The sequence below is a fragment of the Natrix helvetica genome (genome assembly GCF_964273705.1).
Source record: "Natrix helvetica genome assembly, chromosome: 4".
NCBI lineage: Eukaryota > Metazoa > Chordata > Lepidosauria > Squamata > Natricidae > Natrix > Natrix helvetica.
Genome location: NC_138550.1, coordinates 130,058,331 through 130,193,590, shown reverse-complemented (window position 1 = coordinate 130,193,590; position 135,260 = coordinate 130,058,331). Strand labels below are relative to the sequence as shown.

The window sequence follows — 135,260 nt, the reverse complement described above, 5'->3', positions numbered from 1 at the left end:
TCTGTAATACAATGCACTATGCATTCTTTTAAAAAATAACTTTGCATACTACATTTTTTTTTGATAACACAATCAAAACTATATTTGCAGACTGCAAAATACAACCAAAAGTAATTTAAATATATGAAATGCACACAAAGTACTAGCTAATTATTTTGCTATTTGGAGAACATCTCAATTATTCTGATATATATATAACCTCATATTACTGTAAAAATAAATTGACAAAGTACCTTCAGGTTGTGCGTGCTTCAAAAATTATTTAGACCAGCAGTTCCTAACCTTTCCAGCTTGGCAGCCTGGATCAGGGCAGGGGGTGATGGCTGTGAATGTAAGCAGAGGGCACTTGTGCTTGCACGCAAGTGGACTCCACTCGCACAAGAGGAGTCCACTTGCGCTCATGCACGAAGCTTCAGTTACACGAGCGGCAGGCACTTGCGCTCGCACACAGAGCTCCACTCATGCAAGTAGAGAGTACTTGTTTACCGCTCACGCAATTGGAGCTTCATGTATGTGTGCTTGCCCATCTCTCCCGCAGCCCTGTTTCAAACAGGCTGCACCCCAGTAATGGGCCATGGTCTGGGGTTGGAGATCCCTGTGCTTCAGATCTTATACAACAGCTCTGTGCTATTCATTTAAGCAACTCTTCTTTCAGGATTCTGGATGCATCTGAAAAACGATGCAGTTGCTTTACGAGTTAGCTTGACATTAATAAATCTTTAATGCAGATGCTCCTTTTGAAGGCTCGTGTGGAAGCTTGGGGGAGGAAGGGGGTGACTTTTATTAATAGCAGAATAATGTACTGCGTGTGCCTGCATGCAGTTTGAAGCCCAACTTTTTAAATAATTTTCAAATTGTTCATATCTCTAAAACAGAGAAAATAGAAGTGGGCAATTCTGTCATAATTTCTCTGGGTACTATTGGATAGAATTGATTGAGTTTAATCTTCAAATATATCTAGGGTATATAATAAGTATATAATAAGAAGAGTATAATAATATTTATAATCCTTTCAAAGTCTTGGTCATCAGGACTAGCTGCCTAAAAGAAGATAAGCAATAACATGCTACAATTATTTTAACTATTGAATGAATCCATTTGAGAGATTTAAACATCATGGTAAGCAATTTAAAAACAAAGCAAAATTAATAAAGTTTCACATATGCAACTATAAGCACCAAGTCTTTTTTCTGATCTGGTCAAGCATCTAACACAAACACAGTCTATTTGCTATAGCTTTGTCACGAATAGTTTTCTTTATGTAGGCAAATATTAATTCAAATATGCAAGCATTCACAGGAGTCATTGAAAGCTAGCAGCCAGTCATAGGAAAACAAGGGAGCAACAATAATGCATTTTCTTTCAAAAGAGTTATGAAAAATATAATTATCACTGTTCAGAAACAAAATACTAAGACTGCAATTAGATACACATTTACCGGAGAGTAAACTTCATTTAAAGATCTTAAAATAGAGTTACATGTCCCTCATCAAACCTGCATGATTCCCACTTAACATTTTTCGAAAGAAAACATTTAGTTTTAATCAGCAAAGGAAGACATTATAGTCTATTAGCTGACTCTACCATTAACTCCAAGATTACATAGCTAGTATCAATTACATGAGATGTTTCTCCATTTCATTCATTCCAATACAGTGTTGTATTCCAAACTTTCCAAATCAATAATGCTAGAGGAAAACATCTATAAAACAGCTATCACAATAAAGTTAATGATACATATTTAAGCACCGACAATACAGTGTTTGTTTATGAATATCCTGCCAGATGGGTAGCAATATGCATTGGTAAAATCTCCAGGGATAAAATTGAGTATGAAGCAGTCAAACATTGTGCAATTCTACCAAAATATTTTTATACATTCATAATTTACCACACACCACTAGTATAACAATAATAGCTTTCTAACAAAAGAAAATAAAACAATCCATTTATCATTGTGCATCACAAACTATATTCTTCTTGGTAAAACTACCTTAATCCCAAATACAAATTTTAGGTTATGTATCCATATAAATAAAGTTTCCAGACTTGTTATTACATTTTGATTCTATCAGTTTATTATAAAATTACAGAAACCTATTTCCTAACATACATTGGCAGATATTAATATAAACAGCAATTGTGTTGTACATTTCATAGTCAGACACTAATTCTTTCATAAAGCGCCATATTTTACGAAGATTACATAGCCTGTCAGGGACATATGTGAAATAATTGCCTATTTATCGCATACTTTGTAAGTGGCACAGTATAAGGTTAAGCCCACAGATCTTTGCTAGATGAACTGTTCAGAAACAGGATTCTCCAACTGCTGTATCTGGCAATGTGCTTGCAAGTACCTTTCTTAGAAGATAAAACCACTGGTTTTCCTGCACATGATTTGGAGTATTCTTCTTGACACCAAACACATATTTCTGGAGATAATTTTTTTTTTTTACTTCAAAAGCTTAACTTTCCATCTGTCACTGAACCAATAGCAAGTACCGGGCAGGTCGGTAGGAAGCACAGTACTTGAAGCTCAGATTCCAAAGTTAAGTATGCCAGAATTTTATAAATCAGAAAACCACGGTTTTTAACAATTGGATTATTATGTATGAACAGAAGAGGAGAGAGGATGAGTTCAAGATTCAGTTAGATTTGTACAGTAGGATTATAGAATACTGCAGAATGATTAATCTTTTCTTTTATGGTGAGATAAGGTTTTAAAAAGGCTTTTTGAATCTATTTCTATACCTGATCAAAGTTAAACACATATTGTATACATATAGTATAATGCAGCAATGAAAAGCTGTTAAATGTCCCAAAAAATTGTTTGTGTGTGTGTGTGTAATTATACAGACATATATACACACACACACATATTGATACATATTTAAGACATACTGCAAACTCTGTTATTTCCTTGGAAGTAAAAAAATTAAAACTAATGCTTCTTAGGTTTTTAAAACTGATTAACAGAACACACATATGTTTAATACCCTCTTGTTTTCATGGAATTAGTTATACTGTTGTTTGAATCCTAGTTTATGAACAAAACACACTTTTTGTCCATCTGTTTTGTATCTCAGCAACTAGGAACAATCTTAGAATCAAACATTAGGAATAAAGATCATAATGTGCCATTGTGCCTTAATAATGATGCATATAACAATGAGCTACAATTTAAGCTGATTTGGCCTTTTCTACAGGACTCATGGTTCTTTGTTTTTAGATTAACACTGACCTTTTCAAGTTGCATCAGGCTGAAGTAATTTGTCAGAACAGATATGAATTGCATTTGCAAAGAATAATTGTGATGTATCTTGCCCATAAATTTCACCTAATTCTGGCTAAATAAATTAACATATTTTTCTAAAGCAGCCTAACCCCAAAACACCTGCACCTTACTTTCTGAAATTAGTGTTTTCATTGCATTAGGCATCAGATATTGTAATATTCCTGTAAATTTTACCCCATTCTTAGAAAGATTTGAAAATATTTGTGGTTTCTCCTTGCTAGACCGGAGTCAAAGTTATAAATATAGCTTTTAAAGCCGTCTGATTACAGGACAATTAATATTCAGCCAATATTCATAATGGGCTATGTCAAATAGCCTAAAGAAGTGACATCATCATTATTGGAAAATTTATAAGAAAATTGCCTTGAGTCAGGCCTTTAAACAATTAACAACATTAAATAAGAACACAGGTGAACAAAAAAAAATTATCATAATTTCTGAAAAAAATGTCCAAAATATTTTGTTACCTAAGGCTGCAACTCTATCATTTGCCATCCCATCTTCACCAAACACAAGATTGCATTATCCAAGTGACAAATGATTGAAGTAATTTGCTTTGCCCCAGTGCTCTTTGTAGTTAAATTTCAAAACTTTGAGAAGACTCTTTATTTGAGAGAAAATATGCTAGAAAATTCATTAAAAATTAAAACATTGATAGAAAAATAGGTAATGTATGTTATTATTACCATCTATATCAGAGGTTCAGCCATGTGGATTGTTTTCATATCACTTAGGCTTCATTTTGTAATATGCAAAGGAATATATTTGAAAGCTTTTTTAAAAATTATAAGTGTAAGATTATAAATTACTTGCTAATTTACTCTGTCCTGTATAATATCCATTACTACTCTAGTGATTTCAGTTTCTTCTAATCTTTGCTAGATTCTAAACAGGAAAAAATGTTCTTACTTTATTTAAAATAAACCAAGTGACAAAAATGGAAATAGATAAATATTTTAATGTTAAGAAATTAAAATAAAGACATTTGCCCTCTTAGGAGAATCTATGAACTTGATGTCGATAAACAAGAAAATAAACAGATACATCTTAATTGCAAAACATGGTACTCTAACATAAGATTATTCCAGCATATTCAAATACCTGCCAACTCCAGTTACATTTGCATTTACATCCTTCCTTGTTTTTGCTGTTACTATTATCACCAGCATTTCCCTGCCATTCTTTGGAAATTTAATCCAAGATAACTTCAATGTCCAAACCAGCTACAATAAACTCTTGAATTAGATAAAGAGTACTGTGTTAGTCTTATCCAAATATATATTGGAATTTAACAACAACAACAACAGGATTGAGTGTTTCTTCAAGAAGGAGATGAATGCGCTTTATCATTCATCTCAGTTTTCTGTGTGTGCACTACAACTCCTGGCTGGATGTATCACATAATGCTGATTTCAAATAGAAGAAAAGCCCTGCTGGATTTGGCCAAGAGCAATTTATTCTAGACCAGTGTTTCTAAACCCCAACTTTAAGATTTGTAGACTTCAGCTCACAGAATACCACAGCCAATTCAATAATTCAATTTCAAGCAGTGAGAAGAAATCTTAGTTGACTAAATCTTTGCATTCAATGGCTGCATGGTTTAAGTAAGCAATGATTGGCTGAAAAGATTCTTTACTAACTCTAGAATCTTGGCCCATACTGTCTCCACCACATTTTTTTTATTTGGTGAAGACAAAGAAACTTAAAATACCTCTAATACATGTTTAAGAATTAATATGAACTAAAATATACAAAGTTCAAATAATAAATAAATTCATTAAAAATTGCAGATTTCCATAGGTATCAATAATTACAAGACATTCAATACATCCGGATCACAATTATGAAGGCAGCAAAGTTGTATTTCCTTATTTTCCAGAACTGGGGGTCATTCAGTTCCATCCAAGTTGTAATATTACAACTTGAAAGGGGATTTGTCTTTCCATTTAGATGCCTTGAGTCAAGCTTGGTTTTTGTTAACTATACCCATACAATTTTCTTGGCAGAATTATGGAATGATTTGCCATCATCTTCTTGTGGGACGTTTTTAACTTTCCAATCTAGCCAACAGCACTGAAATTCCCAGATGATCCTTCATCCAAATATTAACTGCATTTTAATTAAACTTCTGAAAGATGCTTCTCATCTTAACATGTTCATTTCTATTGTCTGTCACTTTTCAGATTTCTAGATAATAGTTTGAGGTTGGGGAAAAAAGCTGCAAACACTAATTCAAACATGGCTAAATACCACTTTATATCAGGGATGAATTTTCTACCAAGAATGGCATTTTATTTGTGAATTAATTTTAGCTTGCCAAAGTTACAAGATGCATGCTTAATCATATCACTGTGAGAAGTTATGGTTAAATGTTTTGACCTTTTTTCCTAATTTGGAATATGTAGCAAAACTGGGAAATATATTTGTTAAGCTTTGCAAAGGCCTAGTCAGTGCATTCCTTCTGTAACCTTGAAAGGACTACAAATGGTGCTATGATCCCAGGAATGGCAAAAAATTATTGCTGAGAACTGCATATGACCTACCTTACTAGCATTTTATGCAAAGACAATAATATGGAAGTATCCACAAGAATGTAAAAAAGTCAAGATAATGGTCACACCTACACAAGAAAGCCACAACTCGTTTTACAGATGCCTTCTTTGATCATGCTGTTGGGCTACTAGCTTAATTTTTTAAAAAACCCTTTCCCAGATACATTTTCATATACAAACCTTGCATTTGCAAGGTTTATTTCATTATTAATTGCTATCTCTTATCTATCTGTCATCTATCTATTTATCTATTTATTTACAATAGCAGAGTTGGAAGGGACCTTGGAGGTCTTCTAGTCCAACCCCCTGCCTATGCAGGAAACCCGATACCGTTTCAGACAAATGGCTATCCAACGTCTTCTTAAAGACTTCCAGTGATTAGTTTCCACCCATTGCTTCTTGTTTTATCCTCAGGTGCCTTGGAGAATAGTTTGACTCCCTCTTCTTTGTGGCAACCCCTGAGATATTGGAACACTGTATCATGTCTCCCCTAGTCCTTCTTTTCATTAAACTAGACATACCCATTTCCTGCAACCGTTCTTCATATGTTTTAGTCTCCAGTCCCCTAATCATCTTTGTTGCTCTTGTCTGCACTCTTTCTAGAGTCTCCACATCTTTTCTATATCATGACGACCAAAACTGAATGAAGTATTCCAAGTGTGGCCTTACCAAGGCCTTATAAAGTGGTATTAACACATCATGTGATCTTGATTCTATCCCTCTGTTTATGTAGCCTAGAACTCTGTTGGCTTTTTTGGCAGCTGCTGCACATTGCTGGCTCATATTTAAATGATTGTCCACTAGGACTCCAAGATCCGTCTCACAGTTACTACTATTGAGCAAGGTACCACCTATACCGTACCTGTGCATTTCATTTTTCTTGCCTAAATGTAGAACCTTACTCTTTTAACCATTGAATTTCATTTTATTAGATAGTGCCCAATGTTCAAGTTTGTCAAGATCTTTCTGTATCTTAAACCTGTCTTCTGTAATGTTGGCTATTCCTGCCAGCTTAGTGTCAACTGCAAATTTGATGAGTTCCCCATTTATTCCCTTATCCAAATCATTGATGAAGATGTTGAAGAGTACTGGGCATAAAACAAAGCCTTGGGGTACTCTACTGCATACTTCCCACCATGTAGATGCAGTTCCATTGAGGACTACAGGTTGAGTGCGGTTGGTCAGCTAGTTACAAATCCATCTGGTGGTGATGCTGTCTAACCCATATTTTTCTACTTTATCTAGTAGTAGGTTATGGTCTACTTTATCAAATGCCTTACTGAAGTCACTTTGTCAAAGAATGCAATAAGATTAGTCTGGCATGATGTGTTTTTGACAAACCCATGTTGGCTTTTGGCTATTATTTTGTTTACTTCTAGGTGTTCGCTAATTCGTTGTTTGATTATATTTCCCAGAATCTTTCCTGGTATTGAGGTCAGGCTGATAGGTCTGTACTTTTCTGGATCTATTTTTTTTCCTTTTTTGAAGATGGGAACCACATCAGCTCTTTTCCAGTCCTCTGGCAGTTCCCCGGTGCTCCAGGATCTCTGAAAAATATAATTCAGTGGTTCAGAAATCTTGTCTGCCAGTTCCTTCAGAACCTTGGGGTGTAATCCATCCAGTCCTGGTGATTTGAACTCGTGTAGGTTAGACAGGTGCTCACTTACCATTTTCTTCCCTATTTATCTATCATCTATCTATTATCTATCTATACCTCATCAATATGTCTGTCTGTCTGTCTGTCTGTCAGTCTATCTATCTATCTATCTATCTATCTATCTATCTATCTATCTATCTATCATCTATCTATCTATCTGTTGTGGCCTGCAAGCTGCCAGCAAAGCTGGCGACTGACTCAGACGATGAGGTGGTTGGGGAAGAACATGTTCCAGTTCTGGAGTCTGGGGAAGGCTCTGATGGATACTCTGCATCAGACGCAGAGATAGAGATAGGGTCATCCAATATTTCCCAGCCACTGGAGAGGCAGCTGCCTTTAGAGGCAGAGATAAGTGGGGAGGAAGAACAGCTGGGCCTGTTCCAGATGCATGTATGTGCAGAGCTGTTAGGAGAAAACAACAACTAAGGACAAGGAGTTGCAAGGAACACATGGATGCTGAATGGCCCCTCCCTGGATGGGGAATAAATAGAAGGAAAGGGGAGTGGTGGTCGTAGGGGACAACAGTTAGGATTTCTGAAGATTTGGCTCAGAAACTGCTTGCCAGAATTTGCAGCTTTGCGGCTAGATCACAGCTTGGCAATTATTGCAAGGAACTGATATGGTCTATTACTGCAGTTAACTCTTTGAAGGACTATTGCCCAGACTTTTCAATGGGTGAATGATATTAATTCGAAGGAAATAAATAAAAAGGGTTTTTTGGTGACAGGGAGCTTGTTTCTTGTCTCTCCTAAGGCTGGGTCAGAACACTGTCTGTCTGTCTGTCTATCTATCATATATCTCTACTTACCTACCTTGAGAGCAGTAAATATACGTAGCACCTTGTGGTGGTCTAGCAACATGTGTTCTTGAAAGTGCTTTTTTAAAAAATGGAACTTGACTGTACATTTTTCTTGAAAAATTGATTTATGTCCCAAATTACATTGCTTAATACTATAAGATCTTGAGGCAGAATGATATAATTTATTTCATTTTTTTCTTACTTTTAATTTTCCAAAATCAAGAAGAGATATGCCTTTTCTCTGGTTTAGAAAGGATGCCATGCAACTCTGCCTCCCCCAACAGCCTGAAAGACAAAAGCTTCAGGACTATGTACAGCAACATCAGGATAAGAAGCAAAGGAGGAGCACGTAGACTTAGTGAGCTTCTGGAAAAGAAGATTTGAAAACTCGACCTTTCTTTCTACAGGTCTTCCCATGTCACTATAGGAGTGGTGAAAAAGAACCATGGCTGACCTCAGACAAATCATGCTATTGTTTTCTGCATTGCCTGAAGTCATTAGACTGGCTTCAAAAGAAGCCTGAAAATACATGTTTATATATGTCCTTCTCAGAATAATCCCTAAATTGTTCATTACATTCAGAGGTTTTTCAAAAGTACTACACATTCTTTGTGTGTATCTTAAATTGCTACTGTTCTGCTACTGGGCACTTTATTACTTCTCTAGCCCCATTAAATATAATAAGGTGAAAAAAAGCAACAGAGAATAAACTGTGGAGTACAGTTCATGAACAAAGCAACAAAGCAACAAAAAAACCGGTTACTTCCTGGGAGTAATGAAGATGAAAGATATAGGTAGCTCAAGTAATAAAATGACCCCGGTGCATTTGTCAAATAAATATGATCTGCTGAAGTGAGAGTTACAAACCAAGTTCAAGAATCAAGGGAAACCCAGCATGCAGTGAATTACAATAATACAACTTGGAAATAACCAGGGCATGTCATAGCTATATTTGGATCAGAACCTGAAAGAAAAGGACAGACCTGATTGAATTCTCAGATAACAGGAGCAACCCCAAACCACAGCACTAACCTGAGATGACGTGGCTCTAAGATGGCCACTGAATCGCGAGCCTTGGACACAATCCATAATTCCTCAGTTTCTAAGGATGATCAGGCCAACATTCTATTTACATTCTGCCAAATGCTTCTCCCTATCTAACACCAACATTTTTGTTGTGTCAAAGCAGAACTTTCAGGTGGGTTATGAGCATCCACTGGGACAGCCCATTGAAAGCCCAAGCCATGTCCAAACCCACTGAAATATAGAGCGGGGTATTATCTATAGTCCTCAACTTGAAACCAGTCATGTAGCAACTTTTCAAAGTTATAATGGACTCCCAAAAGCTACTTACAACCTGATTCCGAAGTTACATCTCCTCCCCAACAGTCACTTGATAGCATTTTGGGTTTTTGGCAATCAGCCCAAATTCATAGCCATTTGCAGCACCTTGCAGTGATATAAACATGATTTAAATGTTTATGAAAACATTTTTTTTCATAAACCAACATTTACTTTGGGGGAGGGAATCTGATACTGAACGAGTTCAACTAATCACCATAGAATCTACTTAATGACTGTGACATTGACTTTAACAATTGGTGCAAGAAGGTCATAAAATCAGGTCTGGTCACATAACGAATGACCTGCTTTAGGACCATCACAAGTTACAACCATAATTGCTAGGCTGCATTATGGTGGTAAGTCAAGGACTATCTGTACATATCTATGACATAACAACCCACATGGTTTAATAAGTTTTACCAATTCCTACACATATATATTGATTTTGAATTCAATATATGATTTGAAATTAAATCAATATAAGCTGTGTCCTGCCTTTGTAGTGATTGTGGAACATTACAAAGGCAGGGTACAGGAGCTGAAGAAAATATGCCCACTATTAATAGTTGAGTCAAGTCCTCCACATGGTAATGGAAGCAACTAAGAAAATGGTCCTCCAGCCAAACCAGAGGCTGGAGTATTTTCACTAACAACCATGTTTGGTGCAATCAAATGTTCCCAATAAATCAAACAACAGCAAAAATGGAAAGATTGGCCTCATCCATCACTAAAAAGGAAAGCTATTTCTGTATTACAGCCAGTTCTATATATGGACATTGCTCTAGAATCATTCTTAGGTGTTACAGAGCATCCTAATCTCCATTCCTGCTTTTCAGTTATCCTTTTCACCCACAAACTGCACTGCACTGCACTGTGCTGCAGTAGTTTCTCCTAACTTATTAGTCCTCATACCTTATTTTGAAGACCCTCTCAGAACATAGCATTGAGACCAGGATGGGCAGCTGGAAGAAATCCATTTGTATACATACAAGCTGATTAAGTAGCAAGAAATCTATTCGGCACAGAATGGGCAGGGAGTTTGGAAAGCAAAACCAAGCAACTTCCATCTTCCTCTGTCCACTGAAATTGCCATTTCACACTGCCTCCGTATCTGTTTTCTCTGAGTAGAAAAATGGGTAGGATTGTAGTAAGGAAGAAGAACAGTCCATCATTGTGTCCAATGCTGGTATAAAGACATTACAGGATTTGTTACAAACCTTGGATAGTGAGAATCTCAACACTAACACATTCTAAGTGACTTAAGTGTCTACAATATGATAAACTAGAAGATATACAAAAAGGGGAAAGGTATAAACTGGTTTATACCAGTTCTTTTTCTTTTCTTTTTTGGTATTTTAATTCTTGTTGAAATTGTTTTGCTTATTTTTTTCCTTTTATTAATACATATAAACACAAATAAACATACACAGTATGAAGTACAGTAATTATACAATAGAGACTTCAGTAACCAGTTCAAGACCAAAAACTTATTGCACAAAAAATACTTTGATATAATCTACATATTTTTTCCCAATATTGTACTTAATTTTGTATGTCTTTTTTCTTATATTTTACTCAATTTTATGGAAAATATAATTTTATACTTATAATACCATTATCCTGTTGTAACTAATCTGACAGTGTATTTCTCTTTCCTTTATTTCCGTTACTGAATATAAAATAAATAATTTTAATTAATTAATATCATTGTATTGAAACTACAATGTATCAAGATTTGCAACAATATAATTAAAAAAGAATATCAACACAAATATTAATGGAAAATATATCAACTATACCAGAAAATTACAAATAAAAATGTAGTACTAATTAAGAAAAATTAATTAAGAGAAAGAATCTGAGGATCTAACAGTATATAAATTCTGCCAAAGTCTTCAATCTCTTTAGGGAAAATTAACTAATTGACAGACTGTACAGTTCAAACAATTTAAAACAACTTATATTTAATATTGCTGTACAAAAGGCACTCATCAGATATTCCATCAAGAATATTTACATCTAATCCCTTGTCTTCATAAAAATTAACAGCTTTGATATTAGCATTTTTTAGAGTTTAATGAACTTCATGCCAGTAAAGAAATAGCATCTCAGTCAAATGGATAAAATAGCCTCAGTGCTAATTCCAGAAACTTGGCAACCTATCTTACATATTTTTCCAATATATCATAATTAAGACTGTATTTTTTTCTTAATGCAAGCACTGCTACGTAAGGAGACTATCAGTTTTCATTTATTAATGTCCTTGAAGCTCAAGGCCTAAGACATGGGCTCTCATTGAACGGGACTTTCTAAGAGCTCCTAACATTAATTTGGGCCCTTAGCATACTTGGAGTTGCTAGGATCCTCTATCAACATCTGTCAATAAGTAGTAGCATCAAAAAGCATTTCACTGAGCACATCTATTCAAACTCAGGCAAGGTCAACATTTTCTTGTGAACTGTGGTGCATTTATTTTGGCAACCATCTCTAAAAAGGCAGAAATGTAGACGCTCCATGCAGATCCACCATATATTCCTGAACTAAAATTCCCAACATTCATTCAACATGTAATTCAGTCGTGTTTCCTAGCATTGCCAGTACAACTTCTTGAAGCTGTAATTCAGTCATGTTTAGAAAGCTATAGGTCACCAGACTGAAGAAACCTGAGCTAAATGCTGGAACAAAAGACATTGTATTATTTGGAATTTATTAAATAATGGGAAATATTTTAGTATTAATTTTTACAATATTTTTTCAAAGAATAGCAGAGCATTCGTCTTCTTTCCACTCTAACTTTGGCAACTTGGCCCAAAGTCATTCAGTGCTGAGCAGGTACTTGAACATGAGAATCTCCACTTAGTTCCAATGGTATATGTAATTAATTTGAAACAGGAGTGGCACTTTGCAATAATTGCGGGACAAAATCATTTGGGCAATGCTTATTATCTTGCAAACAGGTTGCTACATCCCTTACAATTGATACCACTAGAGAAAGGATAGCAGGGATACCAGTGGACCCACCTCAGTATGCTTGTTGATAGGTGACTTACCATAGATGGGATCAGGACAATGGCATTTATGCCTTTTGCTATTTCTACCTAAGTAAATTTCTTCTCACATCTAGTTCCTCCTCTCTTCTCCCTTCTTTCTTTTCCCCTTTTGTGAGATATGCAACCTATCATACTATATTGGACCACAAATATAAAGAAGTTATGTTGCCTGATCACGTTGCCCTGTGATAAATGGGACATTATAGTACACACATTCATTTCTAAGTTTCTGTAACCCTTTTCACTTCAATACATAGGACCAGACTCTGGAAATTCTATTTTTTCTTGGGACTTGTGAGAAGTATGGCAACATTGTGACAAACTAGCTGATTAATAAGATAATAATCCTAATCACAGCAGTCATGATGTCAACCCTGGTAGGCTCTCTAAGAATTTGTAAACTTTGATAGTATTGAGCATTCCAAGTATTGACAAGGGAACTGTCCCTTGATGACTACAATAGTATTGATAAATATGAACATGGATGCATTTCTGTTTCCAAATGGGCTGCTTGTAAGAACGTTTGCTGCAAACCTTCTTTGCTGCGATAGGTCAAAGGTCTGTGGGTCACTATTGAGCTAACCCATCCATGTGAATTAATCCAATAGTAGTGGATGTCTAATGATGTCTGTCCATTTTATAGATACAGCTAGGATAATGCTTGCATAAAGAGACTGCTAGTATAAAATGACCATTTGCCATAAGGGTGACATAAACCTTGATGTTGCAGTTACAGGAAATTGTGAGCAGCACTAAGACAAGCTTCTGAATTACAGAGCTTTTCGTTTTTTTAAAAAAGGCTACATGGGAAAAAATAAGATTACTGCATAATGCCCTTTTAGAAAAGCTACAGCTCTGTGCACGTGTTACAGGCAGAAGATCACGGGTCCAGTCTCCATTAGCTACAGGAACATTGGCAAAACTCCTGTCTGGTGACTCTAGAAGTTCATAGTGAATAAAAGGACCTGATTCAGCAGGCAGCTGTTCTTTGCATTCCTAGCAAGATGTGAGAGACAACACCTGAAGGCTCTAAAAGTCTTCTGCAAAAATATACAGGTGAAACTCGAAAAATTAGAATATCGTGCAAAAGTTCATTTATTTCAGTAATGCAACTTAAAAGGTGAAACTAATATATGAGATAGACTCATTACATGCAAAGCAATATAGTTCAAGCCGTGATTTGTCATAATTGTGATGATTATGGTTTACAGCTCATGAAAACCCCAAATCCACAATGTCAGAAAATTAGAATATTACATGCAGTCAGTAAAACAAGGATTGTACATAGAACAATATCGGACCTCTGAAAAGTATAAGCATGCATATGTACTCAGTACTTGGCTTGGGCCCCTTTTGCAGCAATTACTGCCTCAATGCGGCATGGCATGGAAGCTATCAGCCTGTGGCACTGCTGAGATGTTATGTCCAGGATGCTTTAATAGTGGCCTTCAGTTCTTCTGCATTGTTCAGTCTTATGTCTCTCATCTTTCTCTTGGCAATGCCCCATAGATTCTCTATGGGGTTCAGGTCAGGCAAGTTTTCTGGCCAATCAAGCACAGTAATCCCACAGTCATTGAACCAGGTTTTGGTGCTTTTGGCAGTGTTGGCAGGTGCTAAGTCCTGCTGGAAAATGAAGTCAGCAACTCCATAAAGCTCGTCTGCAGAAGGAAGCATGAAGTGCTCCAAAATCTCCTGGTAGCCAGCTGCGTTGATCCTGGACTTAATGAAACACAGTGGACCAACACCAGGAGATGACATGGCTCCCCAAATCAACACAGACTGTGGAAACTTCACACTGGACTTCAAGTATCTTGCAGTGTGTGCTTCTCCATTCTTCCTCCATACTCTGGGTACTTGGTTTCCAAATGAGATGCAAAAGTTGCTCTCATCAGAAAAGAGGACTTTGGACCACTGAGCAACAGACCAGGTCTGTTTTTCTTTAGCCAAGGTAAGACGCTTCTCACGTTGTTTGTTGTTCAGGAGCGGCTTGACAAGAGGAATACGACATTTGAAGCCCATGTCCAGGATCCGTCTGTGTGTGGTGGCTCTTGATGCACTGACTCCAGCCTCAGTCCACTCCTTGTAAAGTCCCCAACACTTTTTTTTTAAACAAAGTTTTATTGGTTTTTTTAAAATTTACAAGGGAAAAGGTAGTGGAAAAGGTATACAAATTTTGGCAGTTGCAAAGTGTGGTAGGCGCCCCCTCCCTCCAAACTCATAGTATACATCTAGGTAAAAGTCATTAATACATAGTCATATATAGTCAGCATGTTAATTCCATTGGTACTTTCAATCAGTTTAATACATAGTAGTATATAGTCCACATGTTTTTTTAAAAAACAAAGTTTTATTGGTTTTTTTAAAATTTACAAGGAAAGGGGTAATGGAAAGGTGTACAAATTTTGGCAGTTGCAAAGTGTGGTAGACGCCCCCTCCCTCCAAACTCATAGTAAACATCTGAATATAAATCATTAATACATAGTCATACCGTGTTTCCCCGAAAATACGCCAGGGGCTTATTTTCTTTTGCCCCACGAAATATGCCCTTGGGTTTATTATCAGGGAGGGCTTATTGTTTTGGGGCTGCCGGGCAGCTGCTCCCTTGTGAACTGGCTCCCGAAGAGCCGGGCACAGCCTCAGGGGCGAAGCAGCGCCATTCACTGACCTAGGGAGTAATCCCTAAAGTGCCAAGCCATGTGGCGCTCTGCCCGCCCTCCAGCTCCTGCGGCTTTGCACATTCGGGATACCCCCTAGGTCAGTGCATGGAGCTCTGCCCGGCTGGAGAAGTGGGTTGCGCGAGCGCCTGTTCCACCCGCAGCTTCACCAAGCACTTGCGCAGCTCTCCCAGGCCACCGCTGCTGGCTGCTGCTGCCCGCCACCGCCCGCCGCTGCCCCGTTCCGCTCCGCGCATAACTTCCAAATCCAAAACTCGGGGCCGAGTGTTCCAGCATCAGCCGCTCTAGGAGTGCTCTCTATGGTGGGCTGGCTGCTGGACAGAGAGTCTTCCGGACAGAGTCTTCCAGCAGCCGGCCCACCATAGAGAGCAGTCCTAGCGGGCCGATGCTAGAACACTCGGCCCCGAGTTTTGGATTTGGAAGTTATGCGTGGAACGGAACGGGGCAGCGGCGGGCAGCAGCAGCCAGCGGCGGTTGCCTGGGAGAGCTGCGCAAGTGCTTGGTGAAGCTGCGGGCAGAACAGGCGCTCGCGCAACCCACTTCTCCAGCCGGGCAGAGCTCCATGCACTGACCTAGGGGGTATCCCGAATGTGCAAAGCCGCAGGAGCTGGAGGGCGGGCAGAGCGCCACATGGCTTGGCACTTTAGGGATTACCCCCTAGGTCAGTGAATGGTGCTCTTTCCAGCTGGAGAGGGGATTTGCCGGGCGGCTGCTCGTGAACATGGTTACCTCATGGCAGCTTCGCCGCTGAGGCTGTGCCCGGCTCTTCAGGAGCCAGTTCACAAGGGAGCAGCCGCCCGGCAACTCTCCCCTTCGGCCAGGCAGAACGCCACTCCCCAACCTAGCAGTATCCCGAAGGCGGCAAGCAACGTGAGCGCTCCCCCCCCGGCTCCTGCGACTTGGCGCTTTTGGAATAACGCTAGGTCAGTGAGCGGTGCTCTGCCTGACCGGAGGGGGGGTTATTTTCGGGGGTGGGCTTATATTTTTGCCCACGCGAAAAATGTGGCATGGGTTTAGTTTCGGGACAGGTTGTATTTTCGGGGAAACACGGTATATAATCAGCATTTTAGTTCTATTAGTACTTTCAATTAATTTAGTACATAGTATTATATGATCCACATGTTAATTCCATTACTACTTTCGGTCAATTTATATCAATGAGATTTTCTTATTCATTTTTGTGATCTGAGCTTTCTTGGTATTGCCCCTTCTCCCCCCGCTGGCAGAGCTCCGGCCCCTCCCGTGTCCTGCATATCCATTGTAGGATCTTCTGTTTTTTCTAGGTGTATTTTGTTTTTTTCCATAAAGGCCTGTGCCTCTATGGGTGTGTTAATTCTAATTCTTGTCTCCTCCCAGAATATCAACATACCTTCAGGCATCAACCATCTAAACCACACCCCCTTCTGGTATAATTTATTCGCTAATTGCGAATAATTTTTCCTTTTTTCCCTAATTATCTTGGGGATCTGCTTCAAGATAGTTATTTCCCTATCATGGTATGTCAGGGCTTGCCCCCTTTGTACACCCAGTATTTCGTCTCTTGTGCTTTTTCTAAGAAATTTAATATGTACCTCCCTGGGTACATTGTGTGTTCTGGCATAGGCTGAATTCACTCTATAAACCAGATCTATCTCCCATTCCATCTGTTGTTTTTCTTTGTGTATATATTCAGCCAAGATGTTTATCATGATGTCCCTTATGTTTTCATCATCTGCTTCCATCACATTTTGAAATCTAAGATAAAGGACATTCTCTCAAATTCTGTTTTCATTTGTTGGGTATCAAGTTCTTTGTTTCCCTTCTGCACCGCCTCTACCCCCCCCCCATCTCCGCCACCCCACCCTCCACAAGGTCCAGTCTCTGTGAGTTCTTATAAATTTGGGCTTGGTTCTCTTTAATTTCCTCTTTCATTTCCACTAATTGTTTCTTAATTTCCTCTTGTCCCTGTAAGAGTTGCTGGAGCATTTGTTGCAGATCCATCTCTGTACTTTTAGGTTGCATCAGGTCTGTAATCTTTCATTGTGTAGCAGGACTGGATGTTGCTGATGTCGGGGCAGAGGTAGCAAAGCCAGGCTTTCCAGGGGGTGGTCTTTTAGGAGACATAGCTTATAGAATAAAGAGTTCAGTCAGTGTAGAGAATGGACAGCTGGAGCAGCAGAGCAGCCAGATGAGTCCAGGAGGCAGAAGGTCCAAGCAGGAGAGAATTTCTCTAGTCAGCCTGGCAATAGAGTAAAGTTTTCCACCCCAGAGAGTTCAAAGAGTAACAATCCACAACAGATTCTTCTGGGTAGCACGGAGACAAAGACCGGAAGCCTGAATTTTTAAAGGTGGAGTCAGGTTTCACAGTTCATGAAGACAACGGAAGTGTGCCATCTTGCCCTGCCAGCTTCGGGCTCAGAGGCATAACAAAGTTTTCAAAGTTCCCAAAGTCCTCAGATCATCAGTAAATTATGGAGCTAGGTTCAATGAAAGTCACTTTAAGCAAGGGTGTGGCATCATTGGTTGACTCTCCCCCCTCCTCCATCCCCTGGGGCTGAGAGCAGAATTGTTCCAAGCCGCTTGTCCGAGGGGGGGGAAATTCCCCTCCCTCCAGCCACACCTCCAAAGTTATCCGAAAGTAAAAGTTTTAAAGTGCTGAAAAGTTCTTCAAATCAAGAAAGGGAGTGAAGGGGGGTAGCGCCTCACCACACCGCCGCTGCTTCCTTCTGCTTTTTCATTCTCCGATCAGCCTGTTGCGAAGACGCTTTATGCGCCCTCCGATACTGCTCCCCGGTGCCTAGAGCGAGGCGGGGGACCTCCCGCCGGCCGCCGCCGATCCAGGGATCCCCCGCGGTGCCGCCTCTCCAGCAGGACGCCTCTGCGGAGTGTCCTATGCCCCCCAAGAAGTGGGGAAGCCCACCGGGGAGCCGGAGCGAGCAAACACTTGCCTGTCGCTGTCAGCCGCCGGAACCGGAAGTCAAGTCCCCAACACTTTTGAATGGCCTTTTCCTGACAATCCTCTCCAGGCTGCAGTCATCCCTGCTGCTTGTGCACCTTTTTCTTCCACCCTTTTCCCTTCCACACAACTTTCTATTAATGTGCTTTGATACAGCACTTTGGGAACATCCAACTTCTTTTGCAATTACCTTTTGAGGCTTTCCCTCCTTATGGAAGGTGTCAATGATGGCTTTCTGCACAACTATCAGGTCAGCAGTCTTTCCCATGATTGTGATTCCTACTGAACCAGACAGAGAGAACATTTAAAGTCTCAGGAACCCTTTGTAGGAGTTATGGCTTAATTAGCTGATTAGAGTGGGACACTTTGAGCCTAGAATATTGCACTTTTCATAATATTCTAATTTTCTGACATTGTGGGTTTTTGGTTTTCATGAGCTGTAAGCCATAATCATCACAATTATGTCAAATCACGACTTGAACTATCTTGCTTTGCATGTAATGAGTCTATCTCATATATTAGTTTCACCTTTTAAGTTGCATAGCTGAAATAAATGAACTTTTTAAGTTGCATTGCTGAAATAAATGAACTTTTGCACGATATTCTAATTTTTTGAGTTTCACCAAATGAAAGTGGGCAGCATTTTGGATACAAAAGCAAAATTCAGAGGGACAAACTCTACCTGCCACCTAAAGAATTTCTTTTTTTTTTTCAGCGATTGCTCAGCTGCCCTCCCTCCCCCCTAACTGCAACACAATCCTAAGAAAAGGTATGTTGGCTTTACAGGGTTGTTTATAGATGCTACGCCTGGCCTTTTGCGGGCTCCAAGGCACCTTTTTAATCTTTCAACACGAACTGTTGCACACCTATTATTACTAAAGGTTTCAGCATCAGACCTATTTTCCTAGCTGCAGATTAAAGTTCTGCCATTCTACAAAATAGCTGAATGACAAGCAGAGTGAAATACTTCTATTTCTTCAGGATATAAAATTAATACCTTTCAAACATCCTAGGCTTTGTTTTGGTTCTGTTTTGTTTTTAGAAGAACAATGTCATCAAATTGCTAGGTGTTGCATGGCTTTACCTGTTTCACTTGCTTGTTTTCCCCAAAAAAACAACCAAGAATTTATAATTATGGAAATCAGAATGCTAGACTGGGTGAATGAAAATAATGTACTACTACAATGGGGAAAGCAGTGCTCAATTTCAATGATTATAACTGGATTTTGATTAGAATGCTTTATCATGCAGAGTCAATATATGAAAATTGTATTTCAATAATAATAGAATATTCCATATTTTCAAAATCAACATGATAGTAATTATTCTTGGAAATATGCCAGAAAGGTAATCTACAATGTCATATCTGGTCTCCTCTTTTCTTTTTCCCTCCCCCCCCTCAAAACCATCTGTTTCAGTGGCAATTTGACCCTAGCAACCAGAACTACTTCCATTAAGCCTATTGTGGGAGCAACAGAGGAGATAAAGTCAAACAAAGTTAGGTTTGAACCTGTGTGAAATGTAATATATTATCTTTTTTTTTAAGAAAACCTTAGTTAATTTAATCTCTTTGGGGGAGAAATTCCACATGCTTAGTTCAACTATTTTTTTTAATATGCTATCTCATTAAAGAAATTGTTTAATAAGGAACTAATTTAAATCATTCTAGAAACTATTAATGGTTTTATGCCTGCATCTGGACTGAGATTCAGCAAGGTATAGTTTTGTTTTCACATGGGAACAATTGCAATATAAAATAGTGGATTTTAATTTGGATACCATTGGTAAGATTCCAAATTTGTTTACTACAGGTTATGTGGGCGTGGCTTGGTAGGCGTGGCATGTTTTGGTGGGCGTGGCATGGCTTGGTGGGTGTGGCAGGGGAAGTTTACTGCAAAATCCCCATTCCCTCCCAATCAGCTGGGACTTGGGAGGTAGAAAATAGATGGGGTGGGGCCAGTCAGAGGTGGTATTTACCGGTTCTCAGAACTACTCAAAATTTCCACTACCAGTTCTCCAGAACTGGTCAGATCCTGCTGAATACCACCTCGGTTCCTGATCCAATATTGATTAATCCTAATCTATATTGGTAATGTTCCTCTGAGTCCCGACACATAGAAAAGTGAATTTTTTTCATTTAACAGACCCTGGCAAGAATGGTAAAATAAAGAATTATTGTCAGAAATATGGCAAGACTAGAATCTGGGCTCATTTGAGATTTTCTTCAGGAAAGAAAAGTTTAGAGGAATGTTGAAAATCATATTATAAAATCTGCTTTTTCTCTGTCTCAGAATCTCAAGGATGGCCAGCTGGACTTATTATATAAAAGCCATACCACTAAAAGAACCCTGAGTTGAAGTACCACTATCCAGGTAGAAGAAAAATGTAATAGTCAGAATAGGATGTAACTAATATGCTGTTATCCAAACTAGGGATAGGGATTGGGGCAGGAAAAGTGGGGTATGCATTGTATCATAAATTCAAATACAGGTAGCCTATTTTTACTCATAGCACATACCGTAGTTAACTGGTGGATTTTGAAATTAAAAGATACAAAAACAGGTCTTGCACTGCACAAAACTATAAGCAGATTCCAAATGAAAATACCAATTAATAAATTTATACCAATTGGTGCTTTAGAAAAGAGATCAGACATACTATTGGGATAATTACTAATCATAATTATTTAAATCCGACATTAGCTATTACTTAAGAATACAATTCTTGGTGGAAAGAGGGAGTATAATATTCTCTGGAAGCAGAATATCAGAAATAGCGTTCTTGCATTTAAAAACTGAATGTCTATTTCAATTGACATTTAAATGCTTATTTTGTGGACACTGATTGCTGTGTTTTATGGTCTTATTCAGCTCAGATGTTTTTAAGTAAGTAAGTACTGATTCTCCCAAGTAATGATTAACTACCTTTAACACAATAAATTACAGCTATTTTGATCCAGGACATGCCTCTGAATGTTATCTGAAATTATAATACAGAATAGGACAGCAATGTTGTTGCTTTACCACCAAATAAGCCACAGAGACTCTTTTGTGCCCAGGAGTCTCTCTTATTTTTAAAAATGAAACCCTGCAGATGCGTAAACATTCCATACCACCCTTGCCAGATTCTGCTTCTTGACAGAAGTCCAAGTTACAAGAAAATAGCACTTCTCAAGAGAGAAATCATACTGATGCTTTCTTTATTTTTTATTTTAATTTTGCTAAGCTGCCTCAGCTAAAGCTTGCCAGAAAAGGTCAGCTCAAATTGGTTATATATTTCAGTCACTTTTTCAAACTTTACTCCAGCAGACTTATGAATAAACCCTTTATGATAAGACACAAGTCCCCTTGGTGCAAAGCTCAAACTTGACTAACCATAGAAAAATGTCTACCACTTCATGAAAGTTAAACGCTACAACAAATTGTCAAAAGAATTAGAGAGAACATATATTACTTATAAGACATTAGTTATGATTCATGTCCATAGGAGCGAATCAATAAATTCGTATTTTTTCTAGAACTTCACTAGTTGGCAGTAGTCAATATTTTTGGCTACGTTCTGCAAAGGTAAGAGAGCTCACTTTTAGGTTGTTGAACAACCTTCTTAATCCTAAATCCTACATCCTTTTATGGGGGATGATAAGAATTCAAACACATTTGGCTGACTGGCTGGCTATGAATGTGAAAAGAATCCCTTTGGCGGGGGATTTATTTCGGTTTAACACTTTTAATCATGTAATATTTCAATTAGTCCAAATTCTAAATGATAATTGACAAAAACTAGTCAGATATGGCATTTTTCTGACAGAATTGTGTTTTCATTGATTACCTATCAAGACACTGTTGTATTTTAACCCGTAAGTGACCTGACAGCCAGATATTTAAAATTATATTTTTCTCATATATATCTAAATATTTAGCATATCATTTATGATACTGTTTGGAATCTTTCTACCAGCTGATGCAAAAAAAATTCTCACTCTTGATATTCCTTGGCCTTTCCAATTCCAACCGAGGATCTGGTTCTTTAAAAAGAGGAAACAAAGTGAGGAAACAAAATGAGGAATTATTGTGACTATTAAACATTGTTTTAAAGGATGTTTTCTCCATTGGTTTTTAAGATGGTTTTTAAATATTTTTTATAAACTACAATGAGCTCCTTACAGAGCTATTTTTCCTTTCAGAAAGTTAAATAAATAATTTTAACTCAATACTGAGGCCATAATCATTTTGATGAAATATTAATAAGCTCTGTTTTATTCAAAACAAAAACACAAAGAGCACATTTATATTCATTTTTTCAGACGTCCATTGAGCTCTTCAAGTATGATTACAGAGTTGGAAGTGAACTGCTTTTTCATTTTGAAAATTGTGAAGCAATGAGAAGCAAACTGAATAGTTTTTACCTATGTTAGTCATTTTCAAAGTGAACAGATTTTATTATGCTTTTTTCTATCCTGAGTTATATTTCTTGAAGAACTATAAACAACCACTTTTCCAGTTCTTTATTCCAATTTATACTATTCAAATTTCTGCCCTTTTCCTAAAACCACTAAAGGGGGGAGGGGGAGACTTCATGTACAGTTAGAAAAGTATACATAGCATTGCTTCTTAGCTTTCTTTTAAGAGTTAGATTTTGATGTTGGAAGAAAATTATTGAATTTACTGAGGTGAGTTGGAATATATTGAGCAAGTAAAACTATCACAGATCAGCACAGACTCATATGACACCACTGGATTAAAATGTCACTAGATACAGCAGTTTGTCTGGATAAGACTCACAAGCAACCAGTCTGTTACCAAAAAAAAAAAAAACCATGATGGAAACCATTGCTCCTTCCCTGAAAAGATAGAGACATGCAAAAAAAATCATTATAAATAGGTTTTATATTTTATACAAGAATCACTGGAATCTTTTTAATAATTGTTTCTTTAGCTTTTTTTTGCAATAAGCACAGAATTTCTTGTACCTTTTGTACCTTTAAGTGACTGTTTATCTGTTTTTCAGTTCAGCTTGCTGGAAGAAACAAGAGTCTATTTGCATTTTCTGCAATGAAATTATAAATGACAGCAGTATTTTTGCACTAATATATTAACATTAGATACAAGAACTTCTGAGGAATTAAAATATTCTGATTAATTGTGCAAACAAAAAAGGAGGGAATAATACAGAGGGGCAAATCACCTACTACTTTAGAATCCTGATTTGCCCTACTCCCATTTTGCCATTCGGTATCTTTTCTTCTTTTATTTTGCTCAACTCGTTCAAGACTGAGAAAATATTTATGCAAGCTACTAAAGTAACTAATGAACCCGAGACCTCCTTCTGTCTCATCAATCTTGAAGCAGGACAATAGCAAGCCTGTCCACGCTAAACCTCCCGAAGAATAGGTAAGACTTGTACTCAAGGTTATAAATTCAAGAAGAAAGAATATAAAGAACTCAATGATTCTCCCTAAGGGCAGTGCAGAACAAAGAGATCTATAGTATGACTCTGGGGATTGAAAAAAAAAAGGTCTAAAGGGCATTCTTTGTGGTTTGAGTTAAAGCTAGGTAACTGAGTGAGCATTCCAATAGCTGTAACTTTTGCAGAGACTTAGAACCAAAAAGATGGACATGCATAAGCAGATTGTAATCTTACAAGCTTCTGGAGGACACTCAACATTTCCTGCTACAGTTGCAGACTAGATTGTATTTATTTATTTGCTTGTTTGTTTGTGTTTGTTTATTATTAGACTTTTATGCTGCCCATCTTATGCTGCCAAGGCAATAAACAAATGGTATCCTCATGAGTTGCTAAAGGTAACTTAAAAGGCAGGAAGTTACCTGCATTTATTGATTGCAGCACCTGTCTTAACTGCATCAACAGAGGTTAAGATCATTCATTTACTTTAATTACTCCGTTTAAATAATTACATTCTAAACCATTATCCCTTGCAACTATTTGGGGACCTCATGATATTCTAAATTGCTCCAGGTTTCTTGCCTATCCTGTCCTTGCCAGAACAAAGTGGATTCTTGAGTCATTATGACATTATACTACTAATAAAGATGCAGTACACATTCACAGAAATGTTTTTAACCAAAGCATTTTTATAGCATGCTTCTAGCCTAGCACTTTAACTACTACATTACATAGGTTTTCCCTGTCTAGAAAGTTTAACTTTTGTCTGGATTGCGCTTACATGAAGCTTAAAAAAAGAAGTAACAATGTTACTTATAAAAGATTTGGTGATTTTAAAGGTATCTTTAAAGCTAAAGAAAAATTCAATATCAACAATATTGAACAAATAGGATTAGGCAAATGTCCAAAGAAATAGTAGCTATGGTGTTCATTTATTATTTAGGAACATGTCACTTGAATTCACACAGACTTTAAAGGAGTTATATTATTGTTGAAATCTAGCCATAAAGAAGGTAAACATGACCAGGCCGTGTTTCAACATAAACCTTTTAATGTACTGAATTAATAAGTATCATGTTGATTTAGTGCCACCAAGTGACCAAAAATGAGAAGCACTGAAGTTTTGCTTTGTTTTTTGAAACATGAGGTGGGCAGGAATTAAGAGTTATTCCCACCCTTCTAAAAAGCATCAAGTTGTTTTACATTTGTTCAGTTTAGCGGCCTAAATGATATATATGGAAGATGCTATTTCTATACGGCCAATCTCACAAGCCATTATTTACATTTTTAACATCTTATTTTATTGTGCTTAGACCCGAATTATAAAATATAATTACAATATTTCTTTATTTTAACTGAAAATGAGATTGTGGGCAAAACTGATAGCAAGGATGATGCAGTTTAACTTTCATGAAGTGGTAGACATCAAGTGGCATAAATATATAAACAAATAATGGGTATGAACCTCATTTTATTGCTAGAGCTGAGTTTCTGTCTTAATTCTAATGCTTACTTCTCATTTTTCAGCCATTTTAAAGGAATTACCATTATTAGGGATGTCTTGAGCACTTATTTCAGATACCACAGATTATGTGAGCTCTGCTTTCTTGATCTATAACTTAAGATATAACTATGTTTTTAAACCATAATACAGTAATAGAATTCACAAACCTACTAGAACGAAATATTGTGGTTTAACATAAGGAGTGAACGGAAGTGTGAAGTAGGTACTGTAGAAAACAGTGGGAGGTTGCAAGTGTTGCTAAAAGGCAGAAGAAAATGGGATTACAGATTACACTTAACCACAACATGGTTTCACTTTATTTATTAAATATATCATTTTGCCATATACTAAAGTTGCTCAAAGGCTTACAATAAAACATTAAAATTAAAAAATAAATAAAATTAGCATGTTACATGAGACTGTAGGAAGTTATCATCCAGTCCTCTCCCAGAAAAATGAAATATCCTAGGAAATATTGATAAGGCAGAATATTATATTTTCCTGGATGTGAAAAAGGGAGAAACACATTTTAAACACAAAGTGAATTCCTGCAGCTTCCTGCTATCCTCACTTTATCAATGGGCCATTAAGAAGGCCAAGCTCGTCCACTTTACATAATAAAGAGTTCTCCCCATCAGCTCCAGGGTGATGGGATTAAGGCATGATTAGTCTTTACCCACTCACCACATGGCATCTGAGAACTCAACCAAACCTGGATTCAAAACGCAACCTGAGGGTTGCCCTTGCACGGGCCCATGGGAGTCTGGCAACCAATCAGAATACATTTCTTACACAGGAACAAGAAACAGATAGGTGGGGCAGAACAGATTATAAAAAGCCCTGCAAGCCCTTCTTCACTCTCTTCTCTTCCCTTCTCTTCTTCTCCACCAACATTGAAGCATGTGATCACCTTTTCTGTTGAGCACTCAAGCCATGCGGTCCTGTCCACCATTAAAACCATCTTTCCAAGCAGCGTCCATGTCTCCAGTGTCTTTTTCCCCACTTGGAGCTGAACCCAGAAGGACATTTCTTACAACAAGACTAACCACTATAATTTGTAAAACATTATTTATGACTTAAGGGGAACTCAATTGTGACTTATTCAACAAACTTTAGTATATATTAGCATATCTATGAATCCACCAGAGTATGGTTTGTCTTTAGCCCTAGTCATAAACCTTCTTCCTTACAGTCTTTCAGGAAAAGCTGTTAATCATTCTATAAGATTATTCACATAATTGCCTTTAAAAGGAGAAATGTATAATCAGTTCTGACTTGAATTGTCTACATATTGTTTATAAGGTAGTTTAAAACTGCGATGACTTAACCTTGCACTGATACAGAAGACATTTCCAAATATTTTTTCATTGCAATAGTCTTGCAAAGAAAAACAAGTGATCTGTTTTCAAGAATGTATTTGACTTCAATTAGCTATTGAGCTAACCAATTTAAATTGCTCAAGAGAACTAGTTTCTGCAGCAGTCAATGCCTAATAGAGTAATTTTATTGCATTGGCTTTCTAATTAACTAACTTTAAGATGAAGCACCTAATGCATGTTTAAGCTATGTGCAGTAACCATATATGACCACAAGAAGGAGCTGCAAATTCAGATATTTTATAGTTAAAGCAAAAATATTAATGAGAAAAAAAGTGCAAAGGAACTATAAAGTGAAAATATAACAAATTTAGGGAGAATAATAATCAATTATAATCTTATCAACACAAGTAGCATATTTTGAATATGATTTAGTGCATGTATGTTTTATTTATAAAACTCTACAGAGTTTTATTTGAAAAGAAGGTGGTATGCGAACAACTGATTTTAATTTTGATGAAATAGTTTAATATGCAAATTGCAAAACACTGTCTTTAGCATACCAGATTTTCTATATCCAGGATAATAATCTAAAAAGAGATTTGAGGAACTAGAGTTGAAATACCCCTTACTTTGTTTTTTCATATTACTTGACTGAAATTGAAATTTGGAACAATTAAAGATATCACTTCCTTTCCTAAAATATCAGCAATCAACATTTCTGAAGAGTGAATTTGGACAGGCTGCAGTGCTAGTCTTTCACTGTTAAAGTTATATTTCTCTTTCAAATATATAAGTTGTTCATAAAAAGTAGTATTTATATTATTATAATTGAGAAAGAAAATTAGAAACAAACTCTTTTGGTTCAGCTCATAGTATTGAAATGGAAATATCAATGTTGTTGGGTTTTTGGCAACTGTAAGATATTGGTTATCTTTGCCTAATTCTGAATTTTCTTTTTTTTACTTCCCTTCTTCATTTACAATACCACAATTTGCAGGAAGTATGAAATGTGATCTCGTCTCACTGTTTGTAACTGGAAACTGACCATGACTTTACCAGACAAATAATTGGCTATGACTCATTTACAAAGGTACAGTTATAATTTCCAAGAGAACTATCATCTGTTTTCATGGGATACTACTACGGGAGCATACAGAAAGGAGAAATACTTCCAATGTAGGCAAAGTTACCCTACCAGCACCAATAAGAAAAGTCCCAGAAGCATACTTAGCTTCTAGGATAGCTTCAGATAGAGATTTGTAATACTGTATTTAGTACTGGTACACACTAGTGCCGGAAAATCAGCCTAAAGTTACAAACCAATACTCAAAATCATGAAGATTGTGACCTTGATATACAGAATTACTCTGAAAGTACATCTGTCATCCTTCACCCTTTGTCCAAAAAACTAGAAAGGGTTCCATCTGAGATGTTTGCCATATTCCTGCTGTCAGCTAAGTTGCAATAAGAAATAGCAAGTAGCAGCATTGAAAAAAGGATCCGTATTTTCCTTCTTTGATAAAGTTACTATATTAGTATACCAATGCTGAGGATGAAGTATACTTAGACTTCAATATGGCATTCTATAAAGTAGACCACAGCCTATTTCTTCATAAGATAGCACAATGTGGAACGCACAGTACCAAGACCAGATGGATTTGCAGTTGGCTGACCAACTGCAGTCAATGTATGATCCTCAGTGAAATTATATCTACATGAAGGGAAGCACACAAAAGAATACCTCAAGGTTCTGTCTTGGGTCCAGGGCTCTTCAATATCTTCCTAGATAGGGGGGACTGAAGAGGTGTTTAAATGTACAGATGTCACCAAACTGGGGGGGATTGCTAACACTTTGAAAAGAGACTCATGATTCAGAAGAATCTTGACAACTTGAGCTCTAGACCCTATTAAACAAGATGCAGTTCAGTGGTGAGAAAAGTAAGTAACCTGAGAGAAAAACAAAATGCAACGGTATAAAAGAGGCAGTACCTAGCTCAATAGTAATATGTATCTGAGATCTAGGTGTCCTGGTGGACTACCACTTAAGTATGAGCCAACACTGTGCTGCAGTTGCCAAAAAATGGCAGCATAATCCTAGACTTCATCAACAGAGGGATAACATCAAGATCACGAGAAGGGATAGTACTGCTCTATATTTCACTAGTGAGGCTAGACTTGGAATATTGCATCCAGTTCTAGTCACCATGATACAAAAAATATGTTGAGACCCTAGAAAGGGTGCAGAGAAAAACAACAAATGGGTCTGTAGGTTAATCTATTTGGTGAATGTCTAAGGAAACTATTATGTTTATCCTAACAAAGAGAAGGCTTAGAAGGGACATGATAGCTGTATTTCAATACTTGAAGGGCTGTCATGTGGGGAGGAAGAGGTTTATTTAATCTCCAAAGTATTGGATGACAGGACAAGAACTAATGGGTGGAAGCCAGTCACAGGAAGAACCAAATGGAACTAAAGGAGAAACTTCATGGCAGTGAGAACAATTAATCAGTAGAACTGCTTGCCTCCAGAAGTTGTAGGTCCTTGATCGCTAAAGATTTTCAGGACAACCAGGATGGAATAAGGACTCCTGTTTTGTAAATTGGACTAGCAGACCTCCAAGGTTCCTCCCAGCCCTATGATTCTAAAACACTGACATCCAACTGGAGCAATGCACCTTATCTCTATAATGATAATGTGAAAACTTTGAGTTAGTAAACATAAATATGCATTACAAATGTTAGTCAGATATTACAATATTTGGCTGTGTCACATTATTGAAACACTTTGAGGTCAGGTAGCAAAACTGGCACTGCTCCTTGCTCATTCTTCTAGAACAGCCTGCACGGATCAAACAATGAATTAAAAATCTTCTTGGGCTGCAAATACCTGATATATACAGGAATAACTTCTATCATTCCCCCTCCCACCTCAGTTTTATATCCTGTTTTTCTTCCAGCTCAACCACAAACTCACTTCTTATGGCTAATGATGGAGTCGACCTGGGTCTTCTCACTCCCAGATTTAATGTTTAACCACTATACCTCATTTGCCTATATTCTTTCCATTGTGTGCCAAGATGCCCATGGCTCAATTCCAACTGCTCTGGCACCAGTTCAAGAAGAGCAGGTGGGAGGGGAAGAAAAGGCAGGGAAAGCACAGCAACGATTTTTCTTTTTGCCCTTTCCTGAGTTTTGCCTTTGTCAAGACGGTTTTCCTCCAGATGTATCGGATGACAACTTCCAGGAATACTGAGAGTTGTAATTCAAGCCTGTTTGGGGGAGTGGGGATGTCATCAACTACTACAACATAAAGTATTATTATACTCCACTCGGGTGCGCAGGCACACTGAACCGAGGTGGCTCTTGAGTTTGCACCTTCTTCCCACCCCAGAAAATCTACTGTGAGTGCCCGAATTCACAAGGGAAGAGGGCGGGAAGAAGCCGCCAAAAGCAGAGGGCCATAATAGGCAGGGAATTCCCGATTTCCTAGCCTTTCGAGAGACAAGATCACATGCCTGCCACAAGGCAGGTTTGCCGAAGCGAAAGTTGGCCCGGAAATGCGAGCGGGAAAAAGTAGATCTGGCCACCGCAAAGCGATCCCAACCAGCCGGGGGAACCAGAGCCGACGCTTCTGCGGCCGTATAAATGGCCGGCGAGGGCTGCCTGCTGCTGGGCCCCTAGCGGCGAATGAAGTTTCTGCCTCTCGGCAAGTTCCTGGTGCAAAACAGAGGCACTGCGGAAGCAGGGTCGGGTCAGCTCCATGGCCTTCATTCGGAAGAGACGGCAGGAGTTGGACCTCTACTCCAAAGAGAGGTGGGTGAAACGCTCTGGGTAGAGCCGAGCGCCCAGCTCCTCCAAAGGGAAGGCTGCGGCAATGCCAACGAAGGAGCAAGGGCTCGGGAGTTGGGCCGCTCTGAACGCCGCCCCTCTGCCCGCTTCTCTGCTGGGGAAAAGCGCTGCTATGCAGAGAAAACCCAAAGTATTCCAGCTGCTCTCGAGCGGCTGGAGAAGCAGGGAGGATAACCCGTCCCCAGCAATCACCGACATAGCTTTCTTGTTCATTGGGTGCAAAGAAGCGAGACAACCGGGAAGGATGGGGGGGGCATGTATGTGTGTGTTGTTGTTGCTTTTGCTTAAAACTAGCATATCATCTACACATTCCTTGCGCTGTCCCGGTGCGCCCCATTGAGAGTCATAATCTTGCAATACGGAAGTGGCGCGGGGACTATTGTCTTGGGACACTGCGGTGTATGCGCTGTATTGTCCGTCCCCTTAAAGCTACAAAGGCTCTAATTCTAAAACACGACGATCGGGACGATTTACGATGAATTTCACGAGAGGTTGAACATTAGTTCGATTAATATCCCCCCCCCCCCCACTCTTAGCAATCCTGTTTCCTTCCGGATAAAACCGTAAAGACATGCTTCACGATTTCTACTGCTTTGGTGTAGCCAACAAGATTACTATTGCATTGCGTACGACACGCACCTTTAATTAAACAAATTCCGGGTTTATCAAAGCAATTTGTTGGGTTATTCTGAAGGCATAGCACTAAGCTAAACGGTGCATGTCTTCATTCCTGTTTGTGGTAATGCAGTTGAACCAATGAATAGAAAAGAGTATAACTCTGCAACTTTAGTTTCTATGTATCAGTCCCTTCAGTTTTATCCTAGAGCTGATTTTGGAATAATGAACAATGTTATGGATTGTTTTATGTAGTATGTTTTTCTGGAGTCCATTTCTATACACTCAGTATAAACTCTTCCAAACAGGAAGGCCAGGAAAAAAAACAAAAATTATCCACGTATTGTAAATTCTGAACAAGTTAGGAAACTTTTAAAAATAAATGCTTGCTAATAAATTGATAATTTGGCTGTTGGGAGAAATGTCCTTCTGGGTTCGGCTCCAAGTGGGGAAAAAGACACTGGAGACATGGAAGCTGCTTGGAAAGATGGTTTTAATGGTGGACAGGACCACATGGCCTGAGCCCTGAACAGCAAAGGTGATCACATGCTTCAATGTTGGTGGAGAAGAGAAGAGAAGGACTGAAGAAGGGCTTGCAGGGATTTTTATAATCTGTTCTGCCCCACCTATCTGTTTCCTGTTCCTATGTAAGAAATGTATTCTGATTGGTTGCCAGACTCACATGGGCCCATGCAGGGGCAACCCTCTAGGCTGTTTTGAATTCAGGTTTGATTGAGTTCAGATGCCATGTGGTCAGTTGAGTAAAGGCTTATTATCCTGCCTTAATCCCATCACAGCTGAAGAGGAGAACTCTTTATTATGTAAAGTGGACTAGCTTGGCCTTCTTAATGGCCCATTGACAAAGTGGGGATGGGCAGGAAGCTGTAGGAATTTAGTGTTTAAAATGTGTTTCTCCCTTTTTCACATCCAGGAAAATATAATATTCTGCCTTATCAATATTTCCTAGGATATTTCATTTTTCTGGGAGAGGGCTAGGTGATAACTTCCTACAATCCCTCCTTTTTTTTTTCAAAAAAATGTGAGTGGAACGCACATGTTTTTGACAAAAGATAAAATTGGTCAGATCAGGGAAACTTAATTTTTCTGATGGAAAAGCATTGAAAGAGACAGCAGAAGGATCCCTTCAGTGGCTCCCAGAGAGCTTTCAACCATGAAGGTCTTAGCAACCAGGGCACAATTTCTGGAAAGAAATTTACAATATCCAATTTACCATGCCAATTATTTTCAGATGTTTGATATCACTTTCTGTGAGCTTCCAGAGAGGTTACAAGCAGCCACAAATCCCAAAAATCCTTCACAGCCATGGTTCTGCCTTTTAAAGAAGTACAGGCTACCCATTTTCAGGGGATGGTTCTTTAATCTGCCCTAGCTCTTATTTTAGTGAGGCCAAATTGAGATTAGCTAGTGTGCAATCCAGACTATTTAGTATTTTTAAAACTACACACAATGAGCCCTGGGATTCCTCCTCCTGAGACCACCAGTGCAACATGTCCTGCTTTACTGGGCAACATCATTTTTTTTGGGGGGGGGAGTCACTGTCAGGGTTTGAGTTTTGAAGATCCTTTCTGCTACTCTTCAAGTGGGGGAATTGCCTGAGGGGAACTGACCCTCCCCCATGGGATTAAACGGGAGATATCACTGCTTAGGCTTTTTTTTTTCCCAGGGGAAAAAAATCAACCTAAGAAAAGCTTTGTGGAGGAGATAGTTTCTGAATGGAGCCCCCCCCTCTCTCCCTCTCTCTCTCTTTTGTGTGTGTGTGTGTGTGTGTGTGTGTCTGCTTCAAAATACAGAAAATACAGATATTTTGGAGAAAATTTCCCTCCCACCAGCCAGAAATCTAAGGTGTTCAGATCTTGCTGTGCTAGCCATTCTCAAATACAATTCTTACATGAGTACATTAAACTGATTACAATATAAATGAGGCAAGGAAGAAAGCATAATAAATTTCTGTGAATGAAACAGAGAAAGAAAACTTTATCAAATTCCACCCTCCCCATAATCTTTTCAGCTGTCTTCTGGGAATTGAAAAGAGTCTTTTGGTCTTTACTTCTTCATCTCCTTCAGGGTTCTTTCATGTCTGCTAGGGTGGCATGCTTGGTTTGGTGGTAAGGCTGGTAAGAGTGGTCAGTCAGTCTTGGTAGTCTGTGCCAGGTTTGGCTAAGTTTTTTTTCCTCATGTCAGGTTTTATCAGGAGGCAATCACCAGCAGCAAATTGGAGAGTTATGGTTTGAGCTAGCAGTCCTTTGTTTCCATTCTGTCCAAGTGTGGAAATCCAAACATTATTTCAGGAGGCAGACGAGGTAAATTTCATGGAACATGGCATTCCCACTGCCTGTATGATTGAAACACTTTTGCAGTAAGATGAGTAAATTTCCAAGAGGGACAACAACTTGTGTTGCAAACAAACAAACAAATAAAATATCATAGGGTAGAGCACCTTGACTCATAAGCGTTTAAAAATGCACTCAGGTGTAAAAGAGGGAGGTAAGAACAGCTTTAAAAAAATTGCAATTAAAAAAAATGTACTTTGAGTCAACACTCCAAAATATCAAATTCCATTCAGATGGAAGCAAATTCTCATTAAGTATGTTAAAACATTTACAAATGTAAGCAAAATATCTCAAAATCATTCCTTTTTATAGGTTTAATTAAGCATTTTAAACCTCAAAAATTTCCAGAAGAAAAAAAAAATCAAAACTGTATTCAGAGCAAAGAAATGTAACTGCATAATTTTATATGCAGATAAAAGATCACAATAGTGAAAGGTAAGCGGGAGCAGATCACCCATTTACTCCAAATTTCTCAGAAGAGAGGGGGGGGGGGGGAAGTGGTTAAAGTGAGGAGAAAAAATTTCAGCCTTTAATGACCCAAAAGGAAGGAGGGAAAGAAGGAGGGGGGGAATGCCCAGAGGCATTCACAGGTATCACTGGGGCGTTTCATACACACACTCATGGTAAAATGAGCAGACATTCATTCTCCCCGCTTTTCCTACTTCCCTCCAAAGAATGACCCAGAAGGAAGATGGGGGGGGGGGAATTCACACAGGCAATCACGTGGTTCTCTGGATCCCTTCACTTATCACTCCTTGGGGCATGGGGGACACATACTCATATTCATACTGCAATCAGACCTTCATGCTTGCTCATGCCAAACAATCATAGGTATTTCAAGAAGCTTTTTTTTTTTTTACAAGCCACCAAGCTTCATTTTCTTTTATTAGAGGATCTCACCCTCCCTTCAGGTTTGGAAATGATAACACACATGCATACACACACATACCATTAAACAACCTTGTAACTGACTGCTTCTTTATATGAAAGGGAATCAAACTACATTCATACCAACTTTACCATCAACATACTCACATTTGCACTGCAATCATTAATTTCACATACAAAAATCCCATTTCATCTTTCTTCATGCAAGGCAGTTATTACAATTACTTCAGGGAGCTGTACATAAGCCAATGAGCTCCATTTTCTATTATTAAAGGATCTCAACTTCCCTCCAGGTCTGGAAATGATCACGCACTAGATTGTTAATGCCTGTCTCTGCCCTGGGGTGTTCGTTTCTAATTTGGACCTGCCAGCGGATGCTGGCTAATTTTTAAAGATCCAAATTCTATCTTGATATCCCAGCACGCGCTGGCATTTTTAAATATCAAGATGTATAGAAACAATGTACAGAGATGTTTGTCCACACATTGTTTGCATTCAGCCAGGGTTCTAGGTTGGCGCTCCCAGCACATGCTGGCATATTTTTAAAGATCCAAGATGTATGGAGACTTTCATTAACACATCATTTGCATCTGGGTGGGGCCCTTGATTCATCTGATGGTGGCCAGAAAATTAGCAAATTTGTTGACAAAATCTAAATCAAAACTGCCTTCTGGAGGCCAGGTTTTTACTTTAGGACTAATAGAGTAGGTTGGTCAGAAAAATGTGCAGAGGGTTTTTACTCAGGTTGAAGGCAAACCTTTAGTAGGAATTTCCTTCATTTCATACATGCACACACAAGGCAACACTCTCCTCCTCCCCCCCAAAGGGAAAAAAAATCTATACTCACCTGAAGAGTACAATCTTCTAGGGCTGAAAGACATGAGAACAAGGTTCCCTCCCCCACAGAAAAGGCATTGTTGGAGGATTAGAGGTAAGGGAGGGGCGGGGGGGGGGGTAGATAGCTTGCAGGCAGAGTTTGAAAAATAAAAGCATCAGTTACTCAGCAGATAAACAGATATTATGGGGATATCAGAGATGAGAAATGGGGTATGGATTCACATGCTCCAGGAAAGAAATGAACAGGTAAAATCATTTAGTCACACAATAAATGCAAGGATGAAACTTTTCTTGCAAACATTTCCTGGGTTGTTACTTTAAGGTATAGGCAAGGAAGGAAGGAAGGGATATATATATATATCTTTACTCTGTTTCTGCTGGCCAAAACAGACACAAAGTGAAGACCCTTCCCAGTTTCAGTTAGTTTTCTAGGCCCAACAAACTGAGCGAAGGCAATTTCTGCCAGTTTACTCCTTTCTTTCTTTGAACACTTTAAAATTCTTGTCTTTTGGATTGGAGACATCTTAGTTACAATTACCTTGAGGGTGCACAAAGACTTAGACATACACACACACAGACAAAGAGGGAAAAACAAAATCATTCCCACCATGAATTTCAGTTAAATTGGGGAAGGCACAAATCTTAAGAAACAAAAACCACGTGGTTACATAGAAGACAGAGAAAGAGACAGACAAGAGAAAAAAAAAAGAAATCCCACCATTTCCTTTTAAGTACCTTTTCAGCCAAATTAGTTTTTCCTGTATCATCTTTCAGCAAAGCCCATTTTCTACAATCTGCTCTTTTTTTTCTTCATTCCGGCCAGGACGGGCATTTGCTTTTCGTCCCAGGCCCCCAACAACTCCCCTAGGGGGGTTTCCATGGCTACCCTCGAGCTACCGCTTCCCATGATCCCGTTTAGATGTGGGTTCACTTCGTCCTAGCCGGGTTTGCCACTTCGTATTTCCCCACTTTACTTTCGCGTCCTTAGAGGACCTTTCGCGCCCTTTTGAAGGGACTTTCTCTGTTTGCCCTTCGGAGGGTCTTATTGGTGCCCTTCGGAGGGACTTTTCTGGGGGTGCCCTTCGGAGGGACTTTTGACGCGTTCCTCACCGCGGGAACCTTCTCTCGATTCGCGCCCTTTCACGCAGGGACTTTTCTTACAGTTTCAAGTCTTGGGGAAAGAGACCCGGAGGACCAGCCGCACAGTGACCCAGGAGGGGTGCTGTCGGAGCGGGTATGCGTACCTCCCTTTTTCTCACTAACTTTCTTATGGGCTTTAGCTTTTTTCTCTCACAGGACAAAAACAGCAGCAACAACAAAAAATAAAAAATCCATTCACTTTTCCATCCATTTTCACACACACTAGTCACACACAGGCAGGCATACACACATTTCCCATGCTTTAAAATTAAATTTTAGAGAATTAAAATTTAGAGGTACTCACCTTCTTTCCAGGCAGCCTTTGAGCTCAAACTCAAAACCCCTTTAAAGCCTAGATCCAAATGGCTAAGGCCAAGATAAAGTCCACCCACACACTCAATGGGGTCTGTGCCGGCATGGGAGGCTTACCTGGGCCATATCCATTTGTTAGGCTAGCTTGGAGTCCCATCTGTGGGTCGCCAATTGTTGGGAGAAATGTCCTTCTGGGTTCGGCTCCAAGTGGGGAAAAAGACACTGGAGACATGGAAGCTGCTTGGAAAGATGGTTTTAATGGTGGACAGGACCACATGGCCTGAGCCCTGAACAGCAAAGGTGATCACATGCTTCAATGTTGGTGGAGAAGAGAAGAGAAGGACTGAAGAAGGGCTTGCAGGGATTTTTATAATCTGTTCTGCCCCACCTATCTGTTTCTTGTTCCTGTGTAAGAAATGTATTCTGATTGGTTGCCAGACTCACATGGGCCCATGCAGGGGCAACCCTCTAGGCTGTTTTGAATTCAGGTTTGATTGAGTTCAGATGCCATGTGGTCAGTTGAGTAAAGGCTTTTATTATCCTGCCTTAATCCCATCACAGCTGAAGAGGAGAACTCTTTATTATGTAAAGTGGACTAGCTTGGCCTTCTTAATGGCCCATTGACAAAGTGGGGATGGGCAGGAAGCTGTAGGAATTTAGTGTTTAAAATGTGTTTCTCCCTTTTTCACATCCAGGAAAATATAATATTCTGCCTTATCAATATTTCCTAGGATATTTCATTTTTCTGGGAGAGGGCTAGGTGATAACTTCCTACATGGCTAAGCACAGTTCATATTGATCTAAATTCTTGAAATTGGTAAAATTTCACAAAAATATAAATCCATGAAGATTTAGTTGGAATTAAAATAAGTTTAAAAGAGGCATAAATGTATGATTTAATTTTAAGAGGATCCACATTACATCGTATTCCTCTTGGGAACAATTGTCATTTTTCTTTTGTCACTACTTCTGTTTTGCTCTTACTGTTCTGCATTAATGCAGAAAAGGCAAAATTCTTTAACTTTTAATACCTTTTTAGAAAATGGAAGTAGAGACAAAAACATACCAGACCCAAATAGAAATTAGTAAGATTTATGGGAAAACAAAATGAATCAAACTACTTTAGATCTGCTTTCTCTAACACCTGTGAAAGGCAGTGTAAAAATTTACCTTATTTTCACCCTAAAATTACACAATTCATCACCATTCTCCAAGATTAAAAATAAGGAAGCTAAAGTTAAATCCTGTGCAAAATAGTTATGTTAACATCCTTCCTTAAGCAGTGAACATTATCTACAGTTAGTTCTCAACTTACTATCGCAATTGAGCCCAAAATTACAGTCATAAGTCAAGTCCTGTCACTGGGTGCCAGTGACAGGAAGTAATTTTCTGGCCTTTTCCACAGTGGTGGTTAAATGAATGCTATGGTCATTAACTGAACCACATTCATTTGAATGGGTGTTTTTTGCTGGAAACACACACACAAGATCACAAAATCATGTGACCACAGAGCACCATAATAGATCTTAAAGCTAATCTGTCTGACATGCAGTCAACAATCAGCTTGGGCATTCATAGGAGAGAGATTGGAAGGGGTGCACGTGAGAAAATATATCTCAAAATCAGTACAAATGCCAAAACGAAGGTATTAGCATCCGACTTAGGGACACAAGTACAAAAGAGCTGCATTTTCATCATGGTGTCACTGCATTCATGGCCACCATTTTTGTTGTCATGCTGTTAGAAGAAATTTTTGATCCGTTCTACAGCCACGTAATTGAGCACAGGACACCTATTTGAAGTGAAAATATAATTTAATTGACAGCAAATCAAAAACTATGATTCAGTTCTCAAAGTGGCCACAAAATCAGAATGCTGAGAATAGTAATATTTATAGCAATAATGGGATTTGTGATGTGTGTACATGTGTTAATTGAGCTGTTTTTGCCTGGAGGATCTGCAAAGTCTGGTGAAGAAAGTCATCTCTTGCCCTACAAGATGTGTTGAACTTTTCTAGGTGTGAAATTTTATGAGGGTCTGGGGTTGGGGAACTGGTGTAGGTGAGAAATATTGTGATTAGAAGATTTCTGTATTTTTAAAAGATCTTGCTTCCCGATTGCTGGTGTCAGCTAGCTTCCTGACGAGACTGTTTTGTTGATTTCATCATACAGCGATGAAAAGGTTTCAGTGATTTTATATGTGTGTCATGAGAGTCTTTGCCTGTGGAATAGATGGGGAAGGGACTTGATGTGTGTCCTGGCTAGCAGAAGTATCATAGAGATTTTTACCTCCCAACAGTGGCTAGATGCAAACACTTAGTCCAGGTCATCAGGCCTATAACTGGGAAAAAATAGACTCTTTGCAATGTTCTTTCCTTATTATTCTGTGATGGCACATTTTCAGATATTCTTCAGATAATTGTGGATATTCCAATCACTAAATATAAGTAACAATTTTAGTGGACAGTTTTTTAATATGTTAATCTTTCATACATATTGTTTGAAGGTTAGGCTCTAGGCATGAAATTTTAGTATTAATCTGTTAATTCACCAACCCTCTTTGGAAGAGTATTGCTATATCCATTACAAAACAATATCCGTTGTGTGATATTTTTGCAGATTTTTGAAATTTGGGTTTTCTTTTATGACAATTTACTCATCAATATTTAAAAAGGGAAGATCTACTAATTGAGTAGATTAGCAAATTAATATGAAACGTCTTGGAAAAATAATGGTGTTAGGCATTATGATGATTATTGCTGTACCATTAAAGCTGAGCACCAACAATTTAATATTTCAAGTTTCACTGGTGGTGTAGCTCAAGCCCTACCGCCCAGATCATCCTTAAAATTAAACACCACACACACATTCAAAAACGTTGGCTCTTGCTATTTTATCTCTTCCATGGAGACTCTGAGTAAAAAGAAAGAAGCTGGGGAAAGTGTCCTGTACCACATGACATTCAGGTTCTAGCATGCCTTGTGATGAGATGACATGTCAACATATTTTATTTTTAAAAAGTACAGACTGAATACTATGTAGCATTGAAAATATTTATATTCACTATATGAAATCCTTTCTTAGCTATTCATACAAATAGCAACCTTCAAACAGAATGTAGACTTGTTTCCATTATTCATTACATAAGAACAGAGTAGGACAGTAGAATAGAAATCAATACTCCTTGAAGAATAAACTACTAAAAGAAATAAAAATTCTCAATTATCATTTAGGCTGAATCAGTAATTAACTGGAAATTTTTAAAAGATTGCTACATTATTGCTTATTGATGTTACAAAATTGTTTTTTTTCCTTAAAGAGATACTTTTAAAGTTTATGCATCTATATAGAGGTTAAAATCAATGTTGCAGTATTTTCCTAATGTTGCTGTTTTTTCCCAGTGGGTTAAGAAAAAAACACTTCATTTGGGGGAAAAGATGCAAGTAAAATTTGTTGTGATTATCCAAACATTAAATAATTCCAACAGTAAACATATTTTTGGTTATTACTGTTGGATGTATATTTTTCTGTCTTGTTTTTCTGTTTTGTATTTTATTCCTATTCATAAAACACAATAAATTTATACCGTACATAAAAACGATCATTCAAAATTTCTTTCCCCTGGATTGTTTACAAAATATTGTGCTGTGTGTGTCAAGTATCCTTAGTAATCAGATTTGCTTTCTGAGCTGAAACTAAAGCACTTCCAATATGTGGTTTCTTAAACACATCAGTGAAGTGGATGACTTTCACTTCCATGTCTAATTATTTCCACTGCCAAACTACTTTTAACTTTTAGCCAGACGCTACCTTCTTAGGACACATCTAGCCTGTAAGTCATACAATTGTGAAACTATTACCTTTTATTTTTTGGTGGTTTTTAAGCAAATGCCACAGTTGTAAAGTGGCTGCTGCAGTAATTAAACAAATGTCATAGCTATTAAGTGAACCAGTTGTTTGTTATGGGTTCAGTTTTGCCACAAATCAGAAGAAAATGCCAGCTTTCAGTTGGCATAACTGTTATAAAATGTGATCACATGATTGTGGGATTCTGCTGTAAAAGTGGCCCGGTCACCAAGTGCTGAAGTTTAGTCATGTGACTCCCAGAGGGGCAATTGCTGAATCTGGGCCATAAGTAGCCCTGAGGTACGTCCATCGTATCTTTGAATGGTTGCTAAGTGACTGCTTATAAATCGAGGACCATCTGTAATGTGTATTAGTAGCAAAGCACAGAGTTCCCTTAACATATATTTTGTTTTTTATTATTTACTTCTAGGTTTTCGTTATTACTCCTTAATCTGGAAGAATACTATTTTGAACAACATACAGCTAATTACATTTTAAAGAAAGATGGCAAGGGAATAAGGTATTACACTCTCTTCATAAAAGGGAAAACACTAATATTGTGCTGTAACAAAATTCTGCAATAACTTTCTAATGTCTTTTAATGCTTAGGAAAATTAAAGGATCATTTAAAATCTGCTCAAAATCAGTGATATTCGAACCTGATGAAATAAGCCACCCCATTATTAAAGTAAGTAGATAACTAAACAATATGCAACAAAAAATGGTTGGTTTTAACAGCAAACTCAAATGAAATTTTCTTTTTTGTGTGAATTCACATAGATTCCTTTGAGAGATTGTATTAAAATTGAAGCACCAGATGATAGTGAGAATTATTCCTTCATGAGGTAAATGTTTTAAAGATGTGTTAAATACATATTTGTTTTATATCAACACAACTGAATAGTGTGATAATATTATTTTCTTTCCTTCCAAATCTGTGTTTTAGTGGTACTTCTGGGCAGATTGCTATTTTATCTAGTCAAGTAAGTAACAAATAATATAAAACACCTTATTTACAGCTTTTTAAATGTCATTTTTAAATCAAAATGCAAATAATTGTGACTTTGAAAGATTTTTCAGAGTTTTACCATGATCTCTGAAAAGGCTTCAAATTCAGACCAAACTCCATTTGTTATCAAATTTATATTTTGCCAAGACAGTTGTGAAACTTCGATCGTAATTCATACTGTAAGTGACAGTGAAAAAATTATTCCGGGAGCAATGCTTAATGATGATATATTGGTTAACACTGCAAAAATTATTCCGGGAGCAATGCTTAATGATGATATATTGGTTAACACTGCAGAGATAAATCAGATTTCTATTGTTGCTGTATAAACGTTAGGGATACAAGAGATTTGCCAAATAATAAGCATAATAATACATAAGGAAAGTCAATGAGGGTATGTAGCATAACAATAGGTGACTTCAGCTCTGCCATTTGTACAGCAGTGCTACAGTGGAACATAAATCATGATGCTCATAAGATAAGCACTCCTGGTTGAACACAGACTGAACAAAACTGGTTTGTGTCAAAACTGTGGATTCACACAACCCTGTCAGAAAAACCTGTGCCCTGGACTCATTAGCTTAGGGCGGCAAAACATTTTTAGCATAAATTTTTGCACAAGCAAATATTTGTTTTTAAGTTCTTCAAAGCAGAATCAGAGAAAAGTAACAAGTGGTATTAAGAAAAAAAATATGAGATCTGATAGCTAATGTAAAATGGATATAAAACGTCTGCATGCTTAATAAGTTCATAGGCAATGGGGAAGAAGATATTTTTATTTTCTTCACTAAGGAAGAGATAAACAATATGCTTGGCATGTAAGAAGTAAAATAATGTTGAAGAGGAAATAACAGGAAGATCAGATAAGATCATGATGCAGGGGGGCAAGGTGTGTGGGCAAGATCTTGAGTACCCCAGGCCCAGTACTCTCCAACATCTTCATCAATGATTTGGATGAGGGAATAAATGGGGAACTCGTCGAATTTCGGGTGTCCTCCTGGATGCCCGGCTGTCAATGGATGACCATGTGACAGCCGTGGCAAGGGGGGCATTTCACCAGGTTCGCCTGGTGCGCCAATTGCATCCCCTATTGGACCGGAACGCCCTCTGCACACTCACTCATGCGCTTGTGACGTCTCGACTGGACTACTGTAATGCTCTCTACATGGGGCTCCCCTTGAGATGCACCCGAAGGCTGCAGCTGGTTCAGAATGCGGCCGCGCGGACAATTGTGGGAGCCACTAGATACTCCCATGTAACACCTTTGCTGCGCGGGCTGCACTGGCTACCTGTGGCTTTCCGGGTGCGTTTCAAGGTGTTGGTTATCATCTTTAAAGCGCTCCATGGCACAGGACCTAGTTATCTGCGGGATCGTATCCTGCCCCATACATCCCTTCGGCCGATTCGCTCTCATAGAGAGGGACTCCTCTGGGTGCCGTCCACTAGGCAATGCCAGCGGGCGACACCCAGGAGTAGGGCCTTCTCTGTGATGGGCCTGACCCTCTGGAATGACCTCCCCCCGGATATCAGGACTACCACCGACCTCCGCTCCTTCCATAAGAAGCTAAAAACCCACCTGTTCAATTTAGCCGGCCTGGCCTAATTCCCAATTTTAGTCCCACAAGCCTGCATTTTTAAGTTTTTTAGGGGTATGCTTTTAGTTGCTTTTAATTTTTACTTTTCTGTACAGCTGTATTAGGTTTAATTCATTTTTAAGGGTATAGGATATTTATCTTTTGTATTTGTTTTAATGAGACGCCTGTACACCGCCCCGAGTCCCTTCGAGGAGAGGGGGCGGTCTATAAATCCTAAAAAATAAATAAATAAAAATTTGCAGATGACGCCAAGCTGACAGGAATAGCCAACACTCCAGAAGATAGGCTTAAGATACAGAAGGATCTTGACAAACTTGAACATTGGACACTATCTAATAAAATGAAATTCAATGGGGAAAAGAGTAAGGTTCTACATTTAGGCAACAAAAATGGAATGCACAGGTACAGTATAGGTGGTACTTTGCTCAATAGTAGTAACTGTGAGAGGGATCTTGGAGTCCTAGTGGACAATCATTTAAATATGAGCCAGCAGTGTGCAGCAGCTGCCAAAAAAGCCAACACAGTTCTAGGATATCTAAACAGAGGGATAGACTCAAGATCACATGAAGTGTTAATACTACATTATAATGCCTTGGTAAGGTCACACTTGGAATACTGCATTCAGTTTTGGTCGCCATGTTGTAGAAAAGATGTGGAGACTCTAGAAAGAGTGGAGAGAAGAGCAACAAAGATGATTAGGGGACTGGAGACTAAAACATATGAAGAACGGTTCCAGGAACTGGGTATGTCTAGTTTAATGAAAAAAAGGACTAGGAGAGACATGATAGCAGTTTTCCAATATCTCAGGGGTTGCCACAAAGAAGAGGGAGTCAAACTATTCTCCAAGGCACCTGAGGGTAGAACAAGAAGCAATGGGTGGAAACTAATCAAGGAGAGAAACAACTTAGAACTGAGGAGAAATTTCCTGACAGTTAGAACAATGAATCAGTGAACAGCTTACCTCCAGAAGTTGTGAATGTCCCAACACTAAAAGTCTTTAAGAAGATGTTATGCCATTTGTCTGAAGTGGTATAGGGTTTCCTGCCTAGACGGGATTGGACCAGAAGATCTCCAAGGTCCTTCCAACTCTGCTATTGTATTATTGTGTAACTTTCAACTGGGTGGAGAAAACCAGGAAGCTTTCAGATTCGGGTTTTCCCAGATGTGCCAACATAGTTCTCTTTGTTGTATGACAACAAAGATCAGAATGTATCAGAATATCAAATATTGTCTTCAGTCAAGATCAGAAGAGTTAAACCAGTGCATTTCCTAGTGGTATTGTATAGCTGAGAAAGTTGAACATTGATGGATGGCTTTTAATTGCAGCTTTGATTATGGTTATTAAGAGTATCATGGGCTAAAAAAGCCAGTCAATTAGTCCTGAAATTAAAAAAAAGTAGTGAGGCAATGATTAATAAGCAAAAACTCTGCAAATGATGGCCTAGAAAAAATAACTTCTTGGAATGATTGGGGAAAATGAAAAAAGGGGAAGGCAATGGAGAAGAAAAAGAAAAGGATAATATATAATTTGAATGTCCCCAAAAGAACAATAACTATGATTTGCCAGTATGCATGGAAAACGGTTGGCCGGGTAATTCTGGGAGTTGAAGTCCACTCATTTTAGAGTTGTTGAGGTTGAGAAACACTGCAATAGAGAAACAACAAAATGGAGAATGTTTGTCCATAAAGTCACTGGGATTTGACAATGTCATTAACTATAGGGAAACTTTTAACTTTTAAACAAAGGCAAAGTTAAACTAGGGTCACAATGAAATATCAGCCTACAATTTGGATTGGGATTTTGTAAAAACTATTTTAAAATTAAAATGTAATTTTCATTTAAAATGAAGAGAAAAGGTTAGGTATATGATCTGAGAAGAAACTTTCAGAACAGTTTATCTCTGTTTTTTCATGCTTTATAAGCTTCTCTGCATTTCTGATAATATCTAATAGCTATAGCATATTACAAAAAGCAAGTACTAAACAGGTTATTCTTTTATAAAGGCTTTTCTCACTAAAGAACAAAATATCATCGCACCCTTTAAAACCGAAAGAGTAAGTATATACTTTTCCATTCAAAGAAAAAAAAATGAATGTTATATAACTATATGCTTTGTTTCTGAGAAAAAATATCATTTAAAAAAAAAACTGTGTATGTTAGTGTTTAAACATAATCTTATTTGTAATGTAAAAGTAATACAGTGCCTTTTAATATATGAACTGTTAAATAAAACGTTTTAGGAGAAATATACAAACAATGTTTGAATTTCCAAATGTCAGAAATAAGAAAAAGAACAATAAGAAACTGGAGATATAACACAGCAGCTAGATTAGAGTATCAGAAGTAACAGGGATTAAATCTAGAATTTGTTTGCATGGAATACAGATGCTAAACTAGATCCTTTCCTAGTTTGAAGGGGTTTTGTGTGGTTTGATTACAGTGGGTTGTAATATAATTTTAATTTTCCCTTTTTGTCAGGGTCAAACTAAATATGTATTTGAACTGGATGTTGCTGGAAAAGTCGAAGATGTCATACAAACACTTCACCAAGTATGAGTAGTTGTTGGTTTTATTGCTGCCTATAGCACGTGATTTAGCTAATGAAATAGAGTAAACTCTCTTCATCTAGTCAAATATTTGAAACAATTAACAAATGGCTAATTCTTTTTCTTTTGCATGGATTAAATGTGGCTAATCAATCTTTAGGCTATCCTGCAGATTTAGGATTTATAATTATATATGTCTGTTGTGATGCAAGTCTGTAGATAAAAATGGATATAATGCAAAAATTGTAATTCTAATAGAAGTGCAAGTGAGACTTCTACCAGAATTACCAATTTTGCATTATATCCATTATAACAGATACAATATATGTGAACTTCAAATCCCTTATATCTGGAAAACTTCTAAATTTCATTTGATTGCTTCTGTTTTTTAACAGTTATACAGAGCATCGCACTTGGACAAACTGGGGGATCAGGCTGCTATGGTAAATATGTACTAGAGATGCAGTATTAATGGAGAGATTAATGTGACAATCCTATTTGCATTAAACATTTAAAGCTGATTATTGTTATTATTTTAAATCAGATAACTGCTATTCTACAATCACGTTTGGCCAGAACATCATTTGATAAGAACAGGTATGTTTCTCTATGTTGAGTCAGGAAACATCTCATCTTTTGACTCTTAATTTCTAAAAAAAAAAATTAGAGTAGATCAGCAATAGGAATCTATGTGTTGGCTAATACCAATTTGCAATGTTTTATATATGTTTATCTTATTCTGCTGAATTCTAAATTTTTGAATTGTTTATTTCTGTGACAAAATAAAGATAAAGTCTAAAATATGCTTGGAGACCTCCTTCGTTGATTCACATTTTATTCTTATGCATTCAGATAGAAAGTGGGGGGGGGGGGATCTTGCTTTCACCACATTCTCTTTGGCAAAGGTTTTGTTATTTGGTCTTAGCTCTCTTGAAATGTTTTTGAAAATGTGTTCAGTTTTTAGGTGGACTATACCTGCTAACATGCTAACCAGAAAAAAGTTTGTGTTTCTACAATATAATCATTACTGTAAAATATATTTCACACTGGTTGTTATAAAATATATAAAGTAATAAATATTATACTCTAAAATATGTGTAAAGGTGTGATAGAAAACTATGGGATGTTTTGATAAGGAATAAGTAGGAATTCACACTGAGCATTTCTTCGTTATTTAAACAGATTTCAGAATGTTTCTGAAACGCTACATATGGAATGTAAAGCAGAAATGGTCACTCCATTGGTAACTAATCCAGGACATGTATGCATCACTGATGCAAACCTGTATTTCCAGCCTCTCAATGGCTATCCTGTAAGTAACTTGCATTTTCTAATCTGCTGCTATTAAAACCTTGATAAGAATGCTAGCAAAATGTTCTCTAAGTTTATACAATGTGTTCTTTATTTGGCCCTCGAAACAAATCATACAGTTCAATCTCCCAGGAGCTCTGTTTTTAATGCAAATCAAACAATCCTGTCATTTTCTATAGGTGCTATATTTCTCCAGGCTGAGGAAATCTAATTTCAGCTTAAGTCTTCTTTTTAAAAATATCCATGTTATAATTAAGGATAACAATATTAAAGCACACGCAAGTACTGGTCAGTTAGTACACTACCCTATCGGTGGAAAAGTAGTCTTGTCATAAGAGCCGCGGTGGCGCAGTGGTTAGACTGCAGTACTGCAGGCTACTTCTGCTGATCACTGGCTGCCAGCAGTTTGGCAGATTGAATCTCATCAGGCTCAAGGTTGACTCAGACTTCCATCCTTCCGAGGTGGGTAAAATGAAGACCCAGATTTCTGGGAGCAATATGTTAACTCTGTAAACCGCTTCGAGAGAGCTGTAAAGCACTGTGAAGCGGTATATAAATCTAAGTGCTATTGCTATTTCCTAATTGGTGACTTATAGCACTGGACTCATCCAACTATTATGTCAAAGTAGCAATTAAGAGGCCAGACTTACCGTGTATCACTTTATTATGGCTCAAATGATGCCACGAAGATGGTATGAATTAATAAATTGAAAATGGTCTTAATGGCCATTCTGTTACACACTGATGATTCTGAGGAACACAAGAATTATGGTGCTTTGGTTTGTATATGTGGATTTCTATTGGTATTTGAGGTCCATCTGGCTTTTCTGCTGTAGTTAAGTTAAACATTTCTATCTGTTGCCAAGGTTCCATACTATTTCAAATAATTAAGAAAGCCAAAGTGTTCTTGCTGTGATATAACAAACTAGAAAGTAGATTCATGTATTTTCTTGTGGGAAGCCATGGTATCTTTTGCTCACTTGTGTAGGTTTGATTATATTACACAAAGTTTCTATAATGTGAATCTGTCCTAACATCAAGAAGAAGTTGGCTTAATTTTTAATTAGCTTCCCCAGATAACAAATAGTGCCTATTTGTTACTGAACAATCTCAGAAATTGCCTCTTTAGATTAAGATAATTGACCCTCCTCTTAAAAAAAAATCCCAACAATTTTTCAAAATGGTCTTTTCTTGTATGTAACATCAAGACTCACTGTTGATAAAAGTGCTAGAGAAGAAAATGCATCTTTTATCTAGAACATGTGACCAAAACTGAAAGAAATGTGTCATCTTTTGACTCCTTTATAGAAACCTGTCGTACAAGTGACACTGCGTAGTGTCAGACGCATCTATAAAAGAAGACATAGCCTATCGCCTTTGGTAAGATAATACTTGCTTTTGATCCTTGGTATCATAGATGTGCTTCATGAGTTTAAATTTAGCTATTCTAATTCCTGAGGGAACAAGTATTAAACAGTAGGAAATCTTTCTGGGTTTGGTGGAGCCTATTTCACACAACTGATACAAAATTACTATTTGATTGAATTTCTATGCAGTTAGTTTATAGAAAACCATTTAACAGATGAATACATGATATAATCATAGGATTTTTAATGTATTTCTTTGTGGAAAACTAGATTATTGCTTTGAGCTTGGAAGTATTTTTGTAGTGATAAGGCAATAATTTAAAGTTTAAATTTAAATTTTAAACAATACAAAGTTCTTGCCATATTAAAAATAAAGTGCATTGACTTTTTATTCTATAAAAATAATGTAGACATCACTTTTGTTATTGTGAAAACAATAAGAATTGGATATCTGTGCTTAACATCTGCTATGTGGATCCTGGTTAATTCAGTAATTTTGTTAACTTTATTAAATGTCATTTTATATATTTTTTAATTTTCAAGGGTCTGGAAGTATTTTGCACCGAGAATGATTTATGTTCAGACATCTATTTGAAATTCTACAACACTGAGGACCGAGATAATGTCTATTTCTACGTGTCAACATATTTAGGTTTCAACAACAATTCTAATAAAGTGTGTGTGTGTATGTGAGAGAGAGAGAGAAAGAGATAGAGAAAGAGAAAGAGGGAGAGGGAGAGAGACTCTGACTTACTTCAGCTTTTTGAATAGATGTAGCTTTTATAGAAGATTGGAAGAATTGCATAGAAAAAGAACTCTGTTATTTTGTGAAGATACTTAGCAGCAGATTCTTAGTACCATCTTAAATTTGTGCATGATTAGCAGAAGAAAGCCATTGAAAGATGAGAATCGGTCAAAGAGAATTCTGTATCTTCCATATGTTATCATTTGATAATATTGTCTGTATAATCAGAAATGCACCTTTAATATAAGGTAGGAAAATATGCAACTTGGTGAAAATAACAAAGATTAGGTATAATTTTGATTAAGGCTTCCATTACCTATGGCTTTTTCCCCAATACTTAAAAAAATGCTCTTAGCCAATAATATTTAGATTGGGTGGTAGATAGAATTATGGAATGCATTAACTACCCAATTTACTTGAAACTTCAAGTAACAGAGGTTACTTGTTTTTGTCATCGTAGTCATCACAGGCATAAACCCAGTACTTAGCACTTAAACCTATATACTGTTTCACAGTGCTTTACAGCCCTCTCCAAGCAATTTACAGATTCAGCATATTTCCCCCAACAATCTGGGTCCTCATTTTACCGACCTCTACCGGAAGGATGGATGGCTGAGTCAAACTTGCGCCGGTCAGGATTGAAGGAATTTAATTCCTGCCAGTGAACAGAGTTAGCCTTCAATACATTCTAACCTGTGCGCCACCATGACTCTTATTATGTAACTATAATAGTAACTATAATAATATTTTTTTCTGCTGGATTTTCATGCCTGTTTTTTTTATTTTGTTTCTCTTATCAAAAATACTGCTAAAGACTTTGAAAACTAGTAAAAAGTGAATTTAAATGAATTTGGAAGCCCAACATTAGCAAAAGAGCATGTACAAACATTAGTACAACAATTAGTACATTCGTACAAACATTAGACCAGTACAATACTTCAGAAGTAATATAGAAAAGGTGGTTCATAATGTGCAACTATCTAAAAAAGCCAATTTTTCCCTGCAGTTATACAGCTGCCTTATGTAGCTGCATATGATATATATAGTCCAGAGGTGGGTTGCTACCAGTTCGGACAAACCAGTAGTGGAAATTGGGACTGGGTCACTGAACCGGTAGAGATGCAAGCTGGCCACGCCCCCGAACTGTTTCCCCAGTTGCCCATGCCATTGTCGGCATTTTTTTTTTGTCATTTTATAATGTTCTGCACATGCACAAAACAATTTATAGGCAACTGTCTCTGAGTAAGCAACACAGCGAGCGCGAGCCAAGCGAGCAGCGTGTCCACAAAGCGCCTGCAATGCAAGCAGTAACGCAGGCAGCAACCTACCCCTGATCTAGTCCTCAACTTAAGATTACAATTGTGACCAAAACTTACATTGCTAATTGAATTGTGCCTGACTTTACAAGTCTTTTTGCTGCGGTCAGTGAATCAACATGACTGTTAAATAAATCACATGTTTGTTAATGAATACAGCTGCCTTTGCTTGTTGGAAAATCGCAACTGGCAATCGCATGACTTCACGATGCTGCAGCCTTAATAAATGCATGCTAATTCCTAAACTCCCAAACTTTGATCAAATGACTGCAGGGATGATGTGACAATAGTAAGTGCAAGGACTGGCCATAAATCACTTTATTCAGTGCCATCGTAACTGAATGGTTGCTAAACAAATGGTCATACTCTGAGGACTACCTGCATTGGAAAAATGTGGTGATTTAAAAAGAAACAGGTGACACATCTTCACTGGTTTCTTGGAACCGAATGCAAAGCATTGCATAGCTCTTATAAGCTAATGTCAAAATTCAGCAAACCTAGCCAAATCATAAATGTAGTAGTACTAGAATAACTCAGCCGTACCAGCAACTCTTATGCCTGAAGCAATGTTTTTTCCTACGTAACAGTCTTTGTATTTGCCTATCTTTCAATCTCAAACTGTATGCCTAAAATGCAAAGTGGAACGTGAAACACACCTACAGTTAATTTGCATGAAATCTAACTTGCCCAAAGGAAATTTGTTTTTAAGAGGTAGCAACATATCTACTAGGAAGGAAGGCATAAAGTTTGGAGAAATCTTCATCTATGTTGAAGAAGAAGCTGAACAGAGCCCATAGCAGCTCTTTAGCGCTTTGTCATGGTTGCAGGAACTGTTGCTTTGCTCCAACATTTGATCTGATTTCAGTCAATACTTTTGGGGAAATTTTAATAATGCAACCATGCTGGCTGCTGACACAGCATTTGAAACAGCAAGTATAAATAGACCATACAATGGATTGGTTCAATATAGATCTTGAGAGACATGAAAAGCCTGAAGCTTGAGCTCAGAATATTTAGTACACTATCACAAACGATGTTGAGAATAGAAGAGCAGCTATGCACAGTGTAAAATCAAAATCAAATGAGGTATGAGAATGTTCAGTGGGATACTAGAAGACAGGTCTAGTTTGGATTAAGAGCAATGCATCAAAATGTGTGTATGTTGAGGATAAAGAAGGATAAAGTCCTTAAAGAAAGATTAAACAAAATATAATAATGATGTAACTTATTTTATTCCCATCCTATTACATTAATTTGTACATTTTAATGCAGGCAGATCACCTTCTCCATTATCACCCATCCCAAAATTCTCATTGTCAACTTTTTTGCATGAAATTTCCATGGAAGACAACAGCTTAGAAGACAATTACTTTGAAAAACTAGTGGAGGATTGCTCTTAATAAGTGCTCATTTTTATATTAGAACATATATAGAATAGGAATGGGAGGTTAATAATTTTGTAGGGAATAGCTTCACTCATTTCTCATTAATCTGAATACTTGCTGTCATACCTGCCTTATCTGATCAATGATGAACAATGGCTCCATAAATCTTGTGGGATAGAAATTCAGCCTAATACAAGTTCCTTGGAGAGCCTTAATTGCAAATTAATTTCTTATTTGCATTCTGTCACTTTTTCTGTACCCTTCTAGAAAACCATATTACAGAGCACACTGCAGAGAGCTATATGTTACAATGGCAACGAGGTCATATCTCAAACTACCAATACCTTCTTCATCTCAATAATCTGGCTGATCGGAGCTGCAATGATCTTTCCCAGTATCCTGTCTTTCCATGGATCATAGCAGATTATTCTAGCTCAGAACTAGGTAAGACTTCTTTGGAGGCAAGCAGTAAATGCAATGGGACAATCCAGACTAGGTAACCTGTGCAGTTGGCCACTTGTGCTGTCAGTTCATTTTCCTGTTATCGTAGAGACAGCAGCCAGACTGAGACTGGGTATGCTCCGTCCATTAACCAATCGGACTGAATCTACACTTATGATGTCATCGGGCCCTTGTGGCTCCTCCCCAGTTTCAGACTCAGTCCAACCTGTACTGGCTGTGAGAATTTATCTCTCCTCTAAATTATTTAATTATATCTTTAATTGGTGAATTTTTCCAAAAAAAATTGTTTTTCCTTTAAATTGGTTCCTTAAATAATCCTTTATTCTACAAATTGGAGGGAAATTCAACAGGCTGCCTCTCCTCAGCCGTCTGATTGCCTGCGGCCACGAGTTTGCTCAGGAAGCCTGCCTTGCATTCAGATCAGCCAGCTCACAAGCTACAGCTCCATGGCTGTTTCCCCGCGGCGCTCCTTGATTCTGGGCACTCGGGACGCGCGACCGTTTCATGCGCAGTGGTTCCAGACAAGTCCTGTGGCCATTCTGCAGATCACCTAGCCACACTTAGTATTGGTGGCCATTTTTGCGGGTCAGAAAAGCCTCAGAGAAAAAAAGTCAGCCATTTTGGACGCTTTAAAAAAGGCGCGAACTCTACAGCAGCTGTTTGGAGTGCCCAACAACGCGGGATCACCCCAGGTGGACTGGATCAGGAGCGCTTGGCCAGGAAACGGGTGAGACCGTTGCCTATCTTATCGGGGTGTTGATTTATGTTTGGGGAAATGGCTGATCCAGCTATGGATACGAATGCAGGACTAGAGGAGGCAGGGCCACCAGGGGCAAAGAGCAGCAAGAAGAGGCAAGCCAAAGAGGCCCCTTCCTCAGGAGTAAACCCCAGGATCTCTAAAGCGACTACTAGGGCAGAAGAGCGCAGGCAGAAGGCCCTTGAAAAAGAATTTCTTAGGGCCCAAAAACAACAACATAGTCTAACTGCCCAGCCCGCCCGCCCTCCTTCCGAAGATCACCAAGTGGTGTCCTCAGCTCCACCTGTCTTGCCTCCCAAGGGCCCAGACCCCTCCCTGGCCTATTCAGAAGGGGAAATGTCTTCTTCGGAGTCCTCATCTTCGGTGGAACCTGACAACAGGCAATTTCTTTGATGTCCCTACCACTTAGTGCATCCATTCCACAGATATTGGACTTCCTGCAGAGGGGGCTTGATCAGGGAGTTACCCTAACATGCTACGCCGACAGGTGGCCGCTCTGGCCTCTGTTCTGGATGGCCTGGCATCTGAACATCTACCTTCTCACCCCTTGATCTGTAGATTTCTCCATGGAGCATCTAACCTGCGTTTCCCTGCCATACATAGATATCCGACTTGGGACTTACCTCGTGTCCTAGAGGCTGTGACTTCCATGCCCTTTGAACCTATGAGATCCATTTCTTTGAGACCGTTGTCCTTCAAAACACTGTTTTTGTGGCTGTACCCTCAGCCAGACATATTTCTGATTTGGCTGCTCTTTCAGTCAGGCATGACTTGGCGTGTTCCATCCAGACCGAGTTGTCTTAAGACTGGACCCGACATTCATACCGAAGGTCAATTGCTATTTCCACCGAGGTCAGGAGTTGACCTTACCTGATTTCTGTCCATGTCCCCGTCATGAGAGGAAGCGCAAGTGGCACACTCTTGACGTACGTCGTGCCTTCAAGATCTACATCGACTGCACCACCTCGTTCCACCACTTGGAAGCTCTCTTCATCTCCTTTCACTAGGCCTCCTTGGGTACCAAGCTTTATCGTTTAGTCTGGGGCGCTGGAAAGAGCCTGTATTAAACTGTCTTATGAACTTCAATTCATATAGGTCCCTGCAAACATTACAGCTCACTCTACACGCAGCACTGCGACATCTGCGGCTTGGTCCACTCAAGCCACCTTGGAAGAAGTTTGCTGGGCGGCCACCTGGTCATCTTCCACAGTCTTCATACATCATTACAAGTTGGACAAGTATGCGTCGGCTGACGCGGCCTTTGGGCGCAAGGTGCTGCAACAAGTACTTGTGCCCTAATGGACCTTTTTTACAACTTCCCACCCTAGTGGACAGCCCAGTCTTTGGTACGTCCCAGTCTGGCTGCTGTCTCTATGATAACAGGAAAATGGGTGTTGGTTCTTCCCTGATACACTCATTTTCTGGTAGAGTAGACACAGCAGCCAACCCTGCCCCTGGTATGGGTCACGTGAGGAGATTCCATGTGCGGAGAAGAGAGAGAGAGAAATACAGTGACTATGGACTTTTCTCACCATTCTCACTTGAGTCTACAGTTTTCCTTCATCTGAAACTGGGGAGGAGCCACAAGGGCCCGATGACATCAAAAATGTAGACTCAGTCCGATTGGTTAATGGACGGAGCATACCCAGTCTGAGGTCTGGCTGCTGTCTCTATTCTACCAGAAAATGAGTGTATCAGATAAGGACCAACACCCATTTTCTCAAACTTCAGTTTCCAAAATGGAATAGTGTTAACAACATCATTTTCAGTATTGGTATATAAACTTGATTTTAAAAAGTTGCACAGCCTGCTGCTTACTTTGCTATATTTAGACTTTCAAATGAATCCTCAAGGGAATACAAGTCAGGAAACATTAATAACAACCTGGGGCATGAAGATAAGAGATTCAGTAAGTACTGTTGCAAAAATCCATTCATTTCAATTAAGCTTGCATAGAGTTTCACAGCCTGCCTGCATCGTAAGCACTAACTTTGACATGTTGTTCATAGAAAGTAAGGGTCTTGAATAGATTTGGGAAGGGTGGTTTGCATATATGTTTTCTGCTTATCCAAGAAAAGAACTAAATAAGAGCTGTTAGCATTTTTTTAAAAAAAGTGATTGATTGTAGCTTTTCAGTATGGTTTAAATAAAGTTGCTTGCTATCTAAAATCCAAAAATCTAATTTCTATTAATTTCAACTTGAAGAAAGCATAAAAATGTATATCTTACCAAAATAGCATGCAAAACTGAAATAGCCTAAGTGGATAATTGTGAATAGAGATGACTGAAACTTCCAGAAAACATGTACCAGTATTTTATTTTTAAATTGGTTATTTTAAAATAAGTTTTTTTAAAATCTTAATAATATATACATACACATCTGTTATAAAACCCCATTATATTAGATTTTGTTTACAAAACATTTGTCCAATTGATTGTTTCATTATATTTTTCATATTGGTAATAAAGTTGTGAAAAAATGTTAAAATATTAAAACATAAAATAAAGGGGAGGGGGGACTGTTCATTAAGTAATTTCCTTTTGGGTTTAAGAAGCTAATTACAAAACTGGAAATGTGATGCATTCATTAAGTACGGTATATCTTGTTGATTTGATTGTGAAGTGAAAATTGGGCTAATTTCTCCATAAAATGATATATTTGAGGATGGGAAAAATACTTTTCTACCAAAGTAACTGCAATGCAGGTATCTGAAAAAACTAAAATGTTCAGTGAAGTTTTTTCCCTACACTGAAATTATTGGATTCGTCTTTAGCTTTATAGCTAAATATGCAAACACATTAGTCCAAATTTTTCCCAAGGATTATAATTATGCTTTAAAGATTGATGAAGGAAGTATAGCTCCTAATTAATCCTAATTTGATATCTTAAATTTTGTCCATATGCATTAGAAAATAAAATTGGCATACCATTGTTAATAATATAGTATATGTTTTTAAATGATCTTTTTTTAATAGATCTAACAAATCCTGAAACTTTTCGTGACCTTAGTAAACCTGTAGGTGCACTAAATAAAGAAAGATTGGAAAGATTACTGGTATGTAGAAAAACACCTTGTTTATATATTTGTGTGTGTGTGTTTGTGTGTAAATTAGTTTGATATGTTGAAACCACTTTTTTGTTTTCTATATTTTAAGTATTGTTTTTTCTAGTGAAATGTTTCATTTTGTTATAAAAGAGATGCAAAATTGGTGGTTTTAAAAGTAATTGTTAAAGAATGTAACTTTACCTATACATATTTGAGAGAGTCTAATTTCAGGTGGGATGGGAGAGTTTTTACTTAGTAAAGGTATCCAAATGTGAATACGAGCAGATGCATTGATAGAAAATGAGAAAACTGTAAAAAGATTGAAGATCCAGTGGCTCTTCAGGTGTTCCTAAGCTAAAACTCCCAGTACTCTCCATCATTGCACATGTATTGTTAAACAAAGGTACTGGTTTTTGTGGTTCAGTGATATTTAGAATCTTTTTCTTAATCTGTAGTAGAACATAATTGGCTATTATCTAGGTATAAAAAGCAGCATAGCTCAAAGGTTTATAGGTGTTACGTTTAGGTTGAATTGTGATTTATTACACTGTCAATAAAATATTGAATTAAATATGTGACTTTGTAATTAATTTTATTATTAAGTATACCTATTTTATACAAACATTTCATTATATGCAAGAAAAGGATACAAAATACTACATTAGAATATCTTTCTACAGTTTTCATATGCAGGTTGCTGTGGTTTGATAGGTATTTTTTCAAATATTTAAGGATCAGATTATACTGTGCATATAAACCTTTTTTTATTGTATACAGGGAATAATTCATCTAAGTGTCCAAGGATACTAACATGTTTCGGCAAAATAATACATTTTGTAATTATTCCCTGTAGCAATCCACTGAGATTGAATACTGTATACGGTCAGTGACTCATTTCAGTCACTGTGGAACAATATGCACAAAAAATGAAATGCTGACTAACTTTTTAATATAAACTCTATGTAATTACTATAGAAGAATGTTATGACTGAATTGATTCCATTTTCCCCCTCCTTCCCCCCCCTTTCTTGCATTGATAGGTGCGTTATCAAGAAATGCAAGAACCAAAATTTATGTATGGCAGCCACTACTCATCACCAGGTTATGTTCTCTTTTACCTGGTCAGAGTTGGTAAGATATAAGTATTTCAGAAAATGTCATTATGGTACTTGATTGAATATATGTATCTAACCTCTTTTGTTTTTACAGCCCCAGAGCATATGCTTTGCTTACAAAATGGAAAATTTGATCATCCAGACAGAATGTTCAACAGGTTAGTTTTGAATTCTCAACCAGTTCAGGTAACTTTTGTGTTTGTCACACAGTGTTGCTTTAAACAACAACTGGTTATTCTCTGTACTATTCTTAACTAGTATTGCAGAAACCTGGAAGAACTGTTTAGATGGAGCAACAGACTTCAAAGAGGTAAATAATCTTCCTGTACTTCAATCTACAGTAATTAACTTCCTTTATGTTGCTGATTGAGATGCTGCAGGTATGTCATCTAAAAATGAATTTTCATCTAACGGGTCTAATAAGTTACCCCAGGTATTGGGGCCTGTCACATAGAAAATCCTAAGTTATTAGCATCCCAATTATAAGACTAAGATAATAAATGATATTGGACTTCTTCTAAAAAATTGCAGCGAGACACGACTGGAATAGATTCAATGTGGCAAGATGAAATATATATTCACTGAGAATTTTGCCTAATAGATGTCTCTTATTATCACACTACAATAACTAATCATGAGCCTGACCCTCCAGAATATTATCTAAACATCTGCTACCATGTTTCCCCAAAAATAAGACCTTCCGGATAATAAGGCCAATCGGGCTTTTGAGCGCATGCACTAAAATAAGCCCTCCGCCAAAAATAAGCCCTCCCTGAAAATATTGCAACACAGCAGTAGCCATGAGGTGACCACGCTCACTGCCTCCTGCACCTCAAAAATAATAAGACCTCCCTGAAAATAAGGCCAAGTGCTTTTTTCGGGGGTCAAAAGAAAATAACACCCTGTCTTATTTTCGGGGGAACACGGTAGATGTTTAAATAAAAACAGGAGTTTGAATCAACATTTGAAACACAAAGATAAATTGTACAGTGAAAGTTGGTGATTAAATATTCCTTGCTATAGGTAGGTAGAACTATAGATTACATTAAGTGCTACAGTGATTGCAATGGTATAAACACAATTGAAATAAACAAACCAAGCTTTATGAAACTTGGACTTTCTTTTGTAACATATAACAGCTTTTACCTATGCTTTTTTTTCCCGCCAAAAAATCAAGTATATGATACTTTATGATATCAGTAATGGCACCACATCTTGAAAAGAAAACCTTGAAGGATATATCTTCAACATCATTGTCATTTTATACATAACTGATCATTTCAGTTGCTGGCTTTTATCCAGAAGAATAGTGCTTATTGGAGTTTCAGTAATACCCATGGGATTGAGAAATCAATCTTCATGATCTTTTATCCTCTTGCAGGCTATGTAAAGCTGAGCTAGAGGGCATAAAAGCCATTACAGGAAGGAATGAGAATTTTTTCCATTTCTCTTTCCAATACTAAAAAGTTTCTGTTGTGTTCTATTTAGTGTTTATTTTTTTAATGAATACATGGAATCTTTGCATTAATATGTGAAATTGAGATCCACAACGGTAAAAGAAAAAGCAGTCTTAGTATAGATTAAGATATACTGTTGCACAAAAATATGGATGGTGGCCAATATAAATCTTTGTATCATGGAATCAAGTGTGCTAAATGTATGCACTTCAAGATAATTTATTTCACTTTAAAAGGTGGCCAAGTTAACATTCACCTGGCTAATCTGTTGCTGGCAAGTAAGAAAGGATATCCAGTTTTGACTGATATTTTAAGATAAGAAAGTAAAGCCCCACAATAGTTGGCCACAGACGTTTCCTGATACCAACTGTAGCTTAATGGTTTACTTGGAATGGTCTGAATCTGATAACTTCATATTTAATGTTAATGCTGTATCTTTGATTTACTGACATGTTGGTGACAAATGCCCACACTTAAAAATACCTGGCCAACAGTGCATTCTACCAATTCCTACTGTGCATTCAACCGGAGAATGGGACTACTGGTCTATCTTCTGTTAGGAGTTAGTCAGATTTGGATTTGATTTTTTTTTTAACGAATGTGGTCTGTTGTGTGACTGATTTATGCTGACGCTTGAATAAATACTAGTAAATGTTTTGCTGGAATGCTGTAATGAATATAAATACAATTTTGCTTTATTGCTAACAGTTCCCCATTTTTTTTTATCCAGTTAATCCCCGAGTTCTATGAAAATGATTCTTGTTTCTTATTAAATAATCTGAAACTGGACTTGGGGAAGACACAAGGAGGAAAGATGGTTGACAATGTAGAACTTCCTCCTTGGGCATCAGGTAAATAGAATTTTAGGTGTAACTTTTATCTATATTCTGCCTCAGAGATTTGCTCTCACATTTTTTTATAAACCTCTGGAATAACATCCATTTTCCTCCTCCTCTGTGTTTTGAAGATAATTATGTTAAAATTCTGAATTTCTGATTAATAAAAGCTTCTTGTGCTTTTTTAATTATGATAGTTTTTTTAAGGGAGGCAGGAAAATGTGAATAGAGGTGTGCTGTCCACAACATGCAAGAAATTTAGATATTATTTATTTCAGATGCCAGTGATTTTCTCCAGAAGAGTCAAGATGCTTTAGAAAGCCAGTATGTATCAGAACATCTTCATGAATGGATTGATCTTGTGTTTGGCTATAAACAGAAGGGCAATGAAGCCATTGCAGCTCAAAATGGTAATTTTGATATAGATATTTACAGTTCTTAGGGGTTATTTATACATTTTAGCTGTATGGATTTCTCTTATACTAGGACTTCTCTGACACACCCACCCGTTATTGAGAATGTAATGTCATAATGTACCAATTTCTCTTCCATATCTGTTCTAAATTATAAAGCTAAAGAAAACAGATGCAAGCATATTTTAATGGCAAAGTCCTAGATATGTTTTCTCAGAAATAAACTTTATTATGTTAAGTAGTATTTGCTGTCAGATAAATGTTTGCAAGTATTTTTATTTTGGTCGTATACAACTGTCTTGCTTGATTATCTTGATTAAATTTAAGTTTCCATTTACCGTATAAGACGCACCGGAGTATAAGATGCACCAAAATGTTTGAAGAGGCAAATTAAAAAAAAAGTTTTTGCACTCTGCAGACCTCCCATTTTTTTGTGAAAATGGGCCTATTTTTTTCAAAAAAAGGGCATGAATAGCCTTTAGGAGGCTTGTAGAGTGCTCCTGGGAGGAGGGGGGAAATAAACAAAAAATGGCCCATTCTTTGAAAAACAGGCCCTTTTTTGTCAAAAAAAAGTGCATGCATAGCCTTGCTTTTGCTATGCATTTAGGAGGCTTATAGAGTGCTCCTGGGACCTGATAGGGCAAAATTGAGAAAAAATAGCCTGTTTTTCACTCATTTCTGCCCTCTCCAGCCCCCAGGAGCACTCTATAAGCCTCCTAAAGGCTCTGCACAGCCATTTTGGTGAAGGGGCGAGGTTTCACGAAGCAAAAAATGCTGTAATCAGTGTATAAGATGCACCCAGATTTTCAGCCTCTTTTGTGAGGGGGAAAAGGTGCGTATTACACTCTGAAAAATATGGTAGTTGAAGTTGCAGTTAAAGGTCATAATCTTACATAAATATACATGGAAGTAAATTATATAAATTTGATGTTTCCATTGTAATTAAGATAGTAAGCTCTCTCTAAAATAGAGTAGGTTGCTTATGTATCCATTAAGAAACCAGACAGAACTATCCATCATATTTGTCTGCTACTTGAAGGAGCAATGGAAGTTCAGTTCTAAGACTTATGCAATAAAACTTTTATATAATATACAGTACTTTGATTTAGTGGATTTGCATCAAATTTGAAAAAAGTGTGCTGGTTCTATTGGGTTGCAGCTAGGCATTGCTTGGTTTCTAAGGTGCTGCTTGCTTCCTCTACTCTTTTCATTGTCTTTGGAAGCTTCTCCACCTCTCGGATCAATAAGGCTGGACAATGATCTTATTAAATATTCCTAGTTTCCAGGTGGCCTCCCTCATGTGCTCAGCTTTTGACATACTAATTTGCTGTATTTGTAGTTTCTGGAGTTGTCTTTTATCACTGGTCTGATACTCCTGCTGCCTCTTGGTTCTTGGGTACAGCTGTCCCTCCCCGCCTCCCTCCCTTAATGGACATTTGCCTTTACTAGACATCCCTTCACTGCATTAGTTTACATAATCAAAGCTTCCGCCTCTGTGAAGTATGCAATATAAGCCTTCAAAGGCACGGAGAGGTGCAGTTATCATTGTCTGATACAGATAATTCACAGAAGGAGGAGAAATGGGTTAAAATTCTGTTTCAGACAGCTAGACCAATATTTATACAGCACATGCTGTCTTAAGTGTTATAAATTTATATCATCATTAGATCATAAAGAGAAACTATTTGAATGCTGAACAGTTGTATAGAGTTAGAACTTTAAATAATTATATTGCAGACAATAAGTGCTATGTGTCTTGATATTGTGTAGAGCTGAAGTTTATTCTGTACAAATGACACAGCATGTTGTGAGAGATTGCAGAATGCTTCTTGATTAAGAGTCTTAACAATTGTATTTTCAAGTAAGCGGCATACCTCTCTGCTTCTTTTTAGTATTTCATCCTTTGACCTATGAAGGAGGAGTAGATCTAAACAGGTAACGTCTATGTGCTTATAGTGAGAATATAGCATTCATTTCCTTCTATTTGTAATGAAAACCTTGTTTTTAGTTACAAATTTTATACATCTCCTTTTGAGAAAATGCTATGTATGCTTAATGCCACCCAAAAGAAAAAAAATGTATTGTCCCAAAGCAGTTCTTTAGCATGAATTTTGAGGCATCTTATATGCACTCAAAGGAGATACTGTAATAGCCTTTGGACAATCTTTAGGTTTGCAAAAGCATATAAAACTCTAAAAAGAATGGAGCGAGATACATGTTAAGAAATAGTATGCTGAACAGAAAACATGTTCCATTTCCTGAATGTTCCAATGCCTGTGGAAGAGGAGGCACTAAAAAGTGAAAGTGGGCATGAAGAGGTCAAGCAATGGCATAGTCTTAAAGAGGGCATACGTACTTTACTTGATTGAAATCCTAGGTAGGATCATTGCGTACTGCAACATTTTTATAGCCAACTTATGCTCCTGTACATTTAATGGGATGCCCATTTGGAAAGCTGCAAAATCCACATATTAATAATTAATAAAATCAGTGGCATTGGGCCTTTTTCAATGTCACATTCCTGACTTTGTAAGCATGCTGAGAATAGTCCAAGATTCTCATATGTTTCTACTCCCCTTTGATTCCACGTTTGGTGTTGAGATCCTGGTTTGTCTAAATCAAAGTTTGTGTTCTGAACAGGACAATTTCGGTGTAGACATTGAAGCTCTTTCTATCAAAATAGTTTTTAAAAGGGTGATGTTGGAAAAGACTGATTAGAAAACAGAATACATTTCAATGTAAATTTCTCTTTAGGCTTTCTAGACTTTGCAGGCCATTTTGAAGAGGTTGTGGAAACTGCACAACTGCACATGAGTTGTGTTTCCATAAATTAATTGCGCAATTAGCTAGTTAAGATATGTAAAACTTTCTATTCACCAGTTTAAATAATATGCATTTCTGGTTAATTCAGTGTTGTAAAGATTCTTAAACTGAAGTTGAAAAAAAACCTTTCAGATTCTCATTCCGTATTGTTTACTAGAAATGAAGTTGTCTCTAAATTCAATATGATTATCTACAAAAAGGAAGAGGTTACATAAAAGAAAAAAATAGGAAAAGCATTACTTTTTTAGTTTAGTATTGCCAGGTGCTGAAAAGTTTCCTCCTACCAATATACATCCTTTGATTGCCTGAAGATTTTCTCCTGCCACTAAACGTATGCATATGTCATATAAAAGGCAAGAGCAGAACAGAAAAGTCTATAAATGTATGTCTAATTAAACAGTACCAAGAAAATGAATTGCCCATAAAATAATTATAATATGTAAACACCATTCATTCAGACTTCTCTATCCGTCCAGGAGAAATAACAAAAATAAGAATTAAGAGCAATAAGATATTGTTTGGAAATGGGAGAAAAGGGGAAGAAATACAACTGAGTAGGGATAAAGGAAACACAAGAAAACTTTAAAAAAAACCAAAGAAAAAGAAGGTTTGTTTGGTGAAAAAGGTTAAATTCACCAGCATCCCTTTCCATTTCCTGCCACACAGTTGTTTATTATTATTTGGGGTGGAGAGAAAGCCCTCATTTTCCTATTATGTTAGAAATAATTTAGTAGACATTATAGTTCCTGCCACAGAGATAAGGAGAGAAAATTCTGTATCTTGAATCCTATCAGCTTAAACTATGAGAATTATTATTGGTAGAAACATACAGCTTTAACCTAGTGTAGTAAATATGCCCAAAGGTGCTTTTTTTTTCCCAATAGACAACAAGACTTTCTTGATTAAATCTTTGGAAATGTTTCACTTTTCATCCAAAAAGATTTGTCAGTTCTAACCAACTAGTGGGGAAGTCAAGGATTTATACTCTTTGCAGTCATTTGGTTGTTAGCATTCTGAGGGAAGGTTGTCAGCTCTCAAGAAGAAGCTTCTTGGATAAGAAGGGAAAATTTTTCAAAGAAAAAACCCAGGAAAGTTCAGTTGCCTTTTTAAAAAAGCACCTTTGGGACAACTATCGCCTGAATGATTGAGAATCTCCACAGATACTGGTATACAATCATATTATATATCTATATATCTATGATGGTTTTCTTGGTACAATGCAAGATAAATTTTTTTCTTCTGAAGCATTATGGACACAAATGAAAGAGTAGCTCTGTTGACGCAAATCTTGGAATTTGGACAGACTCCAAAACAATTGTTCACTATCCCACATCCAAGAAGGATAATCCCAAAGTTAAAAAGTTGGTCTCGAGCATCCAGCCATAGCCCTTCTGTGACTGAATCTTCAGGTAAATTTAGTAAACTTTTAGATTCTGCTTATTGTTCAGCTTATTGTCTATTTCAGTAGACTGAATTCACTATTAGGTTTGAGCCCCATAGAATAACTTCTGACCATGATTATCTATAAGAATGAAATGGATAATGTGGTGCCTCCTGGTAGACATTATAAGATACTTGTTTTGGGGGGCGGGAGGGGAGAGGATTATTTAAGAGAGAAAAGGGGACAAAAGGGATTATGAAAAAACCTGAATTGTCTGTTACCTGAAATAACATCTAATAGTAAATGTACATTTTTGACTTTCATATAATCACTTTGATTTTACATTATTATCATGTTTGTCAGTCTCTCCAGGTGAAGAATCTTTTGAAGATCTGACAGAAGAAAGCATCTTACTTTCCTGGAATAACATGGGCAGTTTAAAACTTGACGGGCAGTATAAGATCCACAAAGGGTAAATTGTAGCAGCCAGATGGGCAATTGTATAAAATGAAACAATAAATATTGTAAGTCATCTCAATGATCTGCAACCCTATTGCAATAAATGAAATGCTTAGTGTAGGGAAGGAAATTTCTCCTTTTTTTTTTTTTGTCAATCAATTTTTATTTTATTCAAAACATTAAAATAAAACTCCAGAAAATGGGAAGCATACAAAAACTACACCAAACAGTACATAAAAAATCCAAACATACACACACATAAGTTGTCCCCCCTAGTTGAATACTGATAAGCTGTCCGAAGACGTCTCTGTAGTAATGTGGCCGGCATGACTATAAACACTGAAGGCACACGGAACGCTGTTACCTTCTACCAAAGTGGTTCCTATTTTTCTACTTGCATTTTTACATGCTTTCGAACTGCTAGGTTGGAAGAAGCTGGTACAAGTAAGGGGAGCTAACTCCGTTGCATGGCCCTAGGGATTTGAACCACCAAACCTTTCTGATGACAAGCTCAGCATCTTAGCCACTGAGCCACCGCATCTCTCATCTTTGGTGCCAAACCAGCTGTCTTTCAGCAGGGGAAAAAGTCCTGCAGAGTCAGGAACAAACATTTCTTTTGCTCAAACAAGTCTCGGATATGTAATCTGATATTAAAGCTGGATTTAATATATTGCCCTTTGTTGTTATTAATGGCATTTTCATGCTTATAAAGCAATTAAATATTTGGGATGAATGTCAAAACATTGAAAGAATAAAAAAGAGCCTAAAACAAGGTACTGAAGCTAATGAAGAGATCTTGCTGTTCTACATTTCATGAAATAAATGATGTTTTCCTTCTGTTGGCAAACATTGGGTAGAATCTCAAATATCACAGCTGGAGAAATATTTTCAGACAATGGCAGAAAATGCCTCCTGGATAAGAACATGAAGGTGATTTGTTTAAAAAAAAACCCAAACTGTCAGGTTCTTCAGAGCTTAACAGCTAAAACAATTGCTTTGAACTGAGCCAAGGAAGTGAAAAAATAATTTTGGTGCAATTAAATGTTGAAATTTTAATTCAGGCATCACCAGCACTAACTGGCTACCATTGGGAAGTTCATTTCACCATTTTCATTTTGAAAACAGAGTTTCTGTTGAGCCTGGAGTGGGATGAGAAATCACCCTAAATTTTTAATTGATGTGCCTGCAATTTTGAAATGTTCTAAATATTCTTTTCTTTAAGACTTTTATTGATGAGATGCTTACTTTAGTTACTTTGGAGTAAATCCAAAGTATTTACGAATTCTAAATTTGTTTGATATTCAGATGTAAATCCATTGAATACAAATAGATTTACATCTGAATATCAAACAAATTTAAAATTTCAGCATGGTTAAATGTAATGAGTAAAAAGCCTTAGTTAGAGACTTCAGGAAGCACTGGTATGTTTTTAAACAGCCTGAAGTAACTAAATAAATAACACGATTTTGTTTTGAACAGGCCAATAACTGGAATTGCCATGTGTTCCACTTCTAACCAATCTTCCATCTTTACTACATCTCAAGGTGAGTAATACCTTTATCAGGTGCCTGCTTTCAAGTAATGTGAAATGTTGGTAATTCAAATTGGTTTACTATAGATTTGGCATATGTTATGGTCTGTAGAATTAAAATTAAATTAAATTAAAAATTCAAAGAGTCACAGGCTATCTGAACATTTTAATATGTATATATTGTTAAATGTATGTATCCGTGAACAAAAAGGAAGGAATATGTTCTATAGTTCTGTGCAACTACAGTAAACATCACATGGTGCAGAAGTTAGCTTCCTTAAATAATCAGAAGCGTGGACAAATTCCTGTTAAACTATTAGAAGTTAGGGATGCATAGTACTTTCAGTAGGTGAAAAATAGTAACAGAAGTGGCTTTATACAAGGACAAGGTAGAGATTGGCATGCTTACGGTGAACACCAGGTTTTGCAAAAAATAGATTTAATTGCATATGTAGAACAATCTATACTCCTTCCATGTTCAGTAAAAATAAATCTAAAATGAAGTTGAAGTTTATCCTGTGCAAACTCAAAGACAGTAATGTTTTATCTTTAAAATATGTATTTATATAGCAATATAAAATATATAATACTTTTTCATTGCTTAACAAATGCACTTATTACTTATGCATCAGTATACAGGACTGCACAAACAGACTTTTTGCCAACTGAAAATCCGTATCCTCACTCGGTTGATTTTTCAAACTGGAAGGTGAAGGATGCCTTTCAATTACCACAGTTCTTATTCTTTTTATCTGATCATTTACATTAGATTCAACTTTGAAGATGTTTTCGGCAGATTCAAAAATGCTTCAGAGGAGTGTGTCTTTCTCAAACATGGTCAGTTCTTCCAAGGCTTTACTGTAGCCTTTTTAGATTTGGTTCGGACTATAATTCAGAAAACAGTTGAAATTTATGCAGCAGAATTAGAGGATGCTGATTTGCGTGCAAACTAGAAGTAGGTTTCAAAATACACAAAGCTTCTTGATGCCCAGAGTCAATATTAAGCCTTTGAATCTGGCCAGCCAGGACAATATTCCTTTTAAATCAAAGCCAGGAGACTGATATAATATAGGGCAGTGATAGCTAATCTTTTCGGTGCCGAGTGCCAAAAGAGCATGCACGCACCCATAATCTAATGTGCACGTGCCCCATGTCTGCACTACCCCGCACATGCATGCGCAGCCCCATGTGTGCGCCCCGCTGATGTGCGTATAACCCAATGTTTGCCCTGCCCCTGCACATGCATGTGTGCGCAACCCTGCCCTTGTGCATGTGTGCCCCCATGCATGTGCTCTGCCCCCCACCCGCACGGCAGAGACCCGAAAATTAGCTGGCCCGTGGAAGGCACGCATGCATGGACGGTAGAACTGAGCTGGGGTGATAGCTCACATGCCTGCAGAGCGGGCTCTGGGTGCCACCTGTGGCACATGTGCCATGAGTGCACCATCACGGATATAGGACATACAATCTCCATTAGGAACACATAGTTACAGTAAAGGCCAGATGTAGAGGTGGTAGCCAGACAGATGTCTCCTTTTTTTCTTTTTTCTTTTATTTGTCTTTGAAGATTTAGGTCGGGGTGTCAAAATCGTGTCACAACTTTTTCCCACTTCGCTAAAATGGGGGTAGCCGTGGCCATTGCATGATGCATCTGGCTCGTGGCCCGTGAGTTTGACATCCCTGATTTAGACACACCAAAATAATGTCATATATTTAATTACTTCAAAAGCCATCAAATACAAAATATGTTGTTTCAAAATATATTAGTATCTTAATATATAATATATATTTAATAATATGAACCAACACTTGTTAATTTTGTTGCAGGCTTTGTCGTCTTGTTTAATCTTACCAGGAAATAGCATCGTTGTATGTTCTTCATGGGACAATAATATGTATGTGATTTTACACATTCCTAAATGTACAGCACTACTTCATGATTCCTTTAATTGGGGCCAGTCTTTCCATGAGCTAAGTTCAAGTGAATTTGAGGACGCAAAAGGTTGTGCATGTACATGAATAATAGAATAGAATGGAATTCTTTATTGGATAAGTGTGATTGGATATTATTGGATATAATATGTTGTACATTGGGTTACCCCAGTGACGAGATCTGACCAGGTTTTCCTGGCAGAAATAGTTATTTCTACCATGGCTAAATCTTTGAATGAGGCAGCTGTTAGCAACTGATAAATGCCAGCAGGTTGTTAAAGAGAGATGTTTATGTTACACAATCTCCTTACACCACTTCTTAAATTAGCCTTTGGGAACAACGGAGATTAACAAAAGATTCAATTACCAATTGGTGCAGTTTTATTCTTTATCTCAGGGAACAAATGTTAATTGCTGGCATTGCAATATTGGCCTCATTAGAAGATCTCCCACTGAAACTAATAAGCAGGACAATCCCAAGTATAAATACTTTTTAAAATACTTTAAAAATGGGAAAATGAGAAGAACTACATTTTGGTTTACCTTTTTATGTGCATGTACTATTCTGAATAAAAATACTCTACACAAAGTATTCATATATCCCTTTCCTTTTTTTTATTTCTAAAAGCTATTTCTATTCAGTAGCCTTTGGAAGGCAGCAGGACACCTTAATAGGACATCATGATGCCGTCAGCAAAATCTGTTGGCATAATAATCGTTTATACTCTGCGTCTTGGGATTCAACCGTAAAAGTAGGTATGATTGCGATGGAAGACATTTCTCAGGTCATTATTTCCTACCAAGTCCCCTCTAGATACAATATAAGCTGACTACAATTTTCAGGATTTAACTCATGCTGACTAAAAACTTGGATTGCTGCAATCCAGTGCCTGTGGAGAGCAGCTAATTGTAGAAACATCATATATTGTATCTGTAACAAAACTTTGTAATTAGATAACTGAGACTATTCCAAATCTGTCCCTTTTACATTAGGTTTCTATTATGGTGCCAAAATTTTCCAACCATAAACTGGGTAATAGCATCTAGTTTGTCTCATGGACTGTGTCTACTTGAGATATCTGAGTAATTATTACTTTATAAAACTGCCCCATGGAACCTATTTAATCATCTCTAGTTGATAGTGCTTCCTGTGGTGTTTATAATAGGTTAGGTAGAGTATGGCCTCATGATCCATTATTTCATGTACTACTGATAGATCTCTTCTCGGAAAAGTAGCCTAAGAACAATCCATCAGATAAATAGATTGACAAAAAGTTCTTCATGGTAGAATATTAATAGTTTCAAACAACTACAGAGAAGGCCAAGAGATGTGGCTTAGATGCATAGACTTTGAATTGTTTAATTTGTCAGGAACATAATATACATTTATACTATAAATGTATATTACAAATATATAACATAGCAAACCATATGGAACAAAGCATATGACTTTCAGTAAGCTATCTTATATCTTACATGTATAATGTTATTGAAAAATAGAAACACAAAAATAAATGTAGAAATTTTCTTTTTTGCAGTCAAATACGGTAAGTCAATTTTACCAGTTCAGCGGGTTCTGAATATTTTCACTGACCATTCGTCTGTTGTAGGTATTACCAAATCCTTCTATTTTGGTATGTGCAATAATCTTACTGCAATGCTTATTCTGTATAAAAAAGTGTTCCACAACTTTTTTTTCCAATTCCTTATGTCTTATATGAATGTCATAATAAGTGAAAGCAATGTTTATATATTTCTAGTTGCTATGTATTTTATGTTCCAGGTGTGGCATTGTAATCCCACAGAATTATTAAAAACTAAGAAACATTTTGAATTGCTTGCGGAATTGGAACATGATGTTAGTGTAAGTATACAGATACATAACACTTTTCAGATTGATTGCCTTTGAATCTTGCATCCAAGGATCAAAAATTTGATCAAAGATATCTGCAGCATATGAGAAGAAAAAAGTCAAGATAGTGGCCACAATGATGCAGGCAGGCAAATCTCTGCCTAGTTTTACATGTGACAGAAATTAAAAAGTATGATCGTACCAACGTGGCCGTTTTGATTTTTTTTACCATTCTGAGGCTATCTCTGCAGAGATTGCAGAAGACTTTGCAGACAAATTCCATATTTCTTGTGCTCCTTTTGTCTGTGAAAGTAATCCTTCATTAAAACACCCCCAGTTAGGGAAAGTATGTATGCATATCATTTTAAATGTTCAAATGATTCAGGCATAAAGATTCGGTATAGTAGGAAATGTGTGGAAACTTACTTATCATTTTACATATTATTAATAATGTGCAAATAAATAACATTAACATAATTTCCTAGGTAACAACTATCACCTTGAATCCTGCATATACTCTGCTAGCATCCGGAACAAAAGATGGGATTATTAGTATATGGGATGTTACTGCTGCTTCTATAGTGCATCGTCTTCCGTGCCACTCAGGAACTGTTTTGGATGTTGCCTTCAGTCCTGGTATGGGAAATTCAAAATTTCTTCTTAAATACCCACATACCCATTCTGTCAAGGAAAACACTCACTCTGATAAATAATGAAAGCTATTATCTAATTCTGGATTGGAAACATACAATTCCAATACAATACTTGTTTGTGTTTCTGAGGAAACAAGAGCCATCACAGGTAATCTTCGACTTACAAATATGCATTTAACGATCATTTGAAGTTATAACAGCACTGAAAAGAGTGGCCTATGGCTGTCACTTACAACTGTTGCAGCATCCCCATGGTCACATGATCAAACTTGGGACACTTGGCATGAAATTATGATTGTTGCAGTGTCCTGGGATCATGAGATCACCTTTTGCGATCTTGCCTTGCATATCTAAGTTAGTATCTTTGTAGCATGTTAGTTGTTTCAGAGAAGAAAGACATCAACTTATAGCACTAAAAGTTTTCTAGCAGCAGGTATATTTCCTTGCATACATTCATGCATACAATCAAAATGGTGAATGTAATTTGGAAGGCATCTTTCTTTTATCAACTAGCTAATTTTCCTGAAGATAAACTATGGTATCAGGTTTTGAGGCTTATAAGTGTTTTGTTCTCTGCTCAGTTAAATATAATATATATATATATTAGCTAAAAATGATATCATTGTATCTGTGTGAGGAATTACAGCTTGTGAGTTGAAGGCCTCTCTTAATTTTATTTGAGTAAACCAGTATGGGATTAGATCAAAATGTTCTATATTGAACACAAGGTAATTAACATCAAATACTTGAACTGAATACCCAGTGTATCTATTCTTATAATATAGATGGCCAGCACCTATTAAGCACAGGAGAAGATGCCTATTTTAAAGTAACAGATGTGCAAACTGGAATGATTATCTCTTCTGTAGCTTTAGAGCAAATTCAAAGGTAATCTCTTTTGCCAAATTTACATATTTTTTTTGTTAAACTCTATACTGTATATGAAACTGATTAATTATTTATTTCGAGTTTTGAAAAATGTTCATATATATTATCTCAACATGGAACTCATAAGATGTGTCTCACAACATTACCTGGGAGAAATAGATGAATTTTGTGATCTGGGCTTGTCCCTCTAAATTTAGCACAAAGTTTAATGTTTGAAAAATATGAAGATGCAAAACATCTAAATTACCTCCTTATCTTGGATACATTTGATTATATAATGGTTTTAATTTCCCAAATTATCATCCCAAATACAAATACGTTTCAATTTTCTTAATCTGAAACCACACTTTCTTAGCAACCACCTATGTTTTATTAAGCCCTGGAAAGTGTAAGTGTTGGCCAGAGTAAAGTTATATAACATCAAATGATAACCAATTTTGGTTTGATAAACTTATTTTTGCAGATGTTTCAAGTGGGATGGACACATAGTTTTATCAGGAAGTCAGTCAGGAGAATTGTTTGTTTGGGATATACTTGGAGGAAAAACAGTGGGAAAAATTCCAGGACATACAGGTAAGTTTGAATATATATTTTTAAATGTTTCTCGGTGACATTTCAAAACTCTGAAGCCCTTAAATATTAGATAAAATGCGTACTCATCTTATAAATTGATCTTGCTTCTTAAGCTAATGTATAAAATTATTGATCTTGATAACATGAAGTAAGAATTCTAAGAATTTGTATACTGTAGAAAGAAGTTAAGGGTCCTATTAAATCATTCAGTGGAAAATTCAGAAGAATATTGGCTCATAAGGTTTATGACCTTTGATATATAGTAAAGATTGGAATATTAAGAAATAAGCAAAACATTTTTGAAGCTACTAAACCAGTGATTGTAAACAATTCCAATCATTTGGGAAAAAATAGAGATAACAGAATCTAACTGCCCAAAAAGTTTAGTGAAATTTTAAGGATGGATATAGGAGGGCCAAAAAATATTAGTTTGACTTGAATTGATTGATAGGTTTCCCAATTCTTATGACTCTGGACAGCCTTTAGCCTGAGTAGGTTCAGACTATTTTAATCCAACCAGGATGCATAAAACCCTCAGTCTATAGGCTACATTACAAAGAAATACACTGTTGCCTGCATCCTAACAACTAGGAAGGAATGTGAAATTTTACATGTGCTCAGACATTACACTCACAATCCCTATAGCAAATAATTTTTTAAAGCACTCTCTTCTCTTAGAGATAAGTTTGTGTCTGTTACGTTATTGGCTAATGCACTTTACATAGTTTAGAGATATTTTTATTTTAAAAAAACTAATAAAAAGTGTCAGAAAACCAGAAACAATGTTGACCTCATTTTATTCTGTCTTGGCTTTGAGTGCCCTCTGAGCTTGGTTGTCTTCTTGTAGATATTTTATTAACCAAACTAGGTAACATCATCAGTGCTAGGCCGAGTGAGGTTTGCTCTGAGTTTATATTCTATTTAAACTTAAATAGTTTAAGTTATTAAACTATTTTTTAAGTATTAAAACAGTATCTTCCCACTGTTGATGGGAACTTGGAGGTTCTTTGGAACTTGAGGTTCTTTGGTTGGGCTCTTTACTGTTAGCTTGTTTGGCAGTCCCTTGACTATAGTATTATTTACTTCTTGATTGTTGGTCTGATGTCTATGTGTCAATTGATAGCTAATTTGTAGAGTGCCAAGCTTCTAGAAATTCCCTAGCATTTTTGGATTTGGCTTGGTCTAGGTTTGTCAGTTTCCTAAATTGAAACTATGGTTAAGTCTGTCCATATGTTGTGAAATTAGTTTCACAATTTCTTCTGATTGTTAGTTGAAGTTCATGAATGCATTCTGCCAGTCATTTCCTATTGGTTTTACTTAGTGGCTGTTGCAGTCATACCGTATGTTGTAGATGACTTCTGATGAACTGACAGCAAACCCCACTCCTTACTAGAACTAATGATGTTACCTAGTTTAAGTAATGAAACATTTGCAAAAAAACCAAACTAACTCAAAGAGCACCAAGGACCCCTCATTTCAACCCTGTACTTCAAATATTCTCCTTTATTGGTATCTTGACTTTGCAACTCTTTTTTCAATCTCGGAGACATTGAAATTCATCATTACTACTTACAATTTTGAAAGTACCAATACCAAATCAGATGCTTGGAAAGAATACCCTGCCTCGCTAATAAAGATGCATGATATGACTTTTTACTGTTTCCTGTTTATTAATCAAGTTTATAGAACAATTTCATGTCCCGCCATTTTTAGCTTAGCCTGGGAGCTCTTGGTATATAATTTGTCATAATTAAATATGACAAATTCTATAACTTGCTTCTCAAAATGTAGATTTCATAGGTGCTAACATCTTTTGTAGTTGGACTGAAGTTATGAATTGCAGTTAGCAGTTTGAAGAAAGTGGTTGCAAATGGTCAGTCTGATTGACTTGCATATGTATCTTCCTTAGGTGCTGTGACTTGTATGTGGATGAATGATCAGTGCAGCAATATAATTACTGGAGGAGAAGATAGGCAAATTGTGTTCTGGAAACAACAATACTAAGTGCTTTTTCTCTGATAATCTCAATCCTTAATATTTTAAACCATAATTTTAAAAGGACTTTGCCTAAATGTAAAAATGATTTCTATAGTTCAAACAGAACTTCTGATCCCCTTCCCCCCTCCATTACTGTTGTGTATTGATGAATACTCTAAAATGTGACAAATGTCTGTATGCTCTTACCTATTTACTGAAGTAATACTGTAACAGCTTGAGGTACTTGTCTTATACTCCTGTTGAAAATAAACTTATTTTTCAGTAACCAATATGTTCTAACTTGAAATCATACTACTCTATTGTTTCTTGTGTATGTTTGTCTTTAAGTCAGTGTTGATGCCTAGTGACAGCCAGAGACAAATCCTTGCAGTTTTCTTGGCATTATTTTGCCAATACTGCAATCAGTAAATTTTAGCTTTATTAGGAAATTACTGGACTGGTTTGCCTTCTTCATAGGGCTAAGAAAGGAAATGATTGGTCAAAGTGAATGAGTGGGCTTTGTGCCTAAGAATCCAGAGTCTCCTGCTTTCTAACAGGATTTTGTTCAATTTTAGGTACTTAGCAGAAATATTTTCCCTAAAGATCCATCTCAATATGATCATGTTTTCCATTGTTTCACTCTATATACCACCCACTGTCAACCAGCAGTTTGATTACTAAATCAATAACTTGACAACTTTGTATTTTAGTTGGGAGTCTCTTTTTTCTGATTTCATAAAACTGCTTGCAATAATATAAATCAACTGGCAGTTACATTTTTATTTTTTATTTTTATGGGCTAGCATACATTTCTTATCAAACACCTTCCCACCTTACTAAGGGTTATCCATATATTGCCTAGATTTTGCATTCAAATCTCTACCAAGTGGCAGGGAGAAGTGGAGTTTAACATTTACACCCACATATACTAGGTCTGACCTAGAGCACTCATTATTCTCCCTTATCATTTTTTTCCTATCACTGACATCTGGTATCTCTGTATTTGGACTGGGGAGTATTTCATTTACTAATAAATATTTAAATGAAAACAGCCATTATCACTCTACTCTTAGCTAAGTCAAGTGCTGCAGTTTAATCTCTTTGAAACTTATCCACTGGGATGGTTTATTGGCCAGACCAAAACAAGAATCCTTTTTCACCCTTCTCTGCAAACCAATATAAAATGTGCTTGCATACTCCCATTCAAATGCTGATCTTTCTACAATTATAATTATAAAATTATAATACTTTTATAATAAACAATATACTGTTTCAACATACTATTTCAATGAATCTCCCAAACTTTTTGGGTCTGCTTAGAGGTAGTAATGGTAAATATTGTTTATTTGCAATAACATTGTTTAATGTTATCATCCTGTTCTCTTAAACCTCACCTTCTAAGGTGATCAGTTTAACAGAAAAACATGTTATTAAATAGATCATGCAAGTCATAATGCCCAATGATTCTTCATTACTATGTGCCAATAAACCATTCAACTTTTCAGATGTAATTTTATTTTAATGCCGATACAATTACATGTACTTCTCTGTATTATACCTGTGATAGAATTCACATATTACATGCCAGTATTTGTAACCTTTTTCTTCTGTCTAGTTGGCAGGTTGGGCTTATCTTCTAGCATTAAAGCTTGACATCCAACTGATAGAAAACATCAGTAAACTGCTGATGGTTTATAACTACAATTACTATATCGAAGGCTATCTGCTAGAGAGAAATAAATTAAAAATCCTAATGACTAAGCTATTAAAATGTTACCCATGTCTAATATTACCCATATTAAAATGTTACCCATGTCTAATTTAGTATTAGTAAAATTGGTTAATGTAATAAAAGAAATACTATAGCCTACACTGATTATACTATATCAAGAGCCTATAAACCACACCATTGAGGTAAAATGTTTCACACTTTCACTGCTTCATTTATGCTGGATTATATTGCAATCAGGAAGGATTTCGAGATTCATCAGTGCAAAATACTACCCATTTAGGAAGTGAATACATTTGCAACTTTATTTGTTTTAAGAGGATTAAGGCAACACAATATAAGCATATTAGAACAATTTTATAAGACAGCAAAAAGACAAACATTATTTTAAAATAATTATGGAATGATAAATACAAGCTATGCTCAGTTTAACCAGCATGCTTTTTGTAAACAAGATTACTAAAATCAGTTAATTAACACTAAGTTATATTCTCACTGGTATATGCAGTAAAAAAATGAATCTGAAAAAGTACAAAGAGCAGCAGTATATCTGGATCAAAGAAAGCATATACTAGATGCTTTCAAACATTAGTTTTCTTCCATTTTTTAATGATAGAAATTTTCCTGACCTATATAATACAACCCTATGAAAGAAGCATATGTTTTGTCAAAGTAGCATGATGAATATAAAATGCAAAATGTGAGCAAGGTTTTTCCTGGAATGTGACATTCCCAGCCATAATGTAATTATAAACGCTCAATGCAGCATCTCATGTCAAAGAAAGGCTCATGTGCAGAATGTAAATATTGTGAAGACATAGTAGCCATGTTTAGCAGTGTCTCAATTACAAATGCATCCAAAATGAATTTTAGACTTCAGGAATAGTATGATCCATCAAGCTTTTCAGAACACTTGAAGCCATCCTAGAAAAAAAAGTTCACAAAGTATTAGCCCATAACGGAATATGCATTCAAAATTTGCAGAATTACAAAAAGAATAAATGAATTAATATTAGAAGGTTTGTGTAGAAGGATTGGCAGAGCTATGTGGAGGAATAAAAAAGGGATCAGTTTAGATTTCTACTGTGCCACAAACCAAGTCGTTGACACTTATCTAATGCTAATCAGATTCTGACCATGTTGAAAATATTCCTGTGCATGACTTTTAGCAATACATTAGTTAATTTTGGACCTTTGCATATCGACCTGTTTTTTTCACATCTGACCACTACAATATTATTCTATGAGCAAATGTATGCGAAGAGTTATAACTTTCATTAATATATGGAATCCTTGATGCTCTCTCTGCTTGGTTGCTATCAAGTAGGAAAAATATCCTAATCGAGGAACTACAGAAGAGAAACCACACCCTTCAAAATTGGCAGTGCTAGGTCTGACGCCATTTCTTTTGTAAAAGATTTATACCATCTCTGAACTCAGAAAAATGGGGCCCAAAAAACCACCAACGGGCAAGTCATTCTCGGCTCCCACATCTGCCACCTCCAGCCCAAGTATGCATCAGACGAAAATTACTTCATTGTTACAACAAGAAGGGGCTGGAGAGAGCTCAAAAGACTAATCCGTTACCCAAATGTTTCAGGAAATTATGAGGCGTCAAAATGAGTTGAAAGAGGAGGTGTCAGATCTCAAAGAAGGTGGTGTACAACACCATATATCAGAAAACAAACGAAGAATTAAGGTGTTGGAGGAAGGGGCGGCTGAGCTGGGGGAGGAGATTAAGGCAGTCCGGAAGGGGAATTTAGAATTGGAAAAATTTTATGGCAAAAATAGAACTTGAAAGAATGTCCTTTTTTCTCAGATTCCAGAACCTACCAGAGACAGAAAATGAAGACCTTAAGGAAATTATGAGTACAATTTTAGCAGAATATATTAAGAGAGACAAAGAACAGTTGTGGTGGGATATGGATCTGGTTTACAGGATTAATTCAGCATATGCTAGAATACATAATGTTCCTAGGGAGGTTCATGTTAAATTTCTTAGGAGGACAACGAGGGATGAGGTGCTGGGGCTCAAAGGGGGGGACCACTAAAATATAAAGACAAAGAAATTACCATTTTTAAGCAAATTCCGAAAAAAATAAGAGAGAAAAGGAGGAAGTACTCCTCCTTATCAAAGAAATTATATAATAAAGAAATTTGATTTAGATGGTTATTGCCAGAGGGAATGCTGATCTTTTGGGAGGGAAACAGAGTTAGAATTAATACAGTGTGTGTGTGGGGGGGGGGGAAAGCCTTCATTAAAAAAGAAAGTTCTCTCCTAGACGACGAAAATATGGGAGGTAGTGAAAAAGGTAGTAATGTGCAAGATATGAAGGAGGGAGGGGATGTGGCTCCATCTGGGGACAGGGAGGAGGGAGCAATATCGAAAAGGCTCAGGTCACAAAAATAAATGCATTTGAAATATTATTGTAATTGTTGATATAGTAGAAAGTGACAAAAAAGAGATGATTGAACACATGGTTGATATAATGTAGAACAAGATTCTGTTTTTGCTTATCTTTTATACGTTGTCTTTAACATTGTAAAAATTGTGAGATTTGGAGGGATTTCTACCACTAGTACAGGAGCTGCCAAAATTTTCTATGTACCCTTTTACCTTTCCCCATAAATGTTTAAAAACCAATAAAATTCTTTAAAAAAAATTGGCAGTGCTAGCTATTGTATATAAGCAATGAGAAAACCCCACATTCACTTGTATTGATTGTATCTAACAGGGGAATGAAACATCTGCAGGCAAACAACCAAACTCAGCTCTATGGACTCACAATTCAATCCTGAACTACATATATTCTCTTATATTAATATGTTTACTTTAAAAACAAAATTCAAGAAATAAAAGTTTTAAATTTTCAATTATTTCAAAATTATAGCAAAGTTTAGATTCATTCCAATTTAATTGAGGAGAAAGTTGCTGGAATAAGGTACTGTTACCAATACAAACTTACATAGAGTGACTCTGATTGGGACTCGAAGTGAAGCAATCATTAAGTGAGAAATAATGTGACCACAACTGAGCTTTCTGGCTAGAAATAGACAAGACTATTCAGTTTCATAGCTAGAGCTTCTGTTTGTCCGCTAATTATAGTCCCGTTCTTTGGAATACTCAAGTGCCTGCTTACTGTCTTTCACATATCAAAAGCAATGTAATGTTCCCCAGTACAGAAATGTAGCTGGCAGCCACAGCTGTGCTACACAGCTTACTCTCTCTAAACTCCCTCTTTAATCTCTCCACTCTGCAAGGTGGTTGGGTAGGAAGAAAGCAAATAATTTCTGTAAGCAATCTTTCCTTGTCTGATCCTTCTCCCCCAAAGATTGGAGAAGTAGGGATTTCAAGGGAGTAAACTGTTTGCTCTTTTACACATCAAAAACAATGTGATTGCCTTGGTAGCAGGAAAAGGTAAGGCAAAGAAGAGATTGCCTACAGAAATCACTTGTTTAATAGGAGAAATTGGAGAGGAAGGGATTTCAACAACCGGTGCAATTGTGTTGCTTTCCATCTGCAGGAAATCAAAAAATTTCCTTTCTTGAAATCTGTTCAAGGGGAGATAAAAAAAATTCAGGCACAGGACAACGTGTCAATAGTAATGTTGATCACACTTCTGAGGAACTGTTCCAATGGTCTTAAGTTGGCCATTAAGTTACCTTTTCAGCACTGTCATAATTTTGGTCAACGTAGAAGCGGTTAGTAAGAGAAGACTACCTGCATTTTATATTCATTATAAGTTCAATGCATATTATTCATCCTTTCAAAAGATAAAGAGCCCATATTTAAGACACATTTAAAAAAACCACTCATACCTTTTTATTATGTGTTCATAGATCTGGGAAGGCATGATAGTAATGGTCACTACATTTCCAACCGTTGATAATATGTCCGCAATCTGGGAATCCTGTGTAAAAGTCATAAAATTTTATAAACCTTGAAATTGTTTTATAACCACAATGATTTTAACTTTGTTTCAAGGGTGAATAAAGTAGCTTATTTAGTAGTTTAAATAAAATATAGGCTAAAGATAGTGTCAGATTATTTGAGAGATGAATGTTATCATTACATGAGCAAACTAACAGCAATAGAGAAAGCCATGCACACAGCTACAATTCAGCAGATAAATGCAAATAGTTATTCCGGGAGGTGCAACAAGTACCAAAAGCAACAAGTACCAATTTTAAGGAATAATGTAAATAAATTTAATATGTTCCCAAACCAAAGACAACACACATTTAAGGCAATATGTAAAAAGATAGGCTTGTATATAATTACATGAGAAAATTAATAAAATTTATTAAAATTAATAAACACTTAAAGTAAAAAAATTCACTTTACTTGAACTATAGACAAAAAAAAGTGCAAAAATGCACAAAATGACCACAGAAGTTAAGACAACCACAATGGGATGGGCACAAGGGAAAGATACCTGTGGCTAATGCATGGACCTTTGTTTCAGCTGGGAAAAGTACCAAATCACAAGGCAGCTGACACCAATATGTTATAGCTTGCACGTGGAGTACTAAACAAATGAATACTAGGACAAAATTTTCTAATCAAAATGCATCAAGTACCAAATTCGAAGAGTTTCAAAGCAGTTGAGTGCCAAGGAATAATTGTATATTACTTATATTCTTACAAGTGGTGTTTTTTGTTAGTTTAATTGATTTAGAGTACCACATATTTACAGAGAACATCATTTACCTTCAGACCAATTACATTCTGTCCATTAATTTCACAAAGGCTGTGTTCAGTAAGAAGTCCATTTCTTGCAGCAGAACTATCTTTAACTATTGAAGTTATTTTTCCATTTTTGAAAATAAAGCCAACATGTCCTGTACTGTCCTTGTGCATGGTAATAGTCCGTTCAAAAGGCCTAGAAGAAAAGTATTTATATTTCACTACTTATAAAATTTACCGAATATATTACTGAACCATTGTCCGCAATAAAATTAACTCCAAATTTACTGGTTGTGAAGAAGCATTTTCTTTTAAGTTAACAATATAGACAGCACAGATCTTACTATTAATATAATTCAGCTGATATACAATAATCCTGCAAATTTACCTGTCTCGAATTATCATGGAAATTCTCTCTCCAGGAACTTGCTTCAATATTTTATGAGCTTTATCAGAACTCCATCCAGCACAATTTTCACCATTTATTTGTAGAATCTGGTCTCCAAATCGCAGGCCAGCCAGTGCGGCTGGGGTGTTTGCCTGAACCAGCTGAACAAAGACACCCTAAAACAATAATGTTGGTAAGTTTAGGTGCGTGTACATATAATTCCTGTATACATTAAAAGGAGAAATATACTAAAAACAATTATCATTTTTTTAAAAATAAGCAAGCCCCAACTGTCTATTAACATTGCAATATTACAAATATTACATCCAGCACTCCCTAAAATTTTAATTCCAAAATACATATTTGAATTTGATGAAATTTAAGCTAATATTAGTTCTCTGATTATACTATTAATTGTACTACTCATGAAAGTGTTTAATTTTTAAAAAGTTAGCAATTTTTTTTACTCATGAATATAAGTTTTCATTTTTAAAAATATTTTTGCTGTCCAACTCATATATATTGAGTCATGTAACAGATTAAGGGCTGAAAAATAAACTATAAAGAATACATCTTTGTGTAACAATTTATATCTTATTTTGAATTCTAGCATAACATTTATTATACATACATTGTCCACTGACTTAAGACGAAGACCAATTTTTCCTTCCTGATCTTTACACAAGATCAGTTCACGGATCCCCTGCTTAATTTCTGCTCGACGAATTCCAACATCATTTCCAGTAACTGGAGCTACCATGTAATCTGATGCAGAAGGTCTTGCAACAAGCTATAGAGTACAAAAACACCCCCCCACAAACAAATTAAAAATAAACACAAATCTTATCAGATATAGATCTTTGATGTAAATGAGTCAGATCTATGTGTTGTGTTATATTAATATTTTTAGCATCTATAAAACCACAGTTATGACAAAGACTGAAGTAAATTCAAGCTGAGCAGATACATCCACTGTTTTAATGGAGCATGTGTAAGTATTTTTGTTATGACTTTTTCTATTATAGGGGAGAGAATACAATAGAAGGTTTCCCAGCTTTCTTTCCCTTTTTTTCATGAGTAATTCAATCCCTCAAAATCAGTAAAGCCCAAATGAATCTCTGTTATGACACTTACCCCCTGTGAATTTGCAGGAACCATTGTCATGTTTCTCTGAATTTCCTCATCATTCAAACTTATACCCATATACTGGGCAAGTTCAGGATACAGTTTAGGATATAAATCTGAAAAAAGTTTTAAAAAATTAACTATAATCTTGCTACAATGGTATTTCTGTCCCTTCAGTTATACTCTTGGCAAAATCAACAGCATGCCTCATATTTCACTAATATCATCCTTTGGAATTTTTGAAAACTTAACATACTAGTTGAAGGTACTAAATTCACTTACCTGAAGTTTATTTTTATACCTCAGCAACATTACATTGTCTTACATTGATTCTACACTAAAGAAAATGGTTTTCTGCCTGAAAATAAGACAACAGGTCACAAAATCTATACTGCAGTCCTTGTGTTCAAAATTCCAAACTGAATATAAACATTTCAGTAAGTTTGATTTCTTTTTATAACAAATGTGTATATATAAACTGATACTATCATTCTCAGAAAAACAATAAAAACTGTGTATTTCAAGTACATATTATAAAATGTAAAACACCATTTAAGTTTTTTCTTCAAATTAAAACCTACAAAATTCATTTCTTTTGAGATAAGCCCAGAATTCATCAATAGATAGGCTTTTAAAGCTAGAAAATAAATATATGCATGGATTATGAAAGTAAGATCACATTAAGAGCAAAACATATAACTATCAATTAAAACGTTAAATCCTTCTACAATCAATGAAATTTATACAAAGTATCAAGAATTTTTCAAATGCTTTCTTGTAACAACTTACTTCCATCTTGTAAGATGGGTGCTGAAGCTTCAGATAGAATTGCTGGGTTAGCTGGGTTTGAAGCAAAGGATGTCTGAGCCTATACAGAAATATGATTTTAAAATGTTGTAAGGATTAAACTACATAAAAATATAGAACATTTTAGAGTCAGCTCTTGGTTAATGATAATTCATTAGCAACTGTTCAAAGTCACAATGGTGCTGAGCATGAGGTACTTATGATTGATCTTCAAAGTCTGTCCAGCCCAGCACCCCCATGGTCACAATCTTGGCACTTGATACTCAGTTTACACGTACAATGGTTGCAGGATCCTATTGTCATTTGTGATCTTCCTGCCAGTGTCCCAAAAGCAAAGTCAATGGGAAAGCCAGCAGGGAAGATTACAAGTTGGTCTTGTTAAGTGCAGCTTTTTTTTTTTTAGGATTTTGGGTCTTCAAGATTCTGGGAATTTTATTCTAGTGTACTTATGTGTCATAGTCAGAATGCAGTATTGCAGGCTAACTTTGCACACAGCCAGGAGTTCGATCCTGACCAGCTCAAGAGTGATTCAGTCTTCCATCTTTCCGAGGTCAGTAAAATGAAGACCCAGATTGTTAGGGGCAATACGCTGGTATTTGCAAACTGCTCAGAGGGTGCTGTGAAGCACTATGGAGTGGTATGTATATCTAATTTTAAGAAGCAATTCTCCAAATACATAACTGGATCTGAATAAATAGTAAGAACCTTGCCTTTTTATTTTATTTCAGTGCAGTCACAATTGACTGTTCTTTGATAAAAGTTATCAAATTCATATAAGCAAGATGGGAAGACAATAACTTGGACAAGGAGATTTTGATCAGAGAAACAGTGAGATAAAATGTTTACCCATCACAGCTTAAAACATTAAAACATTTTTGAAGCCAAAAATATAAAGCTTAAAGCATGTCCCACCCATTTTATGCATAGCTGACTATAATATCATTGTATCCAGTTTCCCCTTCTATCTGGCTTCTAAATGTAAAAATATTAGATGGTGGGCTTAACTACTGTAGTATGCAACAAAAGCAGTGTGAACAAAGGTGTTTACAATCTACTTCTATGTGCATCATGATACTACAATGATGATAAAGCGATAAGGAACATAAAAGAGCACCAGTTTATATGTCCACATCACAATGAACTTTAACTTTAAAAAATTAGGGTTCGTCCACTTTCTTCCAGGAATTGAAGCTGGTATAAATGGCCTTCAAGTATTGAAATTTTGATTCAAGATTACCCAGTCATCTTACTGATATTTAGACTTTAAACCCGGCCACTGGACGTCTCATCTAACACTAATCCTGCAACAGAACTTTTGGGCAAAGTCTCAATGCAGTAGAAAGATCTCGTGCAACCTACATATTTCTCAGGAAAGTCATCACCTCTCTCTAAAAGTTTCTCCCTGTTTTCTTGTTCTTATCTTATACTTAACACCAGTTTAGAGATAAGGTTATTTGGCACGTCTGTCAGACTTTAAAATCACCTCTATTATTATTTATACTGATTTTATTGTTTTTCCATTTAGAGGAAGGTCAGTGCTAATAAAAGAAGAGTTTATTCTTTCTCCTGCAATACTACATTATTTCAAGAAATCAAGTTTTAAAGTTGCAAACAGACCTTAAAATTAGCTTCAAGTAACCTGTACCAGGACCACATGTCAGGAATGGGATGACCTGCCCAGAGCATTCAATCTAAACAAACACTCTCTAAGATTATTCAAAGGGATAGACAACCCCATTCTGCTCACCAGGCATAAACAGATTAAAAGAACTATTCACATCAATGTTCAGCTGAGCAATTCTAAACATGAAAATATTCAATTTTTTAAACAGGATAGCTAAGACCTTCAGAAAAAATGTGGGTTTCATGTCTCCAGATGATTTTGGTTATGCATATGATTAATATATGTAATATAATTAATAAAATTTAATATTTATATCACAAATACCATATTTTTAAACTACTGTGATAATTCAGAAACCTCAAAAACCAAAACCCACAACAAAAGTTTATTATAAAATGTCATACCTGAATTACTTTGTCTACCTTCAGGTCTTCCAGAGAAGGATACAGCGACATTTTTACTGGAGGAAAAAAAGATTTTAAATAAGCAATTTAAAAATTCCAATGTCCAAGTACAGCTCAAAAAAGTTATCAACAGTCACAATTTGATATTCATCATTTTTATATCTAAATTATTAATTTCTATTTATAAATTTTTTTACTAAATTATATATACTTAATCTTGAGTAACATGGAGCACAGTGGATCACGTTAGCATGCTGGGTTGGAAATTAGCCAGCCCATGTTTGTGGCCCAAGTACTGTCTTGGGTGGGTGAGCTCCCTCTCCTGCCAGACACAAAAGGAGCCCCCATCCATGCAGCCCTGGGCAACAGTGATGTCACCATCTATCCTTTCAACCCAGAAGCCTCTTAGTACTTTTGATATGAGTGAGATGTGATCTTGAATAATAATAACTTAAAACATCCATGTTTTATATGTTTAAGTTTAAGCTGAAAAGTTAAGTTACAACTCATGCTCATGAGTTACAACTCATTCACGGTAATAGAGTATCTGGGGTGCAACACTTTTAAGTCATTGATTTGACTCATTCCAGCACTTTCATTTACTTCTTTGAGTCATGTCATTCAGACCTCTGTTTACAGTATATAGTTAATTTTATAAATAAATCACTCGCAACATTCACATATAGGAAATGCTGGGTTGAACCTGTTTTCAATGCTGAGTAAATCAAACAATTACAGAATTAATACTTCCATCATTTTAAATTAACTATTTTCAATATTTTTTTCTAAAAATGAATAATATTGTATTATTCTGACCAGGCTGAAGCAATGGAGAAAAAGAAAACGTATGTGCATGCATGAACATATGTATATCACTCAAAAAGTACTGCTATGGTATTTCTGCTGGCTAGTTAGTCTCTATCTGGCCTTGCTCCAACTCTTCCATCAAGTGCAGGTTATTTGAAAAAGAAGAAGGAACACAGATTCTTCAAAGTTAGATCCTATTTGACTCAGCTTTCCAAATACTTCAAGAAAACCAACAAGCATAGAATTAACAGTAACTTAGTAGGTATAATTTAAGAGGACTTTGTAAGGCTTTGATAAATTCTTCACCAAAGCTCCTAAGGATATATAATGGCTTTGGGATAAAAGGGGAAGTCTCTTACAGGCTGAAGGACAAAAAGGGGGAGTTGGGGAGACAGTTCTCAAAAGGAATATAAACATTGGAATCCCCAATAAGTCTAATTCTTTTTAACTTGTTCCTAACGAACCTCGAGTTAGGAATGAACAGCTGAGTTTTCTTGGGGGAAAACCCAAATAACTGAACAATCAGATCAGTTAGGCAACGTGAAGTTCAAATATCAGATTTTGGACAACAATGAAAATACAGGAAAAGGTTTTGATGCTTTATTTCATTGCTGGTTAGGGTCCAGAAGACTTAATGAAGGATGTTTTTGGCTTGTATAACCTAAGTTGGTTATACTTTCCAAACTAATTGAGAAGCATGGAAAAAGTGAAGTATGTTCAGCCCAAAAAATCCTAACTTTATATTCACTGAATTCACACTGACAATGACTGACCAAGAAATGGTCTTAGGTTTGTAGTAAATTGCAATCTACTAACTGTACAAAAAGGATAAATTGTACATCAGAAAAAGGATAAATTATTACCTGCTACAAAAAAGGGTAAATTGTACATTAGAAATTATCAGAAAAATAAATGAAATTCAACTTATTATTTCAGTTATTTTTCAGTTACAGTCATTATAACATCTGTAAAATAACCAAATTGGGATAATATGCTCATTTTTATAATATCTAAAACAAATTTTTCACTGGATCTCTTTATTTTAGCAAGAAGGAAGAAACAGTGAATATATTAGAGATGTATAAAAATACTTTATGCATCATGTAGAAAAATGAACAAGTCTTTTTAATGACCCTGGGCCTGTCACTCTCAGCCCACCCTACCTCATATGACTATGAGGGAAAACAGGAAGAGAGAACACCCTGTTACCAATCTGAAGTCATGTACAAAGGCTGTATATGAATTTTAAAAAGTAAATAAATACAGGGTTTGCCTAACAAACTGAACAGAGAACAGACTCAACATAGTTAAAACTATGAACTTCACTTCCAAAATAAATACATTGTTGGCAAATCACCTGGATTATTTTACGGAGAAAATTAGTCAAGTTCATGGAAGATAAACTTATCAGTGGTAACTTATTCATGATGGTTTTGTTACTTTTAACAATAATTATAATAATTACAATAAGAATACATTAGAAGCAATTAGTTTATCAGACTTTCTAAATTGTTAAAAATGTTTTATGGGTTAAAAATATTTCCTGTGCCTTTGGAGAAGTAAAAAAACAGTATATGAAATGGACATTTTTTTTCAATTCAAGATGTGCCATCTACATACACTTTTCAGAAGTGTTAACTTGAATCATAACTCTAAAGTCTTCTGCTAGAAGCAGAATTTAATTTCAGACTGCATAAACTTGTGCAGTTAGAGTTAATCTCAAACTATTACTAGTAAAAATCTATGAAAATAATGGATTATTGTATTTTTAACATAACTTTAATAAAATAAAGGGAGAAGTACTTCAAGACAGCAAATGACCTAAATCTGTTCCATAACAAAACAGTGTATGCTAAATCCTGTATTACTTGAAAAATTAAAAATGCATTCTCAGAACTTAAGCCAGGGCAAGGCAACCTGTTTGCTTTCCAATTACTTTATTTCAACCTCATCAAACTTTTCCAACATGATCAATGGCAAAAGGACTGTATGAGTTCAAGTCATCTCACACCTTAGGTTATTCTTTAATTCATCAAATTCTTCCAGCATGATCGATGACAAAATACTGTATGAGTTGTGAAGTTCAAGTCTTCACAGACTTCAAGGTTATTTTAATCCATAAACCACGTTTCACACTAAACCCTAACGACTAGATCCACACAATATACTAAACCAAATCGGATTAAGCTTTAATTTGTATAAATCAGGCCAATATCGATTCGGCTCCTATTACTAACGGATGGTGATGGAAATCCAAGGCAAACACCTCCAGGTAAGGGAAACCAAGTCTTGTAAAAAGCACAACCACTTCCTTCTTTCCCGTTTACGCAATGATGCTACGTAATGAAACTCCAAGTTCTCCTTCAAGGCATCTTCGCCGTCCGCCTCAAGAGTGTCGGCGAAGCTTTCCGACGGCGCCCATAACGAGGCCCCAGAGACCCTCCAAGCGCTCGCCTCTCTTTCGTTTTTCTTTTTGTCCCCTCCCCGTTTGTCGCCTCCCATAACTGAGCTTCCGCTCCTCGCCAAAGGAGGAAACCGGGGCCCAGTTCACCACCGCCGGCTCATAAGAACGACGGACGGGACCCGAGCCAAGTTGCTACCCTTCCTTCCCTCCTCCGGGGAATTCAGAGGGAAGGGCTCGCGTCCCGTCCATGAAGGGCGCGGTCCTGATCGATGGGAGCCTTCAACTTCAGAGCAGAAGGCGAGGACAAAGGAGCCCGGTTTTTGCCAACCCGGAGGGGCGCAAACCTCCCTAGTCTCCCCTTCCCTTAATGTAACGGGACTTTCTCCTTCTCGCCTAACGCTCGCTTATAGGCCCGACGAGGGCTCAGCCTTCCCGGCTCTCCCTTCCTTTGTTGGGAACCTGCCCTTCAGAACCCACGAAGAAACCTTGTGGGGGCGCGCCCACTTCGGCCCCACCGCCCTTGCTGCCCTCCCCGTGCCGTTCTCTCTCTCTCGCGCGCGCACACACACACACACTCATACATAGAGGGGCGGCTGAAGGACGAGGTACTCACCGGCGGCCGACGGCAATAAATCTGGAGACCGTTAAGCGCAGAGGAGGCACCTCCTGCTCTGCTTCCCGGCGTTGCTTCGGCGAAGACTGAAAGCCAGGCGGAGGAGGCTACGGGTGCTCATGCGCCACTCGCAGGGCCCTCGTGACGTCTGACGAAGCCGCGTAGGGGAGAGTTCGGAACGAGTCGGGTGGTTTGAGTGGTTCGGTGTTGTTTGTTTTGAAAAGTTGAGCAGTAAAGGAGTTCCCCTCTTCGGCCGGAGTTCCTCAACCAGCGACGGACTGATACTCTGAGGAAGGATTTTAAAGCCCGAGCTTTACACTTTATATGTGATCTGTTCTCTACCCGGGAAAGAAAAGAATCCGAATCACATAGAGTCGGAATTTGGCGATTCAGATCTTTCTTCCGACATCTCATTGAAACAACTGAGAGGAACCATGATTAAGAATATCTACAGACCTTTAGCTATACAATTTGGGATGAACACCCTTTGAATGGTGTGGGAGTAGGAATGGATTTCCAGAAGGGGAAAAATTGCCAGGAACCATTATTACATATAAATCCATCCATTCCCCACTACCCTGTCAGAGCTAAAGAAACTTATTGGATGAAAGCGAAACGTCTTCAAAGAAAAAAACAAAGTCCAGTTGCCTCCTGAAAAAGCACCTTTGGGGCAACCATTACCTGGATTACTGAGAAGCTGTACAGACTTTTAACTGGGGGTTGGGGATGTCGCCAGCAGATTTCCAGTGAAAGATCTCAGAGAATATGAGTTTTAAACTGACAAGGCACTAAAAGTCTTCACTGCATTTTTGTGAAACTATACTATTATCAATATGCTGATAGTACTTGATTGATCTTCGGTGCCTGTGCTTGCTTGGATTCTGTGCACAATCTGGAGATCCTCTTGGATTCACAGTTATTGCTTGAAGAGCAGGTGACAGCTGTAGCCAAAAGAACCTTCACAGAGTTCTGTATTGTTTTTCCTATTTCTGGATTGGGGGTCGTCTCACGATCACTCAGTCTTGATCATATCAGTAGTTAAGGCAACAGTCTAGAAACTAGGAGTCTGTGAGTCTCACCTTAGGCATGAAAGCTACCTGGGTGACTTTGGACCAGTCATTCTCTCACTCCAACCCACCTCACAGGGTTGTGAGAAAAACAGGTGGAAAAGGAAACATTAGGCATGTAATGAAGGCACTATAAAAATCTAATAAATAAATTATGGCAATGCACTCTTCATGGGGCTGACCTTGAAAACTATTTAGAAACTTCATTTGGTCCACAATGTAACAGCAGAGATATAACAAGATTATGTTTTGTTAAACCCATATGTAATTCAAAGTAGTCCTTGTCACTTATAAATCCCCACACCAAGGGTGCCTAATCTTTTGGGCATCAGGGACCGGTTTCTATGGACAGGTGTGTGTGTGTGTGTGTGTGTGTGTGTGTGTGTGTAGAGAGAGAAAACGTGGTTTTGCATGCTGCCTGCATGCCACAGATTGGAGTTTCACTTGTTTGTGCCCTACATGACATAGGACTGGGTTATCTATGGGACTACCACTACCTGCTCTTGTGGGAATTTGCTTTTATTTCCAATAAAATGTATACATCAATATAAAAATAAAATATATTAAAACTAATTCTGAACAAAACTTTTCTCAGGGATACAATGAGGCTAAATTATATAATCATACCAATTGGTAGTAGAATCAAAGAGATACAATTATTCTGTTTTTCTTTTAGAGAAACAATATAGTATATATCAGAAAAAAAGACATAGTAAAACCTACAAAGGCGCAAATTAAAAGCCCTCATAAAAAGCTCCACTAAAATTCATCCAATTTCATCCATACAGACTACTTACTATAGTACAAAGACATTCCACTTGACACAACCTCATTGGAGTTTACATCTCACAGGCAACTGACTATTTAGGTCCAAATATTCTGGCATGTTTCTCTACGAATACAAAAAACCCACATACATCACATCCATGTCAATCCATGTCACGTGGAGGAAATGGCTTGAAGTGATGTAGTTGATGGGGAGGATGTTTTTGGCAGCAACTGTATGATGATACTACTTGTTTCCATCTGGTCCCTGGGCTTGATGCCTGGTCTGCATCACTGCTTGGTTGGCAAGGGAAACGGAAACCATTTCCTTTCCACCTTGTTTTTCTTTTTAAATGAATTAGTTGATTGATTGACTGTCACCCTTGAGAGTAAATCTTTGAAGCTGAGCAGCCCATTCCTGGCTTCATTCAACCAAAAGTAAGCCGAACATGTCTCTTAATACACATCGAAATATCTTGCTTGAACTCTGACTCCAGAGAGACACTTACTGTACACAACAGCTACCATCTGAGTCACGCAAGCTCATGTGGCCACTTTGCTCCAATTAAAGGAAACATGCTTTGCAACTACCTCACACTCATTAGTTGATAGGATGATAGTCATTGGAAGAAGAAAATAACATGATTGGATAAGGATATATACAGTGTAAGTGCCACTGAAATATATTGTACACTTTCATGAGGGCAAAGCTGTTTATAAATGAGTCATTGATTTGTGATGACACTTGACAAGTATTATTGTTATTATTACCCCTATTATTTCATTTGTAAAGAGCTGAACTTAACTGTTACTACATGTGTGCATCAACACTCATTTTGTACTCATTTTGTTACTGATTGCTTCACAGATTATCATTTGTTTTTTCATTGAAGCATATATGGATGGAAGTGATGATCTGTATGGATTTCTAAACTACATTAAAAGATTAATCTGTTGATTAGCATTTATCTTCAACAAGTTTGCTCAGCAGAAAACAGCATGACTTCTATTTTCTAAGTGAGTCTCATGACAAACTGTTCCTCATAGTTCATTTGATACAGATCATACAAACGAAGAAAGAAAATTTCTGCTTTTGATCAGCTGATTTCTTAAAGTCAAAGACTCTACAGCTGAACAAAATGCATGGTAGATTTCAGTTTGTTTCCGAACATAGCCTATTTCATAATATTTTTATTATTTTATTATTATGTAATACTCAATAATTTTATAGGACAGTGATAGTGATCCCAGTTCCTCAAGAGACTTAGTTGATACATACTAAAATATAAACTGATTCAAATCCATTTTGATCATGCTAAATATTAATGCCCTTACCTGGAAGGAAAACAACCTATCATTTCACCAGAATTTACAATATCTACAACCATGTTCCCTATTGTTAGTAAATATTTAATAAAATATTCATCTATGTTCTATATTCTTTTGCTTTTATGCATAATTTACAATTGATAATTTCATTTTCCCAATCAGATAGAATTCTCTTTGTCTTTAATTCATTAATTTCCAACACCTAATTGCATTTACAATCTATCTAATATTTCTATAGATCATTTCATTCTCATTCTCTTATAAATTATTTACTTAAGGTATCTGGATTTTGTTTCAGGATATTGCCTTCACAATCAGCTTGCCAGAGAGAATCAGAATGAATGATGAATTGTGACGTTGCTGCCTTGTTACCATGAGTGAAGTTGGTATTTGGAAACACTTTTGTAATGCCTTTCTTAAACCTCTGGAATATTATAATCTGGATTGACCATTATTAAAATCATTAGCAACTTATTATTTTTTATTTCTTTTTGGGAAAAATTATGTAGAGAAGTAAATATTTATACAGTCTTCAATTATATAACTATAATTTGTTTTAAATGTAAATGTTGAAATAGGTAGCATACACACACAAAGAGAGATAGAGAGATAGAGATAGAGAGGGAGAATGTGTTTAATGTTTGAATGTTTATCTTTCTTTTCTTTCTCCTATTTTAATATGTCATCTCTTTTTCCTTCCTTTTGCAATTTTAACATTAATTCTTTCTAATATTTTTCTTTCCACCCCTCGTTCTTCAAAAAAGCTTGTAAATATTTTACATCATGACTGGTTTTCAAGCAAACAGCATAGGAACTATTTTAACTCCCTTTCCAAATGAATTTAACATATACTTAAATGATTCACTAAAATAAACTTTCTTTTAAAGTATCCCAGAGTTTGGAGAAAGCTTGAATAAATATTTACTCAATAATTATAGTTACATGCACAGTATGTTATAAAATATCTTAGTGTATCATATTTTTAGATTTATTTTTGCCAGCCAAAACTGTTTGAGTATAGATTTGCAAATAATAATAATGTAGAATGAGTTCCTACTCAATTTAAAATTAATGATAATTTATAGGTTGTATAGGTTGTTGGGTATTCTATCAGAAAAACCTTCACAAGTTTGAAACCTTTAAACTTGGCAGAAAGAAACACAAGAAAAATCAGTATTTATGTCATGAATGGATAATCTTGCATCTATCAATTTATATGTATCTCTCCAGCTTTTTGGCTGGATGTTCTTGAAGATCAGCTAAATAGACCTCTCGCATTCTAAGCTCATCTTGTTCTGCTTATCCAATGTTAGATGACTGACTTCAAGAAATAACTACTGTTGAAGTCCCTTAACATAAAAAGCAGTATCTGAGGATAAGCTTCTGTCTCTCTGGCTCTATCCTTTTCAATCTGAAAATCCAGTGACTTTCAAAAGATAGAAATTCTTATTTAGAAGAATGTCACTTAGATCCTTCCTGTTCCATAAAAATGGTTGAAGGGCCTTATTTCAGTTACATTTCCTTTGGATATATAAGCAGGCCAGTGTCGAAGGATGGTGTAAATTTTCTACTCCTAAATTTTAAATCAACTTAAAAATATGATATAAGCTTTCTTTATTATTGTTTTTTTAGTGCGCTATCCTGGTCTGTAAAAACCCTCCCAGGTTTTTAAACAGTTTTTATTTCAAAGTTACAAACAATAAAGTTTGAAAATTCCAAAGTACAAAAATGCAAACGATAAAGAATGAAATGTTTTAGTAGCCTGGCATTTAGGTAATAGGTGAATAACACCATCTAACTTATTATACTTTTTAAATGCAATTGTCATTAATTCAGAGGTGGGTTCCTACCGGTTCGCACCGGTTTGGTAGAACCGGTTCATCAAATCTACTGAACCGGTTAGAAGAGGTTCCACCGGTGGACCCAGAAGTAAGTTCCGGAACGCCTGTCCCGGCCTTATCACTCGCTCGCCCTGCCCATTATGTCAGAACTTGCTCGCTCCCTTGTCCATCCGCACTAAACTAGCCCAGCCCGCCGCTCACTGATTGGCTGGAGTCAGAGGCTAGCTTACACCAGCTCATGCCTTCAGGCCTTGCCTCATGAAAGGCACGAGCTAGGGTACGCTGCGTGGCTGAAAGGAGGTGGGTGGCGGCAGCGGGGGGGAGAGAAGAGGCTAGTTTATGCCAGCTCGCGGCTTTCTCGAGGGAAGGCCGCAAGCTGGTGTATGCCGCATGGCCAAAAGGAGGTAGGTGGCAGCGGGGGGGAGAGGAAGCTAGCTTACACCAGCTCGCAGCTTTCATGAGGGTTGTCTCATGAAAGCTGCAAGCTGGCATATGCCGCGTGGCCGAAAGGAGGAGGTGGGCAGTGGTGGTGGGGCGGCAGGGGGGGCAGAGGCCTACCTTACACCAGCTTGCAGCTTTTGCGAGGGAAGGCCTGTAGAGCTTGCGTACGTCGCATGGCCGAAAGGATCAGGGGGGCAACGGCAGGGAGGGTGGCGGGAGGCGGCAGTGGCAGGCAGCGGCGGCGGGAGGCTAGCTTATGCCAGCTTGTGCCTTTCACCAGATAAGGCCTTCAGGACTTGCTTCGTGAAAGCTGCAAGTTGGTGTACGCCGCATGGCTGGAAGAAGGTGGGTGGCGGCAGCAGCAGCAGGGGCGAGCTGGCATGTGCTGGTGGAGGTGGGCGCAGGCTAGCCTATGCCACGTGGCCGAAAGGAGGCAGGGGGGGCAGCAGGGGGGGCGAGCTGGCGTGCGGTGGCGGCAGGCTAGCTTACGCCAGCTCGCGGCTTCCACAAGGGAAGGCCTTCAGGCCTTGCCTCATGAAAGCTGCGATCTGGCATACTGCGTGTGGCCAAAAGGAGGTAGGCGGTGGCGGCAGGATGCTAGCTTATGCCAGCTTGTGCCTTTTGCCAGATAAGGCCTTCAGGACTTGCTTCGCGAAAGCCTCAAGCTGGTGTACGCCACATAGCTGGAAGAAGGTGGGCGGCACAGGGGGCCAGCTGGCACACGCCAGTGGCAGTGGCGGCAGGCTAGCCTACGCCACATGGCCGAAAGGAGGTGGGCAGCAACATGGGGGGCGAGCTGGCCTGCGGTGGCGGCAGGCTAGCTTACGCCAGCTCGCGGTTTCCACGCCTGGCTGGCTAAGCAAATTTTAAGCAAATTTTGAACTTGGTGTGGAGGGGGTGGCCCAAGGGGCCTGTTGGGTCTGATTTCAAAATGTATTTTGCCAAACACGATGAGTTATCAGTTGTAAATGGCTGTTTACTGTGGGGGGACCGGCTCGTTCTTCCACCCAAACTGTGCATTGCAGTATTAGAGGCTTTACACGTAGGGCATCCTGGAATTGTCAGGATGAAGTCTTTGGCTAAGAGTTACGTGTGGTGGCCTAACATGGACAGGGAGATCGAAGAATGAGTGGCTACCTGCACACCGTGGCAGGAGTCCAGATCAACTCCCCCAGAGGCATCCGCTAAGGAGTGGGAGCGACCTGAAGCATCATGGTCTAGGGTGCACATTGACTTTGCTGGCCTAGTACACGGCCAGACATTTCTCATAGTTCTGGATGCCTACTCGAAATGGTTAGAGGTAGTCCTGATTACCTCCACTATGGCAGAAGCAGTCATCAAGGTGCTACAGAAACCTTTCTCTACACACGGCCTGCCCAATGTCTTGGTCTCAGACAACGGACCCCAATTCACGGCCATGCAATTTCAGACCTATTTAGCAGCTCAGGGAATCAGACATGCCCTGGTCGCGCCATTCCATCTGGCCTCCAATGGTCAGGCGGAGAGAATGGTGAGATCTGCAAAAGAGGCCCTCTCTAGGAGATTGGCAAACACGGGTTGACCACTATTTGCTAATTCAGCACATCACACCCAGTGCCACTACAGGAAGAAGCCCCTCCAAGCTTCTCATGGGTCGCCAGCTAAAGTCCTACTTAGACCGGCTACACCCCAATTATTCTGCCTCATTGCCCCCAGACTCCACAAGCAAGATTCGGACATTTAGCATAGGAGATAGCATATACGCCCACAACTACACCGGGGGAACTCTGTGGATTCCTGCCACAGTGATAGGCATCACCGGCCCTCATTCTTACCTCCTAGAGCTCAAGGACAGTAGGAATTGGGGAAGCCATATTGATCAACTCTGTGGCCACCTCTCCAACTCCACTCTTAGACAACCAGAGGTAACTCCTGCATGAGTTAGCCAAAGCCCTACCCAAACGGAGCAAACACTCACTCCTTCCATGGCCAGCTCAAGCCTGGAGGTACCGGGAAACTTATCTGGTTTTGTTGCAGGCCTGCAGCGAGCTCCGAGCGGACCAGCTCTAGAAGCTGCTGCCGCAGCCTGTGAAAGGTTCCAACAGCTTCCACCAAGCAGAGCTGCGGAGCAAACAGGTCTGTCCAACCTATCCAAGGAAACCCCTCCTACTAAACTGCACAGGTCAGGCAGAGTTATCCAAAAACCCGCCTACCTGCATAACAAATAGGATTCTTCCATCCAAGAGGGGAGGGGTGTTAGGTACTTGCTCCAACTACAGTGGTTTCCACCAAGGTCCTCTGTTCTGGCGGGAACAGAGTTTTAATCCTATTGGTCAAAGGGTCTGACAGCTCCCTGTAAAAGGGCTTCTGTCAGACTCAACCTTCCCTGGATTGTTCTCACTTGTTGTACTTAATAAAGAGCTGTTGTTACCGTTAAGCCTGTGTGTGCCTATCCATTACCTAATCTAACATTTTGTGTGTTTGTTTCATCCTTAATATAGTAGTGCAAGCAATTAAAGTCTTCCTTTCTGTATCTCTTTGTGCAGACCATTAATTGGAGCAAGGTGGTCAGTGGGTGACTTCAACACACAAAAGGACAGTAACCTTCCTTTTCTATTATTGTGTGTGCTTGTTTCATCCTAATGCAGTGCATGCGATTAAAGTCCTCCTTTCTGTGTCTCTTCTTTGTGCAGGTTATTGGAGCAAGGTGGTGAGGTGGTGGTGTGCAGAAGACCAGCAAGGCAGTAATCTTCCCTCTGGAAGTAGTTGTCTTTATTGCTGGGTGTGCTGGATTCATCCTTAATATAGTAAGTGCAAGCGATTAAAGTCCTCCTTTCTGTATCTCTTCTTTGTGCAGGTTATTGGAGCAAGGGGGTAAAGTGGTGCAGAAGACAGAGAAAAGAACAGTAATCTTCTTTTTCTATTATTTTGTGTGCTTGTTTCATCCTAATGCAGTGCATGTGATTAAAGTCCTACTTTCTGTGTCTCTTCTTTGTGCAGGTTATTGGAGCAAGGTGGTGAGGTGGTGGTGTGCAGAAGACCGGCAAGGCAGTAATCTTCCCTCTGTAAGTAGCTGTCTTTATTGTTTTGTGTGCTTGTTTCATCCTAATGCAGTGCATGCAATGGAAGAGTTCATTTCTGTGTCTCTTCTTTGTGCAGGGCATTCATTGGAGTCAGTGATATCGAAGATTGGCAAGGACAGTCATTTTTCTTCTGTAAGTAGCTCTTTTATTGTTTTGTGTACTTATTTTAATCTTATTGCAGTTTATCCATTGGGGCAAAGAATTCAGTGACATCATCTTGGTCACTCCCACCCCATCACATGGGCGGCAAGCCACTCCTACCCAGTCACATGGGCACCAAGCCACTCCCACAAAGCAGGCACATCTTTACTTACTTTACTTTACTTTTATTTAGATTTTTATACCACCCCCTCTCCCCAAAGGGACTCGGGGCGGTGTACAGTCAAATAAAAACACATCAATAAATAGAAAATACAAACACAAAGAGGAGGCAATAAGAAACTGTACATATCTGAAGTAAAGTAGTTAAAAACAATAGAAGAGGTTCCAAATTTTTTTTAAACCCACCACTGCATTAATTGATTTTAAAGTTATAGTGATCATTGAACTTCAATGGATAGGAAAACTATGAAAAGGCAGTATGGCAATTAAAGGCTAAAGAAAGCTAGCATTCTGTCTGGAAGTACTTTTATTTATTTCTATTTATTTATTTCTTGGATTTCTAAACCGCCCCCTCTCCCAAAAAGGATATCTTTTTGCTATTTATTGTAGCCATCTTTCAAAGAATGTGGAAATATTTGAACAAGGGCAGATGATTAAACAGGTTGAGACTCATCCAAATACAGCTTTAAGTACTGAACAATGCTCTCAGGTATTTATATACTGAGGAAGCCAAAACTATAGCCTAACTAAGAGATACTCTATTCACAGAAGTTAAAATAACTTGAAAGGTTAAATATTCTGAACAGGAGACACATAGGCATAACCTACTCCCTCCCACCAAGGGACCATAACTGAATTTTGATTTTAAATATGATTTTATTTTAATTCCGAAGTTTTGCTTTACATCAATTTAAGGTGTCCATTTGCTGATATGGAAAGCAGTTTATAGATTAATACAATCCTCTTATATAAAGAAATAAATCATTTTTTTGTAATTGTTCATTTTTCTAAAATAAAATTATTTCTTAACAATATCATGTTAAGAATGTAGCCCCAAAATCAAGGGTTTAAATCAAACAAAGTAATATTATAATGTGTTATCTATTAAAACAGCTATACTTTTCTTTATTAAACTTGGACTAAACCTTGTAGTCCAAGTACATAAGAATAGTAAAATGGTGGCCTTGCCTTCTTTTTAGTGGTACAGTGGTGGGTATACCAGATAGATAGGTATTCATTATGAAGAGGATTCATCAGATGGACACTCACACTCTACCATGGAAACCACATGTCTTCAAATACTTGAAAAGGAATTTGATTGTTGCTTGTTTTACTAGCATGAGTGGAAAGGCTAAAGAAGCAGACAATACGTAAACTGTGGTCTGAGCGGATCCAAACTTCAGCTATCCCTGTGGAGGAAAGGACGGAAATCTTGACAAAAATCTTCATTTCAGCCACATGAATCAAGCAGCCTAAGACTGCAGTCTAGAAAAGCCCTAAATCTTAGCTCATATGACAATATAACATATAGTATTATACAGGCTTCCATTCTTTACAAGTTTAAAATTAGAATGTTGAATTAAAATCAGAAGCAAATTGAAGAGTAACTTTTGTCACTGAATAATTTCAATGTGTAGTATCTATTACAGATTTCTGTATCAGTTGGCTTGAAAGGTAGCTCTATGCTAAGTTCACTCTAATAATCAAAAGTGCATGACAGAACCATGGATGAGTATAGGAAAATCTGAAAGTACATCTAAGAGTAGCTAAAGGGGGAAATATTTCTAGAAATCATTCTTACCTCCTAACATGTCCAAATTCTTTGCTAATGTTGGGTTAAAGATTGTGATCATTCACTCTCAGCATTATTTCCAGCTTGTCTGTATTCTGTTTTAATTCATTCCTGAACATCTATAAATACAGCCTCTTGACATGGTTCTGAAGAAGAACATTCTTGATGGTAAATTTCAAACAAGTTTGGGAGAACAAGAATGAATCACTGTAATCAAAGCTGTCCTTAAAATCTATGGATGGATCCTTTCAGTGTTGTTATCATTAACCACTCACATTTTTTTATAGAGCAATAGCTTGTCTCCTAAATGGGATAGTAATTACAACATGAAATGATAGAATACTTACTCTTTTGTTTTCCTGTTACATAATTTTAAATGGTAAATATGACCCTTTTGGAAAAATGAAAGACAGGAAATGAATATTAGAAAATGGATGAAGTAATGTGAGAAATGAGCAACCAAAGGAAGTGTGCATTTCCTGTAGTTAAATATTATAAGGAATATTACTGTAACAAGATGCTACAACATTGCCCCTCATTACTATAATTTATGATTTATTGAAAACTTTACAATGTGTGAACAGCTTTCAAAGATATACAAGATAGCATTATAAAATGTACATTTAATATCGATAATAAATAAAACTAGAATATGAATCAAAAGTTAAACAGAGAATTAATTTAACTTTTCAGTGATTTTATTTGTGAATCAGCACTTGAAATTAGAATCCATGCAAGTTATGAAATATATCACGTTACTGTATATGCAGAGAAAAATAATAAAGGGAAATCCATATGAAAAAGGAACTAAAATGCAATGTTTTCATAAGACTTATGAAATTATATAATTTTGATGGAACATTTAAGAATAGTTGTGGGAATCAGATAGATTTAATTTAAAAGGTGGTTAAAAAAAAACCCTTGATTTTTAGTAATCTGTCCAATTATTCATATAAGATCATAAAACAGAAAATGGCTTTGCTAAAACAGTTAAGACAACAAATAGTCATAATTGCCAACCCAATGCAGTGATTCAAACATTTCTATCAGTAGAAATGGTATTCCTTATCATGCAATATCAAAAGTTTTTCTTTAATTTTCCACCCCTTCAATGTACTTGTATGGTGACAAACCAGAAAAGGAATTTTCTCTTAAAGTTTTGTTGCAACAAATTCACAGCAGAACATGACTCAAAGATGCGTTTCCTAATTCTTATGTCTGGTTGCCTGCACTAGATGGCGCTGGTTAGTCAGCCTCAAGGCTCTATGGGGAAAAATGAGACCCTCCCGTTTGAAATAATGTAAACCTCCTCCTTCAAAAGAGTTATTACTATGAAACAGCATTAGTAGTTCTTTTATCTGCAGCTTTAGGCAGTGTACAAAGTTAAAGATAAACTTAGAACAAATAAAATTTGTTCCAATTGTTGAAAGGAATGTCCATCTGGGTTCAGTTCCAAGTGGGAAGAAAGATATTGGAAACATGAAAGCTGCTTGGAAAGATGGCTTAATGTTGGACAGGACCACTGTTAGATACTCATACCAACTACAGTGGTTTCCACCAAGGTCCTCTGTTCCAGCGGGAACAGAGGTTTAATTCTATTGGTTGAAGGGTCTGACAGCTCCCTATAAAAGGACTGCTATCAGACTCAACCTTCGCTGGATTGTTCTCACTTGTTGTTGTTAATAAAGAGCTATTGTTACCATTAAGCCTATGTGTGCCTATCCATTGCCCAATCTAACACTGGCGACGAAGGTGGGATAGGAAAGCAACTAGGCGAATCAAAAAGAGCAAAGACATCCAGCCCGGAGCTCAGCGCGGCTTCGAGCAGCCATTTTTGAGGGGCAAACTCAAAACGCCCTAGATACACAAAATGGCCATTTCACGCCCCACCGATTCCGTAAGATCCAGTCACTGAGCACTGGGACTCATACATGCTACAATTTGACTGCTTCCTTGAGCCTTTCTGAAGGTTGCAAGAAGAACATGTTCCTCAGGTAGTGTGGCCGGGAAGTGTTTGAGATGGCAAAAGACCTCTTTGAGCCGACACCGCTCCAATCAGTTGCCTGGTCCATGCTCCAGCAGACACTTAGGACTCATTACGTGCCCAAGCCATCCAAGCACGTTCACCGGCATGAATTCAATATCAGGAACCAAAAGGAGGGCGAGTCGATTAATGAGTACGTTGCCGCACTCTGTAAGGCCACAGCATACTGCGAATTCAGAGACTTAGACGAGCTGATTCTGGACCGCATAATATGCGGCATTTGGGACATTAATTTACAGAGGAGGTTGCTTGCAAAATCAAATCTCACTCTACAAATCGCCTTGGATGAAGCCAGGGTGTCGGAATCAGCCGTCAAATCGACTGAAACCCTGCAACACCAAAGCGCGCCCCAAGAAGAGTGGAAAAGCACACACATTCATCGCGAGGCCACAGAGCTCGAGAGTTCTGAAGAAGATGACAGCTGCCGCATGCACAGTAGCCGTGCCCAGCCGGCACACTTTTTCAAACTGCGCCCCCCACCTTGCGCTAACTGTGGAGGAGACCATGCCAGATCGGCTTGCCATTTCCGCGACGCAACCTGCCAACACTGCGAGCGAAAGGGGCACATCACAAAGGTGTGCCAGAGCAAATTCCCTGCCACTGCCTGGCAGCCTAGAAGCTCACCAAGCCACCAATCGAGGCCCAGCCAGGGGACCTGGAAGAAGCCACCAAAGGTGCTCAGAGAGCGACGACAGAGTCACCCACCACACATTGATCGGACAAGTCTGCACCAGGTGGCCAAAAAAGCTGAAGGTCACAGTCCTCATCGAGGACTCTCCATGTGAGATGGAGATCGACACCAGGTCATCTCTGACCATCACACCATGGTCTACCCTGAAACAGGCTATCCCTAGCCTCCAGAAGCAGCACCTTCACATCCCTGACATCCGCCTACGTGATTACCAGGGAAATCGGATCCCCATCATGGGCCAAGGCACCTTCCAGGTGAACTTCAAACAGTTCAGCGGGAAATTCCCAGTGAAAGTGGTCAGCAGCAAACTGCAGAGCCTCTTAGGGCTAGATTGGTTCCAAGCCCTGGGCCTAGAGGTGACCGGTATCAATGCCTTGAAAGACGACAGCGCTGAAGCCATCTTTAAGGAGTTTGAGGCTCCGGTCTGGGTAAGTATGTGGGGATTCCAATTTCCTTTAGTTTGGACCCCAACATAGCCCTAATAAGGCTAAAACCCAGGAGAGTGCCTTTTGCTCTCCGCCCAAAAATTGACAGGGAAATTGACAAGCTCGTAGGCCAGAGAATCCTAAAGCCAGTCGACCATGAATGCTGGGAGACCCCTATAGTGAAACCTGTCAAATCTGATGGGTCAGTCTGCATCTGCGCAGACTACAAATGCACAATTAGTAAAGCACTACAACAAAGCGCTTACCCTGTACCATTGTATAGCATCTCCTCCATTCGTTAGGCCCCGGAATTTTTTTTCTAAACTGGACATGGTGCAGGCATACCAACAACTCCCTGTAGAAGGCTATACGGTGGAGGCCCAAGCCATTGTGATGCACAGGAGTGCATTCAAATGTCACCGCCTGCAATTTGGCGTTAGTATCACTCCTGGACTGTTCCAAAGCATCATGGAATGGCTTTTGCAGGGGATTCCAGAAGTCGTCCCCTATTTCGATGACATCTTGCTATCAGCTGCAAATGAGGTGCAACTTTTAAAACAAGTACGAGCTGTTTTGGCTAGAATTTGGGACAAGGACCTCTGTCTCAAAAAGGAGAAGTGCCAAATTAATGTGCCAAGGGTTGAATTTCTAGGGTAGCTGATCAATGGTTCTGGGATTCCCCCGACCACACAAAAAATAAAAGCAATTCAGGACGCCCCCACACCTCGCAATCAAACTGACCTGCAGGCGTTCCTCGGGCTCCTTAATTTCTACAGCGTCTTTCTTAAACAGAAAGCCACCATTGCTGAGCCCCTACAACATCTACTGGCCAAAAATATGAAATGGACCTGGGGAAAAGCCAAGGCTGCCGCATTTGCCACAGTAAAACCACTCCTGTCAGTGGATTCGTTCCTCGTCCAGTACAGCCAGACCCTGCCGTTGGTGCTGACCTGCGATGCTTCACCGTTCAGTGTTGGTGCTGTCCTCAGCCGCCGTATGCCCAACAGAACTGAAGCCCCTATTGCCTTTTACTCCAGGACCCTATCCGCCACAGAATGGAACTACAGCCAGTTGGACCGTGAGGCTTTGGCTGCTGTGGCAGGAGTAAAAAGGTTCCACGAGTACCTTTATGGAAGGGACTTCGAACTGATCACAGACCACAAGCTGTTGTTGGGTTACTGGCTGGGGACTGTCCTACCCCAGTTTCGTTATCACCCCACATGACCAGATTGACTATTTTCCTGGCTGCCTACTCCTACTGCCTTATCCACTGACCTGGTTCCACTTTGTGGCATGCCGATGCTGTCAGCTGCTGCCCGCTGCCAGAACTTCTTGCTGACCCTACCCCCGAGAAGCCAGTCCTCCTCATGGAGACTGGGCCTGTCTCGTCCACTGACGTTGCCTGTCACTCTGCGAAGGACTCCACCATCAAACAAGTTTTGAACTGGGGGTGGAGGGGGTGGCCCAAGGGGCCTGCTCCCCCAGAGGCTCCCGCTAAGGAGTGGGAGCTACCTCAAGCACCATGGTCTAGGGTGCACATTGACTTTGCTGGCCCAGTTCATGGCCAGACTTTCTTAGTAGTTGTGGATGCCTAGTCGAAGTGGTTAGAGGTAGTCCTGATGACCTCCACAATGGCAGAAGCAGTCATCAAGGTGCTACAGAGACTTTTCTCCACTCACGCCCTGCCCAACATCTTGGTCTCTGACAACAGGCCCCAATTCAGGGCCATGTAATTTGAGACTTTCCTAGCAGCTCAGGGAATCAGGCATGCCCTACTTGCACCATTCCTTCCGGCCTCCAATGGTCAGGTGGAGAGAATGGTGAGATCTGCAAAAGAGGCCCTCTCTAAGATGGGCCCAGGTGATTGGCAAACACGGGTTGGCCATTACTTACAAATTCAGCACATCACGCCCAGTGCCACTACTGGGAGTAGCCCCTGCAAGCTTCTCATGGGTCGCCGGCTAAGGTCCCAGTTAGACTGGCTACACCCCAATTATTCTGCCTCCTCGCCCCCAGACTCCACAAGCAAAATTCGGACATTTAGCGTAGGGGATTTGGTATATGCCCACAACTGCGCCGGGGGAACTCTGTGGATTCCTGCCACAGTGATAAGCATCACCGGCCCTCACTCTTACCTCCTAGAGCTTGGGGATGGTAGGAATTGGAGAAGGCATACTGACCAACTTCATGGCCATCTCTCCAACTCCACCCTTAGACAACCAGAGGTAACTCCTGCACGACTTAGCCAAAGACCTACCCAAACAGAGCAAACGCTTACTCCTTCCACAGTCAGCTCAAGCCTGAGGGTACCAGGAAACTTATCTGGTTTTGTTGCAAGGCCATAGCAAACTCCGAGTGAACCGGCTCCAGAAGCTCCAGCCATGGCCTATGAAAGGTTCCAGGAGCTTCCACCAAGCGGAGCTGTGGAGCAAACAGGTCCGTCTGACCTGTCCAAGGAAACCCCTCCTACTGAACTGCGCAGGTCAGACAGAGCTACACAAAAGCCCGCCTACCTGCGTGACTATGTTACCAGTAAGATTGTTCCATCTAAGAGGGGTGTGTGTTAAATACTCAAACCAACTACAGTGGTTTCCACCAAGGTCCTCTGTTCGGGCGGGAACGGAGGTTTAATCCTATTGGTTGAAGGGTCTGACACTCCCTATAAAAGGGCTGCTGTCAGACTCAACCTTTGCTGGATTGTTCTCACTTGTTGTTAATAAAGAGCTGTTGTTACCATTAAGTGTGTGCCTATCCATTAACCAATCTAACAACCACATAGGTTTGAGATCCTGGATAAAAAGAAAAAGCACATGAGTGAGTGAGAGAGAGAGATTTATATCCTCTTTTGGGCCCCGTCTTGGAACTTCCTGTTCCTGTGTAAGAAGTGTATTCTGATTGGTTGTCAGACTCCCATGGGGCCATGCAGGGGTAACTTCGTATCATCTTGAATCCCAAGCTTGGTTGAATCTTGTTGGGTAATGTAATCTCTCCAGGTGCCATGTGGTGAGTTCTGTTGTTAGATGGATAGAGGGCTAATTCTATCTTTGTTGGATCTTGGGTGAGGACATTTGCTTATGAATAGACCTAGCTATCTCTTTATCTCTTAAGTACTGACATCTGCTATGGGCTATTGAGGAGGGTGGGAGCTATTAAGAGTGAGTCTGCTTTCTGCCTAAAAACATGTTTCTCCATTTCTCATCCAGGGAAATATAATATTCTGCCTTTTTAATATTTCCTATACTATTTCATTCTTCTAGGAGAGGAGTGGGTGCTAACTTCCTACACAATATTGCCCTTCTTTCTTTCTATTATTCTATTCTATTCTATTTCTATTCTGTTGGGATATTAGGTAATGGGTGGTTCTGATTCTAGTTGTATTGGCCCTCTTAAGTAAAGCCATTGGTTAAAGTCTCGGTCTTTTCTGTTGTCCTTCTTTCTGAATGACAAGAAAACACCTGCCAATTTCAGAACAACAGCTGATTCATGGAGTTGATGACATGGCCAATAAAGTAAGAGAACCTCTCCCACTTTATCTACTCCCACTCCTAACTACAGGCAGCTCCTCCCATACTAACACCCCTGATTGCCAATCTGGGCATGCTTGTTTTGACTGCCAGGTCTCTAACATTAGTTTGCTCCTGCTGTTCATCAGTTATTAACTGGAAGTGCAGGGATTTGCCAATATAGTAGCACCCAGCTGCAGTACCTTATGCTTTTCTTCCAAGAGGAGAAAATGGCAGTAGAAGAGAGTGTCTGTATCAGCCACAAGAAATCAAGTGTTGCTGGGCTGGCCTAGTACAAAAGGGCATCCTTTAAATGCTGCCATGAATAACTGCTGGCTTATGGGGAAACTGTTTTAAAACAGAAACAATTAAGTTAAACAACAAGCCTGTCTCAGTCATGATCTGGATGTGAGATGAAAATAACATTATGGCAGACATGTTCATGACATACCTCATGTCCCATTCATGTGGGAACATATTACAAGAGTAGAAATAATCAGTTTGACTTAACATCTTGGACTCTCCTATATCAAGGAGGGTAAATAGGGTTTTAGCTTTAGCAACAGCTATGTAGTACATATGTTTTGTTTCTACAGGGAGGCCATTCTAGATAATTAGTGCTATAGCCATTTTTTCAGGCAGAAGTCTGAGTGGCTGCATCTTTGAGTTTATCCTCCTGAATGTGATACAAGATACATGAAACAAACTTGACAAAGAATCCAGATACACCATAGGAAAAAGAACTTACAAGAAACAAACTATTTGTTGCTGGAACAGCTGCACTGCAGCCCATCTGACTTCACCTCAGTCTGCTACAATGCATAAATATATGAGTTATATGGAAGAGTCAGTCCCCACCCCTATCAAATCCATGTGAAGCCAGACTTCCGGCGGATGCCACCAGGGCAAAGGACGCTCCCCTTAGAGCGTCCGATCTACAGCTGATTGTTTCGCCGATTTCCAGGGGCGAAAATCCTCTGCTTCGAGCAAAGAGGCGGAGGAGAGCCTTTTCGGGCTGGGTAGAGCCCGTTTGGACCCTCCAGGAAGGAGGTAGAAGCGGTGCTCCCCAGGTAGCCCGAGAGGAAGCTCCAACAGCTGGATCCCCCTGCTCTGCAGGGCAAGCTCTGGAAGGCACGTCTCCGTTTACATTGTTGATTGGTGCTGAATTGTAACGGACAGACTGAGACTGAAGCGGTGGCTGCAAGTATTTTGGGTTTTTTTTTTCTGCTTTCTCTTATTATTCTACAGCTTTATAACAAAGACTTTCACTTTGGGGAAAAAAAAACAACGGAGAACTTTTTCCTTTTAAAATGGCTACTTTTCTTTTTCTGCTTGTTTTCCTTAATTGACTCTTATTGAAACCTTATACAACAGTGCCATCTGGTGGTTGGAATTGAAAAGAAAAGAGGATTTTCTGGACTTGCTTGGCGCCTTGGCAAGTTATGGCTGCACAGAGAGGTACCAAGCCTAAGGGCACCTCCTCTCCTTTACAACAATCTCACTTGTCCTTGTTGGCACAACCTCAATCTCAATCCCAAAATCCACCACTTGCAGTAATTACCAATAAAGAAATATTGGATACTTTGAACATTAAGTTTGGTAATATGGAGAAAAATATGTTGGATTTGAAACAACAAATGAGAAGCCAACAGGACCAAATGGATCAAATGAACCAAACTATGGAAGAGATGAGGGATAAGGCAGCTCGGGATAATCAAGATATTAGAAATGATGTTGTTTCTGCCCTTTCTGGACTGGTTGTAAATTTGGAATTCCTGGATGATGTGGTTAAAGAGACTCAGAAGGATGTTGAAAAATTGGAATACCGGGCAGACAAGTTGGAAGAGAGGGCGGATAGAATTGAGCTTGAGCAGTTGCTATTCCAGTACAAGCAGTTAGAGGCTATTTTGCGGGTAAGGGGTTTGCCAGAGGATAAAGACAGCGGGAAAGGAGAAGATTTGAGGGTGACTTGCGCGGAGGCTTTTGCCCCCCTTCTACAAGTGGATCCAAAAGAGATTCTCCAACAGATTGAGAAAGCTTACAGAGTTAACTCCTGGTATGCAAGACAGCGAAATTTGCCAAGAGATGTGGTGGTTCATCTGGAAAGGAGATACCTGCGTAATGAGATTGTACAGGCTGCATATCATCAGAGATGTACTGTGCGAGATCAGGAGGTGAAAGTTTTGAAAGAAATACCATTGAAAATGCTTAGGCTGCGCAAAGAGTTTAAATTTTTGACGGATGAACTGAAGAAACGTAACCTGCAATTTAGATGGGAATTGCCAATTGGCGTTACTTTTATTTACTCTGGGAAAAGATATCGATTGGATTCTACTCAGAAGGCTAGAGACTTTTATTCCAAGGTTCTGAATGCTGGGGAGCTAGGATTGGAATCGGAAAAGATCCAGCCTGTTCAGCAGGAGCTAATAGAGATAGCAGCCTCGGCACCTGCGTCAGTTGATAAACAGCTTGTGGAGAGACTGGAAGAAGCAGTAGGCTTGGGATTGGAATTTAAAGAACAGAGAATTACCAGAGCAATGGCAAAGAAAATGGAGAAGACTATACAGCAAACTTCGAGTATCTCTGTTGATGTACCTACACAATCAGAAGCCGTGGGAGGAGTAAGGCCTAAGAGATTTCCTATTGATAGAAGGGCTATGATTCAGAAGTTTCAAACTAAGCTTGACGATGGCCAGGCTGCTGACCTGGAATGTTAATGGACTTAATTCCCTACAAAAAAGAAAGGTTTTCTATTATTTGAAACAGCATAAAAATGATGTAATTTGCCTTCAGGAGACGCATATTAAGTTTAGTGATCAAAATTTTTTGGACAATTGGAAATTGGGACAATGTTTTGTAGCCTCAGCTCCTGAAAAAAAAGAATGGTTTGGTGCTGTAAAGTTAAGGGTTTATGGATTAAAATATGGTGGATAATGCAGAAGAAGATTCTTAAAAGAAAAATTAAATTTGCTCCCCAATTTTTTTTTTCTATTGGGCATAGTACCTGACTGCTCTGTAGCTGAAACTAAATTAATATTGTATATGATTACAGCAGCTAGACTGCTGATAGCACAATATTGGAAGAAAGCAGAATTATGCTCTATAGAAGAATGGATACTTAAGGTAGCAAATCTTGCCGAAATGGATAAAATTTCTGTATACCTAAAAGATCACTCTTACGATAAGTATACTATAGATTGGTATCCCTGGATTGATTTTGTAAAATTAAGGTACGGTTCAAAGGAAGTGTCTATGGGATTTGGTTGAGAAATGCTTTATAAATATGTAGTAATGGTTTTGGAAAGGAGGTTATGATGGTTTTTCTCCTTTTTTGTCTTTTTTGTATTATCTTGTTCTTATTCTGATATATGCATATTATTATTGGGATATTTGTTTTTCAGATTTGCTGGTAACTATGCTTCTGACTCTATCTGGGAAGTCAGGGGTTGGGTTAGGGAGGGTTAGGGTGGGGAAATGGGGGGGTGGGGGGGGAGGGGGGAGGGGAGGGAGAAAATGTTACTCCTAATAAGATAACCTGTATATGTCTGTTACATAAATAAATAAATGTTAAAAAAAAAATCCATGTGAAGCCCGCTAAATCTTCCGAGGGGAATGTTAACTGGTACCTAATTCAGAATTCCCATCCATAATTGGTTTCTCTATAACTTTCTATAATTCTACAATTCTCTATAACTCAACAATAAGGCAAACCCGGTAGTGGTCCCATCCCAGCTGGCAGCCTAGAGAAATGCCATGGCAGATGGTTAAAAATGCTAATGAAAAGTACAAAACCTCAAGAGTTCTGTCTCCTTTCTAGATCTCAGTATGAGTCTCCTGTCAAGATGACCAAAAGATTGGAAGAGATACATGCATCCACATTAATTCTTAAAAAAAAGGTTCAAAAGGGAAAAAGAAAAAAAATGTGTTCCGAATCCTACATTCATATAAAGATGAACACTAGATTTTCCTTCTGCATACTGTATTTCTTAATTGTTTACAGTATTGCATAGAAATGTATTGCTCCCTCTTGTGTAAATTTTGAATGCTTAGGTTTTTATAGTTTTATATATTTTTTAATAATTTCACATGTTAAAATGCAAAATTTGGTAGGATAAATAAAAAGTTTGGGATATTATTTAACATTCTTTCCTTGACCCTTATTTAGGCACTGTATTTCAGCCTACATCAAACAATTACATTCTAGGAATATTATATATATATCTTAATCTTATTGTTTGGAAAGACAGGTATTAGGTATTAGAGAACATAATTTCCTTTTTATTCAGATAATTCATCTTCAGCTCTTATTAAAGAGTTATTGAAGCTATAATGAACCAGTGGTTCTCAAATAGTGGGGCTCCGTAAAGGGGGGTTCGTTTGACCTCGGCAAACACTGTCATATTGGATGTCCAGATCGGATTATCCGACTCACTTGCAAGCGGCGTCCCACACGGCGTCGGTTGCCTAGCAACTCTACGGCTGGAGAGAGGGTGCAGCGCGGCGCGATCACTGGAGATTGTCCCAGCGCAGCCCCAGTAGCAGCCCGACGCGGAGGACCACATGACCGTCAACGCACGTGACACATGCAGAGGACCCGTGGAGACATACAGGAATCAATACGCCGGTTCCTAGTGCCACTCACAGAGGAGAAAGAGCGATAATAAGGGTCAATATCCATTACAGGAGCCGCAAGTAGATACGACCCCCAGGGATGAGAAGACAGGCGGAGAGAGAAGGAGAGAAGGAGATAAAAGAAAGTCTTCCGAAGGCTAAGACGAGGAAATATGACGAGGCGTATGTAGCGCTTGGCTTCACTGTGACTACGGTGGGAGACGAGGAAAGACCGGTGTGCTTACTATGTCTAAAAATGTTGGCAGCGGACAGCATGAAGCCAAATAAATTAAGTCATCACTTAAAGACATTACACCCCAATCACGCTAATAAGCCGCTTGAGTTTTTTCAGTGAAAACGTGTCGAATATTGCAAACAATCATCCCGCTTTCTGACTGCTACTTCAGTAAACCAGCGAGCATTGTTGGCATCATATAAGGTGGCGTACCAAATTGCTCAGTACAAAAAACCCCACACCATAGCAGAAGAGCTGATACTACCTGCAGCATTAGACATGGTCTCTGTCATGCTGGATGACGCAAGTGCTGCAAAAATAAAAACTATCCCTCTGTCAAATGACACCATTGCTAGACGTATAAATGACATCGCTGACGATCTTAATGAACAGCTGGTAGATAAACTCAAGGATAAACGTTTTGCCTTACAATTTGATGAAGCAACTGACAGCAACAAAGACTGTTTGTTTATCGCTTATGTACGTTTTGAAATGGCAAATTCCCTGTGTGAGGATCTACTTTTTTGTAAATATGTCTTAGACAGAGCCACGGCTGAAGAGCTATTCAAAATGCTAGACTGCTTCCTGACTGAGAATGGGCTAAAGTGGGAGAATTGCATGGGTGTTTGCAGTGATGGTGCACAGACCATGGCAGGGATGAGAAAAGGACTTCGGACACTCATCGAGAAGGCCTCACCTAATGCTGAGTGGACACACTGTATTTTACATAGAGAAGCACTGGCATCAAGGCACCTTTCCTCTGAATTAAATGAGGTTATGACTGACATTATAGGAGTAGTCAATTTAATAAAGACCAGACCACTAAAAACAAGAGTTTTCTCTGCTATCTGTGAGGAGATGGGAGCTGAACATCAAGCTGTGCTGTTTCACAGTGAAGCAAGGTGGCTGTCACGAGGAAAAGTGTTGTCCTGAGTTTTTTAGCTCAGAGAGGAGATAAGAATGTTTTTGGAGCAGGAGCACAAGTATGACGTTGCAAGAAAGTTTAGTGATGTGAACTTTCTGATGAAACTTGCTTACCTGAGTGACATATTTGGAAAGCTCAATGAACTAAATCTACAGCTTCAGGGGAAAAATCAACACCTCCCTCAGGCCACAGACAAGATCAACTCTTTCACTCGAAAGCTTGCAATGTGGGGCAGGCGACTTGATGAAGGAAGTACCGTGTCATTTGAGAACTTGCAGGAATTTTTTGACACTACTGACTATGATACCACCTCAGTGATTCCATATTTTAAGCAGCATATTTCATCACTGATAGGATTCTTTACAAAGTACTTCCATGAAAACAGTTCCCAGTATGACTGGGTGAGAGATCCTTTTAATGCACCAGCTCCTACTGGTTTCAGTCTTGCAGAGGAGGAGCAGTTCATAGAAATCACATCTGACTCCATATTGAGACTACGTTTCACATCCCAGACACTGAGTGAATTCTGGCTGAATGTGGAGAAGCAATATCCACTCTTAGGACAAAGAGCTGTGCACATTCTCCTTCCATTTGCAACTTCTTACTTGTGTGAGATTGGCTTCTCTGCTGTTGCTGCTCTGAAAAGCAAATACAGGTCTCGGCTACACATTGAGAAGGAGCTGAGAGTTTCTGTGACCTGCTTCAAACCCCGCTTCAAAAAGCTATGTATTGCAAAATGTGCTCATTGTAGCCATTAATCCAGACATCACCTCTGATTAAAAAATCAGCTCAAATTATTTTATATATTTTTGTTTTGCAGGTTAAAGTTTTTTTTAATATTGTGTTCCTTTAAATCCTGTGCTCCTTTAAATCTTTTCTGCTACAGTTAATAAAGCTATTCTTTGTTGTAAATTGATCCACATTTCTTTCTTTTTTTATTCTCTTATACGTTAATAAGGATACAGTGTTATGCAGAGGTGTACTTATAACAATTTTATAGACAAATGATACTATTTACAGTCGCGCGGGGGGCGCGAAATGTTTTCTTCTTCCTAGGGGGGGCATGACAGAAAATAATTGAGAAGCACTGTAATGAACTCAGGCTGCAACTACTTTGTATAATAGGCCAATAGTATATAACAGATTTCTACCAACATTTATTTCCTTTGTGCTATAACTGGGGATGAAATCTAGAAAGTGAAAATAAATTTCTTTTTGCAAGACATAGGAGTTGGAATTGGACAGGACTTCAGATTCACAGGCAAACAGATGTCTGAGAGCATGCAAGCATATGCCTGCAACTCCCTCAACCAAATCCATCTTTTCCTGAGATCATCCTGCAATGGTAGAGAACAGCTGCATAATTCCATGGAAAGGTCCAGCTGCCTTAATGAGCTGCAGGTAAGTGGTTAGACAATGTCGCAAGTGTCCCTTTGCCTTCAAATCAAATCTAAAGTATGGCACAACTCTAGTAACAGCCAACCAAATTCACCTGTCATCGTGGGCAAAGATAGATTCCTTTCTTTTTTCTCTCCTTAGATATATTAGACTACAACTTCCATAATTCTCAGCCCACACAGTAAGTTGCAATATAACAGGTTGGAGGGCAACAGCTTAGAAAAGGCTGCCTAAGGCAAAAGTAGGTGGTGATATGCCAGATAACTCAGTGGGTATGTGGAGTTATCAAATAAAGCCAATCATTCACATAAAGGCAAGACTTGAACTATAAACTGTATTTGTTACGTCTATTTGATAGATGAAAACACATCTGATAGACTTTTTAAATATCAGCTGTCAATTTCTTTGATTACTTTGGACCTTTCCTGATAAGTGATAATCAGCTCAAGGTCAAATCTAAGGTGTGCAATCCAATTTTTCACAAAGCTTTTGCTCCAAAGGCAAGCATAGAAATTTTGTACAGAAATAGTTAATTAATAGCTTGCACAGGTTATTTTAGTTCAGTGAAATAAATAGGTGAGTCTGCTGAATCTAAGAAGTTGCCCTTCAAAATTGCCTGTACCAGTCTCAGACTAGTATCATTTTTGGAGTTTATTATAGTTATCTGACATGTTGGCTTTGCTTTTGACATGGGTAGCAATGATGATATTGTGTGGTAGTTTGTGGTATTTTCTGGGAGTAAGAAGAAGGTAAGGAAGATTACTTTCAAACATTCTTTCATGAAATGTGATTCCCCCCCCCTTTAATAATATAGATTTATTTTTGAAAAAAAATCTGTTTACGCTTTTATTAACTAATTGATATAATAATTGATTGTTCATGTGTATACTGTATGTATAGGAAAGCAGAAAAGGATTTATAATCTATTTGCAGCATAAATGTAGAAAAAATATATATGAAAGAAATAGAGATATGGGTAAATAGACATTGTAATCATATATAAATAGATTATTCATATTTTATCATGAATCAGCATTTTATTTTAAGGTTTAGATAATCTTCCCCAAAGTAAACAAAGTATAAATGATATATTTAGCTTGGCACATAGATTTTATTGAATTTGATTTACAATCGATCTGAGGCATTCTAATTATTGGAGCTATATTAAGCTTCCAGACTGGATTCAAATCACTGAGTTCTCATCAATTCTCTACTACCTCCTCAGTAGATTTATCACTCAGGGGAGAGCAAAGTCTTCCTAGTAATGGTGAAAGTACCAAGTTATAAATAGCGTTTGCACAGCAGACATTAAGGCAAAACCTTAATTTATGAGGGTTCGATCTCCGAGCTTGTGGGTTGGTTTCTGAACATTTCATTATCAGGCTGGGTAACATCTTGAGCGGAGTTTAGTGGATCTCATCCTACACCTGAGGTACAGATATTCACCACTATTGCAAATATTAATTTATTTTGTAAGTTTACACTCTATGTAAATATGAATATATATTCCTTTCTTTAGACGTCAAGGGGAGCCACCTTTGGAGAATGGAATGCTTCCATATCTTGGCTGTGCTTTACAGTTTGGGGCCAATCCTCTCAAATTCCTCAGGGAAAGACAAAAAAAGCACGGTCCTACTTTCACATGCCAATTGGCTGGAAAATATGTCCATTTCCTCACAGATCCTTTCTCCTATCATGCAGTGATGCAACAGGGAAGAAACCTGGACTGGAAAAAATTCCATTTTGCAACTTCAGCAAAGGTAGCATTTCAAAAGAATAACTATCGTAATAAAGTTCTTCTGTTAAAAGTGGGCAAGGTGAATGGCTCAGTTTAAAAACCATGCCATCAAATACTGATTGGTGTGGGGGTTGGGGTTGTTAGCACAATCTAAGGATGCTGTCCCTATATTCTCCAGATTCAAACTTTTAAGTTCAATGGGGTGAAACCAAATTTCACATTAAATACACTTATTGCTTTGTCTTACTTAGAGTTCAGTAATTCAAATTGCCTCTACTTCGTTTACAATCTAAAAGACTCTTTCTCAATGTATACCAAGATTGATTTTCTTTATGGATTTTGATTAATCAGTGCCAGCGTGTTTAAAAAGATGTATTGCAGGAATACAGATGAATTTATTGTACAGTTCCTATGCACTCATTGGGACTAACCTCCAATTATACCTAGAAATTTCACTTTAAATTATTTATTTTCAAAACACATATAACAATAGCAAAGAAAGCAAGAATATAAATGTAGAATTCTAACTTAGTACCAGTTTAGTAATTGGTCTGACTGATTCAGGGTGTAATTTTGTGCTTTCTTTCCTGATAATATTTGCCCTCAGATCAGTATCAGTGTGATTTATATCTTTCAAATAAAGGCACCAGTTCAGTGTCAAATTTTATCTTCCCACCTCTGTAATTTAGACTACTGTTGGAAAACAGAAGTATAAATGCTGCATTTGTCAGAATACATACAGCCGGGGTGTCCAAACTTGGGAACTTTAAGACTTGTGGACTTCAACTCCCAGAATTCCCCAGCCAGGCTGGCTGGGGAATTCTGGGAGTTGAAGTCCACAAGTCTTAAAGTTCCCAAGTTTGGACACCCCTGGCATACAGTAACAACAAATTATTTGAAGTATAAATTTTCTGCCATAGAGACAATCATTATTATGATGGATTTTTAATTTGGAAGATAGGTTTTAGATTGGTTTCAGATTTAGTATTTGCTAACATTTTCTCATCCACCATATAAAGCCAATGATGGATGTAAATCCATTTCCTATTGTACATGAATTTCTGGAGTTTAAATGGTTACTAAATGGGGATTCTAAATGGCTGTACTCTATCACTCAGAATCTATCAGTAGGCTATATAAGTATACCTTATCCCTATGGTTTTATTTCCATTTTAAATTATAGAAAAGATAAAGTACTTTCAATTTCACATGCTCATTATTATTTAGCTAGACCAGGACCTACAACTCTCTAAGTAGTGCCATTCAGTTCTTCCTTTAAGATGATTTGTGGTGGGTTAAATGCCATCAAAATAGGGTGAGAAGAGGGATGGGAGAAGACTAATTAGATAACTAATTAGTGGCAATTAACATTCTCAATATTTGCCGGCAGGCCTTTGGACACTCAAGCATTGATCCAAGTGATGGATTCACTACTGAGAATATGCACCATACCGTCATAAGAACATTGCAGGGTAATGCCTTAACATTTCTCAGTGAAACTATGATGGAGAACCTGCATTATGTCATGGTGGAGTCAAGTGCAGAAAAAATGAATCTCAATGACTGGATCACTGATAAGCTTTATGAATTCTGCTATCGTGTGATGTTTGAATCTGGGTTTTTAACACTTTTTGGAAGTGAATTTAATACACATCACGACAAGGTCCTTGCTTCTAGTCAACAAGCCCAGAGAGCACGTATCCTCAGTACTCTAGAGAACTTCAAGGAATTTGACCAAATCTTTCCAGCTCTTGTAGCTGGTCTTCCAATCCATCTATTTAAAAATGCCTACAGTGCACGGGAGAAGCTAGCTGAAGCTCTGCTCCATGAGAACCTTAAAAAAAGAGAAAACATTTCTGAACTCATTTCTCTCCGTATGCACTTGAATGATACATTGTCCACCTTTGATGATATGGATAAAGCAAAAACACATCTTGCAATCCTGTGGGCATCGCAAGCTAACACAATACCTGCTACATTTTGGAGTTCATTCTATCTTATTAGGTGAGTTCATACAAATAGTGGTCAACAAGAAAACTATTTCTATTTATTATGGTCAGTTTATTTACTAGTTGATTAAATGATGATATGAGTAGTAGTTGATATGCTGGATGAATATTTTTAAATATATTAATGATATTTGTTAAACATTTTATTCTGCATGTCTGATTTCAGACACTATTAATAAAGCATGATTTATTAGAGCTCCATAGAAAAGGAGTGGCAGAGTCGGGGGACAAGTAAAAAAAGGGATCAACTGAGAATATGGATGTCAAACTCACAGCGTCACGTTGTGGTCACATGACATATTACAACATTTTTTCCCTTCATGGAGCTGGGTTGGGCATGGCCTGCACGTGACACACCCGACCCGCAGGCCTCCAGTTTAACACCCCTGGACTAGAATCATTACTTAGCCACAGAGAAAATCCACCCCCCCCCTTGATTGCCATTGACCCATTAACTTGACTATAAGTTGAGCAGATTTCAACATAAGCTTGAAGCAATAAATCTGTACATAAGCTTTTAGCAATAAATCAGTTAAATTGGACTTTCACATGTGGACCTGATCTTTTGCCCCTGACACCATACCCATGATAGACATGGTTTGTTAAGAAATGAGCAATGCATGTGTCCTCAAAACTGAGAAGTATTGAACAACCAGTTCTTTTGCAATTATACTGTTGCAGGTTATTACTTTGCAAAACACTATTTATGTCTTCCATTTTTGTTACAAAGCTTAGGACAGACTGTTAGAAACCAATATTACCTAATGACTTCAAATCAGAACACTCACAAAGCTTATGCTGGACAGAAGTTCAGGATTTGTCATGTTAGGATAATCTGCATTTACCGATTCCATGATGGCCAGGAATCTTTTAGAGAACATCTCTGAAGATAAGGAGTCTCATGAAACCAATATTACAAAAGGAAGAGCATTAAAATAAATGCTTAAAAAGGCTATTTATATTTGCTTAAAGTTAGATTGTGTAAACACCCTGTAACAAATGCTTGCAGCATCCTAATATTTGGCAATAACATTTAAGAACACTGGTGAGATTATTCTGATGATACATGTCCCATATTGATTCATTTACCATTAATCTGAGAGAAAATGAACCTCTTACATCTTGGAAAACTGAACTGAATCCTAATAAACACGATTGAATTGTTTAATATGCCTTAAGGGTTGTAAAAAAAGGCTGAACTCTATAGCATACAATAATTGGGTGACTTGTTTAAGCATAATTGCTGCAGAAATATAAATTTAAAGTTAAAGTTGCAACATGCCAATTTCCAGGTTCTGATGTTTGAGTGTCCGGTACTTAGGATGAGATAACTTCTCGATTGTCTCTTTTTTAGAGTATATGAAGTTAAAACAAGCTTTCAGAATACATTTTGATAGTGGGATCCCTAGTGAGGATATAGACCAGGGGTGTCCAAACTTGGGAACTTTAAGACTTGTGGACTTCAACTCCCAGAATTCCCCAGCCAGCATGGGAGTTGAAGTCCACAAGTCTTAAAGTTCCCAAGTTTGGACACCTCTGATATAGACAGAACATTTCTATAAGCAAGCTGAGCCATGCAACCACATGTTCATAGCTGAGTCAAGATAGAGATGCTGCAATGTCCATGCTTCCTGTTTTGGTTTTTTTAAAGATATGATTATCATGGCAAGGCCTTCCTGAAACTCATCGTAATCTGGAGCTGTTTCTGAGGATAGTGCACAATGACTGTAATAACTCATTTTATTAATGTTCATTGTATGGCTTAGATTAATGTCGGCAAGATGGACAACACAGATGATTAATAATAAACATTTATATTGTGATTTCACCATATCTTTCTCTTTCAGGAATCCCATTGCAATGAAAGCAGCTACCAAAGAGGCCGAACGAGTGCTAAAAGATGCTGGCGAAAAGATCTGTTCAAGCAGGAAGCCCATTTGCTTGAATAAAAAACAGCTAGATGACATGCCTATATTAGGTACGCTTAGTTAACTTTTGCTGAAATATATGAACTCCCATCTGTTACAATTTAGAAGCCACTAATCATCAGAGCAAATCAGCTGGATAATAGTCTTAGTCCTGCTCTAATGATGAAATATAGTATGCTTGGATAGAACAACAGTTCATGCATTGGTTTTGGCTTTTAATTTTTACTGGATCAGATTACTTTTGACTTCACTATCAGTACAGTAACACAGCTGTTTATCTTCCATTTAGATAAAAGTTCATTTCTACTCTCTTTACACAGACAGCATTATAAAAGAAGCACTAAGACTCTCCAGTGCATCCATGACAGTCCGAGTTGCAAAGAAAGATTTCCTTTTGCAATTGGGCAGCGATTCCTACAATATCCGCAAAGACGACATCATAGCTGTTTATCCCCAGCTGTTGCATTTTGATCCCGAAATTTATCCTGATCCACTGGTGAGTTTTCCAACAAAAGAGTTTGCCCGACTAGGAATAGGAAGAAATTATTCTGCATTATAAAACAATTTTGGTTTTGCTCAGTGAATTCTCCCACAGATAAGAACTTTATACCATAGGCAGAATAATATCAGTATTTGTTCAGACTGAACTTTATACCATAGGCAGAATAATATCAGTATTTGTTCAGGCTCCAACTTTGCCTCACTATTACCAATAATTAGGTGGATTAATACTTTTAATTCATAATGTTATAATTTATCAGTTTAAAAATCATCCCAATAATTATTTCAGTTTTAGTTTCCAAAGACATTATGTTTTACCGATGTTGATAAATTACTGGGAAAGAAATGGATTGAGGTTATTAAGTAAACCATGATCATAGGTAGAAAAAAGTAATATACAACACACTACTTGGGATATAGCAAGAAAGAAGTCATAAATATTAGAATTAGATGCCAGATAAGCTGTTTTGTTGATAATTTTTATAGTCTGCAATACATACAAGATAAATACAAATAAAGAAAAATATAAACAGTGAAGAGAAAAGTGCAAAGAAGAAAAATATCTGCATATATTCTTTCACACCACTTTAAGTATCTCACAGGATAAAAATGTAATAAATAAACGATAGATTGAAAGAGAGTGATTGTTGCTTTTGAATCCATACTCATTAATGATGATGAGGAAAAACCTTACTCCCTAAAGAATTTCTGAAATAAGTAGAGAGTAGAGAAAAAATATCTATAGATAGTGATAACATAAGAAGTGAGAAACTAAATGCAAAAGATCAAGGTTATAGCTACTCATTGGGTAAAAAATAAAATAGGGTTTATTGCTTATTTTGTCATCCAAAATATTTCCCCTTCAAAATGCTGTTTTAATTTGATCTGAAATGTTTACATTTTATCCAATGTTTTACGTGAATGTTGTTTATTCTGAAATATATCATCATATTTAATTGATTTGGCTAGTAACATATTCAGCCATTGATTTCCAAATCAACAGAAAAAAGAATATCATTTGCAACTCTTAAATTATCTTAAGGTTTCTGCACAAATTGTTGAGTTAATTTGAATTTTGTTACAGACATTCAAATTTGATCGTTATCTTGGAGAAAATGGAGAAGAAAAAACTTTCTATCGTAATGGTTGCAAATTAAAATATTATTATATGCCATTTGGAACAGGATTGGCAAAATGCCCTGGAAGATGGTTTGCTATTAATGAAATCAAACAATTTCTGAGTTTCTTGCTTTTCTATTTTGAAGTGGAACTAATTGACAAGAATGTAAAATGCCCTTCTTTGGATCAATCGCGAGCTGGACTTGGTGTTTTGCAGCCTTCAAATGATATAGAGTTCAAGTACAGATTAAAACTTCCATGAATATAAAGAGCACTATTATATCTTCACATCAGTCCTCCAAAGAGGTAGAAAGATCCATCAACTAAGGGTATTTCAATATACTATAAAAAATGAGACAGTTTGGAGAAACTGCTACCATTGTTTTATATGATTATATAGGAAATATTTCCCAATGTAAATCAGATTTCTGGACTGATTCTTGTGAGTGCTAGAGATACTTCAGTCCGCTAAATGTGCTTGTATTGGTTTTGAGACCAGACCAGAGTAACGGGAAAAGATGAAAGAATGATTGACTGTACGTAACCCCAAAGCCTTCCAGATTAAAGTTAGAGACAAGATTACTTCACCACATTTTGAAAAGCAATAGAACAATCTTGCACCATGCTGCCTTTTACGTAAATAAAATGTGCAAACATAAGATCATGGTTAGACTTTAGAATACTGATAAAATGTGTACAAAACTCATCCTAATACTAGAAGAGTATTTCATACTTTTGGCCCAGCTTTCCTTATGGCTTTTTGTAGATCCTGATCTATAATATCATTCCAGATGAAGGTATGGGTATTGTGGGTTTTTGTTTGTTTGTGTATAATTAGTGAGTATAGATTTTATTTTCTTCAATAAAATGTTGTATTCATCCTGGAAAGTTTTAAGAGTGATTTCTTATTCTTTGGCTTAGACCAGTGGTTCCCAAACTTTTTCAGTCCACCACCCCTTTGGTGCTAGAAACTGATCCTCAGTGCCCCCCACCCAGTGGTGGAATTCAACTTTTTTTTACTACCGGTTCTGTGGGCATGGCTTCGTGGGCATGGCTGGGGGGGGTCATGTGACTGGGCGGTTTGCACGACGGAAGGAAGATAGTAACAGTAAAATTCAAAACTGTAACAATTAATTACACATTTATTCAAAATCCAATTTAATAACCTTTTTAGTTAATGTTAATTCAACAAAATTGTTGAATATGATCGAGTGATACCAGGTTTTCAAAATCTTTAGTAACTAACTTTAGAACCTTAGTAACTAGTAACTTAGTAAACTCAGTAAAATTTAGTAACAACTTCACTGTTCTTAGTAAATGATAATTCCTGTGTAGATATTGAAAGAAGTAATCTCAGTAAGGTATTATCACAAAGCACAAAACTGCAACGATATTATTAAGATATCACAAACTTACACAAAAAGATGTTCTTGTAAGAAACCCAAAATTGATAATAAACAGTTTTGTCTTTTATCTAAAGTTTTTTATCTTTAGATCAATGACCTTAATTATTCTTTCTCCCCCTCACAAATATACACGTATACCAGTGTTTGTTTGTTTGTTTGTTTTTATTGGATTTATATCCCAGAGGGAAGGCGCTCCCACAGAGAAGGCTCTCCCCCTGGGGGTCGCTAGCCAACACTGTTTGGCCGACGGCACCCTGAGGAGGCCAACTGTGGGATCGTACTGGACGGTGGGAGGCTACTGGTGGCAGTAGGTGGTCTCGCAGGTACACTGGGCCTAAGCCATGGAGCGCTTTAAAGGTCAAAATTAATACCTTGAATCGCACCCGGAAAACAACCGGCAACCAGTGCAGGCCGCCTAAAAGGGGTGTAACATGGGAGCACCTAGGTACCCCCATGACAACCCGCACGGCTGCATTCTGGACCAGCTGAAGCCTCCGGGTGCTCTTCAAGGGCAGCCCCATGTAGAGAGCATTGCAGTAGTCCAGGCGAAAAAGGACGATGGCATGAGTGACTGTGCACAGAGCATCCCGATCCAGGAACGGGCACAACTGATGTACCAGGTGAACCTGGTAAAAGGCCTGCCTGGTCACAGCCGTCAGGTGTTCTTCTAAACTAAGCCGCGTATCCAGGAGGACTCCCAGATTGCGAGCCTTCTCTGAGGGGGCTAAAATTTCTCCCCCTATCGTCAAAGATGGAACAAGATGTACAAATTGGGATGACGGAAACCACAGTTACTCAGTCTTGGAAGGATTGAGTTTGAGCCTTTTCCTCCCCATCCAGATCCGCACAGCCTCCAGGCATCGGGACATCACGTCGAGGCCATCGTTTGGGTGATTTGGGGTAGAGATGAAAAGTTGGGTATCATCAGCATATTGATGATACCATACCCCAAAACCACGGATGATCTCGCCCAGCAGTTTCATATATATGTTGAACAGGAGGGGTGACAGAACCGACCCCTGGGGCACCCCACAAGTGACGCGCCTGGGGGTCGATCTCTGCCCTCTAGTCAACACAAACTGCCACCCATCCGACAGGTAGGAGGAGAACCACCGTAAAACGGTGCCCCCCACTCCCAACCCCCCGAGTTGTTGCAGTAGGATACCATGGTCGATGGTATCAAAAGCCGCCGAGAGGTCTAATAGGACCAGGACAGAGGAGCAGCCCCTGTCCCGGGCCCGCCAGAGATCATCAACCAACATGACCAATGCCGTCTCCGTGCTGTACCCAGGCCTGAAACCCGACTGAAACGGATCCAGGTAGACAGCTTCATCCAGGTACTGGGGAAGCTGATGTGCTACCACACTCTCGACAACCTTTGCTACAAAGCGAAGATTGGAGAACGGACGATAGTTGGCTAAAGAAGCTGGGTCCAGGAAGGCTTCTTAAGGAGGGGCCTCACCACCGCCTCCTTCAAGGTGGTGGGAAAGAATCCCTCTCTCAATGATGCGTTGGTAATCGCCTGGAGCCAGCCTCGTGTCACCTCCCGGGAAGCCGAAACTAACCAAGAGGGACACGGGTCCAGCACACAAGTGGCAGCACTGAGTCTCCCCATAATCCTGTCCATGCCTTCGAGGGTCACAGGGTCAAACCCATCCCAGATTGTCTCCTCCCCATCGGCTTGCCCGAATCTACCCAGTCAGAGTCCAAGCCTGTCCGGATCTGAGCGATTTTATCCTGCAGATACTGAACAATTTCTTCAGCCCTACCCTGCAAGGGGTCTTCCCCAGTTCCTTGGTTAAGTAAGGAGTGGGTCACCCTAAACAGGGCAGTTGGGCGGTTATCTGCGGCCACGATAAGAGTGGAAAAATGTTGCCGTTTTGCCGCTTCTATCGCCACTAAGTAGGATTTAATATGAATTCTTACTAGTGTTCGATCAGATTCGGACCGGCTGGCCCTCCAGCCACTCTCTAGGCATCTTTTCCAGCGTTTCATCTCCCGGAGCTCCTCGGTAAACCAGGGAGCCACCTGGGATCGACACCGGGTCAGAGGCCGCAAAGGCACAACGCGATCCAAGGTCCCAGTGGCCGCCCTATCCCAGGCTTCCACTAGGGCTTCAGTCAAGTTGTGAGCAAGGGATTCTGGAAAAGTCCCAAGCTCCATCAGGAACCTTTCGGGGTCCATCAGGTGCCTGGGGTGGAACCATCTAGTCGGTTCTGCCTCCCTGCGATGAAGGGTAGCGGTATGGAAGTCAAGCCTGATGAGGAAATGATCAGACCATGACAAGGGTTGAATAGAAATGTCCCCTAAATCTAGATCATTCATCCACTGCCCAGAGACAAAAATCAGGTTGAGTGTGTGTCCCCCATTATGGGTGGGGTCTTGGATTAACTGAGTTAGGTCCATAGCTGTCATGGAAGCTATGAACTCCCGAGCTGACTCGGATGTCTCGGCAATGGAAGGCAGATTGAAATCCCCCAAGACCATGAGCCTGGGGAAATCAACCGCCAATCCAGCTAAGACATCCAGCAGCTCCGGCAGGGCCGATGAAACGTAGCAGGGAGACAGGTACATAACAAAAAGGCCCACCTGAGCTCCAAGGCCCCACTTTACAAAGAGGACTCATACCCGCCTATCTGAGGCACAGTGACCTCCTGAGGTCTGAGACTTTCCCTAATAACCACTGCCACCCCCCACCAGTGGTGGGTTTCAATTTTTTTTAGAACCTATTCTGTAGGTATTTTGTGGGCATGGCTTGGCAGTCATGTGACCGGGTGGGAGTGGCCAAGTTCTAAAATGTGATGAAATTCCTTTAACAATGCTCTTGCTTAGCAACCAAAATTTTGGGCTCAATTGTGATCATAAGTTCTCTTTCTTTTTCTTCCTTTTTTCTTTCTTATATCTCTCTTTCCCTTTCTTTCTTTCCTTTCTTTTTCCTCCTTCCGTCCATTCTTTCTTTCTTGTATGTCTCTCTCTCTTTCTTTCTTTTCTTCCTTTCTCTTCCTTCCTTCCTTTGTTCCTTCTTTCTTTCTTGTCTCTGTCTCCCTACTTACTTCCTCTTTCCTTCTTTCTCTTTCTTTCTCTCTCTTTCTCTCCTTCTCTCTCTCTTTTTTCTCTCTCCCTCCCTCTTCCTTCCTTTTATTCTCTCTTACTCTTTCTCTTTGTCTCTTTCTCTCTCTCTCTCTCTCTCTCTCTCTCACCCCCACTCTCTCTCACACACGCACATACCTTCCAGTTGGTGAAAATTTCTGTTTTGCCAGCTGGGAAGCTGGCAAAGAAGCCTCGTTTTCCCTGCCACCTGCAGCTCTTGGAGGAAGGATGACGGGAAGTGAGCCCCGGGCCTCATCTCTGCCTCCTTCCTCGAGAGCTGGCTTCAGGGATGGCCAGCCTCTCCCATCACTGCACCCTTCACTTGCCTTTCACCCGGAGGCTCTGCTAGCTGGGTGCCTGCCATTTCACCTCCCAAGAGAAGTTTGGGAGAGACATGCAAACAGCCGCAACTCGAGGCTCCTCAGGAGGCTGCTGGGGTGGCAGTGGCACTCGGTGCTGCTCTTCTGCTGCTCCCGGTAATGCAGGCTTCTTGGAGAGCATTAAGTTTCAGGCGCACTGATTCCAGCAGATGCGCTTTCCCTTGAAATTTGCTGTCCCAGCAACCCGAATGGGACATTCTCCCAGCAGCATTACAGGTGCTCCCACCCTTAGCCACGAGGGAGTGAGTATGGCTGGGCGCAGTTTGGCACCTCCTGGCTTCCCTCAGATCATCGAGGGGCCTCGCGCACCTGCTTGCTCATATGGCCTGCGTGCTTCCAGCAGAAATGGGAAGCGCGGGGATTTTAATGTAGTAGGGCGGGGGAGGCTGGAGCAGGAGGTTAAATAAACAAATTTGGCTTCGCTTCCTTGCGCGGCAAGAGAGAAAAGTGCCTGAGACGTCGCTGGGAGAATGTCCCCTTTGGGTTGTCCCCTTAGCGCAGTGCTTCTCAATTATTTTCTGTCATGCCGCCCCAGGAAGAAGAAAACATTTCGCGCCCCCCCCCCCCGCGCGACTGTAAATAGTATCATTTGTCTATAAAATTGTTATAAGTACACCTCTGCATAACATAGCACACCGGTCTTTCCTCGTCTCCCACCGTAGTCACATGCTTTCTTTCCTCTTTCCCTCTTACTTGTCTATCCTTCCTTCCACCCTCCCTTCCTCCTTCCCTTCCTTCCTGCCTCCCTTCCAGTTCCCTCCTTCCTCTTTCCCCCTGCCTGCCTGCCTTCTTTCCCTCCTGCTTATCTATGCTTTCTTCCTTCCTTGCACCTCCCTCCCTTCTGCCTGCCTGCCTTCTTTCCTCTTTCCCTATCCTCCTATCCTTCCTTTCTTCCTCCCTCCTTCCCTGCCTCCCTTCCAGTTCCCTCCTTCCTCTTTCCTCCTGCCTGCCTGCCTTCTTTCCCTCCTGCTTATCTATGCTTCCTTCCTTCCTTGCACCTCCCTCCCTTCTGCCTGCCTACCTTCTTTCCTCTTTCCCTATCCTCCTATCCTTCCTTTCTCCCTCCCTCCTTCCCTGCCTCCCTTCCAGTTCCCTCCTTCCTCTTTCCTCCTGCCTGCCTGCCTTCTTTCCCTCCTGCTTATCTATGCTTCCTTCCTTCCTTGCACCTCCCTCCCTTCTGCCTGCCTGCCTTCTTTCCTCTTTCCCTATCCTCCTATCCTTCCTTTCTCCCTCCCTCCTTCCCTGCCTCCCTTCCAGTTCCATTCTTCCCTCCTTCCTTCTGCCTCCTTCCTGCCTGCTTGCCTTCTTTCCTCTTTCCCTCCGGCGTGTCTGCTTTTCTTTCCTTCCTTCCACCTCCCTTCTGCCCTTCTTCCCTCCCTCCCTGCCAGCAGCTCCTCCAGCATCCCAGCTGGAAGCAGCAGCACAACAGTTGCCGTTACCAGGGGCGAAGGGGTGGCAGTGGCAAGATCGGGCGACCGCCGCCCCTTTGTCCCTTCCCCAACAGCGGCTGTTGCGGTGGAGCTTCCAGACGGAATGCTGGTGGTGGAGCTGCTGGCGGGGAGGCGAGCGGTGGCGAAGACGGGCGGTCCCATGCTTCCCTCCCTCCCACCCCCGCCCGAGCAGGCTTCTTGCACAGCTCCAGCCCGCGGCTCCAATGAAAATCCACAGTCCGAAGTGCTGCCACTTCCAGGCGGCATATATTATGCCTTGCCCACGCCTTCGCCGCCGTTGCACCCAGATGGAAAGGGAGTCTTCGCGCCCCCCTTTACGGAGCCTCGCGCCCCCCCAGGGGGGCGCGCCCCACTATTTGAGAACCGCTGCCTTAGCGCCTCCCTGCTGCCCTCCTTGCCTCTTAGCTCCCCCCTAAGTCAATCCACCGCCCCCTAGAGGGAAGTACCGCCCACTCTGGGAACCACTGGCTTAGACAATTTCCAATGGTAATTACATCCTCTATTACCAAACCAACCAATATGTAACATCTAAAAAGATATTCAGAGAAAAATGTCAGGGGAAAAATAAGAATCCTGGGTCATGAGCAAATAGAAGGTCACTGTCAGTTTACTTACTGATAGACCAAAGTAACCTCACACTATTTTATTCTTTCTCTGGCACAGTCAACAACACTACACAAGCTTCCTAATACATCAAACGGAATACAAGCTGTGCTGCTATTTATTTAACCTGTAATAACCTTCAAAACAAGCAGGCAAAGACTTTTTAACATGAGTGAAGTATGAAAAGAAATAGTCAATAAGGATTCAGGCCAGCAAATGGATTCATATTACTTTTTTTAAAAAAAAAAATAGTACAGTACATAAATGTTCCATAGTTGCCCTAGCCAAGGTCCTTTTCTTAGTCTAACAACTGTTAAAATCAATGCTAGGAGAAATCCCATCCACATATGTCACCTATCTCAGAATCAGGGTGAGCGAACATACTTTTGAAAATAGTGTCTACCTTCAATTGAGATTGCTCCAAGTGTTTTCTATAAGCAAATGCACAGAAGTTAGACAAAGAATTTTTAACATGGAAAAGGATGACTGGAAAAAATAGAAGTGTACAGGTAGTCCTTGACTTACAACCACAATTGAGTCCAAAATGTATGTTGTTAAGTGATACATTTAAGTGAGTTTTGCCCCATTTTATGACTTTTGTTGCCACAGTTATTAAGTGACTCACTGCCATCGATAAGTTAGTAAACCTGTTGATAAGTGAATCTGGATAACCATTGACTTTGCTTATCATAAGGTCGCAAAAAATGATCACATGACCTTGAGACCCAGCAACGATCGTAAATATGAACCAGTTACCAAACATCTGAATTTTGATCACATGATTATGGGGATGCTGCAAAGGTTGTAACTGTGAAAAATGTCATAAGTCACATTTTTCAGTGCTGTTGTAACTTTGAATGGTCATTAAATGAACTATTGTAAGCAGTGGTGGGTTTCTAATTTTTTTCCTACTGGTTCACTTGTGCATGCGCGCTCATTCGTGCATGCGCAGAAGCCTCCCACTGCAGCTATTACCAGTTCGCCTGATCCGGGCCAAACCAACAGCAACCTACCTCTGATTGTAAGTTGAGGACTACCTGTATAAAGTTATGCATGGCACAGAGAAAGTAGCTAGGGAATTATTTTTTTCCTGCTCTCAAAATACTAGGATCTGAGGCCATCCAATAAATTAGAATGGAAGCGTGTAAAAGAAAATATAGCTGAGTAGAAGTTATGCCAACACCACGGCATGTGTCCTACAGTAGTGGGATTCACTTACCTTCCCCACCGGTTTGCAAATGAGAGCATGCGTGCATGCTCACTTCGGTCGCACGCACCACTTTCTGATCATGCACACCGCCTTCTGCGCATGCGCAGAAGGTAGCGCATTACATCAGGGTGGGTGGGTGGGCAGAGTCTCCCGCAGCAGCCACTACCTGCTTACCTGAACTAGAGAGAACTGGCTGAAAAGCACCTCTGGTTGGAGACCATTGATCTAGATGACATCAAATTCATACTTTCTAACGTACAGTACATTTGATTTATTTTATTCATAATTATAATTCAACTTCTTTTCAATGCATAATTGCACAAGGTTGTCTTCATTCAGATCTAAAACACTGTTTCTATTTTTCTTAATTGAACAAATAATTTTTCTTCCAATTATTTTATTCCTGCTCTTTGCCATACATTACTCCTAATTTCCTAGTCATAATCTTCTTTATGCGATGCTCATGGATACTGAGTTCTGTCACCCATCACAGTTTTGATTAACTGGTATTTTTAAAATCATAGAGAAAGTTGATTACAGCCCCAGTCTTACCTATGCCACATGCAGCAATTCCCTGCTAAGTATAAGAAAGGTAGTTTCAAATTTGGGCACATTTTGATCAGTATGCCTTATGCCCAACAAAAGCCAAACTATTCTATTATTATTATTATTATTATTCGTATTTATAGACCGCCCCTTCTCCCGAAAGGGACTCGGGGCGGTGTACAGTCACTAAAATGCGTTATAAAATACATACATAAAACAGTTAAATAATTAAATACGTAGGTGGAGGAGGTTGCAAGACTGTATATAGAATAATAAATATAGTACATTAAAAGCTTATTAAAACCCCAAACCCAATTAAAATGAATAAATCCCCGGGAGGTAAAACTAAGAAAGTGCCAGGCCAGCTGATTGAAATAGGTGAGTCTTTAACTTTTGCCGGAAGGAACGGAGGTCGGTGGTAGTTCGAATGTCTGGGGGGAGGTCATTCCAGAGGGTTGGGCCCATCACAGAGAAGGATCTACTCCTAGGTGTCGCCCGCTGGCATTGCCTAGCAGACGGCACCAGGAGGAGCCCCTCTCTGTGTGAGCGGATAGGTCGCAGGGACGTGTGTGGTAGGATGCGATCCTGCAGATACCTAGGTCCTATGCCATGGAGCGCTAGATTATTTATTCTAGATAAACTCAGCTTTCTAATCTAGTGATTATGTTGCAAATCAACATCCTGTTGCTCACTAAGTAAGATATGCATGCAGAATACTGACTCACTTATGAATTTAAATTATTATGTGGTATGTTATATATCATATAGAATGAAATTTAAGAATATAAAGGTTTTTTTAATCTCTGTTTTTAATACCGTACATTTATAGGGGGACAATAGGAAAGCAATGCTCAATTTATGCTAGGTTTACAGGCTTTCTGAAAATCTCTAGCCAGTCAGAGCCACCTTATAGGGAACATCGGCAGCAAAACAATTTAATAAATAAAATAAATAAATACTACTTTCCCTAATCTGATTTCTTACATATTTTGGAAAGTGTCTGCTTTGGGGTATGTTAGATATGCTACATAGTTTTGGGGTATGTTAGATATGCTATACATAGTATAGTTATGTATACTACTTTGTATAGATAACTATACAAATAGTTATCTAAATGGCAGATTAAAATATGTCCTACTGTATCTATTACGTTATGCTAATATTTATAGCATTATTATTTTCTTTCTAAATTTATACTGTATTTTTAAATATAAAGGCAACTATAATAATTCAAAACAGATAGCAGTGTTTTTCACACAAATCTACCGTCATTCAAATCATCAGATTACTTGAAATAGGTTCTTTACACAACACAATCCATATTCACACCCCATGGACGTCAGCACTTCAGCACAAAATAGGATTCTTATTATCCATGTAGAAAACCTGGAACAACTCATTGGCAGCTAACTCGATAGAACTATAACCAATTTATCTGTACCTAAAGTAAACATTTCTTGGAAACGACTGCTAGAAAACATTTAAGAGATTTGGAAATTCATGGACAAAATAAAAACAACTTTTTTCCCCCCTCAGAAAAATCTGCAAGCAGTAGATTAGTGCTGATATCAGTATAATACTTAATTAGCATTGAAACTATTACATCAGAGATTTAATTGCAAATGTGTTCGATCTCACTCTGCAAACAGATTTTTGTTCAACGCAAATGAAGAAGAGGTTGCATAATGGATGTATTTATACCCCTTGGACATAACATCCTTTTTATATAGTCTCCAACACTCTAGACAAATAAGTATAATCTCCTTCAATATTATTTATTTGCTCAGTAATTCTCTATATCCAGTCCTCTAAAACATTGTTATAACATTGATACAAAATATATAATTGAATTTTGTTCAAACAAAATTAATAAATCTAAGCAGAGAGATTATCTCTCATGAACTGAGGATAAAGTTGCATTTGGAGTACTGTAGAAAGAACTAATATATTTTGTCAGATATTCTAAATTGAATGGTCTTTTATTATCATGATTGTAACCAATAAAAGGGAATAGAAAAAAATAATGATAGAGGGTGAACGGGAAAATGTTATATCAATGCATTTGCAGAATTTAAAAGTATATAAATTATAAGATACATAGTATTTATTTATCTTATTAGGATGAACAATATACAAATATATTCCTATATAGCAGTGATGGCGAACCTATGGCACGCGTGCCACAAGTGGCACGCGGAGCCATTTGTCAGGGCACACGAGGCGCTGCCCTGTCAGCTGGCCAGCTGAGTTCACCTTTTTAAAAGCTAGTTTTCGCCTTCCCCAGGCTCCAGAGGCTTTATAGGAGCCTGGAGAGGGTGAAAAGAGCCTCCCCCGCCCCCCCGGAGGCTTCAGGGACCGTCCCTGAAGCCTTTGGAACACTTAAAACCACCCTCCGAGCAACCCGGAAGTGACTTCCGGTTTGCTTGGAGGGTGGTTTTAAGCGCTCCGAAGGCTTTAGGGAAGCCTCCGAACGGTCCCTGAAGCCTCCGGAGGGCCTCCGGGGGGTCGGGGGAGGCTTCTTTCGCCCTCCCCAGGCTCCTATAAAGCCTCTGGAGCCTGGGGAGGGCGAAAAAAGCATGTAAAATGGGGGAGACATGCGTTGTGCACGCATGCACACTCAGGGGTCGCGCATTGAATTATGGGTGCGGCACGCCCGCACTCGACCCCCCTGCGCTCCCCCCACTTGTGGCATGCGAGCCAAAAAAGGTTCGCCATCACTGCTATATAGGGTGTCTTATGTAGCTAAAATAGCACTGCCAAGTCCAAAAACTATATATCAGCAATCTTGGTATAGTCCTGAGAGTTACAGAAGCAAACATAGCTCCTTAAAACAGCCCTAATGGCTAAGTGAGCATAAACACATGCCCAATTCACTTGCATGAGTTCCCCAAGAATCTTATAGACCAACGATGGCGAACCTTTTTTGGCTCACGTGCCACAAGTGGGGGGAGCGCAGGGGGGTTGTGTGCGGGAGTGCCACACCCATAATGCAATGCGTGACCTCCCAAGTGCGCATGCACGCACAACGCACGACCCCCCATTTTTACCTGCTTTTTTCGCCCTCTCCAGGCTCCAGAGGCTTTATAGGAGCCTGGGGAGGGTGAAAAGAGCCTCCCCCGTCTCCCCCAGAGGCCCCCTGGAGGCTTCAGGGACCGTCCGGAGGCTTCCCTGAAGCCTTCGGAACGCTTAAAGCCACCCTCCGAGCAAACCGGAAGTGACTTCCGGGTTGCTCAGAGGGTGGTTTTAAGCGTTCCGAAGGCTTCAGGGAAGCCTCTGGACGGTCCCTGAAGCCTCCGGAGGGCCTCCGGGGGGGGGCGGGGGAGGCTCTTTTCGCCCTCCCCAGGCTCCTATAAAGCCTCTGGAGTCTGAGAAAGGTGAAAAATAGCTTTTAAAAAGGTGAACTCAGCTGGCCAGCGCGCGCATGCGCGCTTGCCAGCTGACAAGGCAGCGCCTCACGTGCCCTGACAAAGACCCCCAAGCTGCTACTGGTTCAGCCAAACTGGTCCGAACTGGTAGAAGCCCACCACTGGAGTAAAGGAACAAATAGGGGGTGCTTAAGAAGATGCAACTCAGTGCAGGAGATAGGATAAGGTATAAGAGGAATACCTGCAATAGTTGTTTAAAAGCTGCATAAAAATGTGTGCACTGCAGAAAGAACAAAAGCCTATATTAGAAAGAGTTTCATGGAAACAGTTGTGCATTAAGAAGTGTTGCTTACAAATAAACATGTGAAAGGGAATGTTAGAGGTAATAATTTCAGTTTTTCCAGGGTGAATTCTATGCTTTGGAATAAAAAAATACAAATATTCACAAAAACATTGATACATTCTATTTTGTGTGAGATCTTAGGCATCACTTAGCTTTACATCTGCAACTGTTTTCTTGAGCCAATTTTATCAACAGCATTTTTGTCCACATAGTATATGTAAACAGGGTTACTTCTGACATAAATATTTCAACAGTCTATTTAAAAGAAATCAATACCATTTCTTCCCACAATACTCTTTCTTATAGATGATTTAACCTACTAATGTCCTGATGGAAACTTGTCCTTTTTATTTAACCGGCTGTTTTTTCCTCTTATACCATTTTTTGAAATATTTTGCCTACTACTATATATCTTTTTTTTTGTGTTTTGTAGTACTCTTTACTGCTAAAGAAAATAGCACAACGCATGTTATTAGTGTAACCATAATATAATGAACCATTCAAGGTAAGTAAGGGAGTGACCATTCAATCTGAACATATGACATTAAAATGTATTTACATCACATTTATTTACAACATTTGCAAAATTATTTAAATTGATGCAAATATTGCAAATTATGTCATTTCAGTACAAATACCAATGCATAGATGGTGCAAATTGGTAGAAATAACATATTTTTAAGAAAATTCTCCAAATTATTATGGACATAGAGGATCTAATCTGCTATTTTAGGGAGTTGTCTGATTGCAGATTTTTTTCCCTTTCAACATTTGATCAATGTGTTATTCGGTGCTATTTGTCATACACAAAATGTTTTATCCCAAGAACATCATATCTTTCTTTCTACAAAATTTGAAAATAGGTTTTATTTTAATATTCTTTTTATACTGTTTCTTTCTTCCAAACTATCCTTTCCATTTTACCATGTTTTATATCAATAATCCCATTTTGGTTTTACATCATGATTTTATTTTACTGCACAGTCAAAAAAAACTTGTGTCCTAGCTTTTTCCATAATTTGCACAATGTTTTTTTCAACACAGAAGTTATTGGTTCCAATGCTCAATATAGTGAAAAAGGTTGGATAAAACTTAAGGAAAACAGATTTTTCACTTTGGACATGCTGCTTTTCCCTTAACCACAGATTCATTCCTTCTCAAATGCAGCCCTAAAATATTCAACAATAGCTTTCAAGGCAAGAACAGGAAATTATCTACCCTATTTTTTGCACAGTTAACATGCACCACACTGATCTTAAGTTAATATGAATTTCCTATAAAGAACCTTCTTCCTGACTACTCCTCATCGATCTACTGCTTTTTGTTCTACCTTCAGATGCTTTGAAAAATAGCCTGACCACTCTTTCTTTGGGACCCCTTAGGTATTTGAACACTGGTATCATGCAACTGCTAATCCTTCTTTTCATTAAACTAGATATAACCTATTCCTGAAACCATTCTTTGCATATTTTAGCTTCCAGCCCCCTAATCATCTTTGTTGTTCTTTTCTTACTCTTTCCAGAATCTCAACATCTTTTTTGTACTGTGGTGATCAAAACTAGATGCAATGTTCCAAGTATGTCCTTACCAAGGCAGTATAAAGTGGTACTAACACTTCACATGATCTTGATTCTTTCCCTCTGTTGAAGCTAATACAATCTTTGGTTGTATAAACAGAGGCATAGAATCAAAATCATGTGAAGTATTAGTACCAGAGGTGGGTTGCTCCTGGTTTGGCCCAGATCTTAGTAGTAATGGCAGGAGGCTCCACCTGCCCGGACACTTCTGCGCATGTTCAGAAGTGTTGCACGCGCGAGCAAACTGGTTGTAAAAAATGTGGAAACCCACCACTGATTAGTACCAGTTTATAAATCCTTAGTAATCCTTAGTAAGACCATATCTGGAATACTGCATCGAGTTTTGGTGACCATATTACAAAAAAGATGTTCAGATTTTGGAAAAAGTGCAAAGAAGAGCAACTAAGATGATCAAAGGCCTAGAAACTAAAACATATGAAGAACAGTTGCAGGATTTGGGTTTGGCTAGTCTAGAGAAAAGAAGGACTAGGGGGACATGATAGCAGGATTCCAGTATTTGAGAGGCTGCCACAAAGAGTAGGGGGTTAATTTATTTTCCAAAGCACCAGAGAGCAGGACAAGAAACAATAGATGGAAACTAATCTATTGGAGAGAAGCAACCTGGAATTAAGGAGAAATTTCCTGACAGTGAGGACAATTAACCAGCTTGCCTTTAGACATTGTAGGTGCTTTATCACTGCAAGTTTTTTAAGAAGAGACTGGATGGTCACTTGTCTCAAATGATGGAGAATTTCCTGCTTGAGCAGAGTGCTGAACTAGAAGACCTCCAAGGTCCATTCCAGCTCTAGTCTGATTCTGATGCAGCCAAAAACTGGGTTATGCAGGCTGGGACTAGTAAGGGAAAGATAATGGATATTCCATTCACGGAATGAAAACAAATATATTACTAGAATGTCCTTAAAGTTGTAAACACAGCCATCAATAATTTCATTTCCATCAGGTTATTAATTTACTTATTTCATAATCTGAAGGAAAAGAAGGTCTGAGAAACATAAAAAGGGGGCTGGAGCCTGGAACAGGTCAAAGCAAGGATGTTGAAAAAATGTGGTCAAAAAAGTTAACATGCTGCAATCAAAACTCTATTTGATTTGTATGTGAGTGCTCCATTTAGGAAACTTACCAGCAAGGACAGAAATAATATGGTTGTTTTCCATTGCGGCTCCCCAACAGTTGATATTCAAATATTCTACCTTAAATTCAGGAGTGGTAAATGCATATGAAGACTCAGAGCTGTTAGTAGTTCAACTAAATTTGAGCACTGTCCTTTGAAAACAGTTTAAAACTATAGCCATCATTATGCCTAATGGCAGAGAATTCCATAATTTAGTGGCATAAGGTATAGGTAGAATG

At 38.5% G+C, this 135,260-nt stretch overlaps 3 protein-coding genes across 3 annotated transcripts; 2 read left to right on the top strand and 1 right to left on the bottom strand.

Moving 5' to 3' along the window:
• The first annotated feature begins 29,827 nt into the window (after positions 1–29,827).
• On the top strand, positions 29,828–74,094 carry NSMAF (neutral sphingomyelinase activation associated factor). The gene is made up of 31 exons (XM_081953438.1): positions 29,828–30,349; positions 40,804–40,893; positions 40,983–41,061; positions 41,154–41,218; positions 41,320–41,356; positions 44,982–45,032; positions 45,457–45,528; positions 45,920–45,967; positions 46,069–46,121; positions 46,707–46,836; positions 48,144–48,215; positions 48,746–48,854; positions 51,916–52,092; positions 55,844–55,923; positions 56,955–57,045; positions 57,124–57,187; positions 57,288–57,339; positions 59,217–59,337; positions 59,601–59,732; positions 61,628–61,670; positions 63,804–63,967; positions 64,303–64,411; positions 65,878–65,942; positions 66,699–66,766; positions 67,757–67,824; positions 68,490–68,613; positions 69,645–69,725; positions 70,199–70,349; positions 71,152–71,254; positions 71,718–71,827; positions 73,737–74,094. The coding sequence occupies exons 1-31, from the start codon at positions 30,297–30,299 to the stop codon at positions 73,829–73,831; spliced, it is 2,757 nt and encodes a 918-aa protein (XP_081809564.1). The 5' UTR covers positions 29,828–30,296; the 3' UTR covers positions 73,832–74,094.
• Positions 74,095–75,819: 1,725 nt separating this feature from the next.
• SDCBP (syndecan binding protein) lies at positions 75,820–88,539 on the bottom strand. Its single transcript, XM_081953441.1, has 9 exons — positions 88,393–88,539; positions 84,569–84,624; positions 82,523–82,601; positions 81,743–81,849; positions 81,240–81,398; positions 80,609–80,784; positions 80,245–80,416; positions 79,353–79,444; positions 75,820–76,457 (listed from the first exon to the last, which is right to left on the bottom strand). Exons 2-9 carry the CDS (start codon positions 84,617–84,619, stop codon positions 76,403–76,405), a joined length of 891 nt encoding a protein of 296 aa, XP_081809567.1. The 5' UTR covers positions 84,620–84,624; positions 88,393–88,539; the 3' UTR covers positions 75,820–76,402.
• A 24,691-nt stretch (positions 88,540–113,230) lies between these two features.
• CYP7A1 (cytochrome P450 family 7 subfamily A member 1) lies at positions 113,231–120,750 on the top strand. Its single transcript, XM_081952234.1, has 6 exons — positions 113,231–113,372; positions 114,143–114,383; positions 115,752–116,365; positions 118,218–118,348; positions 118,619–118,794; positions 119,884–120,750. The coding sequence occupies exons 1-6, from the start codon at positions 113,293–113,295 to the stop codon at positions 120,178–120,180; spliced, it is 1,539 nt and encodes a 512-aa protein (XP_081808360.1). The 5' UTR covers positions 113,231–113,292; the 3' UTR covers positions 120,181–120,750.
• The last annotated feature ends 14,510 nt before the right edge of the window (positions 120,751–135,260 follow it).

Bases quoted from the DNA above. Each gene is read 5' to 3' on its own strand.
- CYP7A1 (XM_081952234.1), top strand. From the start codon at position 113,293: ATGTTGGCTTTGCTTTTGACATGGGTAGCAATGATGATATTGTGTGGT. The intron at 114,384-115,751 runs GTAGCATTTCAA...ATTTGCCGGCAG, and splicing joins ATTTTGCAACTTCAGCAAAG to GCCTTTGGACACTCAAGCAT. The intron at 116,366-118,217 runs GTGAGTTCATAC...TTTCTCTTTCAG, and splicing joins AGTTCATTCTATCTTATTAG to GAATCCCATTGCAATGAAAG.
- SDCBP (XM_081953441.1), bottom strand. From the start codon at position 84,619: ATGTCGCTGTATCCTTCTCTGGAAGACCTGAAGGTAGACAAAGTAATT. The intron at 82,602-84,568 runs GTATGACATTTT...ATTTCTGTATAG, and splicing joins AGGTAGACAAAGTAATTCAG to GCTCAGACATCCTTTGCTTC. The intron at 81,399-81,742 runs GTAAGTGTCATA...TGTACTCTATAG, and splicing joins TTCCTGCAAATTCACAGGGG to CTTGTTGCAAGACCTTCTGC.
- NSMAF (XM_081953438.1), top strand. From the start codon at position 30,297: ATGGCCTTCATTCGGAAGAGACGGCAGGAGTTGGACCTCTACTCCAAA. The intron at 40,894-40,982 runs GTATTACACTCT...TTTAATGCTTAG, and splicing joins AAAGATGGCAAGGGAATAAG to GAAAATTAAAGGATCATTTA. The intron at 66,767-67,756 runs GTCAGTTCTTCC...ATTTTGTTGCAG, and splicing joins GTGTGTCTTTCTCAAACATG to GCTTTGTCGTCTTGTTTAAT.